Source organism: Callithrix jacchus, chromosome 16 (assembly GCF_049354715.1).
Source record: "Callithrix jacchus isolate 240 chromosome 16, calJac240_pri, whole genome shotgun sequence".
Classification (NCBI taxonomy): Eukaryota; Metazoa; Chordata; class Mammalia; order Primates; family Cebidae; genus Callithrix; species Callithrix jacchus.
In genome coordinates, this window is record NC_133517.1 from 24699117 (window position 1) to 24812820 (window position 113704).

The 113704-nt window shown below is 36.7% G+C and overlaps 2 long non-coding RNA genes across 2 annotated transcripts; both read right to left on the minus strand.

Annotated features, from left to right (window-relative positions):
- Positions 1-20366: 20366 nt before the first annotated feature.
- Positions 20367-37040, minus strand: LOC144579707 (uncharacterized). The gene is made up of 2 exons (XR_013527877.1): positions 36904-37040; positions 20367-22928 (listed from the first exon to the last, which is right to left on the minus strand). It is a non-coding gene; the product is annotated as an uncharacterized LOC144579707 (long non-coding RNA).
- Positions 37041-55800: 18760 nt separating this feature from the next.
- Positions 55801-109936, minus strand: LOC118148578 (uncharacterized). Its single transcript, XR_004735439.3, has 4 exons — positions 109800-109936; positions 107484-107617; positions 62482-62601; positions 55801-58639 (listed from the first exon to the last, which is right to left on the minus strand). It is a non-coding gene; the product is annotated as an uncharacterized LOC118148578 (long non-coding RNA).
- Positions 109937-113704: the final 3768 nt, after the last annotated feature.

Sequence of the window (113704 nt, forward strand, 5' to 3'; positions counted from 1 at the left end):
GTATAAATAAAAGATAAAACAGTAGATTAGTATTTTATTTGTACAATGTGTTCTATATTAGTGACAGGTAAAAGTCAAATGAAAAGTTTCACAGCAGGTAAGAAAAATTTGCAAATTTCTATATATGGGGTAAGTTGTCATTGTTTTACCAAAATAATCCTTTGTTAATGTAATAAATGCTCCATGTCTTCTCAAAGTTCCTCTGTGAAGGAAGGAGTTGTTTACCTTACAGCCTGATGTGAATTCACAACTTAGAAGATAGAATGGCTTATTTTACTGATTAACTGTCACTAAATTTAATGCATTTTCCTTTGGAAGACTTAGTTGGAAAGCAACATGACCTATACCCAACACACAAATGTTTCTGTTAGTCTCTGAGCAGAGTTGGTGTCATTTGTTGTGTATCATTCTGGATGCTTTTAGAGCAGCGCGGCACATGGTTCCTCAGTTCTTGTCTCTACGTGGTACATTTTCTCCAGTTCTGCAGTACAATTTGGAGCATTAAAACAGATTGGCAATCCTGAATGGTATTTATTTTTTTTGAGTTGGAGTCTCACTCCGTCACCTAGGCTGGAGTACAGTGGCTTGATCTTGGCTCACTCTAACCTCCGCCTTTTGAGTCCAGGGTAGTCTCCTGCCTCAGTCTCCAGAGTAGCTAGGACTACAGGCATGTGCTACCATGCCCAGCCAATTTTTGTATTTTTAGTAGAGACGGGGCTGGTCACAAACTCTGACCACTAATTATTCATCTGCTTTAGCCTCCCAATGTGCTGGGATTATAGGTGTGAGCCATTGCACCCAGTCTGTTTTTGAAAATATATGAAGCATTACAAAGAAATAGATATGTACAAAGTATACATACACATGAAAATCTATGTACACTGTGTTTTCAATGACTGTGTTTATTACAAAAGTTTGTAAAAATGTTTTCTAGAATACAAAAAGGAAAACCAATGGAATTTTATTTTGTAGGCTGTCTACAAATGCTATAAATCTTAATTGTTAGTGGTGGAAATGCCTATTTTACTTATACTATTTATTATTATTTTTAAATACAAAAGTATCTGGATTGGGTTACACAGAATGGAAAACAAATGAAACAAGAAAAGTAACGTGGTGGTGAATGTTGCCATGTGTAAATTAACTTTCTAAACACATAATTTGGTGGGTTTCTTCTTTTTCAACAAGTAAGCTTACAAGGATTAAGCTCAATTCCATTGCAAACTCAGCACATTCAGCGGTTGGCGCATTGTACTTTGCCTACCAATATTTGAGTAGATATGAACTCTTGGACTCAGGTTTCTATTACATGAATGTCCACTCAAAGAATGGTAGCTCATGGCTGCTGCTGATGAAACCTGGCTGCGAACAAGAAAGTGTTGGGTTGTCTTTTTTTTTTTTAACCCTCATTTGGAGTTTCTGTTAACAATTTGTCCTCATTTTCTTTTGTACATAACTATGCCTCTTAGTTTATTTCATAAAGACATCAAACACATCTACTTTTTGTTCTGTGGATCATGTTTTGAATTAATAGCTCTCTGTGCATCAAGGATACAAAGGAATAATTCAGGCTGACATTTTTCTTGGAGGACAATGACACTCCCTACTGACTTATTTAATAGGCAAGCATGATTCCAGGTCTAATATAAATACGAATCATCAAAGGGCAAGATGACCTACTAAATAACTTTACTCATGTAACTTCTTTGATGTGAATTCTTAAGGACTTGCAAATTTTTTGTTTCAACTGCTGTGCAACAAAGTTACAAGAAAATGTAGCTTTTCTATGAATAGTTCTTCAAAATCTAGGTTAAGGTATTTTATAAGAACTTTGTAAATGTCTATTAACTGTCATCTATGCCACTTTTGTTTTATTTAGAGAAAATAAAGCATGCAAAACCTAGACTCGCCCACATGAAATCAACTACCGTCCTCCCGCTTCCCTCGCAGTGTCCCTGGAAAAACTGGGTCCAGGAACCTTCTCAGATACCAAAATCTGTGGATGCTCAAATCCCTTATATAAAATGGTAGTCAACTAGGCACAATGGCTTCCTGTACTCCCACTGTTCTGGAAGCTAGGGCAGGAAGATCGCCTGAGCCCAGGAGTTAGAGGCCAGCCTGGGCAATGTAGCAAAACTGCATCTTTAAAAATACAAAAACAAAAAAAGTGAAAAGTGCTGTAATATTTGCCTATAACCTATACACACTCTCCCATGTACTTTAAATCATTTCTAGGTTACTTATAATACCTAATTCAATGTAAATGCCATGTAAATAGTTGTCATTGTACTGCTTTTTTATTTGCATATTTTTAAATTGTTGTATTGCTATTTTTAAAAGATATTTTTTATCTTTGGTTGTTTGAATCTATGGATGAGGAACCTGCAGATATGGAAGGCCAACTGCACTTTCCTGATTGCCTGACAAAAAGTCGCAGAGCCCCATGCTATTGATTTGGTGAAAGCAGTCAGTTGGCCCACTGGATAGAAGATTCTATGTTCATAAGTTCCATCACTCAGAGGCTCTTGGTTCCTTCATTCTGTTTCAGACTGTCTCATCGCTCAGAAAACTTGTATAACAGATATGTCAAGAGTGTGAGCTAAACATTTTAGATATTTCAGTTGGATTGTATCACCATAACCAAAAGAAATAAATGGAGTAACTAGTGAATAATAGGTCAGTAAATAATTTTTATTTCACTTATATAGGCTGGTATGAAGCACTTTATACTAAACTCCCAGATACAATAAACTTAAATATACAAAAGGACAAAGCTTAATTAATCTCTTATTATTATTATTAACAGAAAAAATTATGTTGGGTAAACTATTGCAATTATATGCAGAATTTAATTGTAAACTTTCTCCAGTTAAGACAAAATATGAAACACATAATATTGCATGAATTTCATTACATAACAAAGGTAAGTATAAATTTAAAGTTTCTTGAAATGGTATCATGAACTCATTCAAAGTTTGAATAAATTTTAGGCAGAAAAGATTAATATATATAAAAATATGTCCACAAATGAAATAACATTTGTTTTTTTCGTGATTAAAAAACATTATAAAGTCATCCCAAATGATATTGTGCAGAGGAGCACAGATCTTTCTTAGGAGTATCTACTTTGGGATATAACCTTAGAATAATCTTGCAATCTACTGCCAAAACCCTTTTACAAGAGCTGTATTAAATTCAGAGGTGATAAATAATTTAGTTGACTGGTCATGATGCTATAAGAAATTTTTATACCATGTCACTTGAATACTTCACTTGTTTCCATACTATCTTTCAAAAAGCATAGATTGCTAGAATAAATAGTATTTATGCTTGCATAAGTATATGTGTAGATATATGTATATGTGTGTGTTTTATACGTGGATTTCATAATCTAATCTGACAAACTTGGATTTTTGTATATGTGACATATTTCATATAGAATATTGGAATAACTTTGTCACTATTTAAAATATTGCATATTTTGATTGTTAAAAAATGTTTCTTGACAAGGAGTCACTCAAAAATTAAAGTGAAATATTGCATACTTCAAAAATATAATGTCCTACTGATTATAAACAAAATGAATGATTTTAATAAAAATGAAAGCAGATACAATATTTATAATTTATAATAATTATATAATTATTATAATAATTGCACTTTAGTGTACCTAATGCTGTATCAGTCATATATTTATTTAATTCTCATAAATATGCTATGTAGTATTACTATTTTTTAATTTTATATTTATTTTTACTGTTTTAATAGGTGTAAAAATGGAAGCTCAAAATAACTAGATAATTTATTCTAGGTCACATCCTAGTAGATCTAGAATTTTTCTTTCTTTTTTTTTTTTTTTGAGACGGAGTTTCGCTCTTGTTACCCAGGCTGGAGTGCAATGGCGCGATCTTGGCTCACCGCAACCTCCACCTCCTGGGTTCGGGCAATTCTCCTGCCTCAGCCTCCTGAGTAGCTGGGATTACAGGCATGCGCCACCATGCCCAGCTAATTTTTTGTATCTTTAGTAGAGACGGGGTTTCACCATGTTGACCAGGACGGTCTCGATCTCTTGACCTCGTGATCCACCCGCGCGGCCTCCCAAAGTGCTTGTTGCCCAGGCTGGAGTGCCAAGGCATGATCTTGCCTCACTGAAACCTCAGCTTCCTGGGTTCAAGGGATTCTCCTGTCTCAGCCTCCCGAGTAGCTGGGATTACAGGTGTGTCACCACGCTTCGGTACTTCCCGCTATGCATTTCTATCCCTCACTATTCTTTCAGAGCAGTAGATCAAAATAATGCAATGACACTTTCACACTTGACTGCTTAACCTGTATTGAAAGGTTGTCGGGCATTAATCATTTTTTCTTACCTGTTAATGCATTTGATTCAAGTCTATAAGTTGCCTCTCTAACTGTCTAACTTCCTCAGCTCTTTCTGATTTTGTTATAAAAATAACCTAATGGGGCATCATGTTCCCTGTAGAAGAGTTGCTATCACTGGGGAAATACAATTTTAATAAACTTTCTCAAGTGGAAAATTCCAAGATGCTTTAACTTTTACTGAAGATTTATTTATTTATTTTGTCTTAAAATGTGGCTCCAACCCAATGACTGGATAGGGAAGTAAGGGAGAACATAGGTGACCTCATGAACAATAGATTCTTTTCAGATACTCAGCAATAACAAACAGGCAAAAAGCACACAGCCCCTGAGAGTTAGATGAGGCACTCTTGTGATGACATTGGTAAGATGTGTGGCACCTCTTCTCAGAAAGCCTTCTTCTATAACTGCTTTCAGACTTTCAGGCTAGACAGTGTGCCAACATCCAGCTATGTCTTGCCTGATTCTTACTCTTTGAGATGTACTTTCCGGCTGAATACAGTCATCCCTTGATATCTGTGGGGAACTGTTTCCGGGAACCCTTGTGGATATAAAAACCCATGGATGCTCATATAAAATGGTGTAGTATTTGCATATAATCCACACACATCCTCCTATACAAATGCTTTAATCATCTCTAGACGATTTCCAATGCATAACACCAGGTAAATGCTATGTACATAGATATTATGCTGTATTGTTTAGAGAATAAAGAAGTCTGTACATGCTCAGTACAGATGCAGTATTTTTCCACATATATTCGATTGCCATTTTTTAGTTGGATTCACAGATGTGGAACACATAAATACAGAGAATCAATTGTGATGTCCTGGCTATATATCTTTAATATTTAGATATCTAAATTTTATGTGAGGTTTTTAAAAGTTCAGCCCAAATCAAATATGAGGAACTTAAATAGGCATCACAGAATCAATGCTTCAATTATTCTGAATCTGTTGCTTCATTCAGCATCATGGTGGGTGACACACAGGCCCCATAGTTGTCTACGTACTCTAGACATCCCATAGTTTTTATCACAGGTGCAAGTGGCCAATACTAGACCCAAATCAAACTCAGCCATGAAATTTCACAGTATTTACTGAATTGTGATGAAATGCAACATATTAGTTTTTGTTTATTTTATTTTATTATAGTGACTGTCTAACTACAAATGATACTTAAGCTAATATGTTAGAAAAACAGAACCTTGTTAATAGTTATTAATATGTTTTCCATTAAGCTATAGTAGATTACCATCAAATAATTTATTGTTATTAACTATGCAGTCATTTTTTTAGTCTTGGCATTACTGAATATTCTCTGATAGCTCTTGAAATAATGTCTAAGTCTACCGTTATCAGCCATGGAATCCAGGCAAGATTCCAATTGTCTTTTTATGGTCTTTCTTATTTAAAAAATTAAAAGATTTTAATAAATAACTTGAAGAGGATTATCTACAGTCCCAAGAAGATTTAGAATATAGAAATCTCGTTAAACCATTCTGTTTCTACTTAGTCTATATTAGATATAAATGCAGTTAATAAAGCAGTCACTCTTTCCTTGTGGAGTATAGACTTTGTTCTGTGTATTAGGGCTGAAGTGTTACAAACATAAACTAGCATTCTATGGGACTGCTTTTACTCCATTGTCACATTATTCTAAGATTTGCCGAAGAAAAAAGCTTAAGTAACCACAGGAAAATTAAGACTGTTTGTTCGGTTTCCAGCTATCTAGGTTACATCTCAGGATGTCTGTGAGACTGCATCTGTATTAAAACATGTTTCTGCCTGGGCAGCCCAAAATATCCAATACAAAGGAGAGACCCAATTATCTGGTATGGCCAAATGGCTATATTTGGGATTGGTTCTTGCCTCAATGGTGTTTTTCCAGCCTATAAGACTGTTTGAGGAAAGCTTAAACTCATTTTAAGAATTGTAATGGAATTTGAATGGGACATTGCTCTTACTTGGGCTTAAATCAGGAACCTTACGATGGCAGCAAGTTCATCTTCACACTTCGTGTGAAGTCCCAATGCTTATTCTGTGAAGTTGGTAAACTATGTGTTGCATAAATAGGAAAGGTTATTTTGAATGAAGAAAGAATCCAGTCAGCCCACTCAATCTTTCATTCAAAAACATTTCTTGCCTGCTTACTGTGGGACAGGCTCCATGCCAGGCACCAGGTACACAATGATGGATAAAACAAATGTGATGGTGTCTCACATGTTGCTTCCAGTGCCCAACACTTAATGGTTTTCTCAAAGGATCCTGAAAATCCTATCCAAAATCAAGAGCTCCCTCTGATTTTCAAAGCTGGCCACAAACAGTCCTCTTCTTGCTCTCAGTGTACTTGTGGTTCCTCCCCTCTCATGGCTCAGATTGAAATATAAACCAGACATGATGTTGGGCTGTGAATTTTGAAGGGGAAAGAAACATTAGCAGAGCCTCCAGGGCCATTAGTGCCACAGGATAGAATGCTTCGGAAGAGCTATCCTGTCAAACGAAGACCTTTCTAAGATGCTGTTTAGAGGCTGCATTATCTTACCTCGAGGACCAAGGGCAGGGCATGGTAGTTCAGCACACTTTCAAGCAAGTGTTCACAGAGCCTATTTTTCAGGCACCCTAGCTCTGAGCAATGTCTCGTTTGCACTAATTACTTGCCTCCGAACTGTTGACTTCAGAATATCCTCCCCTGATTCAATTGTTCCATCTAGCTTATGGATAAAAAATCAAAACGGCTATCAGAAATTTGTTAAAATTTCTCTTTCTTTTTTTACTTTTTTTTAATTTGCAACTGGAGAATGCTGTAAATACTGTTGGCATTAGATCAATTAGAAAAGTCTGCTGATCTGGTTGAGTTAGGCTGCTGCAATTTCCCTTCAGTCCCGCTCTTCAGCTTCATCTGCTCTAACTGCAGCTTTACCGTGAGCATGCGCAACCTGGACAGACGTCGCCAGTTTCTTGACACCACTTTAATATTAATGAATCCTATGCTGTTACATGGTGTTAAATGCTCCATTTAGACCAAATAAAAAATTTTGAAAACATAATAGTAAATAAATTCCTAGGGCACACTTTAGAGTAATTAAAAATAATTACATAAATATAAAAATACAAATAATAACATTAGCAGGGGGTGGTAGCCCATGCTTCTAGTCCTAGCTACTTGGGAGGCTGAGGCAGGAGGATCGCTTGACCCCAATAGTTCAAGGCTGCACTGGGCTATTATCTAGCCACTCACGCCAGCCTTGGTCAGAGAGAGACAGTTTCTAAGTAAATATATTTTCTAAATAAATGAAGTATTTTTATGTAAAAATTCTAAATTGACAGAATGGAAAACTAAAAACAAATGATAACAAGAAAATAAGTGACTGAGGCAGGTCTCAATTAGTAGAGGTTTATTTAGCCAGAGGAGGGAAGAAAAAACCCAAGTCATAGGATAATCTGTGACCTGTGTGGTTTTTCAAAGGGGCTTTTGGGAACTTTGTTATTTAAAAGGGAAAGAGCAAGCAGGAGGGAAAATAAGGGAGGGAGGGTGGGCAGTGAGGAAAGTGGTTGCAGTCCTGTGAGGTTCCAATTACCCTCAGTAAATCCACAGTTTACATGTGAAAAGAGGGAGTAGAGGAGAAAAATCTATTATGCATTCATCTCAGGGCAGGTGGAGGGATGATTTCTGGGCTTGTCTTTATCCTGTACCTGGGAAGATAAGCTGGTAATTGACATTGTCAGGGTGAGATTTAATGGAACTCACTAGTTAATGGGGGGTGAGATATGTATTCCGAAAGATTTAGGGGCTATGCCACAGGGTTGTGAAATGACAACTGTCTGTTGAAGAACCAAAGGAAGGTGGCATTGCAGGACTCAGTTCCCAAGCTTAATCTGCCCCTTAGCATCGTGAGTGTGGGGGCTCAAGGTTCTATTTTCTTTTACACAAACTAGGCCTTAAAACTGAGAAATAGTAAAGATTTATAGGTATTAAGATACTTGAGAAAAGTTATTTTTAAAATGTGAACAAAAATAGCCTCCTGGGATACTATGTTTTGGGATTGCTACAGGTGAAATACAATTACAATTTTACATCTTTGGAACCATCCTATAAGAAAATAACAAAGAATGTGGGGATTAAATTGAAAGCCAAAGGACATTGAGACAAAATCTTATTTCCAGATGTGACAGCATCTTTTCCTGTTGAGCCAAAAGCTTTAGGTCCAATGTTGGCATTACTAGTTATTTAAGAACACACAAACGGATCAGGTAAAAGTGATGTTAGTGAAAATGTGCTAATGGTGAAGCAGGATATTTCCCTGACCCCTTCACGAGATGACAGGGGTGCCTTGTTTACTCAGCCTGCAGCTCTCAACTCGTGGGAGAGAGCTCACAAGTGAATGGGCATGGGAACTGAAGTGAAGAAGCGCAGGAACCAGCTGGCTGCTTTGGTGGGGTGGGACCAAACTACACTCACTTTGACCCTCTGCATTCCACCCCTCCTAGGAGGGAGCATGCAGGTGAGCAGATGCAGGAACTGGCCGGATGCTTTAGCACCCGCAGGAGGGAACTCCATGCAGGCCCTGAGGCCCTGTCCAGGCAGGGGTGCCTGGGACTCCTGAAGCCTGAGAGGGTGTGGTAGAGTGCTCTTTTAGCTCTGCCATCTGAGTTGTATTAAGTGTTAACAGCTCAATGGGCCCTTTGCCTTTTTGCATGGGCATATGCCCTCTGCCAGTGAGGTTAAAGGGGCAGTGTGACAGCATTTTGTATCTGCACTCGTGGCTCCCAAGCTCTTATCTGGCATCCAGGAAAAATGAGGTCACATGAACGTATTGAAGGATGGTAAATGCAGGGAATTTTATTGCCAATGAAAGTGGCTCTCAGCGGGAAGGAGAGCTGAAAAGGGCTTGGGCGGGTAGGTAATCTTCCCCTGAAGTATGATCTCCTCTGATTGGATTCTACTCTGAAGCAATGCCCTCAAGCTGTCCTTCTGATGTCAAGCCACTTCTCTCTGATGTCCAGCCCTAGTCCCGTCTATTGGCTGAGTCTGGGGTTTTTGTAGGCACAGGATGGGGTAGGACAGGGCAATGGGCAGTTTATGAAAAGGCAACATTTGAGCAGGAAAACAGTTATAAATTCTCACTTTGGGCTATGGTTTTAGGCTTTTCGGCTTGAGGGTGGGGTTTCACCAGGGACCTGCCCTTTTCTGCCTAGAATTCTATCCCCTGTTCCTATCAATAAGGCAGAACTCTGAGGCAATGGTTTGTACTGTGAGGTTCCAGGCTATTTTGGAATCTAGATTCTAAAGACTCTTGGCTTTGCTGACTCATACATTTTCTTTCTCTCAAAATTGATTTACCAGCTCACTCTTAACTTATTGTGATGTTTCTCAGTGATGAAGAATTGAGATTAAACAAAGTAGGTAGTAAAAAAACAAAAAGCAAAGTTAGTAGCAAAGTGGCAAAAAAAAAAAAAAAAACAAAAACACCCAAAGGCATCTTAAAAGAAAAAGAAATTGGTATGAGCAGAGGTAATGTTGTAATTTGAAAACAATCTATAATTAGGCACCAATGATTAATTCACCATATTTATGTCTCCCTTTCTGTTCCAAATGCTTTTGAAATTTTCTAATTAAAAGTAGGTAGAAATAGAAAATTTCTATTTCTTCCTCTCCTTCACTCCTTTTTCTTTCTTTCCTTCTCTCCTTTCTTTAAAAAAAATCTACAAAAAAAAAAAGAAAAAAGAAAATTTAGAAATAAGCCCTTAGATTTACTGATTTTTTTTTAACAGGGTACAAAGACAATTCCATAACAAAAGAGCAGTCTTTTAAATAAAGAATACTGGGCTACTGAGTATCCATATTAAAAAAAAGTTACCTAGACACTTACCCTGTACTGTACAGAGATATTAATTCAAAATGAATTATAAACCTAAATATAAGGGCTAAAAGTGTAAAACTTTCTAGAAGAAAACATAAAAGAAAGTATTGTAACCATAGGTTGGGCAAAGATATTTTAGTTATAACACCCAAAACAAATTACTTAAAAGAAAACAATTGCTCAGTTAGACTTTATCTAAACTAAAATTTTGCTCTTCTAAAAATGTAATTAAAAATTAAAAGACAAAACATACACTTGGATATCATATTCATAAATCATATATTTGATTGAGGACTTACATTCAGAATGTAAAAGAACTCTTACAACTCAATAACAAGAAGATAATTTTAAAATGGTCAAAATATTTTCATAGATATTTACCAAAAAGATATAGAAAAGGCTACCAAGGATCTGAAGATGTTTAAGATTATGAGTCACTTAAAAAATGCAAATTAAAATCACGAAATACCACTTCACACATACACTAGAATGGTTGTGATCCAAAATATTGAAAACACCAAATATTGGTAAATATATGGAGAAACTTGAGCCCTCACACATTCCCTCTGTTGGGAATGGAAAACACTATAATCACTTTGGAAAATACGTTTGACAGTTTCTTAAAAATTAAGCGTGTACTTAATCATACAACGCAGCCTGCCTACCCATGATAACTGAAAACATCAGACCAAATGAAGATATGTATGTGGATGTTCCTAGCAACATCATTGATAATAGCACTAATCTGGAACCAATCCTGATATCTGTTGACTAGTGAATAAATACACAAAATATTATGTATCCATAAAATGTAATATTATTTAGCAATAAAGAGAAATGAACTACTGATTCATGCAACAACATGGATAAACCTCAAGAACACTACACTGAGTGACAGAAGCCAGATCTAAAAGGAAGCATATTGTGTGTATTTGTTTATATAAAATTTTTAGGAAAGGTAAATTTATAGAGACAGCAGATCAGCAGTTATCTGAGGACAGTAGAGGGGCATGATTGGCTGCCAATGGGCATGAGGTTCCAGGCTATTTTGTGGAGGCTACGAATGTTCTAAAATTATATTGTGGTAGTGGTTACAAGTCTGTATAAATTTCATAAAAATCACCAACTGTTATACTTACAATTGGTGAATTTTATGGTGTATAAATTATGCCTTAATGAAAATATTAAATTTGTTTAAAGTATGTGGAAGGCAAGTCTCTAATAACAGATTTTTTAAAATACTCTTGAGAATAAGAAAATATTGATGCCTGTTAGGAACATAATGTTTATAGAGAAGGGTGAGTGATTTACTTCTGTAAAAATGATTTCAGTCTAATGCTGTCACTTTCTCCTCACAGACAGCAAGTGAACCTCAGGGAACTATTTTCACATAAGCTAATTCAAGGAACATTGTCCATGCTCTGGTTTCTTTGTAAATTTCCACAGTAAATCAAGCAATTTATACAATTAGTGAGGTTTCCTTTTTTTCCTTTTTAGTGTCCTGTACCAATGATTATTTTTTACCTTTTAGAAACTGTTATTGAAGTGCTATATGCAAATAACCTGCACATAAATTGCTGAAGAATCTTGAATGAAGACTAGAAAGGATCAGTATAAATCCTAGTTTTATAAAAAAGCAAAAGAAATAATGTTTCTTCCTTATCAGATTCCACATTATCTATTTGACTCATTCCAGTAGAGGATATATCAAAGTGGATATTAGAAAGGGAGAAGAGAGAGAAGAGTAGTTTGCATAATAGTCAACAATAAGGAATGCCACTTACTTTGTTTTAGAGTGTTTCATTATTGATTTATTGCCCTGTTGCTTGATTTAGCTATCTTAATTCAGAAAAACAAACTGGATGCATTTTCAAATATCAGGTTCTCAGTGTCATATCTTTTATCAAATGATCCTTTCACTTTCTTTATTTGATTTTAATGAGTCAAACTTTCTTGAAATTCAGTTCAACTTAGTGTTCATGGAAACTCAAAGACAGTGTTTGAGGGGAGAAGTTTAATTATATCATACTCTGGTTGAGAAAAAGTGTACTAGTGCCAATAAAGCTTTTGTCAGCAAGGAATCCACAGAAGAGAATGAAATAATTTTCTTATGAAAATGTTTCACTTTTTGGATATAACCTGATAGAACTGCCAGGGATGGGAATATTGAGTTGAGGGAGCATGAGTTACTAAGTCTGTGGCTGAAGTTCACAGTAGGGAATGCTCCTCTGAACGCTGTATTTTTTATTTTATTTTATTTTATTTTGAGACGGAGTTTCGCTCTTGTTACCCAGGCTGGAGTGCAATGGCGCAATCTCGGCTCACTGCAACCTCCGCCTCCTGGGTTCAGGCAATTCTCCTGCCTCAGCCTCCTGAGTAGCTGGGATTACAGGCACGCACCACCATGCCCAGCTAATTTTTTGTATTTTTAGTAGAGACGGGGTTTCACCATGTTGACCAGGATGGTCTCGATTTCTTGACCTCATGATCCACCCGCCTCGGCCTCCCAAAGTGCTGGGATTACAGACTTGAGCCACCGCGCCCGGCCTGAACGCTGTATTTTAAGGAAGCAGCGATGGCTGCAAAAAGGAGCCTTGCAACAGATTAGGTCATCTCGAATAAACTGGATATTGTTTCAGTGGAAATGTCTGTAAATTGGGGATGGAGCCTAGGAAATACAATTTCATGGGGTCTTAATGTTACCCCTTTTGGTGTTTCCATAATCATGTTTCAAAAATGTGCAAGATTCCGTTTGTAAAGTGACTCTCTATTTCTTGAGAGAAAACTATTGAGGCTAAATGAGAGTACATTTATGTAAATTATTTTGCTTTTGATTATCTTTTCAATTAAAATTTAAGACTTACATTGGGACATAATTTGTTGAAGTTGCCATGACAATTGTCTTTTTATCATGTAGTTAGAAATATACATGCCTTACATAGACGTATGAGTAATTACATAGATTAACATTTAATAACAACTTGACCATATCAGTTCCATATTTCTTATGGGCCTTTGTCCATTCCTCAGATGACCTTCCTGTGACCTTAATTTCTCATGCAGCTAAAAAGCATAGAGCAGGAACCTAATGGTTTCCAAGTCTTCCAAGGCTCATGTATGCCTTCCCTCTTTATTTTTTACCAAGTCAAATAAATAGACTCTTACTCTCTTAACATACAAAGAATTATAGAGACAAATTTTGCCTTGTATTCATAATCTTAATTAATCTGTTTTGGTTTTTTTTTCTGTTGCATTATTCTATTGGATTTTATAAATCAGGCTGCAAGAAGAACATACTACAGTACTTAGTTACTTGAACAATAAGAAATTCAAAATTGCAAGTATGGCAGTCCATGTTGCACAGAAACAGGTTTCAACACAGCTAAAGAAAAGCATTTTAATTCCTGCTAACACTGTTCCCAATCATACAATCATTGGATTCAAATGTGCCCTCTAGTCTTAGAGAATGAATCTGTCAGTGGTCAGTGTTCAAAATGTCAAAAGAAAGGAAGAGAAGACTTGAGGAAACATGAATACAATTTCAGAAAATTTATTTCTGGGAAAATATTGTTTCTTATAATTTCAAATTACGTCATGTGTATTGTATTTTCAAATCATGAAATGTGTAGAGGATTCTGTGACTTACTAGGTGAAGATGCAATAATTAGGATAAAAGCATATATTCTTATTGGAATTAATTAAATTTCTAAAGGTGGCTTATGAATAATAAATATTTTCTTCCATGAAACACTGAAAGGATTCAGAAAAGTTCAAAACTTAATTTTACTTCACAGCATTTGGGAAGTCATTTGGTGAAAGACAAATGGTGAGGTAACATAAGATATTATATAGGTTTCCAGCTCCATCTAAGCTTTTACTTGGGTCTTTAAAATGTTGACTAACACCGAGCAGACTGGCTGTGTTGGGTATTCTCCTTCAATGTTTTATTACTTTCTCTAAGATTACAGCAAAATACTTTGGCAAGTTTAATCAACACTAGACTCTAGTTGTCTTTAAGTCTAAAGGAAGTTAGTAATTGCTTTACAAATACTAAAGATATAAATGGCATTTTAAAAATCTAGGATTTATTCTTTTGGTTTGTTATATATTTTGCCCAGAGGTAGACTTTTTAAAAATTACAGGAGTTGAATTTTGTGAGGAATGTATTCATGCACATAAATTGAAAGAGACAGGATGATAGGACATTGTAAAGTATTTTAGGAGAGAACGAAATGAAAGTACATGGTATCTATTTTCTTCAGGGTACAACACTTTGTCTAGTAAACAGTTTTTAAATATGCTTTGCACTCTATCATTCTCATTCTCCTAGAAGATAATATTGGAGTTTTCTGTATCCTGATGATTCTTTAAATTCATAAATTCACAAAGGATATTATGTCTTCATGGATGTGGCCTAGGCAGATGTTATTAGTGAAAAGGAATGAAAATTTTTAAAAAGGAGAAATAGGTGCTAGAATTGAAAGGATGATGTTCTATCTAGGTGTTGTATTAGACAGAAAGGATTAGATTATGCTGCACTAAGGGGAAAAAAAAAATTAGTGGAGTAACACAACAAAATGTTTGGTTCTCAAGCACATTATCCATCCAATGTAAGTCAGTGGGGGGTTCCACTCATCTTGTTTACACAGTGACCCAGGATGACAAAGGGTTCTTCCTGATTCAACTATACTGCAATAGTGGGGAGGAGGGTGTGGCAAATCTCAACTGGGCTCTGAACTTCTGCTTAGATTTCACTAGCCAAAGCAATTCTCTTGGCCATGCCTAACTTCAAAGAAGGTGGAGAAGTATGAATCTACCCCATGCCCAAAGGGAGAGAACCAGAAATAAATGGTCAAAGAGCCAGAAAAGAGTGAAGATAAACATCAACAATGACTTAAATTACATTATAAATTATAGTCAAGGAATGATTTGTTGAAGAGCTAATTGATCATCTTTTACAGAGACAATGAGTTTTACCCTTGACGATTTACTTCAGTTTCTTCAACAAGGCCATTTATTAGAAAAAGAAACACTGTTATGAAATGCAATGTCCTCCATGGTATATATCATTTCTAGCTAGTCTTGTCATAAGGAGTTACTATGATTTCCATTTGAAAAGAAGAAAGTGGTTCTCAACGTGACTGGTATTGCCCTAACAAATATTTTTATAAAATTTTCTGAAATTGGTTTGAGGTATGTATTTCAGTAGACATGAAAAATGCCCTTAGACATTTTGCCTTGCACAAATCACTCTTATGGAATATAAATTATTTTCATTGTGTTAGAAGTGGTAATTGTAGCCAGGTCTAGATGATTAAACTAAATTACAACTAACATAACAACTACATAGTAATTTTCATTTTCTTCAGGTATTGGTTCCAGAACTCCCTTAGATACTGAAATCCACAGATGATCAAATCTCTTACATAAAATGAAAATGATATATACCACAGTAGCTGCACCATTTTACATTCTCACTGGCAGTGTGTGAGAGTTCCAATTTCTCCACATCCTCACTAACACTTACAGGCATCCACCAGTATTTACAAGGGATTGGTTCCGAGGGCCCTGCAGATACCAACATTCACAGATCCTCAGGTTCCTTATATGAAATGATGTAGTATTTGCAGATAACCTACATACATCCTCCTTTACACTTTATGTCCTCTCTAGGTTTCTTATAGTACTTACCACAATGTAAATGCTATGTAAATAATTGCTGTATTGTAATGCTTAGGGAATAATGATGAGGAAAAAAAAGTCTGTACAAGTTTAGTAGAGACATAATCATCCATTTTTACCCAATATTTTCCTTCCAAGGTTGGTTAAATTCACAGAGGTGGAACTGACAATGAGGGCCAGCACTCTACTGGTTGAGTCTGCTTATTAAATATCACATCATATTATTATCCCCAATAAGCCATTGAACATTGCCTATAGGAAATATTGCTCCACAGCCATACACCTACTCTGAGCCCCAGAATATGTTCACAACAGGTCCAGAAAGTAACAGAATGGATATTTAACATTAACTAAAGTTACCACATTTTTCACCCCAATTGCTATAATTCTTAGTGTGACAGATAATTTTGTGCCACTCCTATGCAAAAGAGGTGGTCTGCAATACATAGTTCGGAGGTTGAGAACACAATAGCTCCTCAATGAGGATCTGAGAATGAATGAAAGAAGAACCAATTTTCTGAAACATTTTCTTTTTTGGGGTAATGCAGTACTCAAAAGTATTATCCTTGAAAGTACATAATCGGGAACGGATCCCAACATGGCCAATCGCTAACATCCCGGGATTGCAGCTCTCAGGGAAGGCGCAGAGAACTAGAGGACGCCACACTTTCAGACAAATTCTGGTCGCTCACGGAGCAGAAGATCCCACAGTGGAGGAAACACACGGGTGGCCAGCAAGACTCTCCTGGCCGGCACAGCGGTTCCGCCTGCACCTCGCCGTGCAGCTCTCGGAGCAGAGTAAACAGGTTCGGAGGACCTGCACGGGCCCCCAGCATGACACCAGAGCCTGGCAGCGGCTGCAGCGCTCGGCGCAGAGTAAACGGGACTGGTTCCCCTTCTGACCGAGGTTTGGAGCCCCGGGAAGGCATTCAGGAAAATTTTCCTAAACTAGCAAAGCAGGTGAACATTCAACCCCAGGTAATACAGAGAACACCACAAAGATATTCCTCAAGAAGAGCAACCCCAAGGCACATAATCGTTAGATTCACCAGGGTTGAAACGAAGGAGAAAATACTAAGGGCAGCCAGAGAGAAAGGTCAGGTTACCCACAAAGGCAAACCTATCAGACTTACAGCAGATCTCTCAGCAGAAACTCTACAAGCCAGAAGAGAGTGGGGGCCAATATTCAACATCCTCAAAGAACAGAACCTTCAGCCCAGAATTTCATATCCAGCCAAACTAAGCTTCACGACTGAAGGAAAAATAAAATCTTTTATGAACAAGCAAGAACTCAGAGATTTTATTACCACCAGGCCTGCTTTACAAGAGCTTCTGAAAGAAGCATTACACACAGAAAGAAACAACCAGTATTAGCCTTTCTAAAAATACACCAAAAAGTAAAGAGCACCAACATAAAGAGGAATTTACACCAACGAATGGATAAAACAGCCAGTCAACATCAAATGGCAGTAACCCTAAATTTAAATAGACTAAATCCCCCAATCAAAAGACACAGCCAAAACCCAACGGCAGGTTACATCCAGACCTGTTTCACATGCAAGGATACACAAAGACTCAAAACAAAGGGATGGAGAAAGATTTACCAACCAAATGGAGAGCAAAAATAAATAATAAATAAATAAAAAGCAGGAGTTGCAAATCTCATATCGGATAAAAGAGATTTTAAAGCAACAAAGATATAGTGGTAAAAGGATCAATGCAACAACAAGAGCTAACGATCCTAACACCCAGATACATAGAGACTTAGATTCAATGAGACAGAAAATTAATAAGGATATCAAGGACTCGAACTCAGATCCGGAACAAGTAAACTTAATAAATATTTATAGAGCTCTCCACTTCAAATACAAATAAATATTTATAGAGCTCTCCACTTCAAATACACAAAATATACATTCTTGTCAATACCACATCACACCTACCCATAGGTTTAAATGAAACATTGATTGGCCATTATTAATACCCAATTTTTTTCAGAATAAAGCAATATTTCCATTTACTCTCCCTCTTTCTCTTCCTCTTTCTTCCTCTCCTTTACTTATTGTTTTTTTCTTTCCTTCTCTCTCAAAAAAAAAAGAAATCAATGTGTAAACCTCTAGATCCAGGTCGGCAATGTCTCTCTCATTGCTTGATTTCCTTCCTTCCCTTCCCTCCCTCCCTCCCCCCTTCCTCCCTTCCTTCTTTCCTCCCTACCGTCCTCCTTCCCTCCCTTCCTGCCTTCCTCCAAAAAAAAAAAAAAAAGAAAGTACATAATCAATACATGGTATATAACATTAACCTGTTAACATTACTAGCAAAGTAAAATGTAAAGAACAAATTCTTTTACTAATACGTGAGCACTGGAAGAAAATTTGAGGTCACTTCTTCCATATCCTCTCATAACAGTGTTGTATCCCCAAAATAGAAGAACACGCCAATTTGCTATTCTTACTTTTATGCAGAAAATAGTTTTTAAGAACAACAGAAATTGAAGAGAAAAAAAGCACTCAAGGTTTTTGAAAAACTATAGATCTGAAAAAGAATGAATAGGACATCATATAGTGATGTGGGATGGTAGGGTAATTCAGTGTTTTTATAGGAGGTTTGTGTTTCTTTAATCACAAGACCTCATAGACTGAAATGAAAACTGAGCAGGAAACATATTTTCTTTTGATTTGGGTCAAAGGAGTCCTGAGGCAGAGATTTAAAACTCCCCAGTAGATGTTGAGTTTTACAGTGGTTGGCAAAGTTATTTGCATACGACTATTGAATTAATGGGTATTTGACTTGAAAAATAGAGAAAAACAAACATAATAAAAAGTATAAATCACTCATAGCCCTTTAAAATTTATGTGGGCTCTGAAGTAAAAGTCTCTTTGTCCTCTTTAATTCTAATATTTTTCCTCTGTGCTTATGCAAACATACACACACAAATAGTATATATCTTTTAAAAAAAGGAAAGGGGCATGCCAAACACATTGATTTGCATTTTTTTAAATGTAATATATTATGTACACCTTTTAAGTTCACATATTTAATGTTGTCTCACTGAGGTAACTACTTGGTACATCACTGTATTGATGTTCCCTAATTTACCTAGTAAATGTCCCCCACTGACAGATTTTTATTTCTAATTTTATATTATTATAAATAAAGCTGGAGTTTTATGTATAAAGCTGAAATCTCCTTTTAAATATTGTTAATACTTTAAAGTTGTCTTAATTATAAGAATCAAAACATCTTGAGTGCAACAAAATGTATTAATTATAAAACGTATGGGATCAATAGGAAGAAAACAGAAGGACAAGGGATGCACAACACAAGAAGAAACTTTGTTGACCGATAATCTTCAGAGAACTTGGTATATACTGCTTCTCTATGGAGCTGTCAAAGCATTCTATATGTGATGTTATAGAGACATAGGGTGAGACATGCAAGCCTCACATCACAGGCCCTCTAAGATTTTAAACATGTCATCTCGTTTAGGTCTCAGATCTCAGTGTATACTTTCAAACATCACATGGCTTGGGAATAGTTACAACAGTGAGGGATGTTCATTAGGTAGACTATACCTAATGCCACATAGTTAAGGCTACAAATTCCCAAGACAAGATTTTTGTTTGGTTTTGAAAGCAATGAAGAAAAAATTCTCATATCCCCTATGCTACTCAAGGAAACATAAGCTTTAAATGTAATTTTCCAAAATATAAAAACAGATGGTATACACTTTGTTATTAATGGACCAAAGTTTATTTTGAAGATTCTATTAACATGGTATAATGATTTCATATTTTTTTGTGTGTTAGTGCTATCATTCCAACCTAGAATATGTTCCATATTTTATATCAAGTTTTTCTCTAATAATTTGCAAAATGAGAAAAAACAAAAAACCCAAACTCCAAATAGAAACTTAGTGCAGAATAGAATAACACTATAAATTTAGATGGATTTGAGAATAAAATCTGGAAAAGACAAATTAATTTTTTAAAAACTGCATGTGGAATTAGGCTTTGCCAAAATTCACATTTACTTTAAGTGAATTTTGGATCATTTTAAATCTTCGTAAACCTCACCTAACCTTATTCATGGTGACAGTGATATGTACGAGCCCTCTAACTTTTTGGCTGATTGTTTAGTTTTACATGTTTTCTCTACCATTCATTTTATTGTTTATGTCAGATTTCAGATGGTTGTGATTTTTCTCAAAATACTTAGCAACTTTATGTTATGGAATTGAGACATTCGTTTATTATTAGCCTGCTTTCAATTTCATAGTTGAATTATCTGTACATTATCAGATAAAGACCATAGGATAAAGCAAGGATTTATTAGCTTCTTATCCATTGGCTTCTTAGACAAGGAAACATAGAAGAGCTGCACTTGAGAATATCTAATTTTAGATCATGGAAAAATCTGCTTTATATTGATTTTTCAATTTTTATAATTTTGGTTTCAATTTTATGGCTAGAGAATACCATATGTAAACTCATAGCCAATTTATATATTTTCAATAAGTCTGTTTTCTAGTTATATTTTTATTTATTCCTGAGAGAATCAGTGTCTATACGTCCATTCATTGTAGATCCTCCCAGTTCACGGGCATAAATGAATGAATGCAAACAGTCACAATACATAATGGTGGCTGATATTTACAACCTTTCTATTTAATAGTGTGTTAGTATAGACATATTAATAAAAAATTCAAATTCATAAGCCACCACAAATTATGTGATTATTATGCATTACAGACTTATATTTCAAATTATATGTTTCAAAGAATTGATTCCCTCAGAAGAAATTACTTAGCAATATTGTGCAAAATAATTTATACACTGGGGAAAGGTCACCCTTTACAATAGATGGTGCTGGGAAAATTAAATTGCCACATGCTGAGGAATAAAAAACTGGACCCCTGTCTCTCACCACACATAAAAATCAACTCATGATTGATAAATGGTTAAATGTCTAGAATTACAACAATACTAGAAGAAAACCTAAGGAAAACTCTTCCAGACATTGGTCTAAGAAAGGAATTTGTGACTAAGACCACAAAAGCAAAAGTAAAATAAAAAATAGACAAATGAGACTTAATTAAACCAGAAAGCAAAAGAAATAATCGACAGAGTGAACAGAAAACCTGTAGAATGGAATAAAATACTTACAAAATTTGCATCTGACAAGGAACTGAAACTCAGATATAAGGAACTCAAAAAATTCAACAACAAACAATCTCATTAAAAAGTGGGCAAAGAACATGGATAGATGTATAAACATTTTTCAAAGGAAGAAATACAAATGGCCAATAAGAATATGGAAAAAAGTGCTCATTATCACTAATCATCAGAGAAATGCACATTAAAACCATAATGAGATATCATCTTATACCAGTCAGAATGGCTATTCTTAAAAAGGTGAAAAATGGATGTCGGTGAGGATGTGGAGAAAAAGGAATGCTTCTACATTGGTGGGAGTGTAAATTAGTACAATGTCCATGGAAAACAGTATGAATTAGTACAACATCCGTGGAAAGCAGTATAGAGATTACTCAAATAACTAAAAATAGAGCTACCACTACTGGGGGTATACATAAAAGAAAAGATATCAGTATATAAAAAAGATACCTGCACCTGTATATTTATCACAACCCTATCACAATGGCAAAGATATAGAATCTATCTAACTTCTCATTGGCAGATGATTGGATAAAGAAAATGTGGTATATATACACAATAGAATACTATTCAGTCACAAAAAGGGATGAAATAATGTCTTGCAGCAACATGGATGAAACTGGAGGCCTTTAAGTGAAACAACTCAGAAAGAGAAGACAAATACTGCATGTTCTCACTTATAAGTGTGAGCTACATAATGCATACATGTGGACATCGAGTATGAACTGATAGATATTAGAGACTCAGAAAGGTGGGAGGGTGGAAGATAAGAAATTATTTAATGGATACAATGTACATTATTTGGGTGATGGATACCACTAAAAGCCAAGGCTTAACCTCCACAAAATACATCCATGTAGCAGAAATTGCACTGTATCTCTTACCCCTTACATTTATATAAGCTTAAAAAAAAATAATTGCCACTAGTTGTCCTTAATCTGGTCTTATGGTTTCCTGTTTGCCAGTGTCACCAGCACTCTCAATTTTTATTTTGAACCTGTTCTATCTCATTACTCTATCTTACCTGTCTGGCTCTTATAAATCTTTTGAGTCATTACTCATTTCTTAAATAATTCTAATTTGTTTTATATAATATCATTCAATAATAAATGTTTACTAATTGACTCAGTGCTATATAGTATTTCCAGTCAGTTTCAAGTGAGTATTATAGTAGTGTCATTAGTTTAGGCCATCTAATACTTGAATACCTTCTCTGTGGAATGTTCTATCTTATGATCTTCATGGAAGGCAGCAGTGGAAAGTGCTAGATACTATTGCTCAGGGATTCTCTGCAGCTGAAGTACAGGCAAATGAACTAAGTTTCCTCAGTCATAACCACATGCCTCAGAGACTTACTGACAATAGCAGTAGTCACAGATGGACTGAATCCTGGGACAGAAGGAGTGATGTTAAGGGTGGGATCCAGCAAGAGGTGTTAATGTTATTTGAGGTACAAGCCACAGCATTTAATGTTTAGCAATGGTATTCTCACTGGGCCAGTACTACAGCCTAACTTTTGACATTGCTCCTGGGGTGAGTATCTCATATCAATTCTCCAACCCTCATGATGAGCCTGTAAGCTACTTGATAGCCATCAATAAACTTCTTTTCTTCTTAGTAACGTTAGAATCTTGGCTGACTAGTCTCAGCCTTTATAAAACATTTGGAGTAACCACCAAGGAAATACTTGGTCACTCCCATGACATTTCTTACCTTGGTCTGTGAACAGAGTTTCCCAGTCACTGCAGGGTTGCAAGCCTTTTCTCCCCTCATTGCTGAGAGTCCAGGTTTATTCCTTGCACCAGGTGGATCCTCATTCCTTTCTCCTGAGGCCACTGAAACGAGGCAACAGGATGCATCTCCTCACGAGAGGTGATCAGAAACCCTTTCCTCAGGTGAGAATGAAGGCCTCACACGGGCCATCAAATAATTGGGAACAAATGCTTGATGCTGTGAAGAAAGATCAGCACTGAGCCAAAGATCTCTCATCAAGGCAATTTACTTCCTGTAGAAAGGGTGCTGCCCATCAGCAATCCTGCCATGAGAGCACAATGAACAAAGTAAAGCAGGAATATTTATTCTTCACACATTGGTTACTTACTGGTGTGTCCTGTGTCTGTTGATTAGAGCTGGACCTTACAGTCTAAATTCTGTGTCCCCAACCAAATCTCATCTTGTAGCTCCCATAATCCCTACATGTTGTGGGAGGAAATCAGTGGGATATAACTGAATCATGGGGTCAGGTCTTTCCCATGCTGTCCTCATAATATAGAATAAGTCTCACAAGATCCAATGGCTTTAAAAATGGGTGATTCCCTACACAAGCTCTCTCTTTGCCTGCTGCCATCCATGTAAGATGTGACTTGCTCCTCCTTGCCTTCTGCCATGATTGTGAGTCCTCTCCAGCCATGTGGAATTCTTAAGTCCATTACAAATCTTTATTTTGTAAATTGGCCAGTCTCAGGTATGTCTTTATCAGCAGCATGGAAATGGACTAATATAATGTTGCATTGCTTATGATAAGATTCTTTGTTCTGAATAGAGCAGGCCCTATTCTGATCTGAAAAGAAGGCAACTTAGGATGACACCATAGGAAGTTCTCTTCTGAAGCCATTTTATATATGTCAGTATCCTTGTCTACCTCCCTTAAGTAATAACATTTTAAAATAACCTAATCAACAAGAGAAGTTGTTTTCTACTGGTGTGAGACAATTCTTCATTGGTCTCTCATACTTCTGTGCTTCTTGTGAGCACCTGGAGAATAGTATCTTACATACAGCCTTTTTCTCAACAATATTTCCAAGGACATCTGTACAGCAAACAGCCTTAGAAGATGCAGCAAAAGGCAGATTTGTTTACACTTTAGTATAATAAAGATAATGTCTTCCTTCAAGGCAAAAGTCAGGCAAGCTTGCTTACCGCCCATTACAAAAGATCAGGGTTTCTTAAACTCAGGACTTTTCTTCTGTAATGTGACTTGCTGCATGCACAGGCATCACCTGTCCTTTTTGCATCACTTTTGCATCTGTCCCAAGAGTCTCCCATTTTTCTCTAGCATCTGAAAAATGTGACAGGTTTGCAAGTAGAATAATAAAATCAGATTCTACATTATATTTCATGACAGTTGGGAATAGTTTGAACATTATGAAACATAATATATATCTGTAGGATCTGTTATTTTTTTACCTGATCTGAAAACTAACAATATGTATATCCATATCTGGATATCTATCTATATATAAAGATAGATGGATAAAGATCTATAGCTCTTCTCAAATGACAAATAGATATTTTATATCTATTCCCAAATAGCATGGAATATAATATATGCTAATTTTTTGGTTTTACAAAAAGACTTACAATAGGATTTTTTTTTTGAGATGTTTTGCTCTTGTTGCCCAGGCTGGAGTGCAATGGTGCAATCTTGGCTCACCACAACAACTGCCTTCTGGGTTCAAGAAATTCTCCTGCCTCAGCTTCCTGAGTAGCTGGGATTACAGGCATATGCCACCATGCCCAGCTAATTTGGTATTTTTAGTAGAGATGGTAATCCCACCTCAGGTAATCCACCCGCCTCAGCTCCCAAAGTGCTGGAATTATAGATGTGAGCCACCGTGCCCAGCCACAATAACATTTTTAAACTACTTTTTGGACAAAAAACTAACTTATTTGACTTCTTAACATGTAATTTATGCTTTATTCAAAAGTTCTTTTGTCTTTTAATTAAGAAATATTAATATAATTACAAGCAAGATGAGGGTAAAACAGACAAACAATAAAAGCATATTATGTGCAGAGTTCTCTACAAAGTGCTATGAATAAAAAGTAGCATCATTCCTACCTTCAGATAAATGAAAGTTCAGTGGAGAGACAGACATTTAAGTGAGCATACAAATATACATTTCTAAGTATTATAATAAGGGTATATAACAAGAGCTATTGGACCATTGAAGGTCCAATTCTGCCTAGGAGAAAGAGCTTTTACAGAGGATTCCTCTTAGACATGAGACAGAAAAGATTTCAGGCATGGAAAACAGCACACTGGCAGAATTTATTTAGTATTGCAAAAGCTATACCACCCATGGAAGAAGCCAAATAGGTCTGCTAATGTTGTATTCCAAGGAAAGAAGATTTAATTTTTTTCTGGAAGTCAATGAGGAGTAATTAAAGGATTTTGAGAAGCAGAGTCACATGCTCTGTATCCTTCTATTATGGACTGAAGTGCATCCCCCTGAAATTTACATTTTGATTTGACTTCATCTGGAGACAGAGCCTTTAAAGAAGTAATTAAGGTTAAATGAGGTCATAGGAGTGGCACTCTAATTCATTAGGACTTGTGTCCTTTTTGCAAGAGAGACACCAGGAAGGGGACGTATGCAGAGAAAAGGCCTGTGGGAACACAGGAAGAAGGCAGCTATCTGCAAGCCAAGGAGAAAGGCCTCAGAAAGAACTAACCTTGCCGGCATCCTGATCTTAAGGGCTCCAAAACTGTGACAGAATAGCTTTCCATTGTTTAAGCCAAACAGTCTGCGGTACCTAGTTATGCTAGTGCCAACAAACTAATGTACTCTCTTTATTATTTTTCACAGGACTTATCAGAATGTGACATATCCTACATGTATTTTACTGTGTACTGTCTTAAAATACACATTTCATCAGAGCGGGGCTTTCTGTTGTTAATACTCACTGAGGTGTCTGCAATGACTAAAATATTACCCAACACATAGCTGGTGTTCTTTTAGTATTTCTTGAGTAAATGAATAGAAACCACATGGAATATGAATTACCATCAAAACAGCTCAAGATGGGAGGCAGAATACTCACTAGTGGCAATCACATTACACAAATGTGAGATTATGATGCCTGATTAGACATTCTTTGAGACAGGAATACGGAAATAGATTTGAGGAGTTAAGGAATTCATTTTAGAACATTTCAAATTTGAGATGCAAGTAAGACATTCACATGGAGCTGTCTAGTGAGCAGTTGGATATGTGACTCTGGGGTTCTCACGGGAAAACTTGGCTAGATGTAAGCAGTAGAGTCATGAGCAAGTACGTATTAGATAAAGCCATGGTCAAATTGAGATCCCACAGGGAAGTTAACTGCAAAGACTGAGAATGTATTTCTTTAAAATTCCATCTACAGGGAAGGCAGGAAAAGAACTTAAGATTAAGGAACCAGAGAGGTAGAAAACAAGGAGGAAGAATAACCAGGATTAATGAGTGATCATTTCTCTTTCTGGAAAATGTCTGTATAGTTTAATAAAGCAAAGGATATCTAATTAGTCAGTCTTTCAGTTGTAAGCGAAAATCTTCTGGGAAAATCTCTGTAACATGTTTTAACCTGGCTTAGAAGTGAAAAAGAACAAACTACATTTTCTTGGATCTGGAGAGATTATGTAATCTCATTATGTTGGGTTAGCTATAAAAGAAGGCCATTTAGCAGATTCAACTACAGTCCAAATGACCAAATCCTCACTTCAGAAAACTTGAATTCCTTCAAGCCGAATGGGCAGTGGATAAATCACTGCATGTATCTATTTAAAATCAGAATTGTTCTTTCAATGCGTTCATAAAATTCTATCCTAGGACTAACTGTGAAATTTTAGGCCTCAAACCTCATAAAAGCCATTCTCTTAGATTGATGTTCACAGCATATCATCTGGAGAAGGGCAGCTCTCTCAAATAGAAGGACTAAGCAAGTGAAAATAGACTCAGTGAAGAAAGAGAAGAATGTTTTGAGTAAGTTAGGCAAGCTTGGAGACATGATCATTGGAGTAGTTTCATGAAAGAATATCTCACAGGGTCTGTCTATATCAGGAACTAAAGACAAGATCCTTCTTTGAGAGCCAAAGAGAATTCGCTCCAACTGAGATGGATATTTGAATGTTGTCATTTTGGAACTCCTATGCCAGTTGCCAGGTGAAGGCACAAAATGCCTTAATTGTAAGATTTTTTTTCCCAATTTGACCCATCTATTTTCATGCCAGCTTTGCTCTACATTTTCCCATTTTATTAATACAATATTTACTGATGACATTTGGCCAGAATTTTGTTAAAATTGAATTACTTTTGCTTTCCTGGTCCTTTTCTGCCTCTGACATCAAACCTGCCATTTCTACAGAATTCCACTATTTTTACATGCCGTGACCCCATGATCTGGACTTTGTCCCTAATTCTTGCCCCTACATTAAATTATATTAGTATTTTTAGTGTCTCTACCTCTCTCACATTTTGTTCACAGTATCTGTTCATTGTTACTCATCTAAGATTAGGCTTCCATGGAGATTATTTTGGCAAGGGTTTTTCAAAGACACCACTACATAAAAAGTGGTAGACAAAATTATTGTTGGCTCTTTGCCATGAGAAAAATATAGAGTTTTCCACAAATACCAACTCAGACCTCATAAAGTTTCTGTCAAATGAGGTGTGAAACAATCACAGATATACCTCAGCCAACAGAGTATGGGTGTTTTATTTTACCAGAAACATGGTAATAGCCATGCTTTAAATCAGGAAACTCTGGATGTCTAAGTTCATGGATTAATGAGGGTTTTTTTTTTAATAAATAGTAGGCAAAGTTTCAAGGTTATTAGTGGATTTGTGTTTGTAATGCCATCATATTTTTATAATTGGAATATAATGCTTATAATTTTAGTGTTTTTGAAGACAGGGCTATTGAAACTTGTCCCAATAAATACCCCAACAAAATAGGCTGGCTATCTTGAATTGGAAAATACTGTGTAATCTCTGAAGAGTATCATCAGATTTTTTAGATTGCTGCAGTACTCCTGTTATCTCTTCCAGTGTTTCCACACTTAACCATAAAGGATTCTTTGTTATTATCATTAATGGGAATTTGTGTTGCAATTTTAGCCCTTTATAAAACCAGAGATTTTTCAATTTGAGTTTACTCTGTGTAATCACATCACACCGGGCCCTTTCAGTTCATTATGCCTATGAATTACACATAGGCATAATTCATTTGTAGTTACTATATCAACTTCTGGTATTTTTAAAATATAGGCTTGACAGGTAATACTTCTTAAATTGCTTATTTTTATCATCGATAACACTAATTTTTAATGACACTCTAGGATGTCTACTCTGGATCCCTAGATGTTTTTCTTGGATTAATTTAAGAAAAAATTGAGCATGAGGACAGGTGTGCTGGCTCACACTTGTAATCTCAGCACTTTGGGAGGCTGAGGCGGGCAGATACCTGAGGCCAAGAGCTTGAGAACAGCCTGGTCAACATGGTGAGACCCCATCTCTACTAAAAATGCAAAAGGTAGCTGGGCATGGTGGTGCATGCCTGTAGTCCCAGTTACTCAGGAGGCTGAGGCAGGAGAAACACTTTAACCTGGGAGGCAGAGGTTGCAGTGAGCTGAGATCGTGCCACTGCACTCTAGCCTGGGCAACAGAGTTAGACTTCAACTGAAAACAAATAAACCAAAAAAGAACCTTGCATGAGGATTCTTAGAAGAGTCTTAGAGACTAGGCCAGTTATTAAAGGTTTTTTAACAGCTTCTTCGTAAAGATCAGGTAGGTGGGATAAAGCACACAGTTTCTAAGAAGCCAATGTAGTTCTTTCAGTTCTGAAGGAAACCCTTATAGTGTTATGCCAAGCCAGGGAGTGAAGACTTTGAGGCCCCGCTAGGAGTGCCCTGTTGGGTTGTGGTGATAATCAAAAACTCAGACTCAGGCTGGTTTCTCTATCTGGACTGCCCACAGAACTGTGATTCCTTGTCTTGAATCTCTCAACTGCCTTCTTATTTTTTCCAGAATTCGACTTTCAGATGATTTAAAATTCCATTTTTAATGTCATTTTCCTAAGAGCATGAATAAAAAGTATTTATACATATTCTCAAAGTTTTAGTTAATTTATATTTGAAGTTTACATAGTTTCAGAAGATCATATGTAGTTTTCCAAGGAAACTGAATTAGAGAGCTCTTGTTGAGATATTTAAACAGGTGCAATGAATACAAGCTTCCTTTGTAGCTTCTGACCCTATTTGATATATTTCACAATATCTTTCACATGTTGGCTTCTGTTTGTATTTGTTGAATGAAGAAAATGTTGATTGTTTACCTAAATAAAGCAATGCACAAGGTATTCAAATGTGATAGTAGTCAAAACTTTGACCTTTTTTTATTTTAAAATTTTAAGTTAATTTATTTTATTCAGCTTTATTAAGGTATAATTGAAGGTATACATTGTGAAATGATTAAATCAAGCTAATTATATCTATCACCTCACATACTAATCTTTTTGTGTTGAGAACATTTAAGATCTACTTGAAAATTGCTAAGGGAACAGAACTTTATTTTCTAAATGCAATGAATTTTATGCTATATATAGGCAGCTGAAATTTTGAGGCATATATTTAAGACTTCACTGTTTCTGACATGTCACTGAGTCAGTGGCAAGAATGACAATACCTGTCTCAGTTTTATGCACTAACGAAAAGGAGAGAAATTTAAAAGTATTCTATTTTTTTATCTAAGGATTGCTTCTTTCCAAAGGCAATATAGACTAAGATATTGAGGAACCCCAAAACTTAGTATAGCATACTGTTTTTTTCATTCAAAATGCCCAATAATAATTGTTCTAATTTTTGCTGCTTATTATTTATTAAATGTTAGAGTTTATATTATCAAAATTAAATCTGAACTCTTAGGAGTAATGCCAGGCAAATGTGAATTAGCAGGCAGCATCCTACCTAATGGAAATGTCGGCTGAATGTAAATAGTTTCAGGTTCCTACTGAATGTAAATAGTTTCAGGTTCCTACGAGTGCTACAAATGAACAGCTATTTTAGGGTCAATATTCAACTAAGGTGTTATCCTATACTTCTCCTATGCTCTGAAAGAAGAAATGCATGGAATATAAATATCCAATTAAATCTACAGGACAAATCTACTGAGCCCTGGGACTGCTAAAGTTGAGTTCAGGCTACTGGCCTTGGGTAAATCAAAACTTAGCAAAGAGACATGAAACAAATGACCCTAAAAATTCACACATGAGCTAAGTTAAGTAAAGGTTTGTTTGTCTTGTGTTTAGAGGCAGGAAACTTAGAGGAGAGGAAATTTCAGGTCAAATGGTGGCAACACTTGGGAGTTTCAAAACTCCAGGATATTGACAAATACACAATGCTTCTCTGAGAGTTCTCCATCGGGCTCAGGAAGTGTAGGTGACCATTGATGTGATAACAACTGCACAAAGCAATCTGCTTTATGTTTTGAACTTGAGATGTTTGGTTAGGAAGAAATGCAAGCTAAAAGTTGAACTCTAAATTTTACCCATTGGATATGATTGTTGAATAACATCAAAGGTGTTTGAAGAAAATCATCATGATTTTTCTTGAGTGAATTACCTTTTTGCAATGAATTTTAGTTTGAGGAGAGACTATTTCCTAGCAGAAATGTTGAATACAAAATCTATTAAATTAATTGCAAATGAAGTTAAACACAATCTGCCCATACTTATGGGCACTGAGGCAGATGAGGATATACTTCAACAGGAGGTAAAACGAAGAAGCATTTGATATGAGGTTCTGAGAATTCCTGAAAGTTTTAGCTCTGAGTGCTCCACTTCTCCTCCAGACTGAGATTTAGCCTTTGGGTTAGGTATGGTAGGCCGAGTGTCCTGACTGCCCACATTTGAGCCACTTTAGACATTTCTGCAGAACCCAAATGCCTCCACTGCTGGGGCTTGGCAGAGAAAGAAAAAAACACTTTTAATTCTAAAAATTAAGTCCTTGGCTTTCTTCTTGTCCTGCTTATCCATTCATTTGAAGCTAAGAAAATTTTCCTTAAAATACATATTTTGGGATGGAGGGTAAAGATAACATCACTAAAAATCAGAAGAAAAGCAATAAATGCAGTGTAAGAAAGAAATCACCAATAATCACCTAACTTAGAGAAAATAGTCTCATTTCAGCTTCAAAAGCTGAAATGGTACCCTAGAACCTAATGCATAGGCAACAGGAAAATGAAAACAACTAAATAGAAAGTGATGTTTTGTAGGTTTGTTATCTTTAGTATGTAATTCATTTTATATAATAAATATATAATGCATTTTACTTTTATTAAATAATTTATAATCCATTTACTTTTTAATATATAATTCATTTAATTTTATGTTTTTATAATTCAATTGTTGAAATGGCTGTCTTTAAGAGCCAACTTGCAAAATTTCTGAGAGTTGAGCAATTGGGTCTCTCTTCAGCAATCTGGCATAGACCACTTATACATACACCCCCTCTCCAGTCCACTACCATTCCCCACACTACCCCAAGTGCAGATAAAGAAGGAGACAGAGCTTGAGAGATAGAGCTCCCAGATTGTGTGGAAAGAACCAATATGTTGTCTGGAGAAAAAGAAAATCTCCAAAGTGAAAAGTGAGCTGTTTTAGCCATGTGAGCCTCAACTTTGAGGGGGAACAAAACACCTTCTTTGCTTCTGATTATTACGACTTCTCCCAGAACCGTAAGTGAGAGGCCATTCATGAACCACATTGAAGGAGTCATGTGTTATAAGGTTATGTGAATTGTGGAACAATACCCATGGCTCTCTAAGTTGATTTAATTCACTAGAACAAATTTTTGAAATGGATAAAAAGGGCTTTTATTTGTGGTAGGAATTATGTTTTAAAATGACAAGTCCCTTACTGCTACCAGATCCCACTCTTCAGCCTGAAAATGAGCTCCTATAAATAACTGAAATCTGAGAGAATAGAATCAATTTCAGAGTGTTTGTGTATCTGCTATACTTATCTTTGTATGTTTCCTTATAATCTTTCAGTGTCTAGACATATTTATTTCAGTAAATTAGAATATGAGTTGACTTCTATTTGTGAAACATATGAAATGATGTGAATTGGATGAAAAATGTGTTATAAATTAAAATTTCATTCATGAAATTCTATACAACATGTTCATAACATAAATAGCTGCTTGTTTTAATTTTATCAAGTTAACCTAAATTAAAATGAATCCCAGTAAAACTGAGGCCATAAAATATTTCATCATGTATTTTATGCAGATAGTGAATGCAGCAAAATATCTGTAGAATAGCACACCAGGTTCGGACTCTAAATATTTCTCAAGCAGCATCTGTTACACAGACATTTATAAAGATTCTGTGTCAATATTGTATACAGTCTAACTTAAGAGGCAGCTCTTTGATGCTGTTGATTATTGTAATCTCGGTTATCCTTCTCTGGCCTTGTTTATTTCTAGTTAATAGTGTTCCCTCTTCTTTTTTTGTTCAGTTTACTGGCTAATTTTTTTCATAATATCCTGTACATTCAGAGTTAAAAAAAAAATCAGATCAGTAAAAATGTCAGATTTCTTTTTTAGTACTATATATGACTTTCTTTTCTCTTTTTTGAAAAAAACTTAAAACATATTTACTTTTAGAAATTATTGTGGTTAATCATGAGTTATTCCTTAGCACAAATTGATAAAGGTGTAAAGACTCTGTGTCTGTACAGGAAGTGCCAGCTTTGTGAGGCAGGTTACGTTGCCTTTGAGCTAATATCCAACCTCAAGCGGAGAATTCCCAGAAGGCATTCACATCTAAAGGTGGAGACGACTTCTAAGAGGAATGCATCTTGAAACTCCAAAAGAATCAGTTGTAATGGTGGAATGATAGGCCATGGGGCTGCTATTTTGATGATGGAGCCCTAGTGATAGCCACTTAATTGAAACAACAACAGTCCCTTATTACAAATGAGGTCTCCCTTGTCTGAGACCCAGTTCTGTGACTACTGAGCTGAACTGGCTAGAACTCGGTGAGAAGTGAGGTGCAGAAAGGTGTAAAAGCATATTAGTAGAGGTTAGCCTGTTTGTCTTTCTACATAATCATGCTAAATCGCACTTTCCAGGTCATAAAATGAGTATTTCCTAATTATGTATTTAATTATCAATATGCTTTTTTAATGATCTGTGTTGCAGTACTATGACTACAGCTGATTACTATTATGTTCCCGTGGCTGGCATAAAAACAACAGCTCTGGGTTCAAGACCAGGCTGGGCAACATAATGAGACCCCATGTCTATCAACAATGAAAATAAAAAAAGCCCCAGCCATTCAGGAGGCTGAGACAGGAGTACTGCTTGAGCCCAGGAGTTTAAGCCTGCAGTAGCTTACTATGCTCTGATGGCACTGCATTCCAGCCTGGGTGACAGAGCAAGACCTTCTCTCTAAAAAAAACAAAACAAGAAAAACAACTCTGGGAGGCTAACTGAAGAAAGGGCTGATTTGCTGAATGTGTATGCGGTTCCCTTTTTCTAGGCAATAACAGCAATAGTCAGGCACAAGAATGTAGTTTGTGATGACTGTTCTTGCAATAAAGTATTTTGTGTTTGTATATAAAGTATTTTATATAGCACATAAGCCTTTATTTGTTCTAGGCAATTATCCGAGGCTGTCAAGTTCAAAGAATTGTGTGGATGTCTCCCAAAATAGCATCTCCCCACAAAGACCAAATGGTGATGATGAAGGATCCTATTAGAAACAGTTAACTATTTCTTATGCTCCCATGTAGCTGGGGAGGGGTTTTACAGACCTTGATGCATAAATGAAAGATAGTTATGATGCCATGTGATGCAAAAGTAATTGCTCTTCTGAAATAAGTGAAATAAGTGAAGTTGAGATGTTTGATTCAATCCTAGAGCAGAGGTTCTCTTAAGTGTTATCTCTGAAACAGGGGCATCATAGTTACCTAATAGCTTGTTAGAAATACAAATTCCCTGGGCCCCACTCCAGACCTACTAAATCAAAGACTCTGGGGCCAAGCCCTTGCCATCTATATTTTACTGATAACAAGACTTACATGGTAAGGTTTGAGAGCCACTGCTCTAGAACACCCCTTGCCATGAGGAAAAGGATAGAAATTAGTTAACTGGCAGTGAAAGTATGTTAGACATGAAAATGATCAGAGAGCGTTGACCTAAGACAGGCTTAAACATTTAGCTTTTCCAGGCCACCTTATCTTGGATAGCTCAGACCTGGTGTCCTTTCTCTTTCCCCATGGTTGTCTCCTACTTGAGAATTCACTCTGGCTTAAGCCTCATCCTGGTCTTGAGGAATCCAAACCTTGAGTTGATCCCCAGTTCCTGCCATCTTATCCAGCTCTGATTCTTATTTATAGACAGTCTGGCCTTGTACCAGCTCTGCCCAAGTCCCGGAGATAAAAACTTCAGATTCAATCCCTCTGTAGTTTCTTCTGCTCTACTGCCACAAATTCACCACTGTTTCTGAATACACTATTTGCAAAGTTAAAGAGGCAACCCCTGGCCATAGGACCAAATAAGGCATGAACCTTCTTTTTCACTCACCTCTCTATCCAGTGAGATGCTAATAAATGTTTAACAACTGACTATAAAAAGAAGCCCTGCTTTACAGTAGTAGATGATTTCTGTGCTGTAAATACTCTCACCATATCTGATTTCAGGTTACCGATTGCTGATCCTGGTAGCTGTGATGACACCGAACACAGCTGGAGCTGGGAAGAGACGAGCACAGTTGGCTCTGCAAGCCTGTAGGAGCTGGCTCCAGGACACACAGCCTCCATTCTCACCCTTTGCCCAAATCCCTGGCATAAGAAGGTGCCCAGCAAATAAACATTTAGTAAATGAATACCATTGGATAGATCAGTGCAAACCTTTAACCATCATTGGAAAAGGAACTCAAGGTGTAAGTGTCAATGGTGAGGAAACACGGCATCTATATATGTGAGTAGCACATTGTGCTTCACATTCTTATCCAGACTTGAAGTATAAACAGTTGACATCAAATTGCATAAACATTTGTCACATAATAAAAAACAGCTATGTTCTTGTAAATAGCTATTCTGACTCATCCCAAAATGATTCAGTACATGTAATTTAATAGTCGCATACCATTTCAAAGCAGAAATGGTCTGTATTGTAACTAGTGTTAAGTGTTTGAACTTGTAATTGAAGTGAGATAATTAAACTGGCGAGGCTGGCATTTGTAGACATAACTTTTCCCTTCTTTTGGCTCATCCTAAGAACACGCAATGTGATACGGAACTCACTATTTAATAGAGGCCTGGTCCACCTCATTTAACATTATCAAGTGCTCATGTGCAAAGAATTCATATTTAAATTTTTTTGAATATTTATGAATAAAGATTTCCCCCTGAACTGCAAAGGCAAATAGTATTTATTTGCCAATTTATATTGGTTTTCAGAATAAATGCTTATTCTTTAACACACTTTAAAAGATTTGAGAAGGAACTTAAACCGTTTTTCTCTCTAAGAGTAGGAGCTGTTTTTTTATGACTTCAAAACATGTATTTTAACTAGGAAACTTTTGTTAACTTCTCTGCAGTTAGATAATAGAAATCGCTGTTGTTCCTCATTCCCCTGCTCGGTTCGTCCACTTTTTAAATGCTCTCTGTAGGTGTTCATGTTCACTGGTATTTTCTTTCAACAATTCCTGTAAGTTATCCTTTCTTTGTGGATAAGTCAGAGTTTGCAAAACTTTACAGCCTCATTCTTCAATTAAATACCGACATGGAATGGTGGTGTCGAGCATGCTAATCAGCAGGACCTCCCTGTGGGAATCTGTGCTAGAAGACTGGTTCACATTGAAGGCAGACAGTGCTGTTGACACTGGCTGTCAAAAAGGTTTCACGTCTTTGAAAGGAAATCTTAATCTTCTTTATTCATGTGTGAACAGGTCCAGGCCCCCATCCCGGGACTCATATGCATTGGCTGTTTAAACTACAGGTTGCTAGGCTTTGGGCTAGAGTCTGTTTGCCTGCGTCTAGTTTCCCCAAATGGATGAGGACTGAAAATTAAAATCTGTCTGACACAGGCCGTGGCTTTTCTGTCTCTGTTTGAAGAGACATGGCAACCTAGGGTGAAATGAAAAGGAATTTTATTGAGCGCAAAACCACTCGATGTTTAAATGTTGGAGGCAGGAACTGAATGGTGATTTGGGGTAACTCATAGATTGTTTATAGACAGTGGGATGGCTGTCAATCAAGGCACAAAGGCAAAATTTGTGTCAGAAAAAAAAAGTGCTTTTCTAGTGGCTGAATTCTTGTTTCCTGTTAACAGTCTCAACTCCAGAAATAAAAAGCTTTTTTTTTTTTCTTGAAGTTTCCAAGCACACAAATTTCAGAATAACAGAGGTGCCTTACTGATCTGGGTGGCACAGTTTAAAGCTAAGTTACACCAAAAAGACCTCCTATACAGTTTCTCTGTTGCATTTGAAATTTTTTCATCTTACTTATAACTCTTGTTTCTGCATTTTTCACAAATAGAAACAGAAGAAGCAAAGATGCAATCACCATTGGAAACCTTCAGAGATATTTGGGACAATATACACTGTACCATTTTAATAACCTAATACAAAAAGATCTTAGGCATACATTTGATTTTATTTTTAGAACCCATTTCTTCCTAGAAATTAGACAATTTCTTGAGTGCTCTTTTATATCATTAAATAAACATTTTCATTGTTAACATTGGCAGTGTTAACAAAATATATGTTTCGAAAAATAAGCAATGCAAATAAGGATTTTCAAAATAACTTTTTACCTTTTGCTCCCAGAGAAATTTCAGGGCATGCAAGGAATATATATTACATTAACCTGGTGGGTAGTTAAATGTGTTTCCTCATTTAATGTAAAAAATATCTAGATTTGAGATTTTATTCAATAATGATAGATTCCAATGCAACCTTGAATTCTCTCTGTATTTCCTAGACTTCTGTGTATCAATAGCAATCTTCTCCTACATATACAAAGATAATAGGGCTGACTCACCAGTATGGAAAGACATGTCTGTTGGTGCTGCTTTAAGGTGATGGTAGATTTGCTGTGTTGAATAGATGCTTCAACCCAACTCCGTTTTCAATTGACACCATGCATTTGTCAAAGGACTGTTCATAGGTTTTGTCCTTGGCAAGAGGAGAACAAGGAAAGGAAAGAACATTATCAAAAATCTTCTCTTGTCATTTTTGGTTTTAAGGAGTGCTCATTAATCATACTCATTATTTCCTACCAACGCTGAACAGTTTGAGAAACAGTCAAAGGACCAGCTTGGAATAAAAAGTTTGGCAAAGCCAGATTGGAAAACAAAGTTTATTCCCCAGAATGTTGAATCAAGTTTATGACTACTTCCCTTGACAGAAGTTTCTTCTCTAGTACTTCCCTGAGTAGATCAATGCGTTGGTGAAATTTCTTGCTTTACAGCTGTGAGTAGGTTTCCCAGGTGGGTAAAAATAAGAGGTCTCTGATAACTAGAGAAATTTCATTGAAAGAGGCCTGGTATCGGGCCAGGGTGAGGAGAAAGGGGAGATGTATCAAACAACCATCAGAATCACTAGAAAATTGAATGAATATTTAATCTATCCCATCCTTTTTATCCAGTTTGGTCATTTTCACCTAAAATAAGAGTGACAGGGAAAGAGTTGGAATCATATGGCTGGGAGTCTTCTCCTAGCCCCTACATGGAGAGGACTAACACCCAGATTCTCTGTCTCCTCTCTGGTTTCTTCCCATAGATAAAGTCTTTCTCCTTAATCAAACTTTAGTCAGTTCCTCTGAGCCTTCTTCTCAAACAGGCCTGGACCTTGCACTTCAGTGTCAATCTTATTGGGCCTATTGGGCCTACATCACTCAGTTTCACGAAGAATCCTGCTAAGTCAGTTTAGAGAGTATTCTCTACCCTTGATATCTGCTCTCCCCTCAATATCTTATTAAATTCTTCATTTCTCATCATCCCCCAATGATATCTGATCACTCTGACCTGCCTTCAGCAAGAATTCTGTTAACTAAGTTTAGCAAGAATTCTCTCTGCCCTTGATGTCACCTCTTAGTAATTTTCTTATCCACTGAACATCCTTCCCTCACAATCTGTTCTTTGGTTATAAATCTCCTTGTTATCTTTGTAATATTGAGCCAAGTTTTATACTAAGGTCTATTTCCCCCTATTGCAATTGTTCCTGAATAAAATCTCTTTTTACCATTTTAACTATTGACCAACTAGTTTTCTGTAACACCAGCACCTCAATCATCTCTATCACCTATCCATTGGGAAGAGCTAAGAACATTCCACATCTATCCATGAAGCAGAGAATTACTGGCTTCACTCCTCTGACGAGGTCACCAAAAGTCTGGAAATGAAGATAAGTTTCTAGGCAAAGTTTCTATGCTGATTTTAAAAACTGCAAAATAGGGACTACAGATACTGCTAGAACCATAACTGTAAAGGATTGTAAAGTCCTTGCAATTTTCCATAGCCCCTCCAAACCTCGAGAGTAAAGGAAATTTAATGGCCCATACATACATACTTCCTCAGGAACTTGGAACAGCAGAGTTACCATGTCTTCATGTTGGCATTTTGGATTATTAGTTTTGGCTAATTTAAGGTTATTAAATCACCTTGAGCTTCAAGGAGAGCAAAAAAAAAAAAATCATGAATGTAAACCATGTTAATACAATAATAATAATGTGGACTCCCTGGGGATTAGGAGGAAATATTTCAAATTCCAGAAACAAAAAGGTTCTCGACACAGATGCTTCTTTATGGTGTGTGTATGGGGGAGTGTCGTAACTAAACTGTCTGCTGCCATTCAGTTTTCTTGTTCCAATGCTACTACTACATCCTTCAAGAGTTTTCTCTGCTACTTACTCATTGCTCCCTAAAACTATCATTTACTATGTTATTACAAAAGCCTGGGAGAGGTTTCCATCCTTGGACAGGAAAAGCACTCTTGTCTCATTACATCTGCTATTTCTGGATCCATACTTGTTATCTTTCCTCATTCTTAAGAAAATGGAAAGTTTTCGAGTGATGCAATGACCTTGATTGCCTGGGCTTCACTGGATTTTTTTTGCAAAAAAAAAAAATATTATCAACATTGCCAATTAATATATGAAAATGTTGGCATGGTCTTTTCAATATGTATTTCCTTTTCTATATGATTTTTATTTGTATCCTTCCCTCATTTATTTACTTTAAGCTTATTGTTTTTGTTTTAACAGTTCATATTATTTGCCAGTCTGAGAGGTTAAAATGCTATTTTAATTTGCCTTTCTTATTAAGAATAAATTAATATTCTGGTGTATGTTTTAAAAAAATTCAGCATTTGAAATGATCTATGACATTACTATTGATTCCATCTCATTTTATAAAGGTTACTTTTTCCTCAGCCTAGACATTCTAAAGACCTTCCGAGTAGCTACACTGGGCACAGAAATGAAAATTAAAATAAACTACCCTAAACTACAAATGCTAGAAAAGAAAACAATTATATTAGGATTTTCGTGATTCAGATCAAAGGCAATTCATTTTTCTTAAAAACAAAACTGAGATACCATCTCACGCCAGTTAGAATGGCGATCATTAAAAAATCTGGAGACAACAGATGCTGGGGAGGATGTGGAGAAAAAGAAACACTTTTACACTGTTGGTGGGAGTGTAAATTAGTTCAACCATTGTGGAAGACAGTGTGGCGATTCCTCAAGGCCTTAGAAATAGAAATTCCATTTGACCCAGCAATCCCATTACTGGGTATATATCCAAAGGACTATAAATCGTTCTACTATAAGGACACATGCACACGAATGTTCATTGCAGCACTGTTTACAATAGCAAAGACCTGGAATCAACCCAAATGCCCATTGATAATAGACTGGATTGGAAAAATGTGGCACATATACACCATGGAATATCATGCAGCAATCAGAAATGATGAGTTTGTGTCGTTTGTAGGGACATGGATGAATCTGGAGAACATCATCCTCAGCAAACTGACACAAGAACAGAAAATGAAACACCGCATATTCTCACTCATAGGCGGGTGATGAAAAATGAGAACACATGGACACAGGGAGGGGAGTACTAAACACTGGGGTCTATTAGGGCGAAAAGGGGAGGGCCAGTGGGAGGGGGAGGTGGGGAGGGATAGCCTGGGGAGAAATGCCAAATGTGGGTGAAAGGGAGAAAGGAAGCAAAACACACTGCCATGTGTGTACCTACGCAACTGTCTTGCATGTTCTGCTCATGTACCCCAAAACCTAAAATGCAATAAAAAATTAAAAAAAAACCTGAATATAAACATTTGAATATTTCAAATTTATACACTATAATAGATAATTTTTGAAAGAAAATGATATCACTGAATATGCATGTATAGAAAATGATCCTGACCCTTCCCCACACATTTCCCCATCCCCACCCATGGCCCCATGCCCAGCCAGAATCCTCTGAACAACAGGAAAGGGGACCAGAGCACAAGAATCTTGTCTTCGGCCAACCATCACATTTATTTGCTTAGTTGGTTACATTTTTAGATTTTTATGACCCTTGGTATCTGTTTCTTATCATGACTTCTATCAGTAATTTCCCCAATGCCTTAGGGCTTCTTTTGGTTTCCACTGTCTCTACTCTGACTCAGGAATTTCCTCAAAGTTTTGTTAAATAATACACTGAGTCAAACATCAGGACCTAATATGGTTTGGTTTTCATTGTTTTGTGAGGCAATAGCATCATTTCTCAGATTCTACAGATACCTAGTTGATTCTTACAGAAGTCCTGTTGAATACTGAAATGAGAGCAGACATTCTTCCTCTATGTGCAATGGCAAAAGACATGAATAAATAACTCTGGTCTAAGACCTAACAACTAATGATCAAACTTTCCCATAGATGAAACTTCAGACAAAGCCTTGACCTTTCTGGTTGCTTTCAGTCACAAGAACAGACTCAGACAAGTAATTAAGAGCTCTCATCTTAATATTCTCATTTCAGTTTTTATTCACAATGGAATACTCCTTCATTCCCACAGCTTGGGGTAACTTTAGGCTTAACAGCTTTGCCCACTTTACTACTTGAAGCTGCTATTGGTTTGGAGTTTGTGGGGATGGGTGATTGAGGGTTTAGTTAAAATTTGGGGTGTTGGCTTTTACTTCATGTGCCAGTTCATAGGTACACTGGAGATCCAAGTGGGAAACTCTGACTGAAATTTCCTTAGCCAGCAGCAATTCTTCAGGCTGGCCATCCATGGTCCTTCAGAATCTGGACTTGCAGATGTTCACACCCATCAGACTCAAGGGTTCAGAACCTCCAGAGGTGCTGCATGGGCTTGGATGTATTTTAAAAGCCCCCAGACGATTCTAATTCAGACAGAACAGGAGCCCCTCTTAGGGGCTGTGGAACTCCCCAAGCATAGAAAGAAAGAAATGCTGGGATCCTCCATGTGAAATTTCAGGCATCTAGCTACACCTGAGAAGTAAATAGCAACTTGACAAGAAGACAATAATAATAGCTTAATACAATAGCCAAGGAAGTTAAGGTCCTTGGCTATTGTATTATGGTGTGGAATGCAATGGTACAATAATAGCTCACTGCAGCTTTGAACTCCTGGGCTCAAGGGATCTTCCTCCCTGTCTCCTGTGTAGCTGGGACCGTGGGTACATGCCACCATGCCCTGCTAATTTTTTCTTTTCTTCCTTTTTTTTTTTTTTTTTTAGTAGAGACCAGGTCTCGCTATGTTTCTCAAGCTTACCTAAAAAAATTTGTATTACTAAAGAGAGCACCAAATGTGTCATTCTAAAATATCTGCATTCAGGTTAATAATACTCTCTCCACCTTCCCATAAAAAAGTTCATGTTTGAAGTCTGTGTTCTAATATTTAAAGTGCTGGTTTGGGTAGCTTTTTCAAAAACAAATGAGCAGTCACGTTTAGAGAAAGTGAATTGCTTGCAACTTTGAACCCCATATTTACTCTGACTTTCACTGCTTCTATTCCCCTTAATTTAGTAATTTTTTTTTAAGTTATGGGCCAGGCGTGGTGGCTCAAGCCTTTAATCCCAGCACTTTGGGAGGCCGAGGGGGGTGGATCACCAGGTCAAGAGATTGAGACCATCCTGGTCAACATGGTGAAACCCTGTCTCTACTAAAAATACAAGAAATTAGCTGGGCATGGTGGCGTGTGCCTGTAATCCCAGCTACTCAGGAGGCTGAGGCGGGAGAATTGCCTGAACCCAGGAGGCGGAGGTTGCAGTGAGCCGAGATCGCGCCACTGTACTCCAGACTGGGTAACAAGAGCGAAACTCCATCTCAGAAAAAAAAAAAAAAAAAGTTATGAGACCTGGACTCAGTGATGGTACTCCAAAACCAATAGTTTTATCTCTAGGTGCAGCAGAAACAGTGTAGCTCTTCTGCCCATTAAGGAGAGATGGAACTGCATTAGTTTTGGCTCCTATAAAGCAAAGGAAGACAAAGAGAAATCATCAGTTTAATTGTAAGTCACAGGGACTCCATATTTGACCAAAGCAATATCTACATCTTTTACCAACTGAAAATGAACACTAGATGAGCTGTGACTCATTTAAATAAAATGTTCTTAACTGGTAAAGGAAATTAAGATTAATTGTCTAGGAATACCAAGGGAACGTCACATGCTATAATACCCTTTCTGTGGATGTCAAATGAGTGTAAGCCTTGTTTTCATTTAATAGAGTGTCCTCTAAAAGATATTTTGAATGTGGAAGTAAGTACTCTGTTAAAGATAGCATCTGTGCTGTTTATTTTCTCAATATTTGTGGGTTTACAAAGAGCATTTAAAGGCAAAGGACAAAATATTCTCATACACAGACACGGTTCTTTCCATATGGTTCTAGGATACATATGGTCTTAAAAAGCATATAAATTGCTGGCAAGTTTGAAAATTGATTGATCATAATCTTGTAGACAGATGAACTGAACTGTTCAAACACTCACTTTTTAGTAAAAACCTCAAATTCATGTTTTGTCAAATTGGGATAGTCCTGGAAAAGAAAATACAAGAGATCCACTGAGTTCAAAAACAAAATGGAAACTGTGGTTCCTGGCAGAAACAAAAGCCGGATACATTTTATAGGCGAAATCAAGATCTGGCTTCTGGTTAAGATGACATCAACATCAGAAGAATGAATCGAGGTCATGGGCTGCCTGAGCAGGCCTTGTCAAAGGAATGCAGGCCACAGAACACCGGGACGTTGGTTGCATTAAGGCAGCTCATAATATGTCATCTCTTCCCCAAGTTCTCCTTCCTCTCCTGTTTTCTTGTTATAACCCCTCTTTTGCCTACAGACATTTGCTTTTTCACAAGAAGAACATTTGACGTTTTCAGAGATGGTTGGCTTTAAGACTAAAGCCATGCCAAGCCCAACCCAGAATGCACTTCCTCATAACGAAGTGATGCTTTTTTTCTGTGCGAGCCAGACTACTCATTGATCCACAAAGAAACCAGCCAAGTATTTGATAACATTTTCGAAAAATGCTGTACATTACCAGGTGCTTTTATGGCAACAAGAGACCTATAACAATGAACTAATCTTCCTGAATCCATGAGCCTGTGGAGCCAGCTCAATCTGCGGTGGCAACCTGTAGATTTCAGACAAAGGCTAATTGTTCTTCTTTTGCGATCATTGTGCATCTTGCTATTTGATATGGAGATATTATTTGACAGCTGTCTTTTATTTCTCTAACTGTGTACAATGGAACAGCTTATTTCTGAAAATGAGGAGAGTTGAATGGTCTCAGATGGCCCACCTCAATTTCAAGAATGAGGAAAGATTGGGTGAATTCCTCTGTAAAGGCTCAAGGTGACCATGTCTTCCAGGCCTTCCTTTTCAGGTAGTTGTATAGTCGGGCATAATTCTCTTCCCCCCCTCAGTCAATGTTGAGAGCATAATTCTTTGTGGTTTTTCACAAGTATAGTATTCAGCCCTTCCAGCCACAGACAACACATTGATGAGTAAGGAATCCTCTCCTTGCTAAGTGTTTTCCTCTTTTTTTTTTCATAAGGAAAAATGGAAAGTTGTTTTCAGTTGGGAAAACGTGCACATTAAATAGAGAGTAATTCCATGTATTGGCATTTACTTTGTGCCAGAGCCAGGCACAGACTTTTAAGTGTTTTATATGCATTATTTATCTTAGTTCATAAAACACTGATGAGGTAGGCACTTTCTTTCCATATTTTATAGATAAGAAGAGTGAAGTATAGAGGGTCTTGCTCTCTAACATGATGTTCAGGGTCATGCCAGTGAGGAATGGAGCCACTAATTTTTTTTTTTTCTTAAGAGACAAGGTCTTGCTTTGTCACCCAGGCTGGAGTGTAGTGGCATGGCCATAGCTCACTGCAACCTCGAAGCCTTGAACTCTTGTGCTCAAGCGATCTTCCCAACTCAGCCTCTTGAGTAGCGAGGAGTAGAGGAGCATGCCTTCACAGCTGGCTAACATTTTACTTTTTGTAGAGATGGGGTCTCTCTATGTTGCCCAGGCTGGTCTCAAACTCGCAGCCTCAAGTGATCCTGCCACAGCCTCTCAAAGCACTGGAATTACAGAAATGATCCATTGTGCCTGACCAATTATTACTTGAGTCCAGAATTGAAGCTTTTAAAAATGATGCCCAATCTGATTATTACTTCTAGAATAAGTAATTCACAGTTCTATGATTAGAAGCTTTAGTTTATTAGTAAAAGTTTCCAAATATTACACCTGTCACGTAGGTTGGTTGTGAGGACAAAAGATAAAGCAAAATTTCTGGCTTAATAAATCGTAGCTATCAGCATTTTAGAAGAAATAACACAATTGTCTCTAAAAAGGTAAGAGTAACAGTATCATTTTCAAGATTATTGTTACCAAAAGCTTCGATTCTTCATTCATTCCTTTAAAGGCACATGACTCCATAGAGAGTATTAGCTTTGCAAAGATGAATAAAACACCACTGTAAGCAGAGGGACAGAGAAAAAAAAACTAACAGAAGTGTGCATTTAATTACAAATTACAAAGTGCTAGAAATGACAAGAATTGAGTGATGCAAGCATCCTAGTGCTTCCATGAAAGAGAGTGCAGGGCATCTTCCGCAGGTCCAGTGAGTGTAAGCTGCTGCTTATCTTCATGAATCCTACTTGTGCACTTGCTATGTAGGAGTCATTGGATCTGTTTGCCTTCACAACAAAGGACCAATCATGTTATATTTTCCTTGTTGCTTAGAATGGTTCGGGGCCTCGTCATTTGATCTTTCTGTGCAAACTAGAGTAAACTTATGAACCGGGGTTAATCTTCTCCTTTTGACAGTCATACACTTTAGCTTCTTTTTCTCCTTCTAATTGTCATTGACAGCTTAGAACTCTTAATCTCTACCAGAAGTTGGAAATTGGTATTTTGAAGCAAGGGTATTTTCCTGGCGTCTATTAAAATGTAAAGATTTTGAAACCATTTATTCTCCTGATGATTTGTACAGGGTTTCTTTTAGGTTTTCTGATGACTCCTGCCTGAACTGGAAAATTAACTATGTGTAGTAATGTATACAGTGATACTGTAGGCTCTTATATTATTTTTATCATAAAACAAAGAAATGAAATTCAGTAATAGATGGTTCACAGATTCTAATAAATATAACAATTGCATGTAAGTCCCCGCACCAGACTTCCTATTGAAAGTAAAAGAAATGGTGTGTCTATGGTTTGAATAAGAGTTGCTTCAAAATTCAGGTGTTGCCAATATAATAGGATTAGCAAGTGAAGCTTTTCCAAGGTGATTAAGCCAAGAGGTCTGCTCTCTCAACTGGGAATTAAGGCCCTTTTAAAAGAGACTTCACACAACATTTGGCCAGCTTGCCATTCTGCCTTCTTCCATGTGAGGATGTAGCAAGAAGGCCCTCACTGGACCAAATCAGGTGCCTTGATTTTGGACTTTCCAACCTCCAGAATGGTGAGAAATCCATTTCTGTTCTTTATAAATTACACAGCCTCAGGTTTTTTTGTTGTAATAGCACACAACAGGATAAGACAGATGTCTTCTGAAACATTATTTCTCTGTTGTTTTCTTCTTAACACCCATCCTTGAGTATGAACAAGAAGTTGATCTGAAGCTATAGTAATAAGTTTTTAAATAGCCAACATCAGTATTCAGTAAAAGATCTAATTTAATCATGTAGCAAAAATGCTTTGCTCCCTAAATATAGGCTCAGTGCCAAATCAAGGACCAGTGGTTATTCAGACATTCTATGATGGCTGAACGGGGTTGCTTAGGAACTACAGTTGGATGGCAGGGGATCTTGAGACTTTTCTTGAAGCTGTGTTCATAATCACATCATTTTTGTTTAACTACGTTTGTTGGGATAGATGGGGTGGCAATGATTATGATTATTGAATTTACTGTCCAGCCCAAGTTACTTCATAATAGCATAACTCTCAGGGGTTCAATGTGTGGCAGAAGCTATAAATGAGAGTTCACAGAGGATGTTATCACACCATTCTGACACTGATATTCCCAGGTGATGTGTGCTTTCGTGTGGAATAGCACCTGAGTTATATGAAGGAAAATGCTGCAAACTCCAACAAGTTTTGCAGACAGATAAGGAAATTGGGACAGAATTGAAGTCCTGCCAGAAGCATATGATCTGATTTTCCTTGGCTTTGCTGGACCCCACCAAGTGTAATGTATCAATAATGTCAGCAATGTACTTTTATTTCTTTTTTGAGATAAGTTATTGTGAGTTTTTCTGTACATTTATTACATAGAAAAGCAAAACATACTGTGCCCGTGGTCAAAATGATGCTGCTGACAATTAGACCACAGGGACACCCAGAACAAACTTTCATGGTTGTCACAGGCTGTGGGTGAATCTGTGATCTCCTGGAGCCTATCTCTAGTCAGTTTCATGATATATAAAAATTATATGAAATTCAAATTTCAGTGCACATAAAGTTTTGCAGAACACAGACAAGTTCTATTTGCATATTTTCTGTGGCTGCTTTCTTGCTCCAGCAGCAGCATTGGCTAGCTGTGATAGAAATCCTGTAAACCAGACTGAGATATCACGCACAAATGGATTATATCAACTCATACCTATGTTTCCATAACATATGGTGCTTTATCCTAACTTTGTTGATACAGAACCTGAACTTAGCAAATGTCATCTGAGTCTTATTCTGATTTCAGTGCCCAATCTGTCTCTACATGTCACTGGGCTGTCACCTTTGACACTCATGCTCTCTTGGGCGAGTTATTTAATCATGACAAATTTAGTTTACTTATCAATTAAATAGAGAGGGTTAATACTATCCCCTGGTATGATATAACCAGTTCACACTGACCAGTGAGAATAAGTGTTAAATTTAGGGGGACTTTTATGAACCACTTGAGGCCATGTTCAATGTGTCATGGTGGGAACAGTAACACCACAGAAACTAGCAAATGCTCATCTAGGGATCCCCCTGAGCTCTCCAAATTATCCATTGTTAAAGTTTACCTGCACACCCCTTGTAATATCAGTCCACTGATCTGTTGAGTGAATTGAAGGATGTAATGTATGAAACCTGTGCCGGATTGTACAATGACAGCTGGAGTGTCCTCTGACAATGACAGTTATTTTATTGGTATTAACACTGTCATTAAATATAAGGCTGGGTGCAGTGGCTCATGACTGTAATCTCAGCACTTTGGGAGGATGAGGCGGGTCTATCACTTGAGTTTGAGACCATCCTGGCCAACATGGTGAAATCCTGTCTCTACTGAAAATACAAAAATTAGCCAGGTGTGATGGTGTGTGCCTGTAGTCCCAGTTACTTGGGAGGCTGAGGTGGGAGAATGGCTTGAATCCTGGAGGCAGAGGTTACAGTGACCTGACATAGCACCACTGCATTCCAGCCTGGGTGACAGAGCATGAGACTCCATCTCAATAATAAATAAATAAATAAAAAATAAAAAACTATTTATATATACATATATATTCTGCATTACAGACTGTTTGTTTTTCTACTTTCTTCTGTTTTCCTAATTACCCATCCCTCCTGTATGACTTTCCTGGGGCTGCCATAACGAAGTGTCATAAACTAAGTGGCCCAAAATACCTGAAATGTATTGTCTCATATTCTGGAGATGAGAAGTGTGACATAAAGGTATTGGCAGGGCCACGCTCCTCAGGTTTTCTTCCTTTGTCTCTTCCTAGCTTCTAGTGGTTTTCAGGAAAATTTTGAAATTTCCATGACTTCAGCTGTATAATTCCACCTGGGCCTTTGTCATTACATGGCATTCTCCTTGTGTGTCTGTGTCTTCACATGGCCCTCTGCTCTTAAGGATGCCAGTTACACTGGATTAAGGACACGCCCTATGCCCATCAGACCTCATCTTAACTATATCTATAATGAACTTGTTTTCAAATAAGGTCACATTCTGAGGTACTGGGGTCTGGAAGGTCAATATATCTATCTTGAGAGGAGATGATTCAAAACCTATAATATGCATCTAACATCTTTTGAAATTGTCCTTCATCTTGGCCTTTATAGCATTGCTCAGCTCATCTCTGCTTGCAGTCAATTTATTTCAGTTTTCTCTGTAACCTGATAAGATTAACTTGTTATAAGATACTTTCTAATGCTGAAAAAATAATATCGTTTCAGGTCAGAACTGGGTTTTTGACATTGAAGAAATGAAAAACACATATATAAAGCTAAATGATCGGCCTTGTCCTATAAGTGCAAACCACAGATGTATTTACTCTCAAGGAGCTGAGAGAGAAATGGATGTGAAAATGAACCGGTCTACCTGATATGCTATATCAGTGTGCAGGAAGTGGTCTTAGAAGAGTATTCTGATACAGAGCCTATGAATCTCTGTGGCAGGAGGAAAGGCCAGAAAATCTTCATGCATATGATTTAATCTAGGTGGGAAGATAGGAAAGCAAAGGTTAGACATTCCTGTTCCTAACTTTCAGAAAATCATCTGATATTTTAAAAGCCATTTTCTACTGCTTGTTTATAAAACCTTTGGAAGTCATGCTGCCTAAGTAGTTAAGATGCAGGATTTTTTGCTCTTTAGTTCAGCTAAAATCCATGTTCTTGTCATATGATCAGGAAAAATTAGGCATGCAGACACACTGAAAGATGAGGAGTGCAGAATTTGATAAAGAAAGATCTCAGTGAAGAGAAAAAGGGGTCCTGCCAACAGGCTTCTACCTCGTAGGCTGAATACCAGGCCACAACACACATCAACTGAAGAGGCCAGGCTCCTCCCTGCTGTGTAAGGTGCAAATACCCAGTGGCCACACCCTAGTCTCCCAGTGCACAGGTGGGCCCCCAGTCGGTTGTGAGCATGTCCAGACAAGGACCTGGGCAGGTTCCCTCATCTGCACAAAAGCATCTCATATAAACACTTGTGGGGCAGGCCAGAGATTCTCTGGGGATCCTCCCTTATCTTCTGCATCTATCTTCTTCCTTACACGTAGGTGGCAGTTTCTATCTTTTAAAACCACCAATCATCTTAGATGATCAGGCTTCTTCAGTGCAGGTCGGCCATTTGAGTCATGGGCTCATGGAGTTGTGCTCTGAGTGTGCTTTAGGACTTTCTGTATATTTATCAAACCTATAACCTGCAATGATTGACTCCTTTGTATCACCTGGAGATCTTTAACAATTTTCTTAACTATTAAGCTAAATTGCCCAGAATGTCCTAAGCACTGTTAACAACCAGCTGGTAGAAAACCGGTATTCACATCTATGAGTAGGAAAGAACAAATTGAATGAGCACATACTTAATAGATAATCATGAAAGAAGAGACTTTGGAGTCAGATAGATCAGAAGCTGAATTCTGGCTCTGTCTTTTATGAGTTATATGACCTATTAATAATGTTATCTCATATGGTTGAGGTGAAAATCATATTAAGTGACATATAGAGACAGATTGGGCACTGAAATCAGAATAAGACTCAGATGTCATTTGCTAAGTTCAGGTTCTGTATCAACAAAGTTAGAATAAAGCACCATACGTTATGGAAACATAGGTATGAGTTGATATAATCCATTTGTACGTGACATCCCAGTCTGGTTTACAGGATTTCTGTCACAGCTAGCCAATGCTGCTGCTGGAGCAAGAAAGTAGCCATAGAAAAGATGCAAATAGAACTTGTCTGTGTTCTGCAAAACTTTATGTGCACTGAAATTTGAATTTCATATAATTTTTATATATCATGAAATATCATTTGCCTTTTTAAAAATTATTTAAAAATAAGAAAATTTTCTTACCCATCATATGCCAAGCAATGACCTATATCAACCTGGAACTACCCTAGGATCTACAGATGCCAGGTTTCTATAATCAGCCATGATCATGGCTGCTTACTCTGGGGTTTGTGTATCATATTCCCAAAGTATTCCCCATGTTCTCGATCCTGTCATAATACCTAATACCCACAATATGTAATTTAGCTTTCCTAAGAACACTAGGAGGTAGACATTCCTTCCTCTCAGCTAATGAATAAACTAAGGTTGTAATGGTGAAGTAAATGTTTATTCTATACTTATGGCATTCCAGGAAATTCTCCCAGGGTGGAAGAGTTGGCCATATAAACAAGGTTACTTTCCTCAAAGAACTTCCATTCTGGGGAGGAGAGATAATAATAAACAAATGAAAAATCAAACCCATAGGATTTTTACAAGTTGTGACAAATGCTATGAAGAAAACAGGAAGGTAGATATAATAGAGAAAAGGAAATCATCCAGATAAATAATTAGGATAGAGTGTTCAAGGAAGGCCTCTGAACACTCCAGGGTAGAGTGTTCAAGGAAGACCTCTTCATTCAAAGACTGAAATGAACCAGCTCAGGGTAGAGTCAGGGCTTGCCTGTTGTGAGCTTAAAAAATCAAACAAAGCAAAGCACAGGTCAATGTGACTAAATGAGATATAGAAAGTGAGTGGGGAGAGATAAAGTGGAAGAACTACACAGGACAGTTTATGTGGAACCAAGGAGCCAAACCAGTGTATTTGCTTTGTATTATACATGTAAGGGGAAGCCATTGAAGAGATTTTAGAAAGGGAGTGGCCACTGAGTGGTGAATCATTTGCACAGGTCAAATTCTGGAATCAGGAGTCCGGTAAGAAGGCTATTGAAGTAGCCCAGGAGAAAAAAAAATGACAGTTGGGACAAAGTGGTAACAGTAAAGGAAACAAGGAGCAAAAGGATTTAAGATAGAACCTGGACACAGAACTGACGGAACTTGCTGATGGTAAATTTTGGGAAATGAAAGGAAGGAATCAAGAATGAGCTGTAGGATTCCGGTTTGTAGGAGTTGTATAATAGCATGATTTACTGATGCATTGAGAGGATGGAGATTTGGGATGAAAATTATGACTTTTATTTTGATAGTGGCATAAAGCTGACAATTATATATTCATGTGGATATTCCAAGACAGCAGTTGATTATATGATTCTAGAATTAAAGGCGAGGTTAAAATTAGAGATATAAATTTGGAATTCCTGAGCTGATGGATGATAAGCAAAGCCTTGAACCACATCACATCACTTAGGGAAAATATAGATGGAGGCCCAGGAAAAAGCCTCTTGATGTTTCAAACTAAATGTCTGAGTTGAGTGACAAGAACTGATGATTAGCCAATGTGGGAAAAGCACCTGGTGTCCCAGAATCCACATGTAGAAAGAAGTTCAAAGAGAAACAAGTGAGTGAGTGAGTGAGTTCTGAAGAGAAATACCCCCATTGTATATAGTCATAAGTGGAGAAAGAAGGGCTTAAAAACATACCCCCTTCTCTACATCTCAAAAATCTTTCTACAATGTCATGTTTCTGGAGTCCTTCATAGATTTCCCAACTCACTGTGTGTTCGGTTTCCCTAATTCAAATTCTGCTGCTTCTCTGAATGTCCACAGTAGCCTCTCAATGTATATCACACCAAATAAATTTGACAATGTTTTATTTTAAGTAAAGATTCTGAGTTACTCATGCTGATGTTAATTTTAGGTCATTTTTTGCATTTTAATTTGGTGCTGATATATTCATGCTCAAACATTAACGGATTATCTGAAATCATTTACCCTCAACTATTTCTCTTTTTAAAAAAATTTCAAGACACAACAAAAATATTTTATGTGCCCTTTCCAACTTAATAGTTTTATTCTGCTTGGATGCTTAAAACAAGAAATGTGAAATTATTTATTTTTTGTTCCTTTGCTACAAAAGAATAAAATAAAAAGTAATTATAATTAGTAGTATAAGAAGAAAAAAAAATCTGTCATTGTATTTGAAGAATAAAAGGTATATTTTACAGTACTTACCCATAATTAAGAATTGTGTATCTTAGTTTTTTAATAAATTTAATTGGCACTATAAAATATTACTTGTCATTATGTGAGTTAAATACCATAATATAAAGGTTATATACTCATAAAATAGATTCACAATTGGAAAGTAAGTATAATTGTATATCAGATGAGTAGAAAAGAAGAAAATTGTGAAACATTGTAATAATGACTTCGTGGGCTGTTGTCAATCTAAAGGGATGATGATATACCACATGCTGCACACTTGGATGCCATTAAAGGATCCTAGTGATCTAATACGTGAGCAAAAGTGATTTAAATGAGTAAATTACTATGTAGTTTAGAATTATCTAAAATATTTATTACAGTATTAACAGTTAAGAATTTAGAAACTTCACAATAAATGCATGATACAACTGGGTTAAAAATATAGTTTTTTAAAAGAATAGGTAAAAATTATTCATACATACATACATGCACATTTATGCAAATATATGCACTCCACACTCCAAAGTCCTCTAATACAAGTTTATTATTTGTTTAAATCACTGACACAGACCGAATTAGGAAACAAAATATGAACTTTTACCTACCCCAGTGTGTGTGTGTGTGTGTGTGTGTGTGTGTGTTGTTTCTTTGCATGTCATTTATGAAGATGTTTATTTCATTAAACATTTAAATTGTCCTTTGAAAAAGCTTTCTAGTTATTTATTTATAGCTTTATTATTTATATCTCTATTGTTTGTGCCTCTATTTTCTATTTCTGTATTTGGTCTTTCATATAAGGTTTACCTTTTAAATATTTATCAAGCTGTTAACGCTTTCTGTCTTCAAAAAACATTTTTTTCCAAACTATGATATTTCTTTCAGCCTTTCAAAATAATCTCAGAGACTAGCAGGGCTTTGTAGCACTAAATTCCAGTAGTAAATAGAATTTGTATCATTTAATTTCTGTACTTTAAATATATTTGCAATAAAAGGTAAACTTAAACCTGCAAAAATTTATTTAAGGTCAGTCAACATTTATTGACTCTCAGCTGTGGATGTAGATATCTCATCCTTGGATCAAGTTTACACAATCCTGACATATCTCTGAGACCCGTGAAATAGCCAAAGGGCATATTTACTGAGCAATAAATTGAAAATGTAAGCTAATAATGTAGCTGAGAAACCAAGCCCGTATGTGCTGAGGTGCATACAGCAGAAGAATGATGAGATAGCTAACGAAGGCACCTATGAAATGTTTGATGAAGGTAATGAAGGCACTTTTAAAATTGTTTGGATCATATTTTTATATACATGAAATTAATGAACAGTGGGAATTTTCTCTTTGTCAAGCATGTTTAACATCAGGATAATATGTCCTTGCTGTTAAGGGCATATTTACTGTAAAACTGGTTGCATCTTAATTTATATAAAAATAAATAATCTGTTTAGCTTTCCCCCTAAATGTTGGTGGAAAGTTTAAAACGTTCTATCCAAAGTTTGTTTTTAAGATTTATTTTGAATATGTTTTAAGCAGTTTTTATTGTTTTACATTTTTAAAATTTATTTTTCTGAGACAGAGTTTTGCTCTGTCATCCAGGGAGGAGTGCAGTGGTGCAGTCTTGGTTCACTGCAACCTCTATCTCCCAGGCTCAAGCAATCCTCCCACCTCAGCCTCCTGAGTAACTGGGATTACGGGTGTGCACCACCACACCTAGCTAATTTTTGTATTTTTTGTGGACATGAGGGTCTTCCCAGGTTGCCCAGGATGGTCTCAAACTCCTAGACTCAAGTGAACCGCCCACTTTGGCCTCCCAAAGTGTTGGGATTATAGGTGTGAGCCACCATACCCACCAAGCAGGTTTTTTTTTTTAATTAAGAGAAATTGTTTGGGGTTTAACATGTAGTATTTGTGGATGAATTCTTGATGGCTATAAAGTAATACCTAGGGAATATGCTGCAGTGAGCAGTCCTAGAGAAAAGAACCGAGCAGCTGTTGATATTTTAAGGTAGTACAGAATCACAGGGTTCAGAAGAATCTTAGATTTTATAAAGTATGACTTTTTTAACTTAATAAAAAAAAAAAAAACAACAACAACAAAAAAGACAAACAAAACAAAAAAAACCCTGAGGCACCTAGAAGTAAATTATGTTTCGAACTGGGATAAAAACTGAGACCTCCTGACTTCCAGTTGGAAGTTATGCTTTAGTTATGTTTTTTTACCACATTATGTGATCAACAATAAATCTCTGGTGAAAGTTATTAATGAAAACAATGGATGTTTATGTAGTTTTTCATTCCCAAAAGGTTGTAATTGAAAGATAAAGAATGGCAGACTATGCCACTCCAAAATACATCACTTGGCATAAGGATTATTTTGAGCTAAAAGCACTTGCAAAACAGCAAGTGCAAAAGAAAGACAGGAGGCAAAACTCCCGTGGGAAAGAATTTCACCTCATTCTAGGGGAAAAGAAACATTCTTATCATAAGAGATGGGGAGTTGAGGCCAAGAGAAATCCACACAAACAGACTCAGTACAAAACAAACAACAACAACAAACCACAACAACCTCTTATTTTCCTTCAGACTCCCATATATTGCTATTACTATTATTATTATTTTACAATTGCCTCTTTTTCCTCAACCTAGTATATTAACACTTCATTTTGCCACTTCTTTGGGTCTTCATTTTCATATGGGAGCTTCCGTGTTTCATGTAAAAGTATGCATGCTTTTCCCCTGTTAATCTGTCTTATGTCAATTGAATTCTCAGGCCCAGCTGGAGACTCTTAGGGGATAGAGGTAAAATGTTGCCTCTACTCCAGAGATTTTTTTAAATTTCATATTATTTTATTAAGTTCACAAGGTGCACTTGTATTCTAAAATGCACATTTATGTTCCCTTAAATTCTCTATATATGAGACAAAATTCTGTGACTCAATCATTTAACTTGCTGTTCTATTTTATGAACAGTCTCATCAGCTGGTATAAATAGGGCATAATCACAAAGTTTGAAGTCATTTTCCCAAAATATTTCACTACGTTTGTAAAAAACACTTTTCAGAGTTCTGATATAATTTGATGTCATAATTTTGTATTCTTGGTTTCCTTATGCTTGCCAAAGAGATTTAGAAGCATACATCCAAAATAATTTTGCAATGCCAACAAATTACCATATTTCACTGAAAACTCTGCACTCTTCACTTTTAATGTCTATGGACAAAACATTTCTGGAGCTGAAGGTGCATTCTCCTTTAAAAACAAATGACAGAATATCAATAAGTAAATTTATTCTTTTATGCCCATGAGGAAGAATTGATAATGACTTCTTATCCTATTTTCGCTGGGGTATTTTAGGGTGATATACTTTCTCCATGCTTAAAAGAAAAGACCAAAAATTATTAAAAGGAATCTATTCAGAAAAATGATTTACATCTAATGTTTTTTTGGAGGAAAGGGCTCCAAAACCACAATAGTATCTCTGTCTCTCCTGCCACATTCTGAAACTTCTGGTGCCGAGCTAGCTTGCATCATTTAGTTATCTAAAGACTTAAACTCTCTTGACAAGGGCACTTTGATGTATCTCAGAGCTGCTCTGTGGTATCATGGCCTTTATTTTAAGTATTTCTTTTTTTTTTTTTTTTTTTTTTTTTGAGACGGAGTTTCGCTCTTGTTACCCAGGCTGGAGTGCAATGGCGCGATCTCGGCTCACCGCAACTTCCGCCTCCTGGGTTCAGGCAATTCTCCTGCCTCAGCCTCCCCAGTAGCTGGGATTACAGGCACATGCCACCATGCCCAGCTAATTTTTTGTATTTTTAGTAGAGACGGGGTTTCACCATGTTGACCAGGATGGTCCCGATCTCTTGACCTCGTGATCCACCCACCTCGGCCTCCCAAAGTGCTGGGATTACAGGCTTGAGCCACCGCGCCCAGCCTATTTTAAGTATTTTTTAGATCACATGTTGCAAGATCCTTTGTGTGGCGGGAGTTTTTGATGACTATTTTTACCTTTTGGTTGAAAAAAAAAAAAAGAAATTTTTTAAGACCAAGCAATTATCACAGGAAACAAGACTGCATTTATAAAAATTTTAGAATTTTCAAGAAGTAGTTGCTAATATAAATGCTATCTATAATATGCAAGTACTAGTCCATAGAGTCAATGAGACATATCCTAGGTATTCACTTAATTAGACACCAGGGAAATAGTAAGGTATAGTGCTTAGATCTTAGACTCTGGGATAGACAGTCAATAGCAATATAATCTCCAGTTGTATCTCAAACTCTTTAAGCCTCTATTTATTCAGCTGTAGAATGGGACTATTACTCATTACGTATTGAAAGTATTGTGAGGCTTAGAATATAGTTTTAATTGGTTAGCACAATGCCTGAAACTAAATACTCAAAAAAATGTTTGTTGTTTTATTATTATTATTAATTTGTGGATACAAATTAGATGTGTCCGGATTCAAGAATGGTTATTACAGATTAGGAAGAAAAAAATTATTTAAAAAAGAACTTTAAAAAAATCTCAGTTTGGAAATGATTTTATCATTTAGCATGAATTAATCTAGTTTACCGCTACAAGTTCCAGACTTGCATAGTGTTGAGAAAGTTCAGGCCATCTACCTATTTTTGGAATATTGCATTTTAGGCAAGAGAACTTAAAAAAGTTTGAAATACAAGAGAGTTTTAAACATAAGGTGGGATGATTATTATGTAACACTAATCAGCAAATATGCCTCTGATAATTTCTGAAGCGTGGAGGCCATGATACATTCTTCCAGATTATGAGGAAAATTTAGCTTGTGCTGCCTCATCCCAGTGTTAACTGGCCAGACACCAATGCCTATGTCAACGAACTTCCTAAGTGACTGCTGGAAGGAAACATCTCTAAAACTACATTTCCTAGTTGGTTTCCTGATGCACCAAGCAGGGAAGGTCATATTCAGTCTGGGACACATCTACTGCCTGAGATTTCTCCAGCATTTAATGTGGTAGTTTGGAGACATCATACCCACCACCACCTGGGTCTCAGGTTAAGAGAATTCCGCTCTGGTTAGAAGGAGAAAAGAGACAGATGCAGCACAGGAGGTAAATGTCAGCAAGAGAAAGATTTGCTGTGCTTCATTCTGATGAGAGACCTGGAGGATCAGCATATTTTCACTGAACCGCAGGAGATCAAAAGTCACACTTCCCCACCTCTTCCTGCCACTCTCCTAAGGTCTACTCTCCCATGAATTGCCTCAGGCAAAAGCTGGTTGGACCTAATTAACTGACAGCCTGAGCAGGAGACCTAAAGAAGGAGGAAGCAAAGAGGACTCCTAGGGAAGCTTGAGTGGTAGAAAGACAGGCAGTACTTCTGGAGAAGAAAAACAAAATGGCAGATGGCAGGTGTCAGATTCACGACTATGCCAATTGCCATGTTGAGTTCTGAAGGGAGTGTGTGGATGAGCAGAAAGAACACTTGGGGGGCCATAGGCAGGTGAAAGATGCTTTTATTCAGCAGCAGTTCTCATCAACAGCTTTCTCACACTGTCCACCCTGTCTCGGCTGCTTAGTCTGACGGCTCCCACACAGAGCTGCACAGCCAGCTCTTCCTTGCCTTCCAGGGTCAGTAGCTTAATTCTTTCCTCTTTCTGGGCATGGGTGAGCTGAGCTCACCTGGCTCTCACCGTCCGTTTGCAAAGATGGACAGTTCTGACTTTCTCTCCCTTTCTCTGGGTGCAAGTGTGCCTGCACAATGTTAACAGGGCACTTATACCTTTTATAGACAATCGTGGCTTAGGGCCAAGGGATGACCTTCCCACGTTATGGCTAAATAGCTGTGTTTGCATTAAACATGGAATTGTGCACCTTCATTCCAAACTTGCTGAGTCACTTTGGCCCAGATGTCCACCTCAGCCTATTCCTTGACCAAAGCACAACAATATTTCTTACAGTGGGAAGGCAGAGGGGAAGGACTTTTTGGTACCAGCCTGAAATAGATACAATATGTGCTGAGAAGTAAGTTGAGGGAAAACATGTAATTTTTTTTACCTTATTAGGATTATTTGCATATACTTAGTTTTTGTTTTTGTTCTTTTTTTAACGGACAGATTGTACTTTCTGATTGAATTATTAAGAACATAACTAAGTCAATTAGCTTAATTCAAATAGTTCACATTTTATACATATGCTGTAACATCACTTTATGCCCCATAAATATGTGCGATCATAGTATGTCAATATTCAACTAAAAATACTGAATAAGCAATTAAAAAAAACATAACTTATGATTTTACCTCCATAACTGGCACAGAAAACTGAGAGCTGAAGGGAGGAGGCCTGGTCTGACACCAGGGTGCTGCAGATCAATGGGCAGATGGTTGACGTTTTTATTCCCCGTCTTTGGTTTCCAGCTATTTTGCTGTTTTTCTAGAATGATGTCATGTAGTGCATACAATGAATAGATTTAGCATGATTTCTGCAGTACAGAAACAATAGAGAGAACTACTTTGTGAATGTTTCTTTTTTTTTTTCCTGTTTTTCATATACAACATACTAATTGTGTTGTCACATTTTCAAAGATCATTAGTTTGCCTTTTCTTTCTTTCCATTTCAGAAACAGAGTCACCTCAGAAGCAGTGTGTAGCCTGGGTGATGGAGCTTTCAAGAGTGTGGACACACCCAGGTTTAAATCATAGGGCTGTCTCTTACTAGTTGATTTGACCTCAGGCATGTTAAATAAATTTTCTCTGGATCATTTTTTCTCATTTGTAAAATCAGGGTAATTACTGAGTCAAAATTTAGGAGAATTTACCATATGTGTGAATTAAATAGCAGACAACAAATTCTTACTGATAGTGATGTTAGTGCTTTTTATTTCCTTATATCTGAAAACATCTGGTAAATAAAAGTTATGTCATTATAATAACAGCTCAAACCACAGATTTGCTGCACTGAGATTAAAGTAGCTTAAGTTGGGAAGATTTATGACCTCATATACTTTGAAACCCTCTCTTTAAATCTTTATCATGTTTTTGTAAACAATTGATGTTTCCACACAGACACTGTAATAATGATTTGGAGTAAAATAGAAGTAAAATTAAAAACCACCAAAATTCATTTCAAAACATGGGAACACAGCAACCATGACCTTTAAGTGTAAAGCCTACTTCTGCACAGTTGAGATGCTTTTGATCTATTCTGCCAAGTCCACTTCTGAATTCTTTCTTACCTCGTTGCATGTTGTTATATTTTCTGGGAATCATCTCCCCCTTCCTCTCTTTCCCTCATCTTTTCACAACCAGTCATCAAAATCTTTTAATTCTATCTTCCAGTTACGTTGGAAACCTAAGCTCCCTTCTCTGTATCCACTGACATTACTTTATTTCTTGTCTGGGTTACTGCAATAGCCTCTTAACCAGTTTTTCTCCCCACTGGCCACTCTCTAATCCATGTTTGTACCTCAACAAATCTGATTGTTCTACTCCTGCCACCAGAATCTTTTTTTTTTTTTTTTTGAGACAGATTCTCGCTTTGTCGCTCGGGCTGTAGTACAGTGGCACGATCTCGGCTCTCTACAACCTTTGCTTCCCAGGTTCAAGCGATTCTTCGTGCCTCAGCCTCTGGAGTAGCTGGGATTACAGGCGCCCTCCACCACGCCCGGCTAATTTTTGTATTTTCAGTAGAGACGGGGTTTCGCCATGTTGGCCATGTTAGCCTCTCTTAATGCCTGCAGTGGTTATGCCTTTTTTCTTTTTTTTTTCTTTTTTGAGACGGAGTTTCGCTCTTGTTACCCAGGCTGGAGTGCAATGGCGCGATCTCGGCTCACTGCAACCTCCGCCTCCTGGGGTTCAGGCAATTCTCCTGCCTCAACCTCCCTTGTAGCTGGGATTACAGGCATGCGCCACCGTGCCCAGCTAATTTTTTGTATTTTTGGTAGAGACGGGGTTTCACCATGTTGACCAGGATGGTCTCGATCTCTTGACCTCGTGATCCACCCGCCTCGGCCTGGTTATGCCTTTTGAGATTTATTATAAGAATCCCAGGATGGCCTGCCAGGAACTGCTAGTTGACCTCTTATATCCATTTTTCTTTTTTCTTTCCTAATGGGACCACTTGCCTGCTGCCATCTTTGGAAGATGCACAGCTGACCACACTGAAGGTTAAATTCCCAGCTTCCCTTTAGCTCACTGTGAATTTATTCCTCAGTTCTGATCAATAGTATGCAAGCAAGAGTGCCATGTACCACTTCTGCTAAGCGTCCTTAAAGACAGTGCTATGGATTAAATGACTGTGTCTCCCTAAAGTTCGTATGTTAAAATCCTAAGCCCCAATATGAAGGTATTATGAGGTTGGGCTGTTAATAAGTGATTTGGTAGGCAGAGCCCTCGTGAATGGGATTAAGGGCCTATGAAAGAGACCTCAGAGAGCTTCTTTACCCTTTCTACCATGTGAAGACACACACAGCAAGAAGATAGCTGTCTATAAACAAGGAAGCAGTCCTCACCAGATATTGGAACCTATGGATACCTTGATTTGGGACTTCCCAGCCTCCAGAACAAAGAGAAATAAATTTCTGTTATTTACAAGCTACTCAGTCTATGATATTTTATATAGCATCCAGAACAGACAGAGAGGTAGCATGTCTTTCTTCATCCTTTTCTCTTTGCTAGTAACTGAATTATAGATATGAGGGTTAGGGCTAGATCAGCTCTTCGAACTTGTGAGGTGAGATGCAAAAAATGGTGGAGTAGAGAGCAAAAGAGACCCTGAATTTATTAGCAGCATCACCGAGCTTCCAAACTTGTCATAGACCAGCTTCCTCAGGCAATAACATGGATGGGAGAAATAAAATGCTGTCTTCTATAAGCTGATATTATTTGCAATTTCTGACATCTTAAGCCAAACTAAATCCTAACAAGAAATCCATTATCTTCCAAAGTCCTATCCTTCTGTTAAATTTCCTATTACATTTCGTTCCCACTGGACTTTTCTCTACAACAATCCTGAATTATACATTGGCCCCAGGCCTTAGAATGATGTCAAACCTTCTCACGTTTGTCCAGGTTGTTTCCTTTGCCTAACATCACATACCCCACAGCTCTAGTAGTCTTCATTTGAATTTTTGAATTATTATTTATTTTTCAATACCCTGCTAAAAATCATCTCCCGTAAGAAGTAACCACTGACAATCCACTTCATGCCTCCAAAAAATGATCTTGCCCTTCCTCTGACAACCTCTAGAGCTGTATAGGTTCACAAAGTTTCACCACTCATACACACTGACAGTTCCTTACTTGTATATGTTCTTTTCCCATTAATCCTTAAAGGTAGTGATTCTGTGCTATATATTTGCCATGTCTAGCAGTGTTCAGCAATTTGTAGGTGACCAATCAAAATACAGTTTTGATTTCATAGGACACAGTCATATATCTGGAGTTTTTCAACAAAAGTAATATTTCATATATACTATTTCTCAATTAAAAAAATGACATTCATTCATTGTTTTTCAGACTGTTCAAAAACTTAAATTTTAAGCTGTGTGTTATTCAAAAGATTAAATGACTTTATTTGAGAGACTTCATTCTATTATGAAATGCTTCATAATAAATTTGTTGCCTCAGATTATTGTTAGAACATTAAAATGGTATTTAGTTTAAATATAATACAATTTTTTAAAAAAATTATGAAAGCATACTTTTAGATATCTCTATTATCTTTTAAAAATATGACTTTCTTTCTAATACCAGTTTTTCCTTCCATAAAAATATATACCCTATTTTTTCTCCCTAAATGTTTCCTGAATATTTCCCTATGCCTTTAAATTGTCCCCAAAAGAAGTATGTTTTTAAAAAATTTTTTAGACAGATCTCACTTTGTCACACAGGCTGGAATGCAGTGGCACACACAGATGGCTCACTGCAGCTGTATCTCCCAGGCTCAGGTGATTCTTTCATCTCAGCCTCCCGAGTAGCTGGGATTACAGGTGCATACCATCATATCCATGGTATCAAGTTGATCAAAGCCATTTTATAGCAAAGAGACATGCAGTTAGATGGTGAAATAATACAAGAAAAATATAAATAGTTTTCTTACTTACAAAAAATGAACATACAAAGGGGGCTAGATTTTATCTTAATGACTGAAAAAATAACTGTAAACATGGAAACACATTTCACATTTGTTTCTTCATTAATTATGTCATTCAAATACAGCAGTTGTGTAATAAAAAGTCAATTAGTTAAGTATTTTTTGTTCAGAGGAATTGAAGCTAATGTGGCTAAAAATACATTTTTTTAAATAGTGAAACACTTTTTGTACCTTTTGGTGCTGTAGTGTCATAGAATAAACCCATCAGCATTTGTTTCTTTCCTCCTCTTGCCGACCACAGAATGAAAGCACGTGATTATTGCTACCATCCATTCAGCCTTGCTTCTTACGCTGGAAGAAAAATTAAATGTAGAGATCCAGTTATTCCAAAGAGTAGGTCTAAAGATTGGAAATATGACACTTATTTTTGAAATACCAATGAAATATGCCTAACTGAGACAGAGTTAAAAATGAACTCATTCAAACAGTGTCTGTGAAAGCTTCTATTCCTTTCAGAGATTCGCTATCAAGCTTTGCAAAAGGATGTTTTATTTCACTGTCTCCTAAAAGTGTGTACAAATAGGGCAGGGCCATGCCTTCATGAGGTAGGCATTTCCCCCAGTAAACATAAAGCTGAATTTGGGATGCTATAAGCAATTCTGTGGCTTTACATTAAGACCAGAATGGAGCATGGATTATATTATTTTGTATGCCTGCCTTTCATAGTCTTAATGGATTTTCAGAAATGTGCAGTGATGCTTTGCATAGTACAAGGTTGGAGAGATAACACAATACTTCAGCACAGCCTGTGATCTGTCCAGCTACATAAGCAAATGATGACTCCTATTTCCAGTGCTGGAATTTTTGTCCAATAGATAGAACATGCAGAATAAAACCTTCTGAATATGATTTGCAACAATGAACTGGCTAAAGACGCAGGCTAAGTGTTTTTGTTCTACACCATGGGCAGTTTGCTGTCTTTCATAGAAGTGTCATGCTTCCCTCTGTCATTCTGTTTCCTGGTCAGTCAATTATAAACTATACTTTTTGTTTTCTATGTTGAGATTTATACTAGAAACTTAAGAAGTGATGATGGAGAAGAAAAGAGTGGAGAAAAAAATAGGTTCCTGTCCTTTCTCAACTACATGAAAACATGTTTTTAAAAACCTACCTTATAGTTTTAACCTAAGCTTCATTTCAAATCAATCACATAAAGCAGTAATTATCAGGTTTCCTCTTTGATCTGATGACCATCTTATGAATTATTTTCCTATACAAATTCACTTAATAGTAACTAATTTAATGTATTTTAGATGTAACTAAATGAGATAATCCAATTTCTCAAAGTACACATTATACGGTGTAAATTTGTAACACGTATTTGACAAATATTACATATCGCATTAGTGGGGAATATTACATTGTTGAATATACTTCTGTTTTCTCTGACCACTTTGAAAAAAACTCTGGTGTCCTTAGAAGATGTATTAGTGGAAAATTTCTGGTCTGTTATATTTGCCCCGTTGCATAGAGAAGAGAAAACAAAAACAATTGATGTGACTTCAGAGATATTATTCTCAGTAATTCAATTTTCTTATTTCTAAAATGAGGAGATTTGACAGATGAACATTTGGATTCTTGTGGCTTTACTGTATCTTGGTTCAGTGGGTGAAACTGGCTTGGGATTCTTGTCATTATTCATCAGAAGAGCTCCTAGGAACTACCTACTTTACTAAGTAGAGTAGCCAAGGACTTTTGTCTTTGATTATGACAGCTGGTAATGGAGAAAATGTCTCAGTAATCATACTTGATGTTAGAAAACTACAACATTTTCACTATTTGCATTTGTTCTATATTCCAGAGATCAAGGATAAAATATTAGATCACAGTATTAATTTTTTAGAAAAGTAAAGTACATGATTTAATTATATCATTATACTATTTTCATGGGAGGTAATATTTTCTGTATTTTTAAATTATTAATAGTTTATCTTTTTATTTTTCCCAACATAGAATCATTTGAGTATCAAAGTATGGGATGCTGATTGTCAAAGACATTTGAACTATTTTATTTTTCTTAGAAATTTTTAAATTGTTATCTTATGTATGGATCTTTCATATTATTCATATTAAACTAGTCATATGAGAAATTCTTCTAAGTAAAAATCTTTTAAAATCTCTCTAATCTTGGTTCAGCTTATAGGCCTGCTTTCTCTTCTGTGTGTGATGAAAATGTATAGGGGAATCTCTATTCCATGCTCTATGCTTTCCCTTACAAACATTTTAAATCTTAAAATGCTTGAAATTCAGAAATTAGAGTTTGTAATTTTTTACATTTTCTGAATCTCACCTAATAAGTAGACACCTCCCCACCAGGCTTACATCTACTATTCAGAGTAACAAGTGAAATACAGTTCCCAATACTATTATGAATAAAATCTGTTATAATAATTGAAAGCCATTCTTTAGATTTTATTTATTTTATTTTGGACGAGACAGGATCTCAGTCTGTCACCCAGGCAGGAGTGCAGTGGTGTAGCCTTGGCTCACTGCAGCCTCTACCTCCCCAGGCTCAGGTGATCCTCTCACCTCAGCCTCCTGAGTAGTTGGTACTACAGGCTCTCAACATCACGCACAGCTAATTTTTGTATTTTTTGTAGAAATGGGGTTTCACCATGTTGCCCAGGCTGGTCTCAAACTCCTGGGCTACAGTGATCCTCTTACCTCAGCCTCCCAAATTGCTAGGAAGCCTGGCCTCTCTTGTTCCAGGGTGGAACCTGGAATTCAATCTACTATGTGGAAAGCCTATCCTAGCAGTACTCCCACTCTGCTGAGAGTCCCTGTATCCTTTGTTTTCCTTTTTGCCCAATAAATTCTATTTTTCTCACCCTTCAAAGCATCTGCGAGCCTAATCTCTCATGGCCATGCAACAAGAACCTGGCTTTCAGCTGAACTGAGGAGAAAGCCCTACAACAAAATGTTGATAATAAATAAGGGATGCATACCTACGTTCCCCCTTTCGGTTGTATGGTTACCACTCTTACCACTTACCAGGATCATCCAATTATATAAAAAATGTTCAGTAATGATGATGGTAATAAAGAATTGTACAAATTATTAGGAGATTATATATGATAGACAAAGCAGTTTTTATTGACACTAGTGGTTGTACACATGTATGGAGTACATGCATATTTTGTTACATGTACACAGTGTATAATGATCAAGTCAGGGTATTTGGGGTGTGCTGGGAATATTTTAAGTCCTCTCTTCTAGCAACTTTAAAATATATGATATGCTATTAATTATGATCATGCTACTCTGCTATTGAACATTATTAGAACATATTCCTTCTCACTGGCTGTTTGTTTGTACCCATTAACAACCTCTCCCACCCACAGGCACACCCTTCCCAGTCTTCAGTATCTATTATTATTCTACTCTCTATCTCCACGACATAGAGTCTTGTCTTTTTAGTTCCTATATATGAGTAAGAAGATACAACATTTGTCTTTCTGTACTGGCCTCACTCAGCACTTTCACTTAATATAATGGTCCACAGTTTCATTCATGTTGCTGTAAATGACACTCTGAGTTAAATTTTTTTTTAATTAGTGGGAACATTATGAGTTAATTTAAAAATCAACCTATGTGTATTTCCAGAAAAGATAAGAAAACCAATATTATACAGATAAATATTCAGGATTCATTTAATTTGTAAACCTGCCTCCTGTTAATTTAATATGAAAGCAGTTATATTACATGTAATAATTATGATAGTATAGCAAAAAGGCCATTATCTCCATTTTGTGGTATTTATTAATTTCTCTAAGAAAGCACTGAACAAAGTGTACTTAAATGAAAACCATTTATGGGCTGGGTACAATGGCTTATGCCTGTAATCCCAGTACTTTGAGAGGCCACTACAGGTGGATCACCTGAGGTCAGAAGTTCAAGACAAGCCTGGCCAAAATGGCAAAACCCTGTGTCTACTAAAAATACAAAAATTGGCCAGGTGTGGTGGTGTGCACCTGTAGTCCCAGATACCTGGAAAGCTGAAGCAGGAGAGTCACTTGAATCTGGGAAGTCTGCGCAACAGAGAGAGACTCCATCTTAAAAAATAAAACAAAACATATATGAACATAATTTTGATACTTCACTAACATTCTGGGCTTTTGTAACGAAGTCATGGATCAGATATGATAATTCAGATGTTTTAGGTTCAATAAGCTCCATATTAGAACTGAATTGCAATGAAAATTTTTATAAGACCCTTTTGGTTATAGAATGGAATATGTTGCTTGGGTTACCACTGAGATCTTCTTTTCTTTAAACAAGAACATTCATCCACACTCTCATGGTAAACAACAGTTGTTGGCATGAAAATTTGTTATACAATACTGGAGCAAATATACAACCATAGAACACATGAAACCCATCCAAAAATGTGTATATTAAGAAATCATGCTTATAAAGAAGAGTATAACTCTGTAATATTAAAAAAAATCTTCAGAAGTAAAAAGCTTTCTCAGACAAAGGAGCAAGGCACGAAGTATATGAAGGAGAAGCTCTTTAGACTTCTGAGTCACTCAAACACTGTTTCATTCATCAAAAAAGAGTTACACTGGGAAACAGGCAATATTTTTTTTTTGAGATGGGGTCTCATTCTGTTACCCAGGATGGAATGCAGTGATGTGATCTTGGCTCACTGTAACCTCTGCCTCCCAGGTTCAAGTGATTCTCTGGCCTTGGCCTCCTAAGTAGCTGGGATTACAAATGTGTGCCACCATGCCTGGATGATTTTTTGTATTTTTAGAGAAGATAAGGTTTTACCATGTTGGCCAGCTGGTCTGAAACTCCTGACCTCAGGTGGTCCACCTCTCTCAGCCTCCCAAGGGCTGAGATTACAGGCATTGTTGTATACATTGTTTCATCACCCAGGTTTTAAGCCCAGTGCCCAAAGTTATCTTTTCTGCTCCTCTCCTTCCTCCCATCCTCACCCTCAAGTAGGCCCCAGCATCTGCTGTTCCTCCTCTATGTGTCCATGTGTTCTTATCATTTAGCTCCCATCTATAAGTGAGAATGTGGTATTTGGTTTTCTGTTCCTGTATTTGTTTGCTAAGAATAATAGCCTCCAGTTTCATTTCTTGTTTTTTTATGGCTGCATAGTATTCCACAGTGTATATGTATCATATTTTCTTCATCCAATCTGTCATTGATAGGCATTTAGGTTGATTCCATGTCTTTGCTATTGTGAATAGTGCTGCAATGAAAATTTGCAGTCATGTGTTTTTATGGTAGAATGATTTATATTCCTCTGGTCATATACCCACTGATGGAATTGCTGGGTCAAATGGTGGTTCTGCTTTTAGCTCTTTGAGGAATTGGGCGACTGCTTTCCATATGGTTAAACTAAATTATGCACCCACCAACAGTGTATAAGTGTTTTTTTCCCCTCTGCAACCTCACCAGCATCTCTTATTTTTTTGACTTTTTAATAATCGTTCTGACTTGTGTTGAGATAGTATCTCATTGTGGTTTTGATTTGCATTTCTCTAATGATCAGTGATATTGAATTCTTTTTTCATATGCTAGTTAGTGGCACATAAGTCTTCTTTTGAGAAGTGTCCATGTTCTTTGCCTGCTTTCAAATGGGGTTGTTATTTTCTTCTAAATTTGTTTAAGTTCTTCATATATACTTTGTCAGGTGCATAGTTTGCAAAAATTTTCTTCTATTCTGTAGATTGTCTGTTTACTCTGTTGACAGTTTCTTTTGCTGTGCAAAAGCTCTTAGGTTTAGTTAGACCTCACATGTCATTCACAACAATGTTGTGATTGCTTTTGGTGTCTTTGTCATGAAATCTTTGTTTGTTCCTATGTTCAGGATGGTATTGCTTAGGTTGTCTTCCAGAGTTTTTACAGTTTTGTGTTTTACATTTAAATCTTTAATCCATCTTGAGTTGATTTTTGCATATGGTATAAGAAAGGAGTCCAGCTTCAATCTTCTGCATATGGCTAGCCAGTTATCTCACACCATGTATTGAATAGGGAGTTATTTACCCATTGCTCATTTTTGTCAGCTTTGTTGAAGATCAGATGATCATAGATGTGTGGCCTTATTCCTGGGCTCCCTATTCTGTTCTATTGGTCTCCAGCTGATAAACAACTTAAGCAAAGTTGCAGGATACAAAATCGATCTACAAAAATCACTAGCATTCCTATATACCAACAACAGTCAAACCAAGAGACAAATCTAGAAAAGTAATCTCATTCACAATTGCCATGTAAAGAATAAAAAACCTAGGAAAACAGCTAAGCAGGGGGAAAGTGAAAGATCTCTACAATGAGAATTAAAAAACACTGCTCAAAGAAATCAGAGAAGAGACAAACAAATGAAAAAACATCCCATGGTCATGGGTAGAAAGATTCAAAATGGCCATACTCCTCAAAGCAATTTACAGATTCATTGCTATTTCTATCAAACCACCAATGACATTTTTCACAGAACTAGAAAAAACTATTCTAAAATTAACAAGGAGCCCAAAAAAGTCCCAATAGCCAAAGCAATTCAAAGCAAAAATAACAAGACTAGAGGCATCACTTTCCCAAATTCAAACTGTACTATAAGGCTACAGAATGTCATCTAAAGATGTATATTACACCTGGACAAATCCTATTTGTAATATAGATTAGCACTTTTGCCAAATTATCTCACAGTTTATTATGTACTTAGTGGGTATTTTTTCAAAAATTAGATTTGTATATAATATTCCAAATGGTTCATGTTCATTTAAAAAAAAAAAGAACTGTAAGTGGCTCTGGTGCCCTGCTATGATGAGGTATTCCCAAAAGTCCTTGTAACTAAAATATGGCACTTATATTTAATCCCTTCAAAATGAATTGTACATATGTGAGTATTTGCATTAAACATAATTAGCTAACCACAAGCCTATGCTTATGTCTGTATGGTATGTGTAATCTGTTTATGGAACAGGGCAGATGACATAATGTAGATTTTGGCAAATAATCACATTCTCCTTCCACAAATAACATTTGAAATGATAAAAACAACATACAGATGAATAGCTCCCAATAGGTAAAATCGTTATAACCCACATTTGCCAACACGGTTTTAATCCCATTTGTTGGTCACATATTTTGAGAGGGAGATGTACAATTCTAGTTTATGGCTCAATATTTCATTTTGACAGAAAGCCACTCTTGGGCATTAAGGATTTGAGACCAGGAAACACTGCAGTTGGAAAGGATGAGAGTGAGGGATGCACGGGAAAGCTGAGGTCAGGGCTGAGCCACATGCTCCAGGTTAGCCTTCCTAAAAATGCCTACACCAGGATCAAATGCACAGTCTCAACCTCATTGTGCCCACCTCCAAATCCTTTGAAACAGATTCCAATGATAGATTCTCTCTCCTTTCCCCTGCAAAAAAAAAAAGTCATCTAAAGATGTAGAGTTAGTTCTCCCTTCTCTGCTTCCTGTCACATGACAGTGTGGAAGTTCCTATCACATCCCCAGTGTAGAAGGACATGTCTCCTTCCTAGTTTTATTCAAATTGATGGACATGTTGCCATTAATCACTAATTTTTTTCAATATATCGTTCTAGGATCCCCACTACTGTTAAACTGAATTCCTAGTTACTTTCTCACAAGTAAAGTTTCCCATACCTTGAAGACATTCTTTAAATACACACACGTCTTTGACTATGAAATATTTCCTATTCATTCTAAGTAATCGTGAGTATTTAGAAAGGTAAAGAGAAAGACATTTTAAATTATTTAAAATTTAGAGATAACAGTTGTTCATATTTTTAAATTCATTTCTTTTGTTCTATGTATATACATTTAAAAATTCAGGCTCGTACTTAATGGATAATTGACAATTGAGATACAGATAATATTATAACCTATTTTCCAATGTCATTAAATATTCTTCATAGTCTTCTAGGTATCTTTAGGGTCATTGTCATGCCAGAATTGTGCTAATTGCAATGCTATTGTTTTCATTGTTGATATTATAATTAATAGCAATCTTTATACAAAAACAGTATCTCTGTTTCTGATGATTTCCTTAAGCTTGATATATCATTTGTCATGTTTTCAATGCATAGTAAACGATGAAAAAACTCTAAGTACGTAGTTTAAAATGATATTTACTAACTCACTTAACAAAAACTCTTACTGTTATGGGGTTGCAGGTAAAAAATTAATTAAATTTTTTACTTTAGGCAATTTCCCTTTCCAAAAAGAATGTACAGTGACATATACTCTTAACTTTGGCCAGTGGATAGGATTCCAGTTCTCTTCAATCATTTCTTGCAACCACTTTGGAGCATGGTTATAATGCTGGGAGTCTAATTCTTGCAGGTGCCTGCAGGTTTCCAGGCGCTAGCACTTCTATTCACTGTCAAAAAGACGTTGGGATCCTACCGTGAGAAAGATTAGGGTCGAAGGACAACATTATGTAAGCAGTTTGTTTGTGCAACCTACTTGACTGGATGAGATTGCCCTTATATTTAAAAAGGAGATTGTGTCAAACTACTGTATAGAATTGTTGAGGTTTTAGCTAGACCATCAACTGGTACACAGTGAGAATTCAAATCACATTAAATATTTTGACTTTAAAGACCCTGAAAGATGGCCTGAGACGCATATAAAATGACTCCTTTATATTCAAGAGGCCATGGGATGCTTAGGAAAATTGAAGTAATTAGAATAGGGAATACAACGTTATTAACTAACTGCAAAATGTACTTTTCTTAAGAAGATTAAAGAATCAGAGACTAGTGAGGATGTTAACAACATATGCTCCAACAAATTCTTTTCCAGAACATGTACTCCAACACACTGTTGTCCAGGGTGGTTAAGTGACTTGCTCAGGTCACATATTTAGTTTGTGTTGGAAAGAGGATAAGAATTCACTTTTCCTAATTCTCCACGTGGTGTTCTTCCCCTACACCATGTTGCCATTTCAATGTCACCATGTGCTAACATTTTGTGTGTTTATTTTCATGAGGCTTCAGCAGATTTGGGGTGGTAGCTCAGAAATATGTAGTTTTAACAACCTCTTAAGTGATTCCTTCCTGTGGACCACCCTGTGAGAAGCACTATTTTGAATGATATGGCTACTTTATTTCTGGCAGTTTTTATTTCCATATGCTGACAAAATAGATATAAATGGAGCAAAAATTTTTTAAAAGCATGTTGATATCTTCAGTTTCCAAATTGGTCTATTCCTAATTCCAGAACTATGGAGAGAATTAATGTTTCTTCTTTGGTTCAGGTCGGGTCTGTTTCTTATCTTGCATGAGACTGTGAGAATTAAGTTATTATCAATGTGGAAGAAAAGTGATAAACACAAGTGGACATGTATGCATAACTGGAAAACAAATTTAAAGACTTTCCTTTATATCTATCACCTGTATCGATTCTTACATAACACAACAGCAGTGGAGATGATACTTTCCATAGAACCGTTCACCGCCAGATGGTTCTTCCTACCTAGAACATTTTATGGATTGCAGTCTCTGAATTGATGTTGAGAGAAAAGCTTAAGGAAAAAACCACCAGCACTCTGGTGACCTCCAAAATCAGCTCTGCTGCAAAAGCGATGTAACTACCTGATTTTTCTACAAAATCTAAGGCCCTGAGGTGGAGGAAAGATGGAAAAAAGAAGTTTTTAGGATCAAGATAGTTTTCTGTACCCATGGCAGTGCCTGGGTCTTTGGACAATGTCAAAAAACAAGTTAAGAAGCTTTCTGGGCACTAAAAATATAGATGTAAATTAATTTTTTTTTGTCTCTAAGGACTGACAAGCAACCAAATGAACAATGACAGTCCAGAGCAATGAGGGGTGTCCTAGATAATGCATACAGTTGTGAGGAATATGATTTGCAATTGTGTCCTGGTTCTCTCACTACTGAGCTGTGTATGTCAAGTTAATTTCTGTCTCTGGATCTCATTCCTCAGCTATAAGGCAAGATGGGTGGATAGGATGGATTCCAAAGTCCACTCCAGCTCTAATATTCTCTGGTTCTTAGTGATGGGAAGCAGTAAGAATACACAGCTTCAGTTAAATAGTCACCATCAAAGAAAGTGGAGCAGCGCTCATGTCTATAGTAAGAGAAGGAAGAAAGCAGCCATGGAACCATGGCAGGTCCCCAAGTGAAGCACAGTTGGTGGGTATATTACAGATGTTGGAAATTTAAAATAATATGTCATGTATATTGAGATGTGAAGTCTCAGGCTAATTCAATAGCAAATATGAATAAAGTTCATTTTTCCTGACTTAAAGAATGGTAATAATGAGGAAAAATTCTTTCCCAAAAAGGAAAAGAATGCATTTACAAGTAAAATGAAGCTAAAAGGAATAAAATGAACAGGGCTGATGGTTCTTAGCAATCACATGTTTGCCAGTCAGCTGTTTATAATAAGCTTAAACTTTAAATTGATTAATTATTTTATTGAACTGTCTTTTCTTTTGAAAATAGCTACATCAAATAATGTGAAAATGGATCCAGATGTAGTTGCTTCTTTGAGATTATTGAGACTGTATGAGCAAATGAAAGATAGGTCATTTGATTATAGAAATAAAGATTAATCTTATGTTTGGAAATATCTGGAACAGTTTTAGCGTTAAAGGTACAATATGTAAATTTTAAAAGACAATTAGCTTATTTGTAATATTGGATTGGTATTATCACTAACATTGGTATTATGATTAATTATTGAAGATTAATGTATTCATGCGGTAATTCATTTTGCAGAGTTAATTAGTTATTTCTTACTTCTAAAATATAGTAAAAAATGTGTGGCATTTTCATGAGTAGCTAAACTTCACAAGGATGTTACAATAGGTCTTTGTTTATAGAGTCAAAAAGATTATGAGACTTTACAATAATTGAAGAGAGCATTTATTTAATTATAGATATTTTCACTGTAATTTTAGAGGAAATACACAATTACATAAACACTGAATATAATATCTTTTTAATTTGCATAGTGTGGTCTTAAACATATACTCTAAAATAAACCAGAGCCATAATTATATAGACTTTTGAAGTTAATACCAAATCTTCTCACCAAATATAATAATCCATTATTTTGTTTGTAAATATGTTATTATATCAACACTTTTAGCTACTAATATATGTTAAATTCTGGAGAATAACTATTTATACTTTCCTATCCTTTTGAAATACCTGCATAATTTCACCTGGTTAATATTTTGGAAGAACATAATTGGCAAGTATTTTTAAAAATATCCTTATTATTAAACTATATTTGAAGTTCTATGTGGAATGCACTGCTTACAGTTTCAAGTTCATAAGGCTGCATTTCAAGAACCTGTCTTTCCACTTTTAACCATAATTGATATGCTTATTCTATTTAACAATTCTACACACATTGAAGTGATTTGTTTGTTCAGCACATATGGCTAACATATTTTGTACAGTGTTTTCTATAATCTATACTTTTGTAACTACTGAATAAAATTGATTCACTTATTTGAATTTTCTATAATATATAGTGGATCTCTAAGCATATAAGAATTTTAAAATCTCAAGAGTTTCTGGGGATTACTGTGCATTTCATTTTTTTAAAGACTTGATTCTCTCAATCAGTCTTCATCATTTACTATGATTAAGCATGAGAATTCACACCTGAACTTATATGAACTCTGCCTTCAGAGAACTTAGAAATTAAGGGTAAATAGGACACATGCACCATCAAATAAGGTGGAAAGAAAATAAAAAGTCATATGTTTTATAACAGAGGAACAAACAAATTCAGAAAAGATGAAACTGTAAAAATCATGAGAGGAAGATAAGAAACAAAGGTCTCTTCCACTTCCTCCTTAATCCTCACTCTCAGCAAAGAGCTACGTTGCTTCTTCCTCCATGGGAAAACAAAAGCGATCAAAAGAGAACTTCTGTTAACTGGCACCACTGCTTCTACTCACCTCCTTGTTCCTGTACCATCAACTTCACATCATCACCAGTTACTATGGATGACCTCTCCACATCCCTAACCAAGGTCAATCCCTTCATTTGCTCTCAAAATTCCATTCCCTCTGGGACATTTCTCCAGCAATCATCTCTTCTGTGTCTGGCATCATTAAGTTTTCTCTCTCTTTGAATTATACTGAGCAGCATACAAACATTGTTATTTCATCCATATATTTTATGTAAAAATTCTCTTTTAACTTCATTTTCATCTCCAGCTGACACTATATTCCTTGTCTTCACTTTCTAAAAACCCTTGTAAGAATTGTCTGGACTCACAATTTCTAAAAGAATTTTGAACATACTCTGGGGGAGGATTTCCCATTTATCTACCAAAAATTATTTTTTCAAAATCATTATGATTATCATTTTTGATATGTCCCTTCTTAGTTATCATCTTCATTATCTGTCACCTATTTTCAGCACTGGATACCATCTATGGCTTCCACTTGTAACCCTTTCTCCACTTGACTTTCAGGATGGCACACACACATGGTTTTCTTCTAACTTTTCATTCTCTTCCTCTTAGTATCCTTTACTGTTTCTCCTCATTATCTGACCTCTTCATTGAATCCCAGGACTCAGTTCTTAGATTACTTTATATTGCTGTCCATTCTCACTCCCATGATTCTCTTATCCAATCTCTTTGCTTTAAAGATCATCTTCACTTTGATGGCTCCAGCCTACAACCCCATCTCATTATCCTACAGCCTAGCTGATAAGGTTGCCAGATTTAACAAATAAAAATACAAGATATCTAGTAAAATGGGTATCTTGGACAAAGAATGAATAATTTTTAGTATAAGTATGTACCATTATATATCTGGGATATACTTATATTAAACCATTTTTTAATATGAAATTTTAACTTCACTGATCATCCTGTATTTTATCTGATAAGACTACTACCTAACGTCTCCAATTTGATGTCCAAAAAAAGTCTCAAATGTAAAATATCCTAAATTGTGCTCCAAACATTCCAACAAACATCATTTTTTCTTGTAGTTATCCCTGTCTCAGATAATGGCAACTCCATTCTTCCAATTTCTCAGACCAAAAACAATTGTCTTGACTTTTATCTTACACTCACATATACAGTGGATCCTGTGTATGAAATCCATCATACATGGATCCATCATAATAGATCCATCATCATATCTCATTATGTCTAACCTCAAATACGACATGTTCAGAATTTGGCCTTTTCTCATGGCCCCACTGCAGCTACCTTGGCCCCAGCTGCCACTGTCTCATCTCCTAATTGTCTCTCTGCTTCAGCCTCTGGCTTCTCTCAGCATGTTTTCAAAACAGGAACTAAACTACATAAATGGATGGGTAAGGATAGGTGCCAATATAAAGGATGCAACTGCTTCAAAAGATAGTGCCAACCTTGGATACAAAACCTTTAGAAATAAAAACATGTGCATTTGAATCTTGTCCAGGTTGTTTTTAATAACTTTCCAACTAGTAAAACTTTGCCACCCACTAAAGGTTTCTCTTTCAAGGCTGATGCTAGGAAGATAAGCTGTCATTCTATAGCCCTTGTTTGCATTCCTGAAGTCATGTTACACGGTAGGAAACGTTCCCAAAAGTCCTGGCTGAATAACCAAAGCTGAACTCTCAAAATTTGAGAAATTTTCAAAGGTCAACAATTAAAATAGCTATTAAATGCTATTTTCTGCTGTTTTTCTATGTAATAACAATAATAACACTTATTTAGAATTTACAATGTGCCAGACTCTGCTCTAAGAATTTTACGTAGATTTTGTACTACTGTATCACTATTTGCCCATGAGGAATAGAAAGATGAAGTGACTTGCTCAGGTAACACAGTGAGGGCCAGGGATCCAGATCCAGCAGTATGACCTTGGAGGCCCCACTCTTAACCATTAGACTATACACATGTAACTCCAGCAAGTAAGGGGCTCCTTCACCTGAGCTGTTTAGAGTCTTCTGGTTTTGTTTTTTTTCTTCTTCTTTTAGTTATTTGAAGTTCTTATTTTCCTGGACATTTTTATAGCAATAGTTTTCTCTGTTACCAGAAACACAAGATATAAATAAACTTGAAAATAAAAATTGGCTACTGAAATTCATACACCCAAGCACACGCATATACATATTCCCAGAATATGAAAAGGCTATTATTTGACATCTACAGCCCAACATGCAGAGATAATCTTTGGAAGATTAGAACTTAGTAATTATGCTTTTCTGAGACTCCTTGAAATCATGTTGGTTAAACAATGAAAGTGTATTCTGTAGCCCAACAGTTATTACTGATGAGTTAAATATCATGGCTTAGTATTGTGAGGGGGTCTCTCCTATGATGCTTAAGAGGATTATGCAGCTGTTCTGTGGTTCTTTCCGAATCTCACAGCCCCAAAAAGGCTGGCAAAGCCCCCTGATGGAAGCCATCCACAGATGAGCACTGCATTCCTCACAGCCTTTGTTAGCCACACAGGAGAGACTTTTCCAACATGAACAGGCAAAGTAAAAAAATCTCATCAACAAAGATGAGTCTGAAATTCTGGAGTTTAATTCTGACTGTGCTCATCATCTGGCCATAGGAAAGTTAATCATCACTTAAGGCCCCACGATTTCTTAGCGAGATTAGCTCACAGCGTTATTCATAGATCTGTTACACAGTGATAACACAGTACTGTGGAAATGGCCATGTGGGTATTTTAGAAATCCAGTTCTTTTAGATGCAATTTCACCTCAGAGGGCTGAGAGAAAATGTTATATATTTCATATCAAAATATTAAGTTAATTCACTTAAAAAACAGAAATAGTCAAACTAATATTTTGGGGACTTCATGATAGCAGAATAACTAATTAGTAGACTGGTTTCTGTTTACTTTTCAATTTACTGAGTAATATATATTCTTTTGGAAAATAAAGGGATGATGATTATTACATTGGCTAGCCTGAAATAATTGTCTGATTTTTTAACTAAACTGAACACATACCCCATTTTTTTAAACCTTAAAGTAAAATCAGAAGTTGATAAATGAAATCATTAAACAATTGTGAAGTTGTCCTCAACATTTCTGTTTCCAACACAAGAAGCTTTGGCAACATACAAGAGAAGATTAAAAAACAAAAGAAATACTAAACAAATAAGCAAAATTAGAAAAATCTGTGGTTACTGCACCCGACATTTGCTTATCACTCACCATCATTGGTGTTTAGTGAGAAATGTTTGCTTTCCTGACAAAACGCTCTAAAGAATGCATAAGGCAAAGTCTTTTCAAAGATTCTATGCAATATTTAATGAATGTCACCTAAGGTAAAATGAATCCCACTTTAGACCAAAGTAAATTAGCTGCTCAAAACCGTATTTACATTGATAGACATTGTTGTAAGTGTTTAGACTCAGTTGTAAAAAAAAAAAAAAAAAAATTCTATGTAATGAAATGAAAATGTGTCTCAGTATGAGAACTTATTTTAAGTGTGATTGTATTAAAATATATTTACAAATTGTTTGATACTTATTTCTTGAAGCAGTGGAAGTCAATTACCTTCCTTTTGAGATTAGGCCGTATAGAGACTTGCTTCTAATGAGTAGAATACAGCAGAAGTGGTGATATGAAGTATCCAAGAATAAACTCTAAAAGGGCACTGTGCTTCCTCCTTGGTTCTTCTGTATTACACACTAGGCAGGAATCAGCTGCCATGCTGTGAGAATACTCACCCAGCCCTATGTAGATATTTATATTTGAAGAACTGAAATCTCATGCCAAAGCCAACAAAGAAGTGAGGGCTTCTGACAACAGCCACATGAGAGCACCATCTTGGAAGTGGATTGTTCAATCCCCACCAAGCTATTGGATGAGCATAGCCTGAGATAACATCTGCAGGCAGCCTCATGACCTATCTAAGCCAGACTGCCCTGCTACGCCACACCTGAATTCCTGCCCATGTAAATGGTCAATTAATAAGTACTTATTGTTTTAAGCTGCTAGTTTTGGGGATACTAGATAGCTAATGTAAGTAGGACTGTCTTTTTAAACTTAAAAAGTTACTTATAATAAATGAAATCCTGACGGCAAGAACATTAGCCAGGGCCCAGGAAGCCAGTAGTGACTGCTTGCTAATTTACTCTGTATGAAGAAAGTAAAGGTATTTATTTTTGCTTCCAAGAGAAGCATGAGAGAGGAGAAAGGAAGAAATGAAAAGGGGATAGCCAGTAAAATGCATACAAATCATTCAATCTATATGGAAGGGCCAATGGGAAACCTCAGGAGTTAGAAGGTTGAAAATAATCTTTGAAGAACTAGAATGTATGCTGTGATTATAAGTTTTGGGGTGTGTGTGTGTGTGTGTGTGTGTCTGTGCAACATCAAAAAAAATCAAAATTAGGAATAAAGATGAGCAAAGACAAACATGAAAATATATGTCTTCCATTTTTCTATTTAAACCTGAGAGATATTTTTGGGCTTTCATAGTGTATCTTGTTTAAACCTGAAAGGTCACAGTGCCCCAGGTTATATAAAAATCCAAAACAATGTTAATAACTCTGTCCTAGCCTGAGACATACCAACTGAAAACAGAAAAAACATGGTATGCCATAATATTTTAAAATTTGATATTCTACTTATTGACGTCATTCCACAATGCCACTGGAGTAAAATCTACATTGACAGGTCATTTCATTGGACTAAGTCTGACATCTTCCAATCTGTCTATTTCTCCTTTCATTTACTCTGTCTCTAACCTTTGTTATCTTCAAATAACTTCTTCCCAAACTGCCTATTGTGTGGTGCACTGAAATAGAACAGCGTGACATCATTCTAAAAATGCCATGGGCTTTGAGTGGAGACAAACCTGGTTTCAAATATTAATTTAAAATTGTACCAGAAAGCTGCTGTGGCATCTTAAATTAATATGAGTTCGTTCTCATTCTGTTGCAAAGAAATACCTGAGACTAGGTAATTTATAAAGAAAAGAGGCTTAATTGGCTCATGGTTCCATGAGATTGTACAAAAAGCATGGTTAAGAGGGCTCGGGAAACTTTCAAACATGATAGAAGGTGAAGGCATATCTTACACGGCCAGAGAAGGAGGGAGAGAGTGAAGAGGGAAGCTCAACACACTTTTAAAGAACCAGATCTCATGACAACTCGCTCACTGTTATGAGAACAACAAGGAAGAAGTCCACCCTCATGATCCAATTGCCTCCCATTAGGCCCCTCCTCCAACACTAGGGATTACAATTTGACATGCAATTTGGGCGGCAAACCATATCACACAGATCCAAACCATATCAGTGTTTTCAATGTCTTTCAGCCTCAGTTTTCTTTCATGTAGCATGGGTTTAATAATACTTATTTCCTATTGTTTCTATAAGATTAAGTAAATGATATGCTAAAACCTTAGTGCAGGGCGTTGTCACATTGGCAACATATATTGGTGAGAATAGTTATACTTATTATTATAATTAGTCTTCCACTTGACCATCTGCCCCTCCTAAAATATGGGCTGATAAAATGTGAGGTAGTAAGGCACTACCTTTTTACATTATACGTGAGGAGAGATAAATAGGATTGCCTGGTGACTTATCCTAGGAATCTCAGGTTGTCTGGCAATGAACCCCACAGAATTTGGGGCTTTTTCTCCCTAAATGAAGGGATGGTGGTTTCCTTTCTACTCCTTCATGGGAGAGGCTGCCCCTGAACTCAACCAGTGAACTCAACTTTCCATGGGAAATGTAGAATAAGGCCACCCTCCCTGTTTAGCCTGAAGGCCTCTTCCCATGAGACTGCCTGGTACTATATCAGACAGTTCCTATACTGAAGCCGCTGGTGCCAGAGCCCTGACTGCTGACTAATATACACATAAAAGACTGTTCCTGGGCTTGCACTTAAAAGACAACAACAAATGATTTGAACAAACATCTCACCATAGAGAATATTCACATAAAAACGTGCTCAACATCATTTGTTATTAAAAAAATGCAAATGAAAACCATGAAATACTATTAACCACCAGATACCTATTAGAAGGTCTAAAATTAAAAGAACTGACCATAACAAGTATCGGCCATAACAAGACTATGAAACAACTGGAACTCTCATACAAGGTAAAATGGTATAACCACTTTAAGAAAAAGAGGCAGTGTGATAAGGAACCAAGGTCAGTCCTCCGGAGTGCAGTGCCACAGTGCGTACAGCATGGTTTTGAATGCCTCTCTGTGAGGGGATGAGAGAATTGGGGGTTGTATGCTTCCTCTTACTGATGCTGGGCTTTTATATTTTTCCAGTAAAGTCCATCTTTTCTATTCAGACTGCGTGATACTGTTATGTTTGCATTGTCCAGCATGCCTTGCATTGAACAAAACAGACAAAAATTCCTTTCATTGAGGAAAAAAAAGTAAGATAAATATGTAAAATAGGATGCATACAAAATATGAACATGTAAAAGAGATTTGAATGTGTGAAAAATGTAAGATGAAGATAAATGCTGTGAAGAAAAATTAAGCAGATGACAGGGAGTTCCAGGAAGATGTACATATTTTATAAGCCAATAATTTACTTATATGTGTGTATAGCCTGGACAAAACTGTCAGCATGTGCTCAAGAAAACATACACAGTATGCTTATTCAATCATATTTGAAGTAGCAAAAATAAAAATAAGATGGAAAGATTTAAATGTCCATCAGAGAGGTCACCTGACCATTATTCTATAGAAAGATTACCATAGTCAATTACAGGTGTTGAATGGATGAGGGATAAGACTGGTGCCAGACAGACTTAAAAGGAGATCATTGAGGTAGCTTAGATAAAAATAATATGACAGCTAACATTTCTGGGTGTTTACCATCTATCGGTGATGTCCCCAAAACGTAACATAACTCATTCAATTCCCTTAACAACTCTATGTAGTAGATATTATTGTCCCCTTTACAGATGAGACAACAGAGAAAGAAAGAGGTTAAGGGATGTCCCCAAGATTGTTCCTCAGTAGCAAGGACAGGCATCAAACCAGAAAATCTGAATTCAAAATTATTGTGTTAACTATGATTAGCTATGTTTTGAGAACATGCATGTATTCTCAGTAACCATAAGAATGAAGAAAATGTGAAGAATCTCTGGGGAAAATTCTACTTTTTTTCTACCTAGTTACCATCATCTTTGTTCTATGATTCCTGTGGAGAATAACTCACATAAAAGAAATTTCAATTATTATGTCTTAGAAATTAGGATTTTATTCCCCTGAATTCAGCTGACAGAACAAAGCTCCATCTTCATCAATATGTGCCTAGAGCAATTTGTCTCATCTCCTAATTAGGTTCAGAACGATTTAAAAAAAGAGATAAACATCTAATTGTCTTTCATCTGTTCTATAAGAGAAGTTTCATTAAGTGCTAAATTATGAAGCCTAAAGTTATACAGTGATATTTTTTCTTTTGTGTTTTCTCATGCATATGTTTTCATATTACTGTTATTAGCTTTTGATTTAATGTCAAATTATAATACTGTTTTAGTTTCTCCATTATTTCAGGTGTGCATCACAAATTTAACATTTTAATGAGATGGCAATGACTTAAAATCAAGCACTAAATGTTACAAATTATAATGGTCCTGGATTTTTTAATTGCAATCATCCTTTCCTCCTGAATTGTAAGGCTGAGTGTGTGCTAGCTGGCAGGGTTATTAGTTCCAAGACTTAAAATTTTCCACCCTTACACCAAAAATAACAGAAATCATTTTGTAAATGTCTACAGAAAGACCATTGAGACTTATGAACATGATGAACCTTTTTTAGTTTCTTTTTTTAACACTGTTATCTTCTTTCAATACATTTATTTTTAGATAGAGATTATTTTATTGCTTAGGTGTAAGAGAAAAATTAAAGAATCTCTTAGATAGGTTATTGGATTTATCAGGCTAAGCAAATCCACTTTGGAATAATAAAAATCTTATTAGGTCATTAAAAACTGAAATATGGTAGATTTGTTTTTACACTTCACCTCATGTGCTTTTGTGCTACACTGAAATTTTTAGAACTTCATAAACTTTTTTTTTAACCTGGTAGTAACTAAGCTATTAAGTTACAAAATATCTTGCTTCTTTTCAGAGTGTCTCAAGCACGTCCATAACCTAAAAATCCTGTGACTTTGCTCTTTTTGTAAGCAGGAAATAATCATAATTCAAATGTATTCACCATCAAACCTAGACATTGGGAATATTCAGAAACTTACTCTTTCTATGTAAAATCAATGTCCAGTTCCTCAGAAACTGTGGGAAATTATTATGACTCATTTCCTTTGCTTCAGTGTAATCACTTGGAAGGAAAGACAGACCTTGGTGACAGAAAGACCTGGGTTCAAGGATTACCTCTGCTCCTTATTCAGTGATCTTGGAAAAGTTTTGTTTTTCTCTTTAAAACTTTTTAAGCTCTTCTTTTAAAATTTTCTCCAGGCTGAATTTCCTGGTGTGCATTTGTAAATGTGGTATAAAAGTTATTCCACCTCAGAGAATAGGAGTGAGGGTTAAATAAAACTTTTACTGTGCTGCCTGAAATATACTAAAAGCTCCATCAATGGAAGACATTATCATTATTTCCACTTCAGTATTTCATCTCATTCTTCATGATATCCTGGGGTTCAGTCTTTCATGCATGTGTGATGAAATGAAGAGAAATATTGCTTTTTTCATGGGAACACTTTACTTAAATGTCTCAGGAAACCAGAGTCTAAGCAAAAAAAAAGTGTAAGCTCTTGATTACTAGGCACTCCCATTGTGAGGTAGCATTTCCAACATATCAGAATAACACACTATTATATATTCAGTCATTGCACACAGTGGATATCAGTATAATTCACTTCATAAATTAACCCTGCTTGCAGAAATAAAGACTATTTAAGGGTATATGAATAAAATTTGTATGACAATCAGATAACCTAAGTGAAGTGGAAAAATTTCTAGAGCAACAGATTACCAAAACTAACTCAAGAATAAATAGAAAATATAAAGAAAACAAGTAATAAGATCAAATCAGTAATCAAAAACCATCCTACCAAAAATATAATTTAGAGACAGATGGTTTCACTGATGAATTATACCAAATATTTAAAGAATTAGTACCAACCTATCTCAAGCCCTTCCAAAATGAAGGGAGTGGAATCATTCTTAACTTATCCTGAGGTGAGGTTCCGTAACACAATCAGTCACATATTCAGTAATATAATTCTATTCAGTATTACCCTGATACCAAAGTCAGACAAAGAACAAGAGAAAACCCAAAACTACAGCCTAATGTCTCTTATATAGATGAAAAATTCTTAAGAAAAAATAGTAAATCAAATTCAATTGCATATTAAAAGAATTATACAACCTGACCAAGTGATATTTATTCTATAAGTTCAAGATGGGTTTCAAAATACCAAAACTAATCAATGTAATATACCATATTGTAATACACCAATAGAATAAGGGGGAAAAATAAATGCTTATCTTGATGCAGAATTGCATTTGATAAAATTCAATGATAAAATCACTCAGCAAACCTGAGAATGGAAAGGAACTTCATCAACATGATAAAGGACATTAATAAACATCCCACAGCTAATAGTATACTTGTTATAGACTAAATTGTGTCCCTCCAAAATTCATATATGGAAGCCCTAAATCCTAGTTTTATAGAATGTTTCTTTATTGAAGATAGGGCCTTTAATGAGGCAATCAAGGTAAAATGAAGCTGTAAGAGTGGGGTCATAATCTCATAGAACTGGTGTCTGTGTAGGAAGAGAAAGAGACAGCAGAGACACACACCCACAGGGAAAATATCACACGAGGACAGTAAGAAGGTGCCATCTCTGAGCCAAGGACAGAAACCTCAAGATATACCAAACTTGCTAAAATGTTGATCTTGGATTTTCAACCTCCAGAATTGTGAGAAAATAAGTTTTGGTTGCTTAAGCCACCTGATCTGTGGTGTTTAATTATGACAGTCATAATGAACTAATACCATACTCAGTTATGAAGGGCAAGAAGCTCTCCTTCTAAGATTATGAAAAAGAGAAGTATGCCTGCTTTCAGCACTACTACTCAACATCGTACTGAAAGTTCTAGTCAAAGTTGTTAGGCAAGAAAAAGAAATTGGAGAGAAGAAGTAAAACTATTTGAAGGTAACATGATACTATCTATAGCAAATCCCCCAAAATTCACCAAAAAAGCTGCTAGAGCTAATAAGCCAATTCATCAAAGTTACAGAATCCAAGATCAACACAAAATTCAGTTGTGTTTCTCCAAACCAACAATGAACAAATTGAAAAAAAATTAAGAAAATAATTTCATTTCTAATAACATCTGTATTAGTTCATTCTCACACTACTATAAGGAACTACACGAGACTGGGTAATTTATAAAGAAAAGCGGTTTAATTGACTCACAGTTCTACCAGCTGTACAGGAGGCATGGCTAGGGAGGCCTCAGGAAACTTACAATCATGGCAGAAGGGTGAAGAAGAAGCAAGCATATCTTCACATGGCAGCAGGAGAAAGAGAGAAGGTGGAAGCTCTACACACTTTTAAACAACCAGATGGCATGAGATCTCATTCACGATCACAAGAACAGCAAGGGGTAGGTTCACCCCCATGATTCAGCCACCACCCACCAGGCTCCTTCTCCAACACTTGGGGATTAAAATTCAATATGAGATTTGAGTGGAGACACAGAGCCAAACTATATCACTATCCAAAAGAATAAAATATCTAATAATACATTTAACCAGGGAGGTAAAATGTTTGTCTGTTACAAACTATGAAACGTTGCAGAAAGAAATTAAAGAGGACAAAAATAATGGAAAGATATTCCACATTCATAAATTATAAGATTTAATATTGTTAAGATGGCAATGCTACCCAAAGCTATTTACACATTTAATGCAGTTCCTGTGAAAATTCCAAGAACCTTATTTGCAATATTGGAAAGGCTGATCCTTAAATTCATACAGAATTGCAAGGGACTCCAAAGAGTCAATATATACACAAATGGAAGGGGATTGGAGTTGGAGGACTCAAGCTTCCCAATTTCAAAATTTACTACCAAGCTGCAATAATCAAATCTTTGTGGTACTAGACCAAACCAAAAGTTGTACACAGATTTTCACAGCAGCACTATTCACAATAGCTAAAATATGGAAACCATCCAAATATCCATCTGTAAATGAATGGATAAACAAGTTGTTATATACACATACAATGAAATAAAAAAGAATCAAGTACTGATATATACCATATATGCATGAATCTTGAAAACATTATGTTAAATGAAAGAAACAAGACACAAAATGTCACATATTATATGATTTCATTTATACTGAATATTCAGAATAAGCAGATTCATAGAGATAGGAAACAGTTTGGTGATTGCCAGGGAGGGGGCATGGTGAATCCAGAGTGACTGCTTAATGGGCAAGGGATTTTCTTTGGGGGGAATAAAAATGTTTGGGGATTAGATGGAAGTAGTGACGTAGAATATTGTGAATGCACTATATGTCACCAAACTGTACTCTTCAAAATGTTTAATTTTATATTATACATCTTTTACCTCACTTTTTTTAAGTTAGAAAAATTTTACCTTTGCCCCTGAAACATGATGTGATGGAAGTTTCTATAAGCAAAAAATCTGTAAGAATCAGTACCCTCTGTATATTCAAAGGCAAACTCTAGTCACTACAGCCAGGCACAGGATTACTTCTAGACTGTCCTTGAGGTTTTTGGGCTCTTGAATGAGACAGAATAGCCATAAACTACCTTGAGAACTCGATTTATGTTACATAACTCCCCCAGACTCCCCAGTTTTGTTCTGTTGGCAAGTTTTCCTAACCCTGACCCACTAACAGTCTCCACCACAAAAATGTGCAGTGGTCTATCTAACTATATCATTCTGGCATCTCAATCTAAGTCTTCTGTCTCAAAATAGAAGTCCAAATGAAAATCATCCATTCTAGGTCACCTTCACAAACATCATTACATGTCCCCTACCGTCCAGGATTCCCTGACTGTCTCACCAGGACAAGATTAGATATCCTTTTATTCCTAAAGCCAAAGTTACTCAACTAGATTATGTGGCTTTCCAGCTCTGCTCCCGAGCATTCATTCTTTTTGAAACTATATACATTTATTAGTATTATTTAAAGCCTGCTTGGCTTAAGTTAATTTCTGATACTTTTCTATGTGTTTCTAAGGCTTGGGATTTCATTAATCTATGCTGAGAATATTTAACCCATTCTTGTCATTCTTCATTTCATGGCAGTTTTTAATAAGCTTAAAACTGTTAACACATATTCAGCCAGTTCAAACCATAGCATTATGTCTGTCTAAATATTTGGTTTGTTAAAAGGATAAAAGAAAGAAAGGAAATGAGTTTTTAATTTCATGAAGGAAATTACTCAAATGTAACACTGGGAGTTGTTCTGAAGATGTAAAAATTTTGGTTCAGAAATTTCGGACCAATATTTTGCAAAATGAGTTAACAGAAATGTTTAAGCCACCAAATAGTAAACATCACCACCCTGTCAGAGGCCTTTGATTTGGAGACATTTTGGCAGGACTCGAAAAATGGGCAGAGTCTAATCATTTAATAGATCCCTTTTATCTTTCTATTTTTAATTTTAAAGACTTCAATTACTATTTCGGCCCATTATGTGTTCAACTTTTAAGATTCATAAACTTCCAAAAGACACCTACTTTTATAGGGATAACTAGCATTTAAGTGATTACAGAGCAATTTCATATGCATTGTCACATTTGATAGTTATGTGATAGATGTTATCATGTTCATTTTAGAGACAAGAAGACTTAAAGTCAGAGAGTTTAAATGACAAACTATAGCCACAGATATGGAAGCCAAAACCAGATCCTCTGATTCTCTTGCTCTTCAAACTCACTATGCTCTTTCTCAAATGTTATACCTGACTATCCAGAATATGTTTATTTTTATTATTCATGTCTTTTTTGTATTTTAAATATGTACAAAATGAATATTCAATATCTGATTATTTTGAATTTGAGCAGAATTTTGTTATCTAACGCATTAAAAGCACTGCTCTTGACATATTGGAAGATTAAAAACCAAATAAATGTATGAGATTGAAATGATTGTTTTTTCTTTTCTTTTCTTTTCTTTTCTTTTTTTGAGATAGAGTTTTGCTCTTTTTCCCAGGCTGGAGTGATATGGTGTGATCCCATCTCACTGAAACCTCCGCCCTCCAGGTTCACGCAATTCTCCTGCCTCGGTCTCCCAAGTAGCTGGGATTACAGGTGCCTGCCACCACACCTAGCGAAGTTTTGTATTTTTAGTAAAGATGGGGTTTCGTTATGTTGGCCAGGCTGGTCTCAAAGTCCTAACCTCAGGTGATCAACCCCCTTCAGCCTCCCAAAGTGCTAGGATTACAGGCTTGAACCATAGCACCTGGACAATATTAAAACAATTCTGAGTGATAAGATCTACAAAAATGGCTAAACTACATATAAGTAGTGTTCTTCAAATGTTCCCTACCATCAAACTCACCTGGGAACATCTCAAAGAGTTTATTTCCAGTTGCAGAAACCTGGAACGACTACAAGGAAGAAGTGCTATTTTATCTAAATCTTCTAGGAATTCTGTAGCGGAAGAATGTCAAGAGCAGAGACAAAATATCCCCACTACATATAGAACATTTCACAACAGAAGTTATTTTAGCATAATGCCTACAATATGTATAAAGAAAAAAATAGGCCATGGCTGGGCACAGTGGTTCACATCTATAATTCTAGCACTTTGGGAGGCCAAGGTGGGTGGACGACTTGAGTTCAGGAGTTCGAGACCAGCCTGGGCAACATAGTGAGACCTTGTCTCTACTGAAAAGACAAAAAATTACCTGGGCATGGTGGCACATGCCTGTAATCCCAGCTACTCAGGAGTCTGAGGCACAAGAATCACTTGAACCCAGAAGGCAGAGGTTGCAGTGAGCCAAGATTGCACCACTGGACTCCAGTCTGGGAGACGGAGTGAGACTCTTTCTCCAAAAATAAAAGTAATTTTTAAAAATAGGCCAGATTGGAGGGAGTCTTTGAAAACTTACGCTAGAAAATTTAGATTTAATTCAACGTGTAATGGAGAACAATGATAAGCTTTTTTTTAGAATCTGAACCAATTTAAAGTTTTTTCTTTGTACTGATTCCCAAGTAAGCTAAAAATGATCATTAATTTTCATCACTTTTACAGCCAAAATGAGTAATTTTTTCAGACAAAAGAAGAAAAACAGTTTATGTATTTTGTTGTGTGTGTGAACAAATCATTTGTATATATGCAAGGTTTGTGTATAGATATAAAATAGATAATTAGGATATATTATATGTGTATATATATTTATATAAATTTGCAGATATCTATCAGTCTTCCCTGGCCAACTTAAATTAAATGTATCACATTCATCTTTACATACCACTTTATTTATTATGTATCTCTTTTACTGCACTTTAGTGTTCTAGTGCAGTTATTTTTTAGCATCCAGCTGCAAGTATTTTAATGAAGTCAAATATTTAGGATTTCAAGTTTATTTTTCCTATATGATTGGTTCTGAGGAGACCTAGTAGTGCAAAATAAGTCCTAACATGCAAATTATTTTAGTGATCCAAATACGTCTATTGATTGCTCATTCTAGAGTAGGTACTAAGGTTAGCAAGGCACAGATCCTACCAATGAGGAGCTTGCATTTCAATAGAGGGAGACATAAATACTAATAAAAGAAAGCAATGACTTGCTTCAGTGCGATTACAGAGGAAGGAATAGTAAAGAGATAAAGATGTGTTCCATTTTACATGATGTGGGAGTTTGGAAATGAAAATAAATGGGAAGAGTGAACAGAATAGAAATAAGACAAGCTTCATGAAGCAAGTGATACTTGAGCTGACTCTCCTTATTACTCAACCTTAACTGAAACTTCAACTTTTGTTTTCCGTTGTCATGGAGAGTCTGCGGCCCCAAGTTTGGGTCAGTAAACAATATCTGAAACATCGAAAGTAATGGTAGGTTGGTATCAAGACATATCACACTGAAGAAGATAAATGCTATGTTACAAACTCTCAGAACTGATCCTTCCTTCCATGTTTTGTTCTTTCATTATTTATCTGAAATTTGTTTTGAATATACAGTATGCAAATCACTAAAGGCATAAAACAACAGGACAGACCCTACCTGTGTCCTCACAGAGCTTTCTTCCTCCTTTAGTCAAGGAGGAAGACAAGAAAAGAGAAAATCCTACTTAGGTGTTTGTGAGATTTGTCTGTGTCAAAATACGTAACACCGACTTTATTCATTTTATTTGGTGTATTTCTTTAAAAAGAGAGATGAATAAATAAGATGTGAAAATAGCTAATGGGTATTATTTTGCATAGGTTTCAGCATATGTGGAATATTTCATAATTTTAAGAAAGAGGCAACTATAATATTACCGCCTGATAAATACAATAACAAGGAAAGTGAAAGATATCATAAAATAACCAAATACCCAGAAGCTTTACTTAAGACTTGAAAGATCAGGAAAAAGATGAGTAGATGAAAGCTGATGCTGAAATGGGAGTGGTGGTGGGGACGATTTCTTAAGCAGAGAGAATGGAAAGAATTCAGTATGCTAAAGTGGCAGGTGGCCATAGAAAATGCTGGAAAGATAAGATGGGCTCAGACTCCAGACTTCACGGGTTCAGATAGTCACTTCTAAGAAAGCTGGATTTTGACCTCAGAGCAATGTTCATGAAAGGCATAGCAGCTGGGGATTATTAACAGGATGATAAAAGTCATCTGGCAACTTGGGCTTTTCAACTTCCCAGAGAAGAAAAATCAGGTACAGAGAACTGTGGGAGCCAAGTCTTTTCCTAGCTCTTCCTTTTTCTCTCCAGGTAGAGGAGTGTAGAGATTAACTTTGTACCAGCAGAGGTTATCTGGGAAAAGCTGTTACCAGTAATCTGTGTTCTGCCTCCAAACCGTTCCACCACCAACTCTGATGGAGCATCAGAGGAGGACTCTGCTCAGTAAAGTGACACAATCAGATATGCCATTTAGAAAGACCACTATGGCTGCAGTGTAGAGAAGGAATTGGAATGGGACGAAACCGAAAGAAGGAAGTCAGAAGGTTCAGAAAAGCTTACCTGATGGGGTAACAGTGTTAATAAGCTTCCAGCAAAGCTAGGAAATTAAATATTATTTGGAAAATAAAAGTGCTCAGAGTGAAACCGTTTTCTGGCTCAGGAAAATGTACTAGTGCTGACAAGGCAAAGAGGAAGAGGAAAGTCTAGGGGGATGTGGGATTCATGGAATATAATGTGCTGTGACATGGCACAAAAGACTTCAAGACGTCAGTGGAACTTCCAAACTGGGGAGTTAGTCAATGACTGAAGTGGCAGCCATGGGAATGGATAAAGATAAATGACAACCTGCTGGAGGCATGCAGATAGCCGAGAGGCACACTTGCTGCCCCTTCACAATTCACCTCTGCAGCTATATCACGGCCAAGCTTGAGGGCTGCTGGCATTCCACAACTGACCACAGTGGATTACTGGAGGCAGGCCCTTTTGGCCTAAGCAGGACACCTCAAAGAGGCAGTCTTTGCCCTGCAGCCCTCCACTCTTCTGGCCATCACTCTCTCAGAGCTTAGACATATGCTTCTCAGAGCACCCAAACCGACAAGAATGTATTCAGTATATTTGGTTCTGAAGCTAGAGAGACCCAGCTGGTCATACACATTTGGGAATCACTGACACAAGGATGGCAGCTGAAATCTGAGAGCATTGACCTGACTTCACAAAATTGAATGGAATTAGGAGGGACAAACTTCTAAGACAGAAGACTGAGGAGCACCGAACAGTAAGTGGAGGAAGAAGAACTCCATGTGGAAATTGATATGTGGGTGGAGAGGTCAGAATAAAGCCTGGAGATTCAGCATCATGGAAGTCAATGAGAAGGTGTGTTTTAAGAACTGTCTATTGGATTCAGCAGAAAGGAGGTTACATATGCATTTGGCAAGAGCAGATTTATTGGCATAGAGACCGGGGAAGCTAAATTTCTAAGCTGAGGGAGTAAATTGGAGGATAAAACGGAGATGATAAGTGAGGAAAATGATTTCCATTTGGTTGTGAATGGAAGAAGAAAAAAGTCCAGGGAAGTAGTTGGAGGATGACTTGGGTTGAGGCAGAGGGAGAGAGTGCGTGTATGTGTGTGTAAGATGGGAAATTTCAACGTGTCATATCACCATGTCCATTTGCCTAAGGTATTAGAATAACCTATTTTAACAGTATTTTGCTTTGGTTCTTTCTCCTCATTTAATTTTATTTCAGATACGTCTTCCTGAAGCACAAGTCAGCCTCTCCCTCTTGAAATCACTCAGATGCTTCCCTTTTTTAATGGAACCAACTTTAAGCTTCTTAGCATAGCGTTTGAGACCTTCCTCCTTCACTTTCAAATAAGCTTACTTTTTCATTAATCACAAAACCTCTGTTTTTGTCAAATCAGCTTCCTCCCAAGCTTTTCACAGGCCTCAAATGTTTTCTGCCCTAGCTGTGCAATCTACCTGAAATCCCATTTCCTGACTGAATAAATAAATCTGAAATCCTCAATGATCCTATTTGGAAGCATCCCTGTCTCCACTCTGTTCCCCTCACACATTGAGCCTCTGTTACAAGTACAAATGATCATTCTTTATTCTGTATTTGTTCTGTAGATGTCTTACCTCTCTTATCAGATTCTATGCTCTGGGAGAAAAGAATAATCTCTTAAACTTTGAACTCCATCACACTCTGTATTGCGTCTCATCTATAGCAAATGTTTAATAAGTGTTCATTGAGTGAACTGAACTAAAACTAAAAGTCAGTAAATATTTAGTGAATCTGCTTATGATCTAAAAGGCACCAGGTTAGGCTTGGATGAATAAACATACATGAAATGGTTATAGGTGTACTGAGGACAAAAGAAAAAACCAATCATAGGCATTATAAAGCTAGTGATTTCTTTCCCTTATGAATGTATTTCCAATGGGTCCAAGCCCTAAATCTTTAAGTATCTAAAGACCAATTCAATAGTATTACAGAAACAGACAAAACAATCACTGAAAAAAATTATATTAAAGCATCATAATTTTACATAGCACAAAGCTAGTGAATGTATCATTTTTTCCATCTATAACTTAATAGATTTTTAGTTGCATCTACCTAACAGATGTTTAAGGATTGTCTTAAAGGTCTAATCTGGGAAAAGAAGCATTAGAAGAGTCCCCCAAATCTGCTATTTTTTGGAGCAAGTCTACACACATATTAAAATAAGAAATTCGTTGCAGGGCTCAGTTTTTCTTCCTTTTGTCATGACAATATGCTTTTGAAAATCCATTTTTTCCCTACTTGCTCCATTCATAAGTATGATTTAACTCTCATTCTCAGGAATGTTGGAATATTAAAGGGCTTAAAGTGAAAAGCGTGCAAGGTTGAAAAGCCCTTTTACTCATTGCCTGTGCTGCCTCTATCAACACTGTTGAGCATATGTAAAGTGTTTGTGTCGCCTAGACTCTCTGACTCCGTTGTGATGTTTCTGTAGAAAACAAAGCATCACCAAAATGCCATAACCCACAACAAGAACTAAAGAATGCAAGGCATGTTCCGGGTATTACCCTTTGAAGAGTTAATTCTCAAATGGATTATCACATCTGTGCTTAGCACAAAACAAGTGGGTACAAAATGCTTGGAAAAAGTGCTATAGCTTTTTCTGGTTGCTTCATGGCTGCCACTCCTGCGCAAATGAAGTCTGTGCTCTTTAAAGCAGTGGTCTTATATTTTACATTATCAAAAATATAAACCCTTTCAGGGCACACTAAGCTGATGCTTATTCTGTTGGAAATAGGTCCAGGAAACCATCAGATTGTTTCATGACAAATCAGAAAACAACTTAAATACTGAGATAGTTAAAATTAAGGATTCTACAAAAGGAACTCTTACTCTTAAAGTGAGAATAAAATATCCTTCCTCTTCCTGCTAATGCACATCCACTCTGTAGAAATACTATAAAGACTAAGAGTTGTTGCTTATTTAAAAATAAGTGATTGCATTTTCAACAAAGGATAGTCCAAACCATGGAAATAAATGAGACTATATCTTTTTGTAGGGTGTGGAAGTAGCTCATAGATATTCTAATCCTATGACTTGTCACTGACACTCAGAATAGCAGCTTCTTGGTCAGCCACATTGCATTTATATGGGTATAAAAATGTGTTGTCTTCTTATTCCAAGTTTCCAAACGGTGGACTGAATCACACTTTGAAATGTTTCCCCTCTCACCAAACGTACTGAAGAAATCTTAATAGGTTCCCAATGAAGAAGTCAAAGGGAAGGTTTTTGTGGTAAGAGAACAAGGTAGTTATTTTAAAGAATTACAAAATAGGGCACAAAAAGTTCTTAGTGATTCTTGGATGCAAAATTCTGTTCCACCCATTCTGTCACATAAAAATATCTTCACCACAGTATTATACACTGAGGAGGGGAAAATCATGCATATCCTTTTAGAAAACATTCATCTGCTCTCAGGATACAATTTTCCACTTTTCTTGAAGTCAAATAAAGGAAAACAGACTACTACTAAATGTTTTCTTTTATAGTATTGGCCAAATAATGAGCTTGACAAGAACTGGGATTATCAACATAATCTTTTCTTCATTATTCTGAATTGGATCTTACGTATCAAAATGAAACTTTTCCTAATAACGTCTTTTTCCCTTTCAAGCCCAGGACATTTTTTCCCCTGATTTTTACATGTCTTATTTCTATATAAGCAAACGTCTATTAAAATTTGCTTTTTGGGATACATATTCTGAAATAGTATTCACAGGACCATGTTATCCTTATAACATATTTAATTTTATAAGTCATCTTTGCATTTACCTTTAAAATAAAACCAAAGCGATGACCATTGTTGAGATATAATAGGATGAGAAGTTTGGTACTATATCAACTGAAGATAGAAGGCGGAAGTCAGCCTAGATTACAAGATTTGCTTTAAATGGATGCATAAGAGAAATTGAAAGTACTTTATAAACTAAAGACAAAGTTTACTTTTTGGTTCTCGTATTTTGTTTTAGTAATGGGATAAACATGGAATGTCATTGCCAACAGTGCAAAAGATTTTTTTCTTATTTCACTGGAATTTAAAAGAGAGAGGAAGATTTCCCCAGGTTACAAAGCTCTCTTCTAAAGTCTAAAATTCCTCATGGATAGCCTTTTACTTTTGTATGATAAAAACATGAAGGGGAAAGTGGGGATGCCAAGCATGAATTATTAATATTAAACACATTTTTAAGAAATCTGTGGGAATTTTAGAAGAATGTGGTAAAAAGAAATGTCCTAGGAATTTAGCTTCATGAGAAACAGAACATACATGTTGAATTTTTTTTGAAATGTCAGTTTTTAAATTATATAAAGGAAGAATGACTGCAAAATTGTGATTATGTGATACCGACTGTTTCCTACTTTGAAAGCAACTGTGTGGTTTCTGTCTCTGTAGTTCTACTGTGAAATGTCACTCACCCTTCTCAGCATTAGCAATTTAAAAGCTCTTTATGTAGTTAATTCCAAAAGTTTCCGATCAGGTTCCAGAAAGACTTACAGCTCTTCACAAAATGAAATTGTATGGACCAGTAAGAATCCACAAAATTGACAGCACTTTAAAAGTTATTCAGTGTTAACTAATAATCAGTCATCACATAATGGAAAATAAATCTTTTTTTCTTTCTTTAAGAGAAAGAGGAAATGAAGATGCCCAGGTAATAAATTGTTATGATTTATCAATCCACTACACTGCTGTGTTCTTAGCTTTGAACTGTGGTCCTTCCTTTCTTTATTCTTTTCTTTCTTCCCCCTTTCTTTTCTTTCTTTCTCTTTCCTTTAAAAATTGTGTTACCAACAGACTGTTTTTTTCTTAAAAGCATTCCAATATGGATGATGTAAAACAATAATTAGCTTGGAATGAAGTCCAGGTGCAGGCCCATCTCACCTTCTGCATTCCTACAAACAACTGCCAGTAGTTACAAAAGAAAAATATCTCAAAGTCCCAGCACTTAGAAGCATACAATTTAGTGGAAGAAGTAAAACTAACTCATATGAAGCAATTAAATAGAACCAACATACAAAATATTACATTCGATTATGCAGGCTGCGTCATTTGTAAAATAATGTGTTGCTGCCTCTCACCTGTGTTTGTGTTTTGTCTTATTCTCTGTGATAAATTTGTTTAATGTGTTGCCTTTTGTTGGGACAAGAAACATGTTTTAAAAAATTTAAGGAAGCAAATTGATAGTAGCTTTTGCAATATTAGAGAACTAAGGTAGAAATAAGACCTTCCTGGTGATCGAAGAGACAAACCATTATTTCACTGGGCAGATAAATAATCAACTGAACATTCTAGCCAAAGATAAATCTCTGAAGCCTGGAGTTTTCAGGGATAAACTGGGGTGAAGATACTTTGTATTTTGAAAGTTATTTGGTGCACACTAATTTATCTTTTGCTTTATTTCTAAGAGTGTTCTCTCCCAAAGGACTTTATTCAACAAATAAAATACATTTCACTTACATGGTTTCTTAAATCATCCATAGATTTCTGGGCACTGAGAGAAGACATCTATCAGTTCATTAGGACTTTTTAATCTACTATGGGCATAAATGTTTATACGTTTTTAGAGAACCAAAGATTAAAAATTATTTCTGTTTTGTGTTATTTCATTTATAAAACTTTACTGTTTCTAATATGTACATATTTGCCATCACTGACTTTGACCACATGACTAGAAAAGCAGATATAGAAGTAGAAATTTCATGAAGTAATAGAAACAATTCTTTATAAATCTTTATGTTGAGTTGAATTATATTCCATTAATATGACAAATAATCCATTTCTTCATTAATTTCTTTCATTTCTGGTTGAAAACGAAATTGTTTAGGGGAAGTCTTCAGCGTGTTGATACTATAGATACAAATAGTTATTATTTCCAGTCATTAATTTAAATAAAAAGTAATAAAGGCACTTCTTTCCCTTCTCTGGCTAAGATAGCAAACATAGATTTGAAATGTTTTAGTACTAAGTTGAAACTAATTGGCAGCATTTTGGAGTTTGGTATTCTAGTACAGTTTAAAAAATATCCCAGAGTTTTGGATTGATCAGTCCTGTGAGAATACTTAACTCAGTGATGTTAACTTGCTATCTCATTGCATCATTGAAAGCATTCTACATTCAAGGAGGTACCTTGTATCAACACATAAGGAGGAACCTAATATCAACATATAGTTTTCTTCTGTTCTTTTTCATAAAAGTTTCTTCTATCCTAAATGGATTACCACTGTATAGAAACAACTGAAATATTTTTGAATTCTATAAAACAGCTATTCAAATAGCCAACATACCCCCAAAAACACTTGCTAAAGTAATTTTATCCAGAGTAATCAACCAAAACACTTGCAATATCCCAGAGATGCCATATTCTCTTCCATCTTAGTACTTTGTAATTCTTTTCATTCTTTCATACTCTTTTATGCTTTACTACATTTATAATTATTTTCCCTCTACTCTTCTACTTCTTTGCCAGGATGTCTGCTACTCAATTTTAAAGACAGCAGCAAGGCAAAAACATTCCTAGGGAGACTTCTCTTGCTCCAACTCCATCATTTGCATTTCAAATTAATGAATCTGTATATTTTCATAAAAATTTGATTTACTTCCATGTAAACCCTTACCAAATTGCTCTGCAATTCTATGTATATTTGTCTTTATTACTAACATGATATGAGGTTCTAGAAGGCAGAACTATACTTTGTTCTCTGTTTAATCAGTATTTAATACAGTGGCTGCAGTATTACACATTATCTACAAATGGAATTCCAAACAAAAGTCATTAAATGAGACAGTGAGTATTACTTACTTTGTAAGGATGTGCAGTTTATAATGAAAATATAATAAGCATGATTTTTTGTTGAATAACATTATTCAAGCATACAGAGTAAAACTATTAGAAACATACAGGAGACTGCTGGAAATATAAATGTAGAGGAGGCTTTGAAATGTCACTCTTAGTCTTTGAAAGATTGATGACAATGAAGATGTTATAAATAATATCTGACATTAATTGCCCAACACAGTGCTATTTTCATGATTATCTTATTTAAGCCTTAAAACAACCTTGGAGGAGATGTGATTATTAACCTCATTTTTCAATTGAGAAATCTGAGATTTAGGAAGGTTAAATAATGTGCCCAAACAGCTAATAAATGGTGGAGCTGGAATTCAATCACCTGAAAAATGACTCCATAACCAGCACATTATTCAAACCTTCTAAATCCAAGGGAATGGGTCATTTTTATAAATTGGTTTTGTATCTTCTGACTTCTTGAGTCAGATCGAGAAATTATATGTTTTAGAGATATATTTTACCAGCATATCCAACATGGCTGAATAGGAATAGCTCTGGAGTGTAGTTCCCAGTGAGAACAACGCAGAGGGTGAGTGATCACTGCATTTTCAAATGAGTTTTTACTTCCCACAGATCAGGAGATTCCTGGGCTGAAAAGCACCATGAGTTTCCAGTACAGCTGTTTCAGCCAGTACAGCAGGTCTCTACACAAAAATTCACACAAATCTGGGCGGCTGTTTGAACTGCTGCCTGGAACACCTGGGAGACAGACCTGCCCATTCAACTGAAAAAGAGGGGGCTAAAACAGGGAGCCAGGTCATCTGGCTCCATGGGTCCCACCCCCACAAGGACCAGCAATCTGAAATAATCCGGATTGAGAGTTTTGCAGCAAATGCAGCTGGTCCCAGGATGGTCCAGCTCTTTGGAGGGAAGGGTGTCTGCCATTACCAAGGCAGTCCACCTCTACCAAGGCAGTCTGCCATTACCGAGTCAGTCCATCATTACCAAGGCAGACTGCCATTACTGAGGCATAGTTCTAACTATACCTCTGTAAAAAAAAAAAAAAAAAACCACAGGGAAGTTCACACAGCAGCTGAGCACAACCCACGGCAACCCAGCAATGCCTCTGCTGGCAGACTATAACTAGGCTACCTCCTTGCTGGGCAGGGCAGGTCTGATAAAAAGGCAGTAGCATGTCAGGAATCTATAAATAAAGCCCCATCTTCCCAGGACAGAGCATCTGAGAAAAAAGGTGGTTATGAGTTCTGTGGCAGCAGGCGTAAATGTACCTGCCCAGCAGCTCTAAATGGAACAACAGAGCTCCTAGCTCAGCACTTGAGCTCCTATAAGGGACAGACTGTCTCCTCAAGCAGCTCCCCAACCCCCATATATCCAAAGAGACATCTCATAAAGGAGAGCTCAGGCTGACATCTGGCAGGTATCCTTTTGGGACAAAGAGAACAGTAGAAGAAACTGGCAGCAACCCATACTGTTCTGCAGCCACCACAGGTAATCCCAAGGCAAGCAGGGTCTGGAGTGGACCTCCAGCAGTCCTAGAGCAGAGGGGCCTGACTATTAGAAGGAAAACTAAAAAAAAAGAAAGAAATAACATCAACATCAACAAAAAGAATGTCCACTCAGAGACCCTATCCGAAAGTCACCAACTACAAAGACCGCAGGTAGATAATCCATGAAGATGGGAAGAAACCAGCACAAAAAGGATGAAAACACCAAAAACCAGAACACCTCTCCTCCTCCAAGGGATCACAACTCCTCACCAGCAAAGGAACAAAGCTGGATGGAGAATGAGTCTGATGAATTGACAGAAACAGGCTTCAGAAGGTGGGTAATAACAAACTTATCTGAGCTAAAAGAACATGTTCTAACCCAATGCAAAGAAACTAAGAACATTGAAAAAAGGTTTGACGAAATGCTAACAAGAACAAACAGCTTAGAGAACAATATAAATGACCTGATGGAGCTGAAAAACACAATACGAGAACTTCATGAAGCATACACAAGTTTTAATAGCCAAACTGACCAAGCAGAAGAAAGGATATCAGAGATTGAAGATCAACTCAATGAAATAAAACAAGAAGGCAAGATTAGAGAAAAAAGAGTGAAAAGAAATAAAAAAAGACTCCAAGAAATATGGGGTTATGTGAAAAGACCTAATCTACATATGATAGGTGTACCTGAATATGACAGAGAGAATGAATCCAAGCTGGAAAACACTCTTCAGGATATTATTCAGGAGGACTTCCCCAACCTAGCAAGGCAGGACAACATTCAAGTCTGGGAAATACAGAGAACACCACAAAGATATTCCACAAGAAGAGCAACCTCAAGGCACATAATCATCAGATGCACCAGGGATGAAATGAAAGAAAAAATGCTAAGGGCACCCAGAGAGAAAGGTCAGGTTACCCACAAAGGGAAGCCCACTGGACTCACAGCAGATCTCTCAGCAGAAACCCTACAAAAAGAAAAGAACTTTGAACCTAGAACTTCATATCCAGCCAAACTAAGCTTCATAAGTGAAATAGAAATAAAATCCTTTATGAACAAGCAATTGCTGAGAGATTTCATCACCAGCAGGCCTGCCTTACAAAAGCTCCTGAAAGAAGCACTAAACATAGAAAGGAACAATCAGTACCAGCCACTCCAAAAATATACCAAACGGTAAACAGCATCAACACAATGAAGAAACTGTGTCAACTAATGGGCAAAACAACCAACTAGTGTCAAAATGGCAGAATCAGATTCACACATAACAATATTAACCTTAAATGTAAATGGGCTAAGCGCCCCAATCAAAAGGTACAGACTGGCAAATAGGATAAAAAGTCAAAACCCATCGGTGTGCTGTATCCAGGAAACACATCTCACATGCAAGGACACATATAGGCTCAAAATAAAGGAATGGAGGAAGATTTACCAAGAAAATGGAGAGCAAAATAAAGCAGGAGTTGCAATTCTAGTCTCTGATAAAACAGACTTTAAATCAACCAAGATCAAAAGAGACAAAGAAGGGCATTATATAATGGTAAAAAGATCAATGCAAAAAGAAGAGCCAATAATCCTAAATATATACGCACCCAATACAGGAGCACCCAGATACATTAAGCAAGCTCTTAATGACCTACAAAGAGACTTAGACTCCCACACAATAATAGTGGAAGACTTTAAGACTCCACTGTCAATATTAGACAGATAAATGAGACAGAAAATTAACAAGGATATCCAGGACTTGAACTCAGATCTGGACCAAGCAAACCTAATAGACATCTACAGAACTCTCCACCCCAAATCCACAGAATATACGTTCTTCTCAGCACCACATCACACTTATTCTAAAACTGACCACATAATTGGGAGTAAATCACTCCTCAGCATATTCAAAAGGATGGAAATCATAACAAACAATCTCTCAGACCACAGTGAAATCAAATTAGAACTCAGGATTAGGAAAGTAACTCAGAACCATACAACGTCATCTGATCTTTGACAAACCTGACAAAAAACAGCAATGGGGAAAGGATTCCCCGTTTAATAAATGGTGTTTGGAAAACTGGCTAGCCATGTGCAGAAAGCAGAAACTGGAACACTTCCTGACACCTTACACTAAAATTAACTCCAGATGGATTAAAGACTGAAACATAAGACCTAACACCATAGAAACCCTAGAAGAAAACCTAGGCAAAACCATTCAAGACATAGGCATAGGCAAGGACTTCATGACTGAAACACCAACAGCATTGGCAACAAAAGCCAAAATAGACAAATGGGATCTAATTAAACTCCAGAGCTTCTGTACAGCAGAAGAAACAATCATTAGAGTGAACTGGCAACAAACAGAATGGGAAAAATGTTTGCAATCTACCCAATCTAGACAAAGGGCTAATATCCAGAATCTACAAAGAACTAAAATAGATTTACAAGAAAAAACAAACGCATTCAAAAGTGGGTGAAGGGCATGAACAGACACTTTTCAAAAGAAGACATATATAAGGCCAACAAACATATGAAAAAATGCTCATCATCACTGTCATTAGAGAAATGCAAATCAAAACCACATTCAGATACCATCTCACACCAGTTAGAATGGCAATCATTATACAACAGATGCTGGAGAGGATGTGGAGAAATAGGAACACTTTTACACTGTTGGTGGGAGTGTAAATTAGTTCAACCATTGTGGAAGACAGTATGGAGATTCCTCAAGGATCTAGAGATAGAAATTCCATTTGACCCAGCAATCCCATTACTGGGTATATATCCAAAGGATTACAAATCATTCTATTATAAAGATACATGTACACATATGTTCATTGCAGCACTGTTTACAATAGCAAAGACCTGGAATCAACCTAAATGTCTATTGATGATAGACTGGACAAGGAAAATGTGGCACATATACACCATGGAAGACTATGCAGCCATAAAAAACGATGGGTTCCTGTCCTTTGTAGGGACATGGATGAATCTGGAAACGATCATTCTCAGTGAACTGACACAAGAACAGAAAATCAAACATCGCAAGTTCTCACTCATAGGCAGGTGTTGAACAATGAGAACACATGGACACAGGGAGGGGAGCATCACACACTGGGGTCCATTGTGGGGGAATAGGGTAGGGACAGTGGCGGGTAGGGAGGTTGGGGAAGGATAACATGGGAGAAGTGCCAGATATAGGTGAAGCGGGGATGAAGGAAGCAAACCACATTGTCATGTATGTACCGATGCAACAATCCTGTGTGATCTGCACACATACCCCCGAAACTAAAGTGCAATAAAATATATATATTAAAAAATAAAAAATAATAAAAAATAAAAGAAAAGTGAGTTTTGCTCAGTTAGCCTCCACTAAATGACTAAGCTGTAATCTAGAAGAGTTTCTCTCTCTGTTTTTCTTTTTAAAGTATTTGAGACAGGGTATTGCTCTGTTGCTCAGGCTGGAACACAGTGGGGTGATCACTACTCACTGTAGCCTCAACCTTCTGGACTCAAACAATCCTCCCACCTCAGCCTCTTGAGTAGCTAGGACTACAGGTACACAACACCACATCCAGGGAATTTTTATTTATTTATTTATTTTTGGTAGAGATGGGGGTCTCACTTTGTTGCTTAGGAGGGCCTCAAACTCCTGTGTTCAAGCAATCTTCCCACCTCCGCCTCCTAAAGTCTGGGATTATAGGTTTCTTAATGTTTATTTCCGCTCCCTCATAGAGCTGGGAGAGGAGCTTTAACTACTAGGTTCTCACTGTGTTAGAACTATTGACCTTCACCTGATCATTTCTCCCTAAAATCTACTTACTATAGTTTAAGCAATGATGTGTCTTCAACATGTATGGCTGGGCGTGGTGGCTCATATCTGTAACTCCAGCACTCGGAGAGGTCAAAGCACGTGGATCCCCTGAGCTCAGGAGTTCAAGACTGGTCTGAGCAACATGGCGAAACTCTGTCTCTACCCACCCCACCCCCAAAATAAACAAACACACACACACACACATATGTGTGTGTGTATGTATATATACACACATATACATACATGTATATACACACATATATATATTGAAAATTTTTAATATATATTTATATGTGTGTCTCTACACACATATATATATATTAAAAATTTTCAAAATTACTATGATAAAATTATTCATGATCTCCATTTAGATCCTCTAAAGGTTCATAGCATTTCTGGTCATATTTTCTTTGCTCTTCTGATATTTGTTAATTGTGCATGCTCTTTTGTTCAATTGTCTCACCATGCCTATCTCACTTTGGTTTGTCTTTTGGAGGAAACCACTTTTGGCTTTGTTCTTTCTTTTCATTCTTTACTTCATGAACATCTCTTCTACCCTTTATTTTCTTCCTTCTTTGAGTATGTTTTACTTTGAGTATATTTTACTATTCTTTATTAGCTTTTTAAGGTGGATACATACCTTACTGAGTTGGAGTCTTTTGTGTTTTCTAATATGTGCATTTAAGGCTGGGTTTTTTCTCCCTAACTGCTTTAGTTGTTTCTATAAGTTTTAATCTGTAATTGTTAAATATCATTTTGTTAAAAAAAATTTTTTCCTTTTAATTGTGATTTCTTAATGGGTGATATGTTATTAAAAAGTATTTCTGGCCAGGCGTGGTGGCTCAGGCCTGTAATCCCAGTATTTTGGAAGGCCATGGGGTGTGGATTCCATTGGCCCAGAAGTTTGAGACCAGTCTGGGCAACATGGTGACACCCTGCCTCTACAAAAAATAAAAAGAAGTAGCCAGGTGTGGTGGCACATGCCTGTAGCCCCAGCTACCTGGAAGGCTGAGTTAGGAGGATTGCTTGAGTCTAGGAGGATTGCTTAAGCCCAGGAGGACAACGCTGTAGTGAGCCAAGATTGTACACTGCATTCCAGCCTGGTAATAGAATGAGAGCCTGTCTCAAAAAAAAAGTGTTGCCAAGTTTTAAAATACATTTCCTAATGATATAGTTCATAATTCCTGCCTTAATTGCATTATAATTTGAGGATATGCTCTATTGATTTCATTCTTTTAACATTTGTTGTAGTTTATTTCTGAGACAAAGTATATAATTTTTAGCAATATTTTGATTTGCTTAAAAATAGAGTTAATTAATATAATGACATAGGTTCATTAAATCTAGGTTACTGATCACATTGTTCAAATCTTTCTTGCTGATGCTAAGCCTTTTTTCAACAAAGGGTACAGAGATATATTAAAATTCTCCAATTTGATTATAGGTTTGCCTATTCCCCCAAGTAGTTCTGTCATTTTTTCCATGATATCCTTGGAAACTATGTTACCAGGGCCATAAAATATAAAATAATTTTTACTTGTATATATGTCTTATAAAGTGATTTTTTTCTTTAGTAATGATTTCACCTTAATGCTTTCTCAGACTAATACTAATATTGCTCCACTAATACCCTTCCAATTTGTATTTATGTGGCATATTCTTCCAACTTTTTTTTAGACTCTATATGTGGCTCTGAATCAGTTGCATCTCCTATCAATAGGATATAGTTAGATTTTTGAAAAATATTTAAATCTTTGTATTCTCTTATATGTATTAACTATAACATTTATATGTATTTTATAATAATCTTCAGTTAAATCTAACTGTTGTATTAAATTTTACATATTTTTTCCCACTGAGGCAGTCATTTATTAAAGTTTCCCAGTAGTCAAAATTAATGCAGTTTTCGGGAGACAAAAGTGTTTTACTTACTTAGACTTACATGGTGATGAGTAAATATGATTTCTCCCCTTCTGCTAGTCTGATGGCATGAAACTAACACAGAAATAATGACATTCAATATAATAATGGAATAGAGCAATGTAACCATTTTGTAGTTACTTAAAGGAATAGTTTTCAATTTCATTGACTTCTGCTTTATTATTATTTATTTTTATTTTTTTAGTTTTGAGACAGAGTCTTGCTCTTTCACCCAGGCTGGAGTGCAGTGTTCTTCCTATGAGCAATACTATAAGCAATCTCAGTTTACTGCAAACTGCACCTTCCCAGGTTCAAGCAATTCTCATGCCTCAGCCTCCCAAGTAGCTGGGATTACAGGCACCCATCACCAGGCCTGGCTAATTTTTGTATTTGTTGTAGAGATGGGGTTTCACCATGTTGGCCCGGCTAGTCTTGAACCCCTGACCTCAAGTGATCTACTTGCCTCAGCTTCCCAAAGTTCTAGGATTACAGGTGTGAGCCACCACACCCAGCCTGCTTTATTATTAATATTTTATTCACTCTGATTCTTTGGGGTTTGTTATGCTCTTCATTTGCAAAGTTCTTGAGGTAGAAACTTTGCTTATTGTTTTCGGCTTTTTTCTAGTATATATATTTAGTACTATAAATCTGCCTGTTAGCACTGCCCTATCTGCACCCTAAACGTTTTGAAATATGTGTTCATTTTGTTCAGTTCAATGTCTTTTCTGATTTTCTTTGATACTTTATTTTTGATCATGTTCTTTTCTAGGATCTTTTTCTTGGTCTCCATTTTTTGGTATTTAAGGATTGCCAGTTTCATCAGCATAAAGTCTGAGATATATCAGGAACAAAGAAAACCCAGGGCCAGGTGTAGTGGCTAATGCTTGTAATCTCAACACTTTCCAGGAGAGGAAAGAAGCATGATCCACAGGGCTGCTATGACAGTTTGGGAACATGAACACCCTCATAGTCATAATGTCCCTGCAGCTGAACCTAAGTTTCCAACAGTAGATCCTCAATGGGATAACAATAATGTAGTCCATCGAGGGGATATGAGACATCTCAGGGATGTGATAACTAACGGGATTTGAGAATCATTTCCCCAAACTCAAAATATTACCAAAGCTTTTAGTATACAACAGGGACAGGATGAAGGACCTGTGGAGTTTTTAGAAAGGCTTAAGGAACAAATGAGGAAATACACTGGTCTAAACTTAGGAGACCCCCCTTGGATAAGGAATGTTAAAGCTCCATTTTGTTACCAATAGTTGACCAGACATTACAAAGAAATTACAAAAGATAGAAAACTGGAAAGACCGACCCATAGAAGAGCTTTTGAAAGAATCCAAAAGGCATATGTACAAAGGGATGAGGAAAAGCAGAGGCATAGGCAAAAATTACGCTGTCTACCCTACAACAGAGAATTCCCCAACAGACAGCCCAGGGGAGTAGAGCCTATAAGCCTTCTAAGCACCCGGCTTTCAGACCCTACACAGGAGGCAAAAGATAAAAGCCAGAAAAACAGGAAATGCAAAAGGGAAAAAGTGAATGCCCTGAATGGGAAGAAGAAAATGAAGTTGCCCCACTTATGGCTTTTGAGGAGGAATGGGGGGTCAGGGGCTCTGTCTTTTCTACATCAAGTCTCACAAAGAGCCCCTGATAAATCTAGAAGTGGGACTCAACTCCAAGCTAATCACCTTTTGGATCAATTCAGGGGCAGCTTGCTCCTCTGTTTCTTATTCCCCACTTGGTATAATTTGTTCACAGGAAGAACTTCTTATCTCAGGGGTGAACGGAGAAGAATGTAGAACAAAAATTTTACAGGAAACAGAAGTCAAATACAAGAACCACTCAGGTAATATGATATTTCTGTTAATACCAGAGGTGGGAACCAACTTATTAGGAAGGGGTTTAATGCTGAAATTAGGCTTAGGACTTTATGTCAACCAAGGAAAAATTTTCACCTCCCTGAACTTACTTACCATCATAGATGAAGAGTATATGCATCCTGATATCTTGTTAAGAGAAGGAAATCGAGGAAACATGAGTTCCTCCAATCCATGTTAAATTAAAAACTCCCAGGGAAGTAGTGAAAAGAAAACAATACCCTATTCCTCTGAAAGCTAACATAGGTTTAAAACCTATCATTGAAAGCTTCCTCCACGATGAACTTCTTGAACCCTACATATCCCCTTGTAAGACTCCAATATTGCCTGTAAATAAGCCAGACAGGTCATACTGGCTTGTGCAAGACCTCCCCGAGCTATTAATCAAATAGTTCCAACCACTCATCCCATTATCCCTAACCCTTACACCGTTATTAGCAAAATTCTACTTGACCATGAATGGTTCACGGTAATAGATTTGAAAGATGCATTCTGAGCTTGCTCTTTGGCAGAAGACTGTTGGAACTTGTTTGCCTTTGAGTGGGAAGACCCCCACTCCAGCCTAAAACAACAGTACCGATGGACAGTTTCACTCCAAGCGTTTACAGATTCTCCAAATCTTTTTGGTCAAGTTTTAAAACAAATCTTAGAAAAAATTTTCGTCTCTCATTTGTAGGTCTACTCCAGTACATAGGTGACCTGCTTATCTCAGAGGGGTGACAAAGAACGGGTAGTGGTATTTTCAGCTAATTTTCTAAATCGTCTAAGAGAAGAGGGGCTAAGGGTCTCAAAAAATAACCTTCAGTTTGTAGAGCCTGAAGTAAAGTACTTAGGAATTCTAATTAGTAAAGTCAAATGGAAAATTGGGTTTGAACGCGTTGAAAGTATCATATCCCTACCTCTGCCAGAAAGAAAACAAGAGCTTAGGAAGTTCTTCGGCTTAATTGGATACTGCTGCCTATAGACTGACTCACATGCCTTAGAAACAAAACCCTTATACCAAAAGTTTACTCAAAAAGAGCCAGACCTCCTCACATGGACCCTCCCAGAAAAAAGACAGGTAGAAAAATCAAAACATTTACTAGTAACTGCCCCTGTTCAAGCTTTACCCTCCCTAGCACAGCCATTTCATCTTTTCATCAATGCAAACAAGGGAGTAACGTTAGGAGCACTCACCCAAGAACATATGGACCACCAGCAGCCCATAGACTTTTTGTCAAAAATTCTAGGCCCATAATCCAAGGATGGCCTGAACGTGTCCAGTCTGTAGCAGCAACAGCTTTGCTCATGGAGGACAGCAGGAAATTAACCTTTGGGAGTAAACTCACTGTTAGCACATTTCACCACGTCAGAACTATTCTCAACCAAAAGGCCAAAAGATGGCTTACTGACTGAAGAATTCTAAAACATGAAGCTATCCTGTTAGAGAGAGATGACCAACCCTAGCCACTGACAATTCCCTAAATCCAGCAGCTCTCCTAGCTGGGAATTCAAATCCAGACCCAGAAGTAACAGTGAACCCATACCCAATGGAACCTGGGTTTAAACTAATTAGGTTTAGACCTAATTAGTTACCAGACCAAAATTAGACCAGACTTATGTGAACCTCCTTTTCAAACAGGAAAACGTCTTTCTGTGGATGGCTCCTCTTGGGTAATAGAAGGGAAAAGGCATAATGGGTACTCCACAGTAGACGGAGATACCCTTACAGAAATAGAATCAGGAAGGTTACCAAATGACTGGTCCACACAGACATGAGAGCTATTTGCCCTGAATCAGGCCTTAAAAAATTTCTAAAATCAAGAAGGAACAATTTACACTGACTCCAAATATGACTGTGGAATAGTGCATACCTTTGGAAAAATCTGGACTGATTGAGGCCTTATTAATAGCAAAGGTCAAAACCTAGTACACAAAGAGTTAGTAATACAAGTATTAAATAATCTTCAGCTTCCTGAGGAAATAGCTGTTTTTCATGTCCCAGGACACCAAAAGACCCTCTCCTTTGAAACTTGGAGAAATAATCTAGCTGATCAAATAGCTGAACAAGCGGCTTCCTCCCAAGCTGCACCCATTTTTCATTTAACCCCTCATCTTCCCCCTCCAACTACATTCCCCATCTTCTCCCAAGCAGATCAAGAAAAACTATGTGTTAGGTTTGTCCTCCACCTTTTCCTTCCACAGGACTCAAGGCCTTCTGGCACAAACTCCGCCCCATGAATTTTCAGTTCAGCACCACCAGCCCAGAGACCACGTCCTCGTCAGAAGTTGGAAAGAGGGAAAGCTCAAACCCATTTGGGAAGGACATTGCCTAGTACTCTTAACAACTGAAATGGCTGTGTGAACTGCTGAAAAGGGATGGACTAATCATACTGCAGCCAAAAAGGCATCACCCTCTCCAGAATCACGGACTGCTATTCCAGGACCCACCCAAACCAAAGTAACATGGAAAAGGAAAGTTTAATTTGTCACTTCCTCCTTTCCCTCCTCTCCCCAGCTACCTCACATCGTATTATCAATATAACTAGGTCTAATTTCCCTCAAACCATTAACTGTTATGCTTGTCTTTTAAGCCCTGGGGAGATCTCCAAAGCCAAAGGAAGCCAGCCTCTTCAGAAAAGGGCCTTTGCCATTGCAGGGTAAATAAAACTGCCTATGAAAGTAACTCTTACACCAAGTGAGCACAGGTCAGTCAGTGGAGATTCTGCTGTGGTTGGGGAGATGTGGTCTGGACCACCAAGTATTCAAGATTGAACCTCCCTGGGAGGAGGTTGCACTAACCTAAAACCTTACACCCAGTTTACCAAAGAGGCAACTCCCTCTAATTGTTAACTCCAAGAATGTAACCCTGTGCAAATCTCCATCACTGTCCCCATCTCTACTGACACTAACCCCACTTTAGGTCGCTTCTACAGCCTAGGAGCTGATGTTCCTGGAACAGACCTCATAGAATCCCTTGAAATGTGCTTCACTGCTCCTCTACCCACTTCCCTTCCTCCTCCTCTAAACCTTCTTCCAATCAAACTTATTCTTTCCGTACCCAGTGACGATACTATAGTAGACATTGCAGAAGTTTCAGATTTAAAACAAACTTAGCAATTGAAATAGGATACCAAAAATGTGAATGCCTGGCTGGAATGGATTAAATATTCTGTTCGCGTGTTAAATAAAAGCGACTGTTAATGCTTGTGCAGCAAGCAGGCCAGAAGCCCGAATAGTCCCCTTCCCACTCAGATGGTCTTCTGACTGACCAGGCATAAGCTGCACGGTGAGTCTCTTTCAAAACCCCACAGCCTGGGGCAATGAGGCATACAAGACTCTCTCACTGCTATTCCCTGAAGTTAAAGGCTCTGTGGGTCAGCCCCCAAGGGTCACTGGGCCTGCAGCTTCGGATGTTAATTTTACCTTGTGTCTCTCACGGCAGGGGGAAAAATTAATGTTTCTTGGAGACCTAAAAGAGTGCAGTGAAACCAAGCCTTTCCAAGAGCTTACCAGTCCAACAGCCCTTGTTCACTCCTGAGCAGATGTATGGTGGTATTGTGGTAGACTACTATTAGGTACTCGGCGAAGTAACTGGAGCTGCAGTTGTGCTCTGGTTTAACTGGCCATCCCTTTCATCCTGGCATTCTGTCAAGATAACAAGAAAGAGAATCAGATAAAAAGAAGTGATCCTCGTGTCTTTTGACCCCCACATTTATATAGATGCTATTGGGGTCCCACCAGGTGTATCAGATGAATTTAAAGCTTGAAATCAAATAGCTGCAGGATTCGAATCTGCACTGTTCTGGTGGTATGCTATAAACAAGAATGTAGATTGGAAAAATTACATCTAGTATAATCAACAGCGGTTTGTCAATTACACAAGCAATGCTATTAATGGAATAGCTGAACAATCCGGCTCTATAATCCAAATGGCCTGGGAAAATAGAATAGCCCTTGACATGATGTTAGCAGAAAAGGGTGAAGTCTGTGTCATGTTTGGAGTCCAATGCTGTACTTTTATCCCTAACAACACAGCCCTGATAGAACAAAGGCTTTACAAGGCCTCACTTCCTTATCAAATGAGTTAGCCAAGAATTCTGGAATAAATGACCCCTCCATAAGTCTCATGGAAAAGTGGTTCAGCGAATGGAAGGGACTTATGTCTTCAATATTAACCTCTCTTGCAATTGTTGTAGGTGTACTCATTTTTGTAGGAAGCTGCATCACACTCTGTATTGGTGGGTTAATATCAAGACTTATAGAAGCAGCTGTCACAAAACTCTCCTCTATCCTTTCTCCTTGATACTCAGATAACTTCCTGTTCCTAAACAGTCAAGAAGAGCAACAAAGCCAAATTGTGCTATAAAAATTTTAAGAGAAAAAATTATCAAAAGACAAAGGGGAAATGGTTATGAATAATAAGTTCCTTTTCAAAAGGTTTAATTGTGTAATGTTCTTATCCATTGTTCAAAAGCCCAACCTCCTTGTACTTTCTTGTTTTCAGCCTGCAAACCACCATCCTGCTCTAGTTGTGCCCTGATTTGCCCAGACATGTCCAGACATGCCTTGTAACATAACAACAAACAAACCACTCCCATTCCATTCTTCTCTTACAAATCACGGGCTTACCATATTCAGAAAACTTTAAGCCTTAGCCAACCAACATCAACTTAGATTGTGTGATCCAACACTAGCCAATAGGGGAGGGACACAGAAACAGGAACTGCATTAGGAATTAAAAAAAAACCCTTCTCTCCTTTGTTCCATGTGCCTTTGTGATCATGACTGATGCAGGCAGCACTCTTCTGCAGAAGTAAATTGCCTTGCTGAGAAAACTCTTTGCCTGAGTGCCAATTTTTCTTTATGGCACCAAGTATTTGTTTCTAACATGTATGTATTTTTTCTTCATTTTTTTCTCTCTTTCTTCTTTTTGGTATGATATCCTACACCATATGTCTTAGATTTCTTTTCTCTCTTAAATATAACAATCATCATTGTTTTATATTCTATATTTGATACTTTCAGTATTTGATACTTTTGTGTGTTTGGAATCATAATTTCTCAATTAAAATTTATTGTTTCTTAGCATTACCAACCTAGATTTACTTTTTTTTTTTTTTTTTTTGAGATGGAGTTTTGCTCTTGTTGCTCAGGCTGGAGGGCAATGGCGTGATCTTGGCTCACCACAACCTCTGCCTCCCAGGTTCAAGTGATTCTCCTGCCCCAGCCTCCTCAGTATCTGGGATTACAGGCATGTGCCACCAAACATGGCTAATTTTGTATTTTTAGTACAGATGGGGTTTCTCGATGTTGGCCAGGCTGTTGTCAAACTCCCAACCTCAGGTGATCTGCCCACCTTGGCCTCCCAAAGTGCTGAGATTATAGGCATGAACTATGGTACCCAGTCCTAGATTGGCTTTAAACAACATTCACGGCTCGAGGCTTATTGAGTTGTTCTGTAATATGACTTTAAGACACAAATCCCTTCACTAACTGAATTGAGGTGGCCCTATCTCCTCTCCCTCACTTCCCCCTGCTTTGTGCCAAGACCATTTGCCTTGCAGACCTCTAGGAGAGGGAATCAGGTGAGACTGATTTCTGAGTTACTTTACACTAGAGCTGTCATGCTTTGGGTTATAATTTTGCTGGCAAGATGGTAGGTTGGGCTTGGTCTTTAGTATTCCATGTCTTAGGAGTGGATGAAAACAGTAGCTCTGTTTTTCATAGGCAGCAATGCTCTCAGGAAAAAAGCAACTTAGATACTCAGATTAGTTCTCTGGGTCCAAGATTTCTTTAGATTTTGGACTGATAATTCTTACAATTTTGCAAAGGTTTTTATAATTTTAAAAAAGAGATGAAATACATTTTACTAGTTTTTAGGAAAATAATAAGTCTGAATAACTTAGTCTGATTTTTCTCAGAAATGGAAATCTTAAATAAAAGATTAGTACATGTATTCCAACACTACTTAAAATAGTAATACAACTCATCTAGATAAAATATACATCAGGCTTGCAAGACTCATTTGATATTTAAAAATCTAATGATATGCTTAAGCCATTAGTGGGCTAATATAGAAAAATATTGAATTATCTGCATAGATAAAATAACATTCAATAAACTGCAGTAATAATTTCTGTTAAAATAAATTATTGTAAGTAAACTAGGATTGTAAGAATTATTTCCTAATAACTTAGAATATTCATATTTCTAAAACCTATAGTTAAAAATCATAACTTAATGGGGTTTTTTTTGAGTCTTGCTCTGTTGCCTAGGATAGAATGTAGTGGTGTGAACTTGGCTCACTGCAGCCTCCACCTCCTGGGTTCAAGCTTATTCTTGGTCTCAGCCTCCTGAGTAGCTGTGACTACAGGCATATGCCATCATATCTGGCTAATTTTTGTATGTTTAGTAGAGACAGGGTTTTATCATGTTAGCCAGGCTGGCCTCAAATTCCTGACCTTGGGTGATCCACCTGCCTCAGTCTCCCAAAATGCATTATAGGTGTGAGCCTCCGTACCTGGCCAAAAATCATAACTTAATGGTATATAACACTAAAGGCAACTTTCTCAATTTCAAAAGCCAAACAAAAATCCCACTAGTGCTGTTATTTTGTATTTTACCCTAGCAGTTTGCAGCACCATTGTGACTTCACTTAATCCTAATAAACTCTTTACAGGCTGTATCCCCAATACAGTCACATTAGGGGTTAAGGCTTCCATGGATGTATTTGGGACGGACATATTTAGTCCCTAACAGTTCTATCTGAATAAATGATAAGGTTTTTCCCATCAGTAAAGAAAATATGGACACCACAATAAATAAGTGGACAAAGGGAAAAAACAAAAAATTCACTGAGAGAAGTATAGATGCCCAATTAAATGAGGAAAATGATTCAGCTTACCTATAATCAAAGCATGGCTTACTAAACTGACAGAGATTTAACATATTTTTGCTTACCAGATAGGTAAAAATCAAAATTAAAATAATAATTAGTAACAGAAAAAAATGACTTCTTGTGTTTCCTGACTAACCTTAACTCTTTTTTGTTAACTCAGAGATAAAACTTTACTTACATTTTGGGGAAAAAAAAGTCTAAATGTTTTGTCAGAGGCATTTGAACTACAGTTACTCCATCTTGAATAGGGGCTGGGTAAAATGAGGCTGAGGCCTACTGGGTTGCTTTACCAAGATGTTAGGTATTCTAAGTCCCAGGGTAAGATAGGAGGTTGCCACAAGATACATGTCACAAAAACCTTGCTGATAAAATAGCATGTGATAAAGAAGCTGGCCAAATACCACCAAAAGCAAGACATCAATGAAAGTAACCTCTGGTCGTCCTCACTGCTCATTATATGCTAATTACAGTACATTAGCATGTTAAAACACAATCCCACCAGTGACAGTGACAAATG